Source organism: Parambassis ranga, chromosome 15 (genome assembly GCF_900634625.1).
Source record: "Parambassis ranga chromosome 15, fParRan2.1, whole genome shotgun sequence".
Classification (NCBI taxonomy): Eukaryota; Metazoa; Chordata; class Actinopteri; family Ambassidae; genus Parambassis; species Parambassis ranga.
In genome coordinates, this window is record NC_041035.1 from 11038643 (window position 1) to 11182821 (window position 144179).

Sequence of the window (144179 nt, forward strand, 5' to 3'; positions counted from 1 at the left end):
GAAGAAAAACAGATCAAAGTTCTTCCCTCCTTCTCACTCTGTCATCCTCCCACTGCTTCATTGACTCAACCACTGAACAGAATCCACACTGATGGCACCCAGTGGAACTCCAGCATGCAGCTGGAAGAGCAGCAAGGGAGGAAGTGTGTATGTGTGTGCGATAGAGACAGAGATTTCATATGCATGTTCATGTCACTTTGTGCCACTGGAACTAAGATGAGGTTTCTGGCATCTCACTCTGCAACATGCAGGTAACATCTGTCCATAAACCAGCACTGAGGACAAAAAAACAAGGCAATACAAAGTAAAGAAAACACCTAACTCCTCTATTTGTTCATGCACAAACAGCCTGATTCCTAAATGTGCAGTCTCATTCTTACTCTAGCTGCCAAGATGCTCCTTACATTAGTGTTGGGCTTTAGAGAAAACCTGAGCAGTAAATCAAAAGCCCTTACTTTGTGGCTCAGCTCTCTCTTTATCACTGCATTGCAAAATGATTCCCACATTACTGAAGCAGCTGCTGCTAAGCAGCGGTCAATCACATAATTGCTTTTACCCTCAGTCATAAATAATCTTGCTGTCACATGCTGTCAGAGATACTAGAAATACAGTGTGCTGACACAGAAGCTGCTCACGACTTTCCTCTCAGTGGGCGGCGGGAGGATCAGAAATAATTTTGGTTCACAAATTTCCAGGCAGTGATGTTTTTATGCACTACAAAGTCTTTTCATGAGGAAGTTGTCTAATTAAACTGCTGCATAATGCATTACTGTTATATCAGGAAGTGGAAATTAGAGATGTAAATTAGCACAGTTAGGCAGGTAAGGTAGACGGAGCACATTCATTTTTCATTATAGTCCCTTTCTACATTTATTCATGGCCTCTTAGGCGTCGAAGTGGTCCACAGCAGCAACAATGTCATCATCACTGTCAAAATGGTAGGCACTGACCTCCTGCTTTATATTGGAGAAGATGTCAAAGTCTGAAAGGCAGATGTTGGATGAGCAAATACTCCTTTTGCATCCCAGAAAACAGATCATCATCTTGAAGCAGACCTCAGTGATGTGGCTTTTATGAGAGCCAAAGACTGAATGTTTCCAGCTTTGATGTTCTTTTATCTTTTGTTGAAAGTGCTTATTGGCAGTTACATTCATCCATCTATTTGCAAGCTTTTCACCCCACTGCCTCTTAGCGATATGGAATAGCTTTGACTTTTTGATTGTAATCATTGATGGTAGATTGTGGCTAATGACAAAGATATTGCAGTATTATTACCCTTATAGTCAAAACCTGTTTCCACTCCTCTGGCCCTACATTTTAGGACAGAGCAGCTGCACACTGCTGAGCAACCTTAGAAACCAGACTGCTCCAACCTGGGGGTGTAGAGGACAATATATGTGTGTGTGTGTGTGTGTGTGTGTGTGTGTGAGGGAGGGTGTTTTGTGTAGGGGGCTTCAACCTGTCTGCATGTGAGCAGAAGGTACACAAACACCACATATGCGCATACGGGAACATATGCATGGATACAAGTGCATAAACAGGCAAGCAAACAACCACACATATGCACAGAAAATTACCTAGATCCACCAATACACAACGTACTGCAAAACTAACCCAACAACGGACAAAGCAATGATCAAAGAGAACAGAACAGAGTCCGTTTTCTTTTCTACATATGAAGGAACAACATCACACAATACAGAAATAAAATAAGTGTATAGATGGGAGCTTTGTTTAAAAATATAAAATTTCTCTGGTCATCTGGTGATCTGTAGACTACATTTCACACCTGAGTGCAAACTAGGTGACCCAGAACAGAAGAGAGCAGAGCAGAGCTGTGCTGGACCATACTGGCTCCCAAGCTGTCCTGCTGTACAGCACACCTTCAACACCGTGGCTGCAGCTGCTCTGCCCTGTCTCGTGTGTGCATATGTGTATGTGCATGTGTGTCTGCGCTTGTATCCCCTGCACAAGGTCTGTTTAACCGCAGCTGTCCCTACCTCTATGCCGGTCTCCGGGGCAAGGCTGACCTCTCTCTCCTGAAGCCACTTCAAAGAGACCAGGGATGGGCTGAAGGGGTGTGGGGTGCTTGGGCTGGCCAGCACGGCTGCTGCTTCCCTGGGCTTTGGGAGCTGGGGACCTGGGGCTGGAGTTAAGGTAAGGGGATGGGTTGGGTGTGTTGCAGGAGGTGAAGGGAGTCACAAACATGAGGGCACAGACAGGAGGTATGGGGTAGTGATGTGTTCATAGTCCAAAGCTGGAAGTTTAGCTTTGTGTGTGCGTGCAACCTGGACAGATCTTTTGAGCCCTGGTGTCACTATGTGTGTGTGTGAATCCCTCATCATCTCATCCACAGAGAGTCATATGGGTCCAACTTGGTGAGAACTGATGGCACAGTCGACCTAGGGGCCACCTTTGCTCATTGTGGTCCCAATGGAAGAGATGGAATACAAGACACACACACATGCAAAAAAGATGGGCAAAATAACAGGAACACTGTTTATTCTGCCTATAGAAAGATTAAAATTAGGAGAAATAAGAAGAAAGTAAATAAAATGAATGTGAAGAAAAAATTACATTCCTATAGGAGGTCAGAAAACATGCAACATTAAGCCACCATGATAAACTATGGTGCCCTAAAACCAGGGCTGCATCCTTCGAAGGAAATGTTCTACACATTCTTGATTTGATCTTTCTAGTCCCTGAACGCTGAACAGTGTATCTTCTTATTGAATCACAAATTGGTAACAACCTTTAAGTATATATTCAGATATCACTAATCCACAATGAATCTTGGGATATAATGGGATAGCTATGTTTTGAAAGAAAAAGAAGTCCAACACTGATGGAGCAATCAGTTTTCAAATGCTGTATTTAAAGTGTGCAGCACCAGTTTCACAGAGCCACCCTCTGTGAACAGTTGCCTTCATTCTTACTCTCAATCGCCATAAGATTCTTATATTTTTATTATATATTACTTCAGTTTCTCGCTCTTATGTCACATTCCATATGATGCACAAGTGTGTAAGATCACACGTTGCTGAACACAACACACCTAGAACTTCCCCTTTAACATATTGCTTTTTCCACAGCTGATCCGGACAGATCCACTCTTCCACTGTGAAGATTGTTCATAATGACACCTCACGGGAGCACACAACTAATATGGCAACTATGTGGCCACTGCCTCACACCATTAGAACACTTTAGGCAAAATGTCTCCACAGAACATTCACACTAGATCTGGCAACTAATGTTAGCAAACATCCTGGCTAATTAAATTTTTGTGATGCTAAATAGCTAACAATATATCTATGAGCCGAAGTTGCAGACTCCAACTTGTTTATCTGGGTGTGTGTCTGTGTCTGTGTGTGTATGTGTGTGTGTGTCACAGGGACACGTCTGGCCACAGCAATATCAACAGAAGGGCTCCCCTGTGTTTCTTTTTTCCTTTTCAAGCTGTCTCTTTACCCCCACCTCCACTGCCTACTCACACATGCACACAAACACACACACACACCTTGCTTCTGGTTTCTGTCCATAACCCCCCACACCCACACCCACCCACCCAACCCAAAAAAAACCTCAACCACCCCCTTCTGCACACAGGGCTATGAGCAAAAGGCCAGCTGATGGCAATGTGTGTGTGTGTGTGTGTGTGTGTGTGTGTACACACGTATATTATGTGACACACTAGGTCCACCTGTGTCTGTACTTTGTGCCTGTATACCCTCTGCCACTGCAGGCCAGCTACACATGCCACACACATCGTTTAAAAAAGAGGTGAAAGAATGATGGAGGGCGTTGTTGAGCCAGAAAACTCAATTAGTTTACTTCTATAAATGATTTCAACCTAATAATATTACTAACAGACCATGATGCACTCCTTATAGTTTTAAAGAATTTGAATAACTAAATCTGTGCTATACATCGATCACTGACTGATTAGCAATATTAAAACACCACCGTTGGACAGTTGACCTCAGTGAACCCCGACAACTTGCACAGGAATTAGAAAAATGTATAAACCTCTGAGCTTCAAATGTTTATCAAACATTTTGGTTTATACTGCTTCACAGCTGTCTGATCTTCTGGATGTAAACAGCTTAAGATGCTGCAATGTGAAGAGGCTTGACCTCCCCTGACTTACTGTCTGCTTATTTGTACAATGTTTCTGTAAACAGTGGCCCTATGAAAGTATGAGCAAGGGTCATTGAACTGAAGAAAATTATAATAACTATAACTATATTTCTATGCATCCTTTATCTCATGTATTTTATTTTCATTTTCTTAGTTATTATTTGCTTATAAGAGGTTATTACCATTTAACCCTGTGAAGGGCTGAATGATTAGTTTGTGTTAAACAGCCGTCTTAACAGGCATGAGTAGGATCATTTGGAGTGATGCAAAGAGACTGAAAGCAACAAGGCAGTTATAATACAAAGGATTGAAAATAGTCGCAGAACTCCATTGTAGTCAGCTTTCTATTAAAAAAGTAAGTCCATGTCAAATCATCACTGCTTGCAGGACCAGCACCCTGTAATCTCGGAGATAAACCGCCTAACATTGGAATTCTCGCGATAGCTGTGTTATTAGCCGGCCGGGAACACGCACATATACACGGGATGTTGGAATGGGATGATGAGAGATCTCCACAGTGGAGGAGAACCACACGCCGAGCTGCAACCGTTCAAACCGACCACGGGAGGACCAGGAGATACGGTAGCGTGTTTAGTGTGTGAGTGTTTGAGTGAGTGTGTGGAGAGAGGGATGCAAGAGAGAGAGAGAGTGAAAAGGAGGGAGAGAGAGAGGGAGAGAGGGGAGTTTGCCGTTTCCCTGGGTGACGTCACTGGTTTTCCTGAGACTCAAAACAACCGTTGGCTGCGGTAACGGTAGCTGCTCGGAAATCCGTTTGATGTTGTTCCAACCGATTATTCCTGCCCAGCTCGTAACGCTGACAGCGACCATTGCTTAGCTTAGCTTGCAGTCCAGCACAGCTTTACATTACTTTACAAAGAAGGGGAGGAAAAAAAAATAAAGCTTTTTGTGAACAGCAGGTGCACGGGGATACCACCGCACCTGCCGCTACAGGTAACACTGTTAGCTAACAACACTGTTGTGACAGTAAACATCGAACCGTGCTAATGCTAACTAGGTATACTAATGTCTGTTTGTGTCGTGACTACGCTAGTTAGTGGGGGAGACCCCCCCGTGTCTTACAGGTCATCTGGGAGTGAGTGCTAGCAGTCTGCACCCCTGTCTGTTAAAAGGCTTGTTTCAGTTTTTGTTTATCGAAAGAAATATGGGTTTAAATATATGTATTTATATCGCTTACCACCATGGTTGATGCAACGTGCGTCAGTTTACGGCCAGTTAACACCGCATCATGCAGTGCTGGTATCAGTGTGTCTGAATCATTCATGATCTGCGCCGATAAGCATCATTTACACGGTCAGTGATGTCCTGTAGTCCATTTAGTTGATAGGTCGAATGAATGAGTTCGTGTACATGTGCAATAATATACAGGGGTTTAGACTCATAGGGTTTATGTTTGGTTTCTGTGAATTATGAATAACTGGTTGCTTATACCTTATGATTATAATGTTATCCACGTTTTGGATCAGTGTGTTTTGATCACTATCTCTGCCACTATGAGAGGGGATTATTTGCAGAACTAGCTTGGTCTCTGCCTGAGACATCAGGTAACATACTCAAGTTTCTCAGAACCAGGGCAGGTTTCTGAAAACCAGGATGAAAGTGTGTTTAGTACACACTAATTAACTTGTTATCAGGTTTTTTTAAAGGATTCATGTTGAGTTCTGTGCATTCAAACTTACCCTTGTTTAACATTCTACCTGTAGTCCAGCAGAAACGTATATTCAGCCTGTAGCACTTCAGTTTAAAACCATACATGTTTAATAAACACATAATAATTAAAATATTCAAAAAATAATCACACATTGTGTATTGGGAGTCATCAAAGGCAAATCTGTTGACAGTGTCAGTTTTTCTGGCTTTTGTGCCAGGATGCTAATAAACACCATGTAAACAGTCATTCATCCTAACAGCTAATCAGACTTGCTACAAGGCTTCAGTAATGTTTGCAACATTACACTCTACTGATATCATGGTGATTTTCATACTGTGGTAGAGAGAAACAGCAAGTTACAGTAAGCCTGGCTTGATTTGACTGTACAAGTGACCACATGTATGATTAAGAGGGTGTGTCACTCCCAGAGAATGTTATCTCTGATAATAATGGTGTTGATGGGAAACATGTCAGTGCTGCTGTCTGGCATTGTACAGCATACTGTACTTTTTTTGTGAAAATGGCCATGGAACAGTAGAGTTTGCTTCAAAGCAGAAATACATGCAGAAAATCCCTCACTCTATGAGCTGCGTATCTGCTATCAATCTGTTAATGCAGACATGGTATTGGATACCCAAGATACAGGCTGCTACAGCATGGTTGCCAGAAAAGACAAAAGGTAATTTCAATATTAGGCTGTCTGTGTAACGGTTATATAGATCAGGATTAATGCAAATTTCTTCCATCAGAGTTACATCATGAACAACTGAAAAAAACATGGCTGAGACACATCCAGCTCATTGTAACACTTGAGATCCTGCCAAAGGCTGGCTTTGATTTTAGGAAGAGGATTGTGGGCTCACTGCTGCTGATGTCAGCGAGAGTTTGTGTGAGGCCACTGTTTCGGCTGAAATGAGGTGAGATAAGGTGAGAAGTGTGCTTTCCGGAACAAGAGGATTGCATTGAATAACTGATTTGGAGCTTTGCATGGAATAGCAGCCTGTAGTATATTACACTGTAGGGTTTGTAAAAAAGCCACACAAGGGCATACTGTATTTTAGCCAATTGCCGTCTCCTGACATTTTGCATAGCATGTACACATAGGTTTAAACCTTTTGGCAGCATTGGAGAATGTTTGAAAAGGAAAAGGGGCTTACAATTCAGCCAGGTCTGGTTGTGTTCCCATTCATCATTTACAGCTTGAAACAGTCCTGCTTAAAAACTAAAACTAATGCAGTTAAAAATACTTTGTAGCTTAAATCAGTTGACTCATACATTTGGAGTAAATTGTGTGTGAGTTCAGCAATTATGCTATACTTTTTTGTAATGCACTGATCACAGCTGAGAACTAGGTTCACAATTCTGACTTATTTTCATTGAATGAGATCCTGTTTCTGACTGGTGACCCTGCCTCTCACCTGTAGAAAGCTGGGATAGGCTCCAGCCCCCCCGTGACCCTGCACTGCAGGACAAAGTGGGTTTGGATGATGGATGGATGGATGAATGGAAGGAGATCCTGTTTCTTGCATACAGACAAAGGCACCCTGCCCAAACTATATTGAGAACATGATTTCTTAGATGCATAATTGGATATGAACTAGTTCATGTAAAAAGCTGAATCCCTTTACCTGTTCAATGTTTTCATTTTTCATTTTTCCCTCTTGGGATCTGTGGAATTAAATACCATGAAATAAATGTTATCTGGCAGGTCCTTTCCCTGGCATGGTTGGTTCATTATGGCAGCACACATCACCATAGCAACAGCTGCCCTGGCTACAAGGGGTTGCCACTGTCTGGACATTCTTCCCCTCTCCTTGATTTTACTAATGTTTAGTCAAAACAATGATAACTGAATCTTCATTGTATAACACTGTGATGTTAAATCTTAGTCCAGATTTTAGTGTCTGTCAAAAGATTGTCACTTCCAACCTTTATTTAAAATGTCAAAAATGCACACTTCTTTTTAAAGAGAACAATGTTCTATTCTTTTGTTGCATATATGAAAAGGGATTTTGTTGGTTCATTTGGTTTCCAGTCAGTCATGGTTCTGCTTCCTCAACATTAAAAAAAAAAAAAGCTTGATGTCACTCACTAGGATGTGTGCGTCTGTTCCAGCCCCTTACTCTGACGCTGCAATCCCTCCAAAGTGTCTGCAGCAGTGCAGACACTGTCTGATCAGAATACTCATTTCCAGCTAGATAGCTATGACTGTTAGCCTAGCCACCATCGTGCTGGTTTCCATTCAAGCTGAGCGGTGTAGTGTAGTGTTGTTGCAGGTTGTGTAATACAGTGTAGTAGGGTGCATTTGAGGTGAACGCAGCAGTTATGCAGAGAGAGAGGGAGAGAGAGGGGAGGGCGAGCAGGAGTGAGACGACAGAGAGGTGCAGAGATTTGCAGAGAGAAAGAGAGTGTGAGAGCATCCCTAACTGCCGTTGTTGCTATTTATAACCAAGCCCTACTCCACAGTCCTGAGATGCTCTCCCACCTCCCACACACAGACAGACAAATCAGCCTACACACACACATTGACAAAAGAATTTGACATCCAGATATATTTCGAACACAGAAAGGTAGTCTAGGTTTTGTACCCAGCAAAACCTGCTACCTGGAACAAAAATATCTGTGAATGAATTCAGAACAGAGCTCAAAAGTATTTGTCCAGCAATCAAGGTCAGTTTTTGCTTTATCAAGAGCTCTGCAATATTTCATCCTGTTTATCAGAGAGAGTGTTAGTGATAAAAAAAGGAAGTGGGTATATGATTGGGTGGGGAGAGAAGAGAGGAAGCATTTGTCCTCACAATAACTAGTTGTTTGTCTTGTCAGTTTGTGAAAACGGCTTCGGAAGGCAAGAAGGGAGAGAGGGACCAGCAAGAGGAGGAGAAAAATAAATCCATGCCTTCTTTTTCTTTTTTTTCTCCTTTCACTTCCTTCCAGGCTGAGTCACTGCTGTTGAGGAGGAAGGTCTGGAGAGGGAACGAAAGAGGAGGAGGAGGAGGTGGAGGAGGAGGGGGAGAAGAAGACGAAGAAGGGAGGGAGGCAGGGAGATAAGCCACAACAGGAAGCAAAACGACACACACACGTAGACATACACACCGCGTGTTTGCGCGTGTGTGTGTCTGAGAGAGACTGCGCGAACGAGAGGGTGAACGGGAAAGGAAGGGAGGGAGAGTGACGCGGAGGCTGGGAGAGCCGGCCCCCCTCCTCTCCTCCTCTCCCTCTCTTTCTCTCCTCTCCTCCTCTCCTCCCCTCCTCCCTCTCTCTCTCTCTGTGGAGCAGGCGTGTAGCGGCATCAGACTCGGCGTGAAGGAACCATGAGCGATGTCACCATCGTTAGAGAGGGATGGCTCCAGAAACGGGGTAAGTACATCCAGTGCCTCTCTTCTTCTACCCTCCTCCTCTGTGCCTCTGTGTTCTCTTCTCTGCTTCTTGTCTAGACTGAGGGCCTGGTCGTGCCTGTCCACATGTGCCGGTGGGATGTGAGTGTTTGCGATTGAGTATGTGTGTGAGTGATCACATGGATGTCTGATTATCCAATGTACAAGTGTGTGTATGTGTGTTTTCTCCCACACATTGTTTTCTGAACCTCTGAAAAACAGTACTGTGTGCATGGGTATGCGCATGTACACGTGTGTATGTGCAATTATGAACTATACCAGTACTGGTGCATAGAGTTCTGTAATGCCAGTGTGACCACTGGCCAGCAAAATCAGTTTAGTTTTGCCTCTGTTGATTTATTTAACATCTTACGTTCGTAGAAAATCCTGAGTGGTGTCACTGAGAATCATATGACAAGGGGTTGAGGGGTTAGTTGGGGTGGAGTCGGGGGGGGGGGGGTACTGACAACACATCCTGTTTATAACTACATGAATGAGAAAAGGGGAAGATGTTGTAATAGCTAAAGAGCACATAGTAAAAATAGTACTTCCTTGTTCTTGGAGTTTATGCTCAGTTACTGGTTGCTGCAACAAGTGAAAAGTAATTTATAGCAGGGCCAAACTCAGCCAGAAGTGATATACAGAAGCTCTGTGGTGACTGCAGCACTGACACACAACAAACCACAATTTAATGGGGTCGTGTGTCTGCTGTTGCTGATTTCTTCAGGCTCAAGGATGAGTGTGTGTGAACATGTGTTTTATAGAGAGAGAGCCCCAGGGGCAGACAAAAGGGGATTTCCAGACTTTTAGGCCAGTGCGCACCATTCTCTTGATACAAATGTGATACTACGAATGTGTAGCAGAAACTGTTGAACAGGAAGTGACATGGATGCATAACAGACAACAGGTTTCTGGGTAATGTAGGCTCACACTACACAGCACAGCAGGAGAACATGCTGATTGCTCCTTACTACATGGAGTGGATGCTCTCTCTCACTCTCTCACTGTGTCAAATGTACATCAGACTGTATTGCTGAAGAAAGGGGGGGGGGGTCTTTGTCTGTCTGTACCAGCATGCCAGTGTGATCCTCAGACAGTAGTCTGTGCATATTAAGAGGAACACATCGCCCCCAGTCACGACGCAGCAATATCAGTGTTTGTCAGTGTGAGAGAGAGAGATAGAGGTTAGGAAGGGAGGGGTGTTTGTTTGTGTCAGGAATATGAATGTTTGTCTGCATCATATGCTAAATCTTTGTCTGTGTTTGTGTGTGTGGAGACAAGCAGGGTCAGGGTGCTGACTCACTGTCCAGGTCGTGATACAGCAAAGACTGCAGTCTTAGTCATTATACAGCTTTTTTTACTGACATAAAATAGCAAGAGAGCCTGAGAAGGATAGTAAAGGGGTTCTGTACTTGCATTGAGATGTGTTGTCACTGTCTGTAAGGCCTGGACTTTCTAACTTCTCTAAGCAATAGATGCAAAAATAGATGGGAGAACAACAGAGAAAGATCCCTGACCCCTTTGTAAAAGAGTGATGCTTGGTGTTGTTTAAGTCGATTTTAAGAAACTTTTAAAAATTTATCGGAAGAATATTTAAAGTTTCTGAGTATTCCAGAGTATACTCAGATCGTAATATCATAATTGTTACAGTTAATATTTTTAGATAAATTACTTGCATTTTCATGTTGTAGTTCTATGAAGCATGGCTAGAGTTCAATAGTCTGACAGCTTCAGGGAAGACGCTGTTTCTGAGCCTGGTGGTCTTGCTCTGGATTCCTCAGTCTCCTGTCTGAGGGGAGGGGTTTGATGGGTTATTACACCGACAGTGTGCATTGCTGTCAAAAAGTAATTTTTAAATTGTAATATGATATAGGCATAAGGTCTGATGGTTTGGTTCATCAAAACTTGCTGCCGAATATATTGGCATGCATGGTATGCAGAGACATGCAGAGACATACTGCATTTGCACAGTTATGTATTTATAATGTGGTTTCTATTTGTGGAGTTTTGAATGAATGTATTTTATTAATTAGTTGTGGCCTTACTGTAAACAAAAGTGAAATAACTAATTGATTAAACTTAGGTGTTTTCTCTTCCTAGCAAAAAAGTTAATAATGCAGATGTCTTGCTCATGGCTTATCAAAGCTTTAGATTCTGTCATTTTATTACCTTCCTTCACTTGTTCCTCTGATTTTATTAGAAGATTCATAAGACATAACAGATTATATGAACAAAAACACATTAAAAGGATGTTCTTCTCCATTTGTATATGAACTCAGTTCGTTGTTTACCACCAGTAGCTAATCATCGTCCTGCAACAAACCTTAGGACCTTCGCCTCTTCAAAATAAAACAGTACATTATGTCCTCAGATGACCGAGGCTTTCAGTGCTCGCTCACTACCATTGCGATAATTTCCTTCCTGCTTTTCATTGAATCAGAGTGAGGAGTGCACTTAGCTGCTTCATTTCTTTATCTTTGAAAACAATGAACATGCACACAGTATAGCATAAAGGCGACTGACTTGTTCCTAATGATTACGACTGAAGGATTAAAGATACTTTGACTCTGCTGGAAGTGTGGTGACAAAAAGCTGTTCTTTGAGTCAACAGCAGTTACAGGGCGCCTTTTAGATTCATCTTTAAAAACCTAAATCTGAAAAATAATTCTGGCCTAAACAGAACTTTACCTTCTGTCAACCCATGTGAGGCCACAGAGGTCACAGTCAGCCACTGTAGTTGTGGATACTGTTACTTCCATCAGCATCAGCCTACACAGCAGTCAGCACAACAGATGGCCAGGAGGGAGGAGAAACACTGAAGGAGAAAGACAGGGAGAACAGCATCATCTTTTCTTTGACACGCTCTCTGTCCCCCAGAAGTGTTGCTCCACGAAGCTTCTAATCAGATGAGATACAGCTTTGTCAATGTGGTGTGAATCTTGTCTCTGTCTCCCCCTGAATGATTTAAACAAACACACATATGGTGTGGGATGCTAGGAGTAATCATGCAACTTGGCAAAATAACTAAAGACAAATGTGATAAAGAAATAGATAATTAATTTTTTTATATTTAGGTACAAGTAGAGTTCCATGTTAACATTGAATTCTTGTAGATATCAGAAGATATCACTGAGTGTAGTGTTTTTGAAATATAGTAAGTGCAGTTCTTCTTTTTAGTAACTTATTTTAGTTTAAATAAGGGTTGCAAATGACTTTACTCTACAAGAATAAAATCAGATGAAATGCAGATGTTCCCACAGGCTGTGACAAGCAAGAAATTCCAGCACAAGTAAACACAACTCTCTTAATAATATTGGAATGAGCACCCAAGTAGTAAAGACATTTCCCTTCGGTTCTTCTGGCAGTTCAGTCATGTTCAAGTGCAATTGTGCTTGATTTTTTGGTAGCAAAGAAGGTTATGAGGGCACATTCATCGGCATAATTTTGTTTCATATTCAGTGTTTCTGTCCATGAAAATCCTTTTACTGTATGTGTGTACACCATTTGATTCTTGCCGGGCTCTGAGTCATGCAGCTGAAGCATCGCACCTGTCTTTTTACCAACTTTTGTCTGTGCTACGATTTAATCCTTTTGAAACTGCTAGTGCTATACTGTATACATTAGACTGCTGTGGGGTTCAGTGGGTGCAGTGCAGTGAGGCAGCCATCTTGCCTCAGTGAGTTCAGTGAGTTCAGTGTTGCTAGAGGCTGGCTGGCTGGATCAGGTGGCAGTGCCAGATCTCTGATATCAATCACCAGCCACTGCTGCCGCCACTGTCTGCTGTGTTGCCCTTCTCCTCCCCTCTCCTCTCTTCTCTCCTCTCCTCTCTCCTCTCTCCTCTTCTCTTTTTTGTTTCTCTGCCTGTCCACCTTCCTGTCCTCCTCTTTCCATCCCCTCTTATTTCTCAAACCCACATGCATATACAGGGCCATAGCAGACAGGCAGACAGTGCAGGCTTTGTTATGAATGGCATCCTCTTGCACATCCGGAGGAAGTGTACGCTCCAGTGTGGCTTTACAAACTGTCTCCATTGTCCTAAGAATGACTCACTCTACACTGCAGAGAATGGCAGTCAGCCAGACAGTCAGACAGACAGACTGACAGCACAGCACAGACAGACTTGTCTGCAGAGCCTACAGACAAACAGCACCGGAGAGACAGGCAGAGACAGAGAGTTTGTGACAGATACAGCCACCACAGAACAGAGGCAGACAAGTCGTCAACTGAAGCGACCTGCAACTAGCGGGTATGGCAGCATGTCATCTTCAATTTTTGTTTTGCAGTTGTTTTTGGGTGGAAAACTTAGATATTAAAACTTAAAATCCAAATGCTGCACCGGACAAACTCTCATGTCTGATACAAAGTAGTCTGCAACAGAAAAAGGTAAAAAGTGATGAGCATCTGTTCAATAAAACAAAGCTAAATGATCTTTTCTGTATTTCTTCATGTTTTCAGAATAGGCCCAACATGCTGCATTATGATTTTGTATACTGCCTTGTGTGGGTTTGTTTATTTCTAAGTGGCCTGAAGTAGTATTACTCTGTGAACTCAGTCAGATCAGCAGTGAGTAAAGTCTCCTTGTAAAAGCCATGCAAACAGGATGGATTAATGGAAGTGTGTAGAGTGAGGCAGTCTTCTATAAATGAATGAATGGATCAATGAATGGAGTGCTGATCAGTGCAGATGGAGAACTTGGATAGCGGAAGTATGAGGGGGTAAAGGGACGAGAGGTTGAGTAATCAAATTAGTTTGCAGCTCAGCATCATCAAAAATGCTGACCTCAAATGTTTGGTCACAGCATGGATGGATGCACATACATTTAAATGTGTACACTTTACCCAAACAGAATTATGATTATTTTTCTACAGCAGCAAGGATTCAGCAATTCATGTATATTTCATAATTGAAACATATTCCTAGACTACAAGTGTAATCAGAAGCAGATTGTTGGATAAACACATTACATACATTAAATATAACATGCTGGTAATAATGAAAGAAAATGCACAATCTGCAACAAATGAAGACGGCATCAATTTTTGTTAATATTAATAAATCACCATTTACCAACCTTTTCCCTTTACCCAAATACAAGAGACTACTATTCATTTAAATAAGTTAATTATCTTTTTCCCGGGTGTATTAAATGGATTACTTGGGAGGTACTGTAAATATCCTGTTCGCCTACTGCACACAGGAATCTCATAGACATTTCTGTACTGATCCCATGTGATCTGGTGACAGCAGCAACTCCGTCAACACTTGAACAACGCAATTTGAGCTGAAGCGGAAACCAGAATCTATGTTTAAATGTGCTAACACAGAGATTAGACTAAAGGGGCAGTGTGTAGTTTAACATCTTGAGGTATTGTGGGCTGGTTAGAGGAGGCTTTGGGCTGATTAAAGGAGACAGGTTATAGTGGGGGTTGGTTCGGCTGATTTAGGCCAACAGATTAGTGACTAGTGGCTAACAGCTAATGTAAAAGTAAGTGTAAGCTAACAGGAGAGGGACCCTAGAGTAAGACTCATTGCCACTTCAGTGTTTTTTCTTGGGCATTTTTTGTTTATGATATATATGGATATATATGATATATTGATCCATGTATTTATATTATTAAGAAATGACAACAGCACATCAGTAACCAAACTATTGCTTACAAGAGGCGACCAAATATTGTATTGTTTACTGTATGCTGGAAATGTGATTTGCTGCAATATTCCTGCGATGTGATGCACACTTACAAACAAACTTGTTGCACTTTTATTTACCCGAGGACACAAGAGTTGAGTAGAGTATCACTATCTCCCTTTCTTTTTTAGCTCACAAACACTGGTTTCAAACATGGCTGTAATGGTAGACAGTGGTCTTTATCTGTTTGCCAGAGGCATCTGGACAGCCATAGTTGCTCTGGAAAATTTCTTACATCCTTAATGTATTTTGTCCTATTCCCTAACACAAACCTTTGCATTGCCTTATTTGTATAACCATAATAAAGTGAACATAGATCAAACTGCCATCTGAGGGAGGGTTAAAGCAGTGAAAATATATTTCATTATATTCTGTAAATAGGTAGATCTTGATGCTTCAGATGCTAAAATACCTACTACTGGAGGAACTCTAATGTGCTGACTTTGAATAAATACCTCATACAACTCGACCTCACAGAGACTGAATTCTGAAAAAGAATAAGAAATTCAGTTTATTTGGATAAGAAATATATTAATGAATGGTAACATACAGAACTGTTGCCATTATGATATCACTTACTGCAAAGCTAGTTAGCATAGCTGTTGTAGTAGTTAGTGGGTGTTGATGAAGATTCTCAGTCATCCAGGTCACCATATGTAGAGAAGATTGGACAAGGACAACACTCAGCTGTTCACCTCCACCTCAAAGACAAAGGACACTCATTTGAGGACAACAATGTTCACATTTTAGACAGGGAGGAAAGGTGGTATGAAAGAGGAGTCAAGGAAGCCATCTATGTTAAGCTGGAAAAACCTTCCCTTAACAGAGGTGGTGGCCTCAGACATCATCTTTCTACCACATACAATGCAGTGATTCCATCCATTCCCAGAAAGTTTGCACATACTCACAGTAAGAACAAAGGGCTGTCAACCAGTCCACCTCCGGCAGTTTCATAGTTGTTAGCCAGTCGTTAGACACACCTGGCCCAGTCAGCCAGATCATCACAGGTAAGTATGGAAACATTTAGTCCTATTGTTTAAGTTTTACCCAGACCCACCCACTGAGGTCTGCAACCACATATAAACCATGTTTCCCCACCAAACAGTTAGAACTGATGAAGCTGCTTGGATGAGCAGCGAAACGTCTTCAAGAAAACTCTACAAGTCCAGACGCCTTGCTTCAATCTTATCTAGTAGTTAGTGGGTGTCCTACAGATGATGCTGCTCTGGTTTCAAGGTGTGATGCAAACATATAATGCACCCTTGTTTACCTGGATGCTTGTTTCACCTGTTTTTTTTGGTCATGTGTAAATTATGTAGGTTCACTTGATTTGGTTTGAGTTCGCTGCTGACTTAATAGTTGAGCTGCATGCTGGTGTCACAGTGGTCAGGTTAAAGGGACAGTCATTCTATTTATATCCTCCCACCTGTAATCTGTCTCTGACAGGATTAACTAAGGCAGTCACTTCAGCCTGCTGTGCCACACACAGACACGCTGAAAATGTGAGCCATGATTAAATACAAGCATTCAAAAGGATATAGCATGGGAAGAGAGTGTAGAGTACATGCAAGGCAAGCTCCATGTAACCATATCACATGTTTGTGTTAATGTGTGCTTCCATGCATGTTTTTATATACATGCATTCACTGAACCTCTGTTAGATTGCCTGATGAAAACAGAGAAAAAAAGACCAAACAGCATCAGAATTTTTCATCCTCTCTGCCTCCTCCATCTCTGGTTGCCAATCTCGAGTCATTAATTAGCTGTCCATGATAAAATTCCCCATTCCCAATCTGACACTAGTGTAGAGCAGTGGTAATCATGTCAGCAAGGCTTGGCTCAATGTTCTGAGGGGGCTAAATGGCCCCCATATGGTCCACTGGCTGGGGCCCGCTCCTTACCATGCTCTCATTAAACTAGTGCTTAATATACCAAGGTAAAGAGGGGGGCGCACACACACACACACACACACACACACACACACACACACACACACACACACACACACACACACACACACACACACATACACACACATACGCACACAATCAACTGTAAGAAACAAATCAAGGCATCTGATTGGGGATTGGACACAAAGGGACAGGAGGACAAGAAGGTGGTGTTTGTTTCTGTGTGCAAGTGGTGTGTGTGTGTGTGTGTGTTTTGAGAGGCTGTGGCTGTACAATTGTTGACTTGCCATCTGTCATCATGCAAAGAATTCTATCTTTGGGTGTGTGTGTGTGTCGAGAGGAAAGATGAGACGAAAAAGAAAGAAAAAAACGATGAGCGAGGTGCAGATGTCTCACAGTGTACCGGCTGGAACATGAGGTTCAACAGCAGACTGCTGTATGAGAGGAGGTGGAGGGGGAGAACAGAGAAGAAAGGAGGACGAACATCTGCCATATTTAGATATTGCTCCGTGGTTTGAGTGTTTCTACACATTATCTGGAGTTTGAATAGACCTGAGAAATGGCCTGCTCATTAAGTATTTTGCAGGACTAGCTGGCTAAGTTAAGTTTAGTATTTAGAGCTGAAGCTCAGTCTTTTTTACATCTTAAGAATGTCTGTAGAGCAAACTGTTGAGTATTGAGGTAGCTTTTTATTTAAGAATAACCTAGTATCCTTGTATTTTTATATTTTTTTTATTTTATTTTACAGGATTACATAATTTAGGAATGTGATTAAGGAACAAACACGATACCACCTAATTCTTTTCTGTTAAGTAATCAAACATGCTTTGGTTGTTACTGATTTTTAGAGTAGTAGTAAAGTAGCAGGCTTGAGGCTCATTACAAAAGTACAATATACTCAAACCGATTACACAACACATATAGTCTACTTCTGAATTGTCTCAGAGCCTGGAGTGCCTGATGTCAGCCAGCTGAGGTGGACACGTTGTCAGAAACAGTCTTTCAAACAGACAGACGTTACAACAACATGACAAACACCAGCTCTCAGGGAAGGAGAGAGAGGTGTTTGCCTGAGATGAACTGACATATACAGTTGTCTGTCACCTCAGACTGTGACAGACAGGCAAGCAGTCACACTGTGTGATATGTTTGTCCAAATTCTACAGTGGTACATGAAGTTACACTGCCTAAACACCAGTAAACAGCATCAGACAAGCAGAAGTCATATAAGCTTTCATGAAGCCTGTTTTGGGTGGTGTCAGGGTTTTTTGTCAGAAAAGTTATGATTAAAATTTCTGTAACTTGCAGACAATAGGGTGTGAGAAATTTGAGTAAGTCTGTGTTGTGCTCTTTCTTTGTGCTGTATAATGTTATGTTTTAAGTTATGTGCTTAAAACTGAACCCCTCTACAAAAAAAGCTAAAATGGATCTAAAATAGTTGTCAGTTTCTCAAAATATGTGCCCATCAAGATGGACAGATGGGCACACACTGTAGCAGGTGGAGAGACACACAGGTAGCCAGGCAGGATAGAGGGGAGAGCAGAGAGCAGCAGCTAGTGAGGTGAAGAGTACTTACTGTCAGCCCTTCAGTGCAACACATGAATGGAAGCTTTGAATAAGGAGCGGCTGGTGTGTGTGTTTGTGTGTGTGTACATATGTGTGGAGGGGAGTCCTGGATGGGGGTGGTGCACTTGACTATACTTAAGGCATAGTATTTGATTGTTTATTCCTGCCTTTTGGGATATATATATATATATATATATATATAAAGTTTACATGCAGACATGTAGAGCAGTTTTTCTTTGTTGCTCTAGGAAAGCTCTACAAGAGCTTAACAAAAGACCAGGGGGCCCTTATATTGTCCACAAAAACACACACATGCACACGTAACGCCAGCTGCTGCCCACAGCCCTAGCCCGGCATTTCTGAATTAATAATACAGAGCCAGCCACTCTGGAATAATGGTGACTTACGCACACATCCGTGCACAAAGCTTTGCACCTGTTCACCACTGCTCAACTGGACAGAGTTGGGATCCACACCACGCACGTGCATGCACACACCCCTTGTTGCCTGTCTGTTGTAGGCAATAGTTAGACAGCTGTGTCTCCCCTTTGTTTTCTGATCATAGTTATCATCATGGAGTGATTTAGTCCTCCGCTGTTAATTCCTCTGATTGGATGGTTTTACATCCAGTTAATGTTGAGTTATGGTAAAAAATAAATAAATAAATAAAACTACCTTAAAAATGTTGAAAAAGGTCTTGGTCCTGAGATCACAAAATGCAGATTTTAACATAATCTTATAAAATACTTATATTTAGAATTGTGTGCTGCATTTTAGAAATAGATGCTATTTAATGTAGATGTCAAGTGTGTAAATTAAATAAAGAAATCAACGTTGCCAACCCTAAACACCATCCAAAAGATAGAACAGAGAGTGGCTATATACCAGCAATCAGTGCAATTTGATTAGCCTCCTCATTGGCTGTGTATGCCTTTTCTAATCGCATTGGATCCACAACATTCTCACACAAGCAGCGTGGCATTCCTAATGTTATCGGGTGTGTGAATGCAAGGGTTTTTTTGTTCTGGTTAGCTCAGATTGTATTTTTACCTTGTTGACATGCTAGAAGACATCCAGACAGATCAGTCTTTGTGTGTTCAATGGCATGTTATGCCTTGGTAGTATGGTGTGTGTGGGCAGATAGGATGTGTGTGTGTGTGTTGGGGGGTAGACCATCTTTATGAGCAGTGTTAATTCTTCTTGCTATGATTTATTATAGACACAAACCTGAATTTTGCTGCTTGGTTAATAGCAGTACCATTTAAGCCTCTTTCTGTATTGGTATGTTAAAATTTAGGACTACAGTACGAATGTGGGTGAAAAACATTGATTTACATTCAAACAGTCTTTATTGGACTGTGTCTTTTTGTGTGAGGCGGAACAGTGAGACATTGAGGTTGCATCTTTAAATGGAGCTGTATCAAAGGGCCACAGAGCAACATGCTGCGTGAAAGACACGTTGCTACACACTTCTGATTACGGACTCATGGCATACGTTGTGATTACACCAACAGCGGTGACTTGACTTTATCAACTTTGTTGTTTATGAACCACAAAGTGAACAACCTCTTAAGTGTTATCATAGCACGATAAATACTGTATGATAATACAGTATTTCAAATCTTGTGGATTGTCACAAAACCAGAAGCCACCCCTCTATGATGTCTGAGAAGAGTTTGTTCTAAAGCCGGCTTTATGTACTGTACAAGAGGTCATCCTGACCCCAGGTGTGTCTCTTGCCATTAATGATCCTTCTTGACAGGATAGACCTTTGTAAACACAACAGCACAGAGCACAACACAAGCACTTAGAGCAAAAGGTCACACAAAAATCCTTTGAATAACACCATTAAGGCAGAACACAGTAAGGTCTTCATGGGGTGAGGTTTTTATTTGGTGTCTCAATACCTATTATTTTTCACTGTAAGCAATTTTTTTTCAAAGACAGTAGAGCACCCTTGAATTGTAAACTACTCATTTGGTGATTTGGTAATGATCTATATATATTTTTTTTTAAAATACACAAGCTAACTAAAGTAGTTACTGCATTCCATTAAGATGGTAAGATTACAGTTTCCTTAGCTAAGTGACCTTCACACACCAACTGTGTGTGTTGTGTGTGTGGGTGCGGGGTAGGGAAGGGTGGGGGGTGGGGGGGGGTAACAGGGAAGCCAAAGCCTCCTGTCTGGCACAGGTGGTGTTGAGCAGCAGCCCTCCAGCTAAGATGCTAATATGCTAACACCGCAGTAATCCCATGGTGCTTTAGGAAGCAGTGGACCCTGCCTCTTCCACTGCAACACACATGAACAAACACTTGTATAAATGCACACACACACATGCATACACAGATTAAAACTGAGTGGCTGCATGTCAAAATACACACACTTACACCAACTGACACATAAACACATGGCCTCCTGTCATATATATATCGATATACCGTATACACACACACACACACACACACACACACATCAGTGCTGTGAGGGGGATTAGTATGAGAGGCGTCTTGGCTGCAGTATGTCTGTCAGTCATTCTTCAGGTCTGTGTCAGCGTCACAGCAGTGGCCATCATGCTCCAGGGAGCCACCACCATCTACTGGATTGTAGTGGTACTGCAGGGAGGAGGGCTTCTAAGAGAGGGGGGAAAACAGACACAGCAGAAAGACGGAGGACAATAACAAGACAAAATATCTTTTTAAGTTCTAATGTGGTTGTCGTTTTCAAGATTCAGAGTATTCTCAGTACTGAATCTCTGTATACAGTACATTGCCTGTGTGTGTGTATGACTACATGTACAAGTACCTCCTTCTGTACCAGCTGGGGTAGCAGAGGGGCACCAGGGCAGCCTGCATAGTAGTGTGTGCATGTGTGTATGTGCATCCAGCTCAGTCTACCAGGAGGCTCTGGCTGTGTGCAGCTGGCTGGGTGAAATCTCCTAGTGGCCCCCGAGGGATGGCCATGCTCCCATGGGTTTCCACTCAATCTGGCCGCCTTGTGGCAGCCCTGCCCTGCCCCAGATCTCTGTCACTGTCATATACCGAACTGCATATACATAGACCCCCTCTCACTCGTGTTCAGCTTTTTTTCCCCTCACCCCTAACTCCTGCATCGTCTTCATCACTACCCTGCTGTTGCTTCCACAAAGTCTTGTTCCACAGCCTGTGCCATAGGCTTCTGCAATTACTCCACCACTAAACCTTTAAACCCAGCTGCAGCCCCAGCTTCAAACTGAATTTAATTCTTTGATTCTTCAGAAGTTGTTATCCCCCATGTTCTTGTCTTGTTATGCAAGTGGCTTTCTGAGTTTTTACAAGGAGCATGTGGCACTTTTATGTTGTTATGTGTGATAGTGAATGTATTTAAAGCACTCATGCACACACTAACACCAGTCCAGCCTCAATGTGGTAATGAGACTAATGCAGTGTAAGTGGATTGGCTTTGAAGAGCCTGGATTCGCCTTAAGATGTCTGAGCAGGCTGGAGTTAAAACTGCTGGTGTTGGGGTCATGCTCCTAACCTTATCCTTCTAACCATACAGGTAAAAGGTTTTTTTTTTTCATACCTATGTTTTGGACTAAATAGAATGATGCCAAATGTCCTGTCCAGCAATATGCAACCTGCATACGGTACGGTTTTTTTTGTGTACATGATGAAACCATTAGACAGATGTCTTCTTAAAGGATCTTACCACACAATTCCCCACTTTCTTAACCCCAGTGCCCTCTGTGCCAAACACACTTAGCTCCCCCCTTTCCACACTTCCTTTATCCACCTGCCTGATGTTTAGCTAATCCCCACCCCTCTTCCTTCTCCACTCTATCTTTTAATGCTTTTACTCAAGTATTGGCCACTAATGCTCACATTAGACACGTGAAACCCCTTCCCCACACTGCTGTGTCTGTATGTGTCTCAACTTTTGTCTATAGGTAGATCAGACAACCAATTTCCACTCAGTCCGACCTACCAGCATTCTGCTGTTGTATCCTGGTGCAGAACATATTTACATTTCTCTGCAAAAACTCTTTTTGCATTTATTAATACACATTATCTACTTGTTGTATTCATATTTTTGTATTTTAACATGATAGGGCTGCAAGGGAACATTACATTTATTGCTAATTAAATCTGTCAGCTACATTTGCAGTTAAGTGATTGCTAGTCTGTCATTAAGATAACATAAAAATCCACCTACTGCACTCTCTGTATTAGTCATTTATTCTTTCTTATTGCAACTAAATCTGTTTACTGCTTTGAGCACAGAATGTATGTATGTGTAAGTGGATTTGTGTGCTGTAATGTGGACAGACAACACATTCCCCTTTCTGCTGTTGAGCTGCTGTGTATGTGCTGGAACGTGGGAGCAATTCCCCTCCACCCTCATTGCTGCCTCTCCCTACCTCTACACACACCACCACCCACCACCTCTCCAGCTCCCAGAGTGCCAGTCACACAGCCCCGTCTCTGCACCATCTGCATATCAGCTCAAGCCTCGGCCAAAGCATTAAATTAAATCCCTGTTTGGGTTGATTAACAAATGGCTGGTGAGCTCACATAGTTATGGAGTTATTTATTTAATCGTCATCAAGGCTTTTCCTGCTTTTTGTCTGCCTGGTTCTCAACTCAAATGTGTTAAACCAGCAGAGCAGTGGTGTGCTGATGTCCTGGAGGAGAGTGTGTGAGACAGAAGAACAAGGAGAGACTGTAAAGTTTGTGCAAGTTTATTGTCTCATTCTCTCTTTTGCTGGCTGAAGTTCAGCCTACCTATTTGTACCTGTCCTATCTATCCTCTCCGCATTCCTCTCTCCACTTTCCACTCTCTGTCCTGAAATGAGTAGTTAATCAGTCTGCTAATTAAGTGACAGTTAGCAAGCGCATTGTTGTAATTGTCCAATCAGAAAGCTTGGAACGGACACACTCACAGCTGATTCATTTCTGCCTCTTACTGGTAAATCCACAAGCTGCAAATGAAGGATGCGCCAACATGATTTACTTCTCCTAGAATAATGACTTTTGAAAAAGTCTTGTCTGATTCTAGTCTTGTTGATTAGTTTCTGCGTCAAAAAGAAGAAGCTGGAAAACAGGTCTTCACAGGTAGAGACCTGGTGATTGAAATATTTATAAATGTATATAGTTTCATAAAATAAAACACAATTGCAAAGCATGAGCTAGTTAAGACTTCAAACTAAATGGAGGAAAGTGCTCATTCAATGCACTTTCATACACTTCAAGATGTTTTATCTCAATCTTTCTAAACATCCTCTGTCCCTCAGATCCTTCAGATCACCCACGTTCTCCCATTTTACTGATATCTTGTTGTTCTAACAAGAAACAAGAGACTCCTGTTGTCTTAAGCACTGTATAGTGTAGTATTTACTAATTGGCCTTAAGGGAAAAGAAAAGTTGTGCAGAAAACTAAATGAAACTGAAATGAGGAGTCCGAGAGAGATGGTGTGGGAAGGAGACCGGCTGTTCTGTTTTCTCCAGCAGTCCAAACTAGAGACATGTGGCTCCCCAGACAAGCTGTCCAGAGTGGGAGAGCTCGCTGGACTCATTACAGGCAGGGCCAAGACGGGATAGCTTGACAGAACACCATTGGATCATACAGAGAATTGGAACAGTGGAAACAGAATTGTTTTAGACTGTGTATTTGCGTGCGCGTGTGCCTGTGTTTGTTTGGAACAGCGTGTGTGGACAACTGTCCATCTCCTCTCTCTCCGTCTGTGCCACCCCTGGCTGCCCCCTCCCCCGCCCCCCCAGTGGACATGCACATACTCACACACACATGCTGTCTAGGTCTGGCCAGAAGGATCGCTTAAATGTTTTCAGTTGTACTGGACAGCTGAGGGATGAAGTGGCCAACCACAGGCTTCCATTGGTTGGACACCTCATCTAGAAACTGACTCATAGAAATGACTGGACTTGGACCAGCAAGCCAGTCATCACTGCCAGTTTATAATAGTTTTATCAGTTTAACTTTCTCTTTATCTTCATTCATGTTGACAGTCAATCCATCTCTTCTTCCAATCTAGTTTGAAATTAACCTGAATCTTTTTTTTCTAGATGATCAGTTTTTTTCCACAGCACAGTTTGAGTTCACAGCAGCAAGTGGATAAACCTTTGAACTTTAATCTCACGCAGATTAATACACAGTATGTTTGCTTCATAAGCGTCAAAGGTTTCTATGTCGTATTGTATCTAGTAATGGAATTAAAATGTAAGCAAAATCCCACAAAGCTAAATTGATGACAGTAAACCAGATTGGCTGTTATCTCAGTCTGTTGTTTGGTCATGATCAGGATAATATGCAGTCTCCTTCCCCCCATCCCATTTTATTGCTTTGCTTTATAACATTTTTTTCTTTTTCTCTTCCTTATGCGTAATTCCACTCCTCCCATTCAGCCCCATCTCTTCAGCCCTCTGTTTATCAGTAGCGAGTGATCCAAAGAATATGCTTTGTTTCTGAAAGAACGGGAGAAGGAAAAGGGAAAGTGAGTGGGTGGATTTGTGAAAAAGAGAAAAATAGAGACTGAGAGAAGAGGTGTGATTTGGTAGTCCTGATGACGCACTGGCACCCACAAGCATTTTTCTGTCTGTGTCTTTCTCTGGCCCAATGTGGTGGTTAAGATCAGTTGCAACCACTCTGCCACACACACCTCCACCAGCACCCAGAGGTACCGGCAGGGCCCACAGTCGCATGGTTCCTTCAGCGGAGCAGGTGTTTTTCTGCAATGTGTTAACGAGCACGGCCTGCTGTCATTTCCGCTTTAAATGGATGTCACAAATAGAACACGCACACATATACTCTCTGCCTATTCTCCTCTCCCAGCGAATTAGCCGAAACAAGGTGATCAGAGCAGTTACTGGGCTTCATGTGTGTGTCAGTTATGAGCATGCACGCATGATGAGTATTTTAGTTTTTACAAGATGTGTAAAAGTGTGTGTTTATGTGAGTGGACGGCTGGTTAATTAGAAGAGGTTGAGAAGTAGGGAACATTTGAATCCTGTTCTGGTTTTCATTTCTGTTGAAATGAGAAAGTGAAATGTTTACACAGCTCCCGGCTTCGGAAAGTGTTGTCGATTGTCATTTTCTTACATCATGTCCCAGTGTTTCTTCAGCCATGCACTCTTTGTTTGTGTTTGTGTATGTGCAAAGAGATTCATCTCTGTATTTGTACTTATTGTACTTGTCCAACTATGTGTGAATCTGCACTCGTGTGCACTTTAATCCATGTGTGTATCCATGCTGTTTCCAGTAAGTGTTATCCTCCTCTGTGGTGTGGAAATGTTTGTCACTCATGTAATCCTACAGCAGGTCATCTGATAAAGCTGTGGTACCACCTTAGTGCCAGTCTGTACCAGCCAGTTGGGTAATATTCTGCCACCAGCTGCTCACCAGATGTTATTTGTTGCTGTAGTCTAAGAAGCATTATTCTCTCTATGTGTAATCTTACTGCATCTCATCTCACCTCATCTCATGCCTTGTCTCTTCTCGCCTTGCTCTCGACCAGTGTTTTTTGTAAATCTGTGTGTGCGTTTTGCTTGTGTGTACTTGGTAGAGGGGTCATCACCTCGGCACCTGCCCATGAATCAGCCAGATGATGTTTCTGGCATGGATAGTTTGAGTGTTGTGCTGGTAAACATGTTTTTGCCATTTTTTACATGATAATCCGATCTGAATCTGGCAAGCGTTGTGGGAGCCATAGAGATACTGTGTGTAGATGTGTGTTGGTGTAAACACCGTAGTGGGTGTATATGTGTGTGTAATATCTTTTGGACAGATGAGAGTTGAGCAGAACAGCTTTTAACTGTCTAGGGAATAAAATCTGTATTTGGCGTTAATGCTAATTCACGTATAATATCATGGCAAACATTATGACCCTTTTGCTTTCAGCATGATCATCACTTTTTTCTTATAATCTGAATTCAGTTGTGTTTTTTTTTATTAAACACATTTCACTGACTGTTCTGTTGTTGGTTTTATTTTTCTCTTCAGGTGAATACATAAAGAACTGGCGACCACGTTACTTCCTGCTGAAGACAGACGGCTCTTTCATCGGCTACAAAGAGAAACCTCAGGATGCAGATCTGCCCTACCCCTTAAATAACTTCTCTGTAGCAAGTACGTTATCTACCATTAAAGGTGTGATTGATCAGTTTTTGGCCAAAAGTATAAGGATGCAGTTTTAGAAAACTTAGCACATTTTATTTTTTAACATCGAGTCCTCCTACATTAAGAGCTTTTCATCACTGTAGATCCCTTCTTCATAAAGTCTGCGTCTTAAAGCTACAGAACGCTACAGTGGTTGATAATGTCACTGTCAAAATGCCAACCTCTTATGTTATCTGTGGGACGAGGTACTGGTCTAAGGGTGTCAAATCAGATAATGGCCAATGTCTAATACTTTCAAAGTGCTGAGTTGCTGTATAACCCCCCCCACCCCCCAACCCCAGTTTATTAATCAACTCCCTTGTATATATGTTAAAAAACACTCCTGACATGTTGCTCTAAATCTTTGCTTTGTTTATACACAAAACATGAAGCTTTAGTGGAAACATTATACTCTGCTGCTATAGTGATTTCCTGTAATAGCAGTCAGTTCTGCACCCTTTCTCTGCATATTGTACCCATGTACCTGGCATTCTGTACTGACAGATTAGGTCATAATTTACAGCGATAATGATTCTGTGACACTTGCTGTAATTAACCCCTGTAGGGAACATTTCAGTTCTAGGAAGAATCTCTGCAGGTGGTGGTAGGAAATTGGCTTCTTGCATCAGGGCAATAACAGTTGAAGGACATATAATAACCTGTATTTTGTACGAGATGTGGTCTCACCTTACAGAACCGCAGCAGTTGTAGTCATCGCTTGTCAGTCATCTGTCTGTTCTTTACAGAATTCACAGGGATCTAATTAACCATTTAACAATATATCATCTGACTGCACCTGGTTAACAAGCTCCACAACATTTCTGACACATGTAATTAGCCAACTAATGAGTTAACAAGATTAATTTTGATATTTTTCAGTCTCATTACCATCATCGCCTCTTGGTAAATAGTACCTGTACAACTTTGTTGAGGATTTCAGGATGTTATAAGTAGAACTGTATCCTATAATCCAACTCACAGTACCTAAAAGATGTTTTGTGTTCTTAAGTATAACGTCACCTTTTCTTTTTTAATATATAAAATACATTAGTGTTTGCATGCTACAAAATCCTTTTTCTGTGGCTTGAAGTGCTGTTTATCCTTCAAGATTGCTGGGTGTAATTACCCAGTTCTAAAAATATTGGTTGTAAGATTTTTTTTTAAAGGGTGATTGCACTGCAGACAGTAATCAAAAAGTCTTCTAAGCAGACAAGAAAATGTATGTTTAAGTTGAAATGGGATCAGGGCGCAGTAATTTTTATGGCCTCGTTTTGAAAAATGATAGCAGATTATTTAGTAATTTGAACAATGGTAAAAACAGATTTAGCGTATATACAGCATCTGCCTTTTAATACATAAATGGATACATGTTATGTAGTTGTTTACCATACATCCATACATCACTGGCTACTTACTATAATCCGATACAGTGGATTCTAAGCTGCTGTTTCCTCTCTTGGCAAAAGGCCTGATGCAGATGCCACTGTAAAACTACACAAGTCATTCACAGTGTAATCCTAAACTGGACTCTAGATTTAGATGCAATTTATGGTTAATCATCAATTGATTTTGTGAGTTAAATCAAGAGCAGTGCAATGTGGACTTCTGAAAAAACATGAACAGAATAGTAGCTTAGAATTGGTATAATGTGAGGGCCAAAACACAAAATATGATGAATGGTAGAAAGCAGGCTGACATCATCACAGAAAATGATAAAAAATGGTATCTAAGGATGGAGGAGGAGTGAACAAGGTAGGACTCCTGAAGGGAGGACAAGTATGGAGGAATGAACGATGGGAGCTGATCAGAGGGGGCAGAGGGAGAGAAAACTTGAGGCATGGGGAGGAGAGAGGAAGAGGAGAAGAGAGTGCAGAGGCAGAGATGATTAGAGTGAAGAGCAACGGATGAGAGATTGAGAGAGGAATGGTGGGATTAGAGGTATGGTGGAAAGGAGGGGAGTATGATGGAGGAGAGGAGGATCGTCAGTGCTGAACAGACAGGGAGGAGGAGACGAAGACAGGGCTGGAGAATGAGGGGAGAGGAGAAGAGTTTGAGGAGGACAAGCCAGGCCATACATCCGGCCCCGGCTGCTTGGCACAGCACTGGCACTGCCACATCTGTTGCCCAAAGCTGGGAGGCCAGGTGGTGTGTGTGTGTGAATGCGTGTGCATGCGTGTGTTTGTTTATTTGTGTGTGCCTGTCTGTGTGTTTATGTGTGTGTGAACAACAGAAGTGGTCAGATGGAACAGAGATGGTACAGGCCTGTTCCCTGCAGAGGGACTCATACATACAAGCCTGTCGCTCACACACACACACACGCACTAAACTGCTACACAGATTTCACAATTGCCTGCTGTGGCAACAACCCAATTTCAGCTAACATTCAAACTTTTACACGTGTGTCTCTGTCTGTGGGTTTGTCCATGTGTGTGGCATCAACCATAGCATGACCTTGTTTTCTGGCAGCACAGCAGGCCATGTTCATGAGTCAGGTACTAACACTCTTTGTGTGTGTGTCACACAAAGAGTGTGCGAGTTTACATTGAAGCGCTGCTGTGTGTATGACCTGATTGGTGTTGTCATTAACCTTCCTGTCTAAATTTAGGTTGAGCCATGACGTGCTGTGCTGTGCCACACTTAAATGGAAAGTAACTGGAGAAAGAGGTAGCTGAGGACAGAAGGTGAGGAGGACAGAGGAGAGAATGACAGGAGACAAAGGAGGGGAGGAGAAATGGAGGGTGATATATGCAGAACAAGTGTGGGAGATGAAAAGACAGGAGGGATCATTATGCTGCTTTACATCGGTTCTTGTCCCCAATAACCACAGAGACTGCTGAGGGACAATGAAGATGCATTCTTTCCCCACTGTGAGCTTGCAGCCCCATCTGGCTCTCAGTGTGTACGTTTCTGCTGCTTCTGTGTACTGTATCATACATTTGAGTAATAATGGCCTACTGTATTGCCTATTTTCATAGAAATGTCTAAATGTGTCTTTTGGGATAGTCACCAGATGCATATGCAGAGAACAAATAGTATCTCTTGGCACTGGAAAGCACCTTTATTTGAGTCAGTAGTATCTGAAGTAACTATTCTAGTGTAAGTTTTAAACTAATCAATACAAACTAAGTGTTTTGTTTTTTAATGATAAGGGCAAGATATAAAATGGTTTGGTAAAGTTTGTAAATTAATTCTCATATTAGTATAGGGATCCTACATTACAGTATATCCATTTAATCTGTTTTCACAAAAGACATTTTCATTTAAACCATAATGACTTTCAGCCCATATTTGGTGTTTGACCCACACAAGCTAAGTCCAACTGGAATTCTGACTGGAAGTCTGAACAATTTCAAAATAGATGGACGACAGTCGGGCACCTGTTAAAATGAAGTATTCAGATGGCACATATTGACCACATCTCCTGGATAGGCTGATATCAGCAGTGTCTTCTGTCTCTATTTTATGCTGTTGAATACAGAACCACTGCTGTAATTGCACTGGCTCTCTGACTGCCTTGTTTCAGAATGTCAGCTGATGAAGACAGAGAGGCCAAAGCCAAACACTTTCATCATACGCTGCCTCCAGTGGACCACTGTCATTGAGAGGACCTTCCACGTGGACTCGCCTGATGAGAGGTCAGACTGTTGATTCATACTACAGTCTGGGTTTGGTTAGCTGCTTACATTATGTTAGACTGTATCTGACTAGTCTCTGCGGCAGCAAAGAAGAAAAATGATTTACACTCAAACAGGTCTTTCAAATCAGTAGTTCCAACTTCTACACTAAATGTATATCAGCAGAATTAAAGATGGACAATTTCTGGCCAAGTAAAGGACAGAAAAAGTTAATTGTTGAAAGTATCATCAAGGGCAGAGATATGTATGAATATCTTCGTACTGTAGAGAGTTAGTGTTTTGGTGGTGTGAGAGAGTAAGGGAGAGGGTGAGGGAGACAGAGTGGAAGGGAGACCTTTCAAGTAGCGTTGGCATAAATTCTCCAGCTGCTCAGTTCCTTTCTGAGGAGCTGAGGTGTTTATCTCCAGAAAATGAACAGCTTTGCCCAGAAGACCACAGATGCTTCTGTGCATCCTTTGAGTTTGTGTATATGTGTGTCTATGTGTGTGTGTGTGTGTGTGTGTGTGTGTGTGTGTATGTGTACGTTGCAGCTGTCTGTCCAACTTTGACTGTTATATGCTGCTTTTGTAATAGTTTTGCCGCTAGATAATCAAACAAATATTTCCTAATTAGTTCATAAAGTCGAGTTTACACAGAAAACTATAAAGTGGACGCCACCAGGCTCCAGATGTGAGTATGCTTTCTGTAGAAGCATATGTGTAAATTTGCAGGATTTGTGTGAAAAAAATTATTGAAGTTTAGGTGAGTTGGAAAGATGTGTGTGCCACAACTGGCTTTCTGTGCCTGTGTGTATGTGTATGTGTGTGTGTGTTACTGTATCTGCTGTACTGTACCAGTGCTGGCAGGGCTCCAGCTACCACAGCCCCAGCCGTGAGGAGAGAGGGTGGCACTTGCTGGCATGGCGCCCGACTGTAGGCAGGCCCATTATCTCTCATTAGCAAAAAAAAACTCATTATACAAAAAACACTCTAACCGAGAAAGAGCATTTATCTGCTGCCTGACCTTGAGAGAGTTCCCGTTGCTTTTCACGTTGCACACACACATGCACCCACATACACACACATCCAATTTGAGGGCTTCACTGTTGTAGATGGAATATAACTTGAGTTTGCCCTTGTTTTAGAGTGTGTAGGGTATGCTCAGAAGTCTTTGCAGAAGAAAGAGATTCACATCTTAAAAACACGGTTCAGATGAATGTTCCTCCAGATCCCTCAAGGAAACATATGGGCATGTAACTCAAAACAAAACTAAGGAGGTGATCATTTATGAGTCAAACAGGTTTCATTATTATAATCTCCCTACAGCTCCTTACAGATTTGCTTTCTATCCTGTCCTAAGGATTTCTAAATATTTGAATATCATCCTTGCTTCACCTCATTCTGGGCTCTGTGATGTTTTGTGTTAACATGTAACCCCTGCGTGTGGCATAGGATTAACACTTTGAGTGAAGATCAGTGGGGAAAAATGTAAGGGAGGATTCTTTTCACAATTTGTTCGAAATCTCTCTTCTCTTCTGTTCTCTGCTCTTCACATTATTATATTAATCATACTTAAACTCTGTGAATGTGTCTCCTCATTCTAATGCATGTCTGGCCCTCCACCACAGATAATGATCACACACATGCACGCAATCAAACTCTCACTCTTTCTCTCAACAGATGTTGAACAACACTGCTAATGGAAAGTCAGTGGGGAGGAACAATGTTAGCAAACAACAATGCATTGTTCACACTAATGCATTGGTGTGTGTGTTTGTGCACAGCCACTCACCCTCACATACACAAGCGCACACTGGCAGGCATTAGTTCTGCTCTATGATCATTGCTCATTTGGTTGAATCTCTAGTTGAATATGTTTCCTCTCTGTTGAACAAATGGGTGTTTATGTTAATTGAAAACACTTGATGCCTTTAAAAAACCTAGGTTAAATCCTGGTTATATAAATGCATTATCCATATTGTTTGAGAGTATAACCAGTGTGTTACACCTGTGTAATGTTGCATGAGCTGGTGTACAGGTTATGCTGTTGAGCTCTGGGCCACAAGTAATATCTTGTTTGTGCTTCTACTGTTTACTGTAATGTTACTTAATCTACAAGTAACACTAGCTTTCTTTAACTTGGTGTGTCCTCTCATTTCAGAGATGAGTGGACAGAGGCCATTCAGATGGTGGCTGACAAGCTACAGAGACAAGAGGAGGAAAGGATTCAGTGCAGCCCCACCTCCAACATTGACAACATGGTCGAGGAAGAGATGGACATCTCGACTACACATCACAAACGCAAGGTAATGCACAAAGAGCTGTATATGAGCACCATACATCTCTCATGATTTCACCCAAAGTGCTTTTGCATCCATGGGGAAATATGGGTGAAGGTGAAGTAGGCATAATTGACTCACTTCTGAGGCCAGCCTCAGGTCAGTTATAGACTTGAGCCTACTGAGACATATATTGTACATGATATACAGCTCTGACATCGTTGGATATCACTTCCAATTACTGTAATGCTGTATATCTACCATATAATTTGAGGCATATATGACACTTGTCTTCTGTATCACCAGACAATGAGTGACTTCGACTACCTGAAGCTCCTGGGGAAGGGAACATTTGGTAAAGTGATTCTTGTCCGGGAAAAGGCCAGCGGAAAATACTATGCCATGAAAATCCTTAAAAAAGAAGTCATTATAGCTAAGGTTAGTCTGGCATCTGTTATCGATCTTTCTTAGGGCTGTTGATCCTTCCAACATGTTATTTAGAGGGCAGTTTTTAGCTATCCATCTAGCCACAGCATTACATTCCTTCTCCTTTTAAAGTTTTTGTATTTTATCCCATGGGGCAGCATTTTGGTGCAGTGGTTAGCACTGTTGCCCCTCAGCAAAAACAATGTTACTTCGTACCTGCTGGCCGCCTGGGGCCTTTCTTTTTGGAGTTTACACAGTCTCCCTGTTCCTGCGTGGGTTTTCTGTGGGCACTCCAACTTCCTGCCACAGTCCAAAGACATGAACGTGTGGCTAATTGGGGATACTAAATTGGCAGTAGATGTGAGTGTGAGTGTGACTGGTTGTTTGTTCATCACCGTGTGGCCCTGCAACACATTCCTGGCCTGTCCAGGATGTACCCCAACTCTTGCCCATTGACAGCTGCCAGTCCCTCTGCGAGCCTGTGTAGGTTAAGAAGATGGATAGATGGATCACACTACAGAGATTTCTTTTTAAACAGACCTAAAGTCTTATTCTTTAGTTTTTTAATTTTTTTATAAATAAATTATAGTATACATTTGAAAATTTTGTGTACATTGTCAGAAGTGAGTATCTGATGTTTTAAACACCTTGAATGTATATTATTGCTTCATATCTGTGCAGGATGAAGTAGCTCACACGCTCACGGAGAGCAGAGTACTGAAAAACACCAGACACCCGTTTCTTACTGTAAGTACCTCACATCCACAAAACACAACTGTTTAAAGTCATACATATGGAATATGTCATATGTAAGAGAATGAATCACCTGCACACACATGCAGCATATTGATCCTACGTACTTGAGTCTCTTGAGGCTAATTATGAGTAAGACACCAAATTGTTGTACTTAAATGGCCGCATCTGTTAGCTTTGATGTTCACATACACACATTAGCTGCTGTTTATTTCTATCGCACTCCCTCGTAACATGCACGCACACACACACACACACACACCGTCAAGAGAGTAATTACAGTTCACATCTGAGTTTACCCCTGTCACACCTGCAGCCACAAAGAGACTTCGACCAACTGTTCTTTTGTTTAGCAGCTTACTCCCTCAGAAGAAAACACAGACACACACACTTATTTCACAAAGACACACTCACATATGCACTTGCTTTGAATAAGCAAATACAGGCATAAACAGTTTGAAGCGCAGAATGATCACGTTTTGTTGCTCCTGCTGGTCTACCTGAAATGGGAGCAGACATCCCGCTGTGTATGAAATCGTTCTCTCACACACACTGTTCACTGTACAGGGAGTGTGTGTATATATAGAGGAGGAAAGTACATAATTATTCCAAAAAAAAAAAATGATATTTGTGGCTGTCCAGTTTATCCCCCATGTGACACTGTTATGTCTGTGAAGTTACAGAAAAAAAATACAAGGCTTTTGTTGCAATGAGTGCATGGGGATAGTCAGAAAGTTTAGTAATAATCAATCTGTCCACTGTGGTTTAACATGGGTTTACTGTTACTTTTGGATTTAACTTAAAAAAGGGACAGACACAGGAACCACAGAGCTGTACACTGGGTAATTCAGTTATATAAACTGCGCATGTGTGGCTTTTGTTTCAGTCACTGAAGTATTCATTCCAGACTAAAGACCGCCTCTGTTTCGTCATGGAGTATGTGAATGGAGGAGAGGTAAGACACACACACACACACACACCACCACCACACACACATTCCTATGAAATATGTGGTTACCCATCTTTGAGATTGCTTCAGACAGCCAGTTAAACCACAACTCCCCTACACCAACTGACAGACATTAGAAACTCCACTGCTGTTCACTGTCTCACTGCTGTGTTAAAAGTCAGATAGCAGAAAGTGTCTATGGCTACGTGTTACGGTACATTCTTATATTCATTTTATGAATAAGTATTATGCAGCACATTGATAAAACTGAATTTTTGAAATGTTTTGTAGGCAACAAATTTAATAGGAGCATCAGCGATGAGTGTTTCAAATTATAATCAGTTTTCAGATGCCAGTGTTAAGTCAAACAAGCAAATGCTTATTTCAGATTGTCTGATGAACAGAATTGTTTCAGAGGCAATATGTTGCATATGAAGCTGTATGGATGCTGCAAAGGAATGTTTAAATGCTCAAGAAGTGTCAAAAGTTTGACTGTTGGATTGCTTTCAAATGCTTAATTTGCCAACCAACTGGCCTCTCACTTGCCTCCTCGTCTCGCTATTCTGTTCCATCCATCTCCTGCTACCGTCTATTTATGAACACACCTATGGGGCAGATACAGCCAGAATGACAGTCGGAGACGAAATGAGTTTGGATTCCCCCACTTTTCTATTTCTCAGATTTTTAATCGGTCCGTTTTTGCAATCTTGGTTCATTCCCTTAGTGTAACTGTCACCTGCTCCCCTCCCAGTTTGTTAGGCAGTTCAGCCAGCGCCAGGCCTGAGCAAACACACACGCACACTTAGACAAATACACACAGCAAATTTTTACCTCAACGGACGAATTGCAACCACACATTCCACACAAACACACACACACAACCCCATTACAGACCTGCCATAGCCACAGCTGCCAGTACACTGATGAAGGCCCACCTGTCGTGTACCCCCTCTCACCGCACCCACACTAACACACACACACACACACACACTATTTGAGCAAGGTGGTCTATGAGCATCACTCCAGTGGCCATATGAAAACCTCCCTGAACAATTAATAGGGAGATGTGTGCCCCTTGGCCTCATGGGTAATTTGTACGACTTGACTGGTGCAGCGCAGCAGGCTGGTGTCATTTTGGTGCCACATGTGTAGCCGTGTGACAGTGACAACTTGACAACTGACAGCGAGGGAGAATGCTGGAGCGAGAGGAAGGGAATGTGAGGTGAGCGATTAAAAAGCAAAACGAAGGAGAGAAATGGGAGGTCAGGCCACCTGGGAGAAAACAAGTTGTGTACTCTTTAAAGTATGACAATGAGATTCCTGCCAAAAAGCAGAGGGGTGGATGTGAGAATGGAATAAATGAAGACGGAGGCTCAGGGGGCAAGGCCAGTTAGGCCACTAATGAGTGCTGCACTGGAGGCAGTTGGGGCGGGGGGGCAGTGTTGGCTGCAGCGGCAGCGGCGCTCGGCCTGTCTTTAACTAGACTGGTGTATTGATTAAACCCTTGATTTGGCCCCCATCGCTGAGCTCCATGCCAGTGCCGTGCCAACCTAGCCCAGAGGGTAACGCAGTAGAGGTGTGTGTGTGTGTGTGTGTATGCGAGGGGGGGTGGCTGCTGCTAGATGAGGCGCCAGCTGCCTAGCGCCTCCACATGCCCTCCTCCGAGACGTCCCCCCCTACTCCACATGCACCCCTCACGCACACACAGCCCCCCGCTCGCCCTCCCCTCCGCTATCTATCATCTCAATATGGTGCGGGCAGCCAGTTTGTGTTGTGCTAATTTCCTCCAATAAATCAGTAATTATTGCTGTGCCGTCCCTGCTGTCTCTCCCCACTCTCTCTCACTCTGTATCTCCCCCGCCCTCTCTCTCCCTCTCTTCCTCACTCGTACTCCCTCCTTTTCCCGCAGCTGTTTTTCCATTTGTCCAGAGAGCGGGTGTTCTCAGAGGAGCGCACGCGCTTCTACGGCGCTGAGATTGTCTCCGCTCTCGACTACCTGCATTCCGCCAAGATTGTGTACCGGGACCTCAAGGTAAACAGAAGCAGAGAGGGAAGGCAGGCTGGGGGGCATGGATGAGAGCGATCAGATATCTGAGGGAAAACTTCTTTTGTTTTCTTGCCCCCCCACCTCTTCTGTTTCCTTAGTTTTTGTTTTTTTTTATCTAGGATGAGACAAGTGGCTCAGGATGAGTAGTAATTAAAGAGAGGGACAGGGAGAAGCTCACACAGACATAAAGCAGCAGAACATTGCAGGAGGTGGGGGGGGGGGGTACTGATGCCACAGAGGTAGAGAGGTAGATGGCTCTGTCTGAGTGCCTGCCTGGCAGCCTTGGCCCCAGCCCTGCTTCACAGCAGCCAAGAAAACAGAAAGGAGAAAACGCAGACAGAGTGAGAAAAACACTTCAGCCATTAAAATTAAAAGGTTGAGTGGCTCCACTACATGCCTGAAGTTTATTTTCCTCCTCTGTGTGGGGTTTGTGTATCCTGAGTGTGTGCACTGCCACTGTGAGGGGTAATACGATGGGTTTTCTTATCTGTCTGCCTCTGCTCTCCCCTTCAGAATGCTAAAACTTCATAGTGTACAAAACACTTTTGTCAGTTATGTATTGTATTGATTTCTGTCATGAAGAATAAGAGTATTTTCTCCCCCCTTCCAGTTAGAAAACCTGATGCTGGATAAAGATGGCCATATCAAGATCACTGATTTTGGGCTCTGCAAGGAGGGCATCACAGATACTGCTACCATGAAGACCTTCTGTGGCACGCCAGAGTACCTCGCCCCAGAGGTAATCACTCCTTCATGTTTAACATAATCAATGACAAAAACCTTCATCTGAACCTGACCCTCAAACATTAACACAGTAAAAAAACAGTAGTGACTGAAGTAAAAGACACAAACGAGTAACCACAGTAACAGTAACACAAAGCCACAAACTGATCAATCACCCCTCATAAGAAGAGATGATATCAATCTTTGTGTTTTGACAAATAACAGATCTCAGTGTCTGTATGCTGCATTCTGTAAACTGAGCAGATTGACTGAGGCCTCGTACATAAAAGCATCTGTGGCATCCACAGGCGGCCTATCCATTAGGCAGCATTTTTGCACCGCTCAGGGTTCCACCAGGATGGCCCCTGTGAACTGTGGGACTCATGTTGCCCACTGCACAGTGCCAGTTTATGTAACAACGGCCCGGACTGATTAGCTTAACTACCAGGATTATTACTAATCTTTGATAAATGGGTGTACACTGAGTAGTTACTTGAACAACTTGCATCACTCACACACTAAAAGTGACCATTAAGTGACTTTTTCACAGTCCCTTTACCTGTAATACACTGTGTTTTCGAAGTATGTTTAATGTACGTATATATATTTGCATTTGTGGATTTCACAGGCAAACATTTCCATAGCATCAGGGTTAACAGGAAATATGCAGTTTAGGAGTGTAAATGAGGGTGTTAAAAGGGCACAGCACAGTGCTCACTCACACACACACATCTATGGTCTTGTAATAGTTTTGCAAGCCATCCGCTGTCCAGTCATCAGCGCTGCCTCACTCGAAGGCCAGCAGATCAACTGGCGAGAGGGTGGCAGGACTGTGGGTGGTGGAGACAGAGTGATGGAGATGTGGAGATGAAGGCAGGAGGGGAGAGGCAGAGTGTATATCCCACTCAAAAAAGTATGGAGGACAATTTGGCGCAGCATTTTGTGCTTTTTTTTTTAGAGTCCCTTCCTTTGCGTGCCAAAAGCTGATTGGAGGCTGTTGGTTATTTTTCACAGGATGTGCGTCTGTGTGCATTTGTGTGTGTGTGTGTGTGTGTGCGTGCATGCATGTGTGCTGTATGTGTGTGTGATTGCAGTAGAAAGTGCGGGCTAGAGCGAGGCAGATGGCGGCAGATGGGCGAGGTTGGAGGAAGGTGCTCGGAAAAAACCTGGAAATCTACACCACCGCCGCCGCCACTCGCCCGCCCGCACGCTCTGCTCGCCCGCCCGCGTGTAAAAATAACACAGTTTGCTCGGAGCCAAGTTACAGAGATGCAAAGTAGCCGGGATTAAAAAGAGAAAGGGGGGTATGAGGGGGGGTTGAAGATAGAGGAAGATAAGAAGGGAGAGAAAATATTTCAGGGTTACAGGAGTGAAATTCAGACAGTTCCTGTGTTTGCCGTCAGTGAAAAGGGCAGATGAGAAGTGAATAAGGAGCGCTTGTGTCTGATGTGTGCCTGAAGGAACACACACACACAGACACATACACTGATACCTCAGCAACACAAAGAGGAGAATAATTTCTCAGCTGAACTTGTAAAGCATTGGATTGAAGTGTTATTTGTTTTAAGGATAGCTGAAAAGATTAATGTGGGATTAATGAACAACAAGCAGTGTAAGGGTCCTGTAGAGGGATGGAACAAGATCAGAGAAAACACATGGAGACTGTTTTTCTCTGTTTGACTGTGAATGTTTAGTGTTGAAGGGGATTGATTTGGGCTTTTTTCTATATGATATGTGTTTTTATATTGTTTGTATGCTCTATATGATGAGCACTGTAACCATCATTTCATGGTATATTAGCACATGTTTTGGGGGACAGAGGGGTTTCTGTTTCACACCAACAATATGGGATTGTATGCTCATAGGATATGAGGTGTGTGTGTTTGTGTTCCCTGCTGGCTTTCTGGGCTGGTACAGCCACAGGCTGTGTGTGCCTGGCCCATCCCGTCCATTCCTGTCCTGGCTGCCAAAGCCCTCGTCCTGCGAACAGCAGCTAGCTGCCACATGGCTGCTCCTACAGGGACAGGACAAGACCTTATCCCATACTGCTGCTTTTAATCAGATAGCCTCCTCCTCCTCCTCCTCCTCTCTCTCTCTCTCTCTTGTTACTTCTGTTTTGTCCTATTTATTTGCCCTGTCTTTTTCTAAATTATACAGCTATTACCACACAAATTGTACACACACATTCACTATGCATGCACACGTACATATGCACGCGCACACACACACACACACACTCCAATGCCTCCATGCCTAAGGCTGTGGGGCAGCATTCTGGCTCTGTGTGGATTAATCTGCTCCCTGCCTGCAACCGAGCTGCCACCACTTTCTTTGGTCCCAGGACACACACACTCACACGCACACACGTTCTGTAACACACTTTTACCTGCACATACATATACATGCCCAACTGGACAGCTTGATTTGTGTACATTTCTGTACCTTTTTATACAAAGATTTAACACAGCTCTGTAGATCAGCGGTGAAATGAGCCTTGTAAGCTGCTCTGAATTTCATAAAGCACACACAGTGCAAGAGTGTTTGTGTGTATGTGTGTGTGTGTCACTTCTCAAGCTGCAGGGACTGAAACAACACCAAACATCTCCTAGTTTGCCTCATTTTCAAAACTTTATGAATTTGATGAGGACGGATAAATATTCCATCTGCTGTGTGTGTCTGACAGTCTCCCAGCAGTATAAGCCAGTGTTATCCCTCCAGCCGTACCAGTCAATAGTATATCTGGAGCTGGCAGCGTGCTTCATTCCCTTAGCTCTTTCTCTGCAGCTGCCAACTGGGTGACCAGCTTAATTCTTGCGCAGACACACACATTCACACATAAAATAGCTGCAATATAACTCTCTTATTCACTTCCACGTACCGCGCACGTTGACTCGCACACACACTGAAGCTGACGCCTGCATCATTAGCAGTTTAGTGTCAAGTGTGTGAGCTCAGTCAATTAATGACCAGCTTTTCTGTGGCATTGAGCTGCTGTGGAAACTCGCACGCAGCTGTTTGGTATGTTTTCTCGCCTGGCGCATGATGATGACATTTAACATGATTTTGTGTTGGGGAACCTTATCTGAACCTGGCACTGCTGCCAAGTAAAGAGAATAAGCCTGTTTTCTGCCTACCTCTGCAGCCTTCATCACAAAGCAGAGACTTTAAATCACAGCAACCCTCTGCTGCTTTTAAGATGCAGGATTTCTCCACAACTTCAAGATAACACTGAATAGTTTTTGATTATGATATTGCTTTTATGATATGTAGAGTACTACACAGAGCAATTCCATACATGTGAATATTCATCTATAAACAAATGACAGCTTTTGATTTTATTTATAACATAATACATTTCTCTCCATACTATTAAAAGTTAAAGTATTAGTTTTCAGTTTGCACTGAAGTGTTTTCACAGTTTGTCAGTCGGCAGTTTGCATGAATAAGTCTCTGTTCTCAGCTATTTATGTATTTATGACACCTGTCCTCTCTGCATCTGCCACACAGCTCCTGCTAATGGCTGCTCGTGGTTCAGCATGCTGTATATATTTTTAAATCTTACAATGTTATGACATTGACTGCGTAATTGTATCATGTAATTTAGAATAGTCGCGGTACAAACAGATTTATCTGTGTGAGTGTGTTTGCACTTGCTTTAGTGTGTTAGTGTGTGCTCACGTCCAGCCCGACTGGTCCATTATTAACAGTGAGTGAGATGTTATTATTATTATTGGCAAGATGTACAACATATGTTGTTCTGGCTGCTCTCCAGCTCTGTCTGTCAGTCAGTCAGTCAGTCAGTCAGTCACACACACACTCGCGCACACACGTCTTAATAAGCTTATTATGTTAATGAGATCCTCAGCAGCACCTGAACTACCTCTCTTTATTCGTCTGCCTCCCTCCTCTTCCTTCTCTTCCTCTCTTCCAGAGGTGAGCAAACGGGCACACGAGAGGATGAAAGAGAGGGAGCGAGTCAGGGATGGCATGATTAGAGGAAGTCAGGATGAGACAGGATGGAGAGGACAGTGCAAGGAGAGCAATAGGAAGGCAGCCCAGACGTAAGACTTTGATACAGAAGCCTCTCCGCACAGCACATCTTTCCTTAATACACACAACACAGCCGCTGACAGGGTGGGACCTGTGCTCCCAGCCTGGATGTTGGACTGGCCCTGACTCCTGCCTTTTCTGTCCAGGGACATTCCTGTCTGTCCCTGCCAGGAGAGGCTCAGTGTGCCAGGCAGAGCTGGCAGCAGCGGGGGGAAGGGGGGTGGGGGAGCATCTGATTGCACACTGACTCCCTTACAGTAGCAGGGATCTCTGAAGACCTGCCATCCCATGATGTTTGCCTCTGTATGTGTGCATCAGGAGAGGCTACTATTTACATTCCTAGCCCTTGTTTTCTGTACAGCCACTTCTGCTCGTCTCATACTTTTCCTGTTTTATTCATCCCTCCAGCATGACAGGTGACGGCTGTCCTTTGCTCGTCTGTCTCTTTACTGAGTGCCTTGGGCAGTCAGTATTTATCTAATAAAATAAAAGCATATGTCCAATAAAACTAATGGCCCCATCTTTTCCCCCTTCTCAGGTCCTGGAGGACAATGACTACGGTCGAGCGGTGGACTGGTGGGGTTTGGGTGTAGTGACATATGAAATGATGTGCGGCCGACTGCCGTTCTACAACCAGGACCACGAGAAGCTGTTTGAGCTAATCCTCATGGAGGACATCAAGTTCCCTCGCACATTGTCAGCTGACGCCAAGTCCCTTCTGTCCGGCCTGCTCATCAAAGACCCAAACAAACGGTTTGTGGCCGAATGGTGTGTGTGTGTGTGTGTGGAAAAAGTGAGGAGCAGGAAATGTTACAAATCCTCCACAACTGATCACTCTCTAGATAACATGTTGGTTAAACTGATTCCTCTCCTCTCCTTTAGGCTTGGGGGCGGACCAGATGATGCAAAAGAAATAATGAGACACAGTTTCTTCTCTGGTGTCGACTGGCAGGATGTGTATGATAAAAAGGTATGTGCTACCCTTTTCTACTGTTTAGAAAAATCATAAGGAGGTGGCGGTAAATAAGAAGTTATGTACATAATATGGAACATAAGACATCTGGAAGTTTAATAAAGCAGCACAGTGCATTACAGAGAGGTGGGACTGTATCCTGAGAGCCTGTGTATGTGCTTCCTTGTATAACACCAGCGAGTCAGGTCCTTTGTGGTAACACCTACTGCAGGATACACAGGTGATGAGCATCTAATTTGACTCAGATTTTGCCTTCCTGGATCACTCTGTCACTTCTCTTCTCCATATTTTTTTCCTTTGCTAACAGTTCCTTTCTTTCATCTTTTCTCACCTATCCTCACCCCTTCTCCTGCCCTCCCCTATTTTTCCTTTCCCCTTGTTTCCTCTTCTGAAACTAGCTGCTCTTTCAAGCATTTCATATCTGCAGGATGCAACTTAACTGATAATAAAGAGAAGCCTCCAAACCTACAGACCTGCTCACTTTTTTGTGACATGGATAGTTTAATGCCTTTCAAACAGCAGTAGCCATTGTTAAATGCTGGTGTACAAACTAATCTGATCTGTTCACCTCTCTGCTCTAGCTCGTCCCTCCATTCAAGCCTCAGGTGACGTCAGAGACAGACACCAGATACTTTGACGAGGAGTTCACAGCTCAGACCATCACAATCACTCCGCCAGAGAAATGTCAGTGTCCTTTCTCTCACACATATGTGCACAAATATGAACAGCTGATAAATATTACGTTTTTTACTTTCATTCATAACTGTAGTTTTTTAGAAGTCTGTTAAGTCAGGCCCTCCAGGATTTCACAATGTTGCAATCACCTCTATTAACGCCAGTTCAACCATTCCCCGTGAATTCTGCACATCCTTGCAATTTTAACCAATCACGATCAATTGCAACTGCAGTTTTTTTGACAATGCTGCTGTAAAATCAGGCATTTCAGGCCGCAACAATCTCAAAACAGGCCCCAGATCCTGGAGGGACTATCAAGTGTGTCTGTATTAGCCCTCTGGCCTTGTGCAGCTCTTTTCAGATAAAGATACCACTTTCACAGTGTTCAGTGCTGAATTATGCATGAGTGGAACCGACGTGTCAGTGTGAGGTTCCACTTGTTATGTAGGTCACACATGTCAGCCAGCAGTAGATCAGTACATCAGGAACACACCACTTAATTGAACTAAAAGTAGATGTATGTATGTCAAAAAATAATGTTATTCATCATTATTTTTCTGTCCTCAGTCGATGAGGATGGGATGGATTGTCTGGACAACGAGAGACGACCGCACTTCCCACAGTTCTCGTACTCTGCCAGTGGCCGGGAATGAACTGTCCATCACAGTGACATCATCACAGCTGGTCGCTGAGGTCATCAGTGTGGGACTGACCCAGAATGACCCCGACTTGAAGGATTTTACCCTTCTCCTCCTCCTCCTCTTCATCTTCTCTTTTTTACCTCTCCAGTCTGCTTCTCTCTTTTTTTGTGAATCCTGTGTTCACAAGAATTCAAAATTACTGTCTAATCCTGCACTGCAACCCCAGGTGATCCAAACCGTGACGTGATCAGTTGCTATGTAATGACCCTTTAATGACAGGAACGTCTCCGGCGCCCTGCTGTGCTTTGAGTGTCAGTCAGGCAGTCTTTAAAGAAAAAAAAAATCGGATAAAGTTAGACAACAGCTGATGCACTTTTTTATGTGTATCTGATGGAGATACAGCGTTTGAAATCATTTCAACCCAAACTGCCATTTCCAGTTGTATCTCAGGCTTTTGCAGACAGACAGACACATTCAGGTCTGATTTAAAATCCTCAGTTGAACAACTATGAGATTGAATCAGGAAGTAGTTGTCAGTTATCAGTGAGCAGAATCTTACACACCTCATGTTGTCGAGCAGGATTTCACTCAGGTTTTGCTCAATGCAAGTCATTACCATCGTTGCTGCTATTTCAACTACAACTACCACAGGTACTTACTCCTACTATTATACTACTACTACTGCTACTACTCCTGAAATCCGGTGCTACCGTACTAGCCTAATGCTGCTGATCACTATACAGGTGCCAGCAAGACATCAAACACCTGTATTAACATCTATGCTCATAAGCTGGAACAGCTGCTATGCCCAACGTACAACTATTCCACATCAAGCCTGTAGATGAAGATTATAACAGCAGGTCTGTGTGAGTGTTTGTGCGAAAAATTTTGTGTTCAAGAATGCACTTCAAAGCACAGCAGGTCAAAAGGATGAAGCTCCTCGATTATGAGCTTTACTACATTACCCATAATGCAGTGCAAAGTGGTCAAATATACCTGTTACAGCAGAGGTGAAAATGAGAGAAAAACAACTGGTTTGAATGTTTCCCCCTCCAAAAAAAGAGAATTTTTATTTATTTTCAACTTCAATACCAGTTCCTCTGGGTTTAAATCTTTCCCAAAAGGGAAACCGAAACGGTACTTTGTTTCGATGACGGAAAGCTTTACTGTGACATATTGTTATTGTAGCTTTGGGGATCCACATGGCTGTACCTCTCTGTGTTTGTGCAGGAGGGAGAAACGGACTGAAAAGTCCTGGGTGGCAAAGAAAGAGAGTACAGGTGAAAATCTCCAAGAATGATATGACATGAAATATTTATAATGTGATAATTTATGACATATTGATTGATAGTGAGGTGACAGCCGATCCTGTTTCCGGCGAGTTTCTTACAAAGGATTTAAAAACTAAAATTGTCTGTGAGGAGGTATACATCAACAGTTATGGGTTTACAAGAATCACAGCAATGGCTATAATATATATGTTCTATTTATTGTTCTACTCATCGGTTTTATATTTAACTTTTTCTATTGTTATTACATTATTCTAGAAAAAAATATATTGTTATTTCTTAGGGCTGAGAGGAAAAAAAAATTGCACCTCAAGAAACAAAAATGGCTGAAGAATGTAGGAGGGAAAGCAGATAGCCTTCCTGCTCCATTTGTTTATTTAAATTATGTTTTTTGTGCTGTTTTGTGACCAAAATGTGACAGATGAGACCTGACAGGACACGTTAAAGACTGTCCGGGTTGTTGACTCAAATGTTCGTCACATTTAATCTGACCACAGGTGTGTGTGTGTGTGTGAGAGAGTTAGCGATGGCTGAGGCAGAGTGCAGAGAGAAAGACAAACAGGAAGTTGAGCAAAAAAAGTGCAGCGCAGAAGGCAGAATGGAAGGAAAGAAGAGGTATTAAACTGTAAGTGCTGTTGTTTACTGTAAGTATGTAGAGAAGAGAGGCAAAAGATGAGAAATGTGTGGGTGTGTTAAAGTGACAGTTCACCATAAAACTTAAATATTCATCGTATACATTCCTTTTCCAGAAATCACGACCCAGTTACTCAACAACAATTCACAGACCTTGTTTGAAGCCAATTTGTTTTTTTTTACAACTTACATAAAGACAGTCTTTATGGGTATGTAGCTCTGCAGGTTGATTTTATGGTGAACTATCCCTTTAAGTCAGTCAGTGTTCACCTGTCAGTTCTTTGGATGTTTAAATGAAAAGAGAGGGAATGAGCAGAGTCTCTCTGCGACCACTAAACCCTCCCTACTGTCTTTAACGTGCCGCTGTCATCTCTCGGGCCTGGTCTTCGTTTGCAGTCGTTGCATCATCATGTCTTCCAGTTTGACCAACAACATTTAAAATCCCCTCAATTTTCTGTCTTTAAACGCAGTTTAACAAGTCAAACAGCTCGACATCCAGCATTTCATGGGCGAAAAGAAACCACTTGGTGTGAGGTAATATTTATTTTTACAAATCTGTACTTTATAAACCATCGTATGGAAGACATCACCTCCAGTATCTGAGTACCAGGGGATGTGCTCTCATTAGGCATAAACAAATGCATTCCACTATATTTATTTGAATGTTTTTCTTATCATTATTGATGGATAACTTGAATTTATTTTCTATTTATTTTGTTGTCTTCTGTTTTGCCGTTTAGCAGTATGGGGTGTAGTCGTGTTTGTTCGTATAAAATAAATGTCTCCTTTTCCTTCCCTTAAAGAAATCTTATAAGAGACCTAACATGTTTTTTCCGCTGCTCTTAAGTCCTTATGCTTTACTGTCGCACATCCATTAAACTGCTACTAGCTAGCGAGCAAAGGCGCTTTAAGGCAGAAAGTATAAAAGGACAGCGCTGGCCTGCATGCTGTAGTCCTCTGTCTGCACTACCAGTCCTGAGTCAAAGTTGCACTCAGAACTCTTATGAAAAATAATTCTCTGTGATCGATTGAGCCTGCCTGGCAGCAGCCGAATAGCTGGCACCCTCAGCAGGCTCGAGCGAACGTTCCCAAAGTATTTGGAAGGATTTCAGCTTTGATTTGACCCAGGTCTGTGAGCGACTGAGGAGTTCTAGCTGTATGTACATGCTTAACGCCAAAATCATTAGAAACCAGAGTTCAGAAAATTCTGCTTTGTAGCTTTGGCCACAGCACTTTTCTCTCCCATCGCTTTTTTATATGATTCAGAGGAATCTGATTCAGCCCTGCTTTAAAGGAAGATTTTTAGCTTTTTTATGTTTTTAAGAAAATGAGGATTTTTAAAGCACATCAACTCTTCATGTACCACCGCTAGCTTCGATGTTACTCTGATGTCTAGAGTTGGCAAGACCTGGACGAAGTGTCCCACATGCAGAGTCAGAGCTGTCCCTGCTGTGAATCAGGATCAGTGGGAATTTTTAGAATATCGTTTAGTAAATGAATCGCTGCACTGATGTCTGATTTCTCCTCTGATTTAAAAAAAACTTCTCCCTCCAGTGAGCCTCCAACTCTCCTTCAGTCCTTGACAGATTTTAGTGTCAGATCATGAAAACAAAATATTTTCCTCCATCTATTTAAAGTGGACAAGCTTAGTAACCCTCCTCATCAGTGTGGGTTTTTCCTTAAAGACGGTGAACCTGTTGTGGACACGTGTCAGAGGTTCCTAAACTGGATCCTCACAGCTTTACTGGTGCCCTCAACACACTGAACAGTGTGAGCTGACTGTCAGCGTTCACTCTTAAAGCTGCTGCTGTTTGTACTGTACATCTATCACACAACAGATCCCACTCCAGTAGTGTTTCAGAAATATGTAAAATTCTTTCAAAGACCTCAGCTGCTCTGTATTGATCTCGTCTGTTATTAATGAACTGACGACATCAGCCAAAAAAATCACACACACTGCGCTCCGCCTGGCGTTAAATGCAGATAACAAACAGCTCAAGTGTTTGGAAGGATTTCTGAAGGTATTTGACCTCATGTCTGCAGCAGATTCCCTCCCCTCTCCTCTCTCTGGTACTAGTCTACTATCATCATGATTATTAACATAAGCATGAGATGTATTCATTTATAAACAGCAAACAAAAACAGCAAACATGTACAAAGAATAACGGAGTTTTGATGCCATGTCCGTCTACTGTAGCTTTACAGTTGTGTGAGACGTCTGTGGACAGCTTCCAGCTGTGCACGGAGTGGGCTGTGTTTCCCTGACGCACTGTAACACTGAGGTCAGTGCTGCTCTGTGGCGAGCAGACCGTGTTGACTCTGGGACAGTGTCAGGAAACTCAGAGTTTGACGGAAAAGCAGATCAAACAGCCTTTTTCTGTCCTTCATGCTGTCAGGATGCAGTGCTGCTGGCCAGTGAGGCCGCCAGGATGTGAAAACAACAAATTACCATCAACATGAAGCTGTTTTTTTACACTGTACATCCTTAGTATTTTTACACATAAAAATGTATATGATAGGGATGCACATTATTTTCCTTCTTACAGACAGCTTCAATAAAGCACTATGTCAATCTGCAGCCACGTGTCGAGTCTTTGTGCCAGACGACAGATCAACTAAAACCCAACTGATACCGATGAGAGTATGTGCCTGTGTGTGTCTTGTGGTGTCCAACTAACATGTTAAGAGGAAAAATCGTTTTGCATCAATTCGGCTTTTCAAAAAGCTTTTTATTTATTAAATTAATAATTGAATAAAAAAAAACATCAGTCACACTACTGACTCATCTAAGGTTCAAAATTCAAATGACAAAAATGTAACCAGGTAACAAATCCACAGGTGTTATACAAAGCACTTTGTCAAAACAGGTATACTTTTTTCATGTAGCACCACTGATTTAAAAAAAAAAACATAAATACCTGTTTGTGTTAAGTTTATCAAACAGTGGAAACATCCAGATCCAAAGAGTGAGGAGGAAACAGGACACTCACGTAGACACAGAGTCTATTTGTCTTGTGTTTGGTAGCTAGAAAGAAAAACACACATCATTCATTGGAAACTGCATCTGAGTAACACACACACACACCCTCTGATGATGAATCACAGCAGAACAGACAACATGTTTTTCAGCAGATCCTAGGTCCAGACAGAACCATTAATCATGAGAAGACAAATGTCTCCTTACTGATTTTATTTAAGTAAACACAGACTATAATGCAGTCTTGAAAGGAAAGACACGACCACAGTTCATTAAGTAACAGTGCAGAGTGACTCACAAACACTCGCTCCTCTGTGTGTTTGTACCTTGATGCGGAGGTTCTGCATCTCCTCGCTGAGTGTGTTTCTCTCCTGCATCAGCTGGTTCTGTTTGGCCAGCAGCTCACACACCTGCTGGGCGCTGCTCTGACAGTGACGGTCCAACTGCTGCAGCCTGCAACACACACACACACACACACACAAAATATTGACTGAACGTAAGTGAGAAAAACCCAATGTTGTAAATATTGAAAGAGAGCTGGATTGAGCTTTTAATATTACTGGACTTTATGTTGATCAAACAATCGGCCCTGTTTCCAGGGATATGACGACAGCTGAGGAGTGAGAGGATTAAATCGGCCTGTTGTGACTGACCCTTGTTATTCTCCTGAAAGACTCAACGGTTGCAACAAGTAGCCCCCTGTCAAAAATATTGTGTAAATAATCCAGCACCTCTCATGCACTATAATGCTGGGGATTTTTGTCTTTGTCCTACAATTATTAAACTGAAATCACCAGCTGGAAGCAGAAGTGACGCACACTGCAGCACCGTGAGAAGTTACTGTCTGAAAGTCGCACACCATGAGAACTGAGCGGATTGTGATGCCATGCAGATACACACACGTGTGTCACAGCTGCACATCAGTAACTGCACCTTATTTTTGTCAAATCACTCAATGTTACATCATCAAACTGTCCTCCTGTTGTCTGAGGAAGCTGCTGGAGTGTGTGAATGTGCCGTTATCAAGTTTGAATCATTACCACGACGTCCCAATTAGTGCGTTCCCTCTGACACAGCCGCTTCTGCAGACAATAGCCTCTTTCAGTGCACACTAGGATTAGAGTGTGTGTGTGAGTGTGTGTTCCAGCTGGGGTATGGGGGTAAGGGTGTGTGAATGCTATGTGTGTTGCTGGCTGTGTGTTTGGAGATGGTGGGATGAATGTCTGTTAAGATGTTTCCCACCAGCAGCCCATTATTTCACCCATTCATCCGTCCATTCAGCTCTTCATCTGCAGCGGTGAACTCATTCACACACAGCCTCACACACACACACACACACACTTCCTGATAATGAGACACAAGTCTCAGCACTGGACATTTGCATATTGAACCAGCATCCAGAGTTATTCATATTTCTGTCTCTCACACAGAGCAGTGGAGAAACTTCATACAACCAAGCACGTCTAATAAAGAGGCAGACATGAAGGTGCTTCACTTAAGTGTTTCATAATTATACATTAGTACTACATTTTAGAAGGAAACATTGAAAGTTTAACTGCATCTATTTAAACTAATCAGTGTGCTACAAAAGTTAAAGACTGACTAAGAACAAACAATGCAATAAAATTGACAAAAGACTTGTAACGCATACAAACAATAGTCGAGAGATGGCTGGTTGAAGCTAAGAAAAAAAAAATCCTGCTTGGCTACAAAAAGCTTAAAACACCATGAGTTTATGGATTCAAGAGTGATCACTTTTCACTTTTTCCATCACCGTCAACAGGTTCAGAAGGCGGACACGTAGAGAGATGTGTGGGATACAGACGAGAAGACAAGAGGAGAAGGATGAAGGATGAAGATGCTCGGGGCAGAGAGAGAGAGACAGAGAGAGGTTGCTGGGGGGGGAGACAGATGCCCCTGCCCTGCTGGTCATGTTGGCAGTAGCAGGGCTGCCTGTGTGACAGAAGGGGGGGGGGTGAACATCCCAACTCTGCTACACAATCTGCTCCCTGCTACCCCCCCCCCCCACATTGTCCTCACTCTGCCCTCTTCCACCCCTCCTCCATCATCATCATCATCATCAGTCCCCTCAGCTATAACCTGCCCTCCTTCTTCTCCTCCATCCTGACTGAAGGCCCACCGGGTGGTTTATCTCAGACCTGGAGGCTCCGTCCAGTCCTGCAGGCCGTGGGCGATGACTCCCCTCCCCGCCTGGCGCTCCTACAGCCGGCTGCCAAGCTGTCCTGACCAGCCACCTCCCCCTTTCACTTCTTTCTCCTCCAGTCCTCCCACACTGCCTCTCCCTCCTACGCCATCACACAGCAGCACAGCACGACACAGTGGGGCATCGCCACGTCACACAATAACACAACCACACACAGAAAGTGCCCTGCTGTGGTGAGGCGAAGACACAAGGTACAGACACAACTGATGTGATGCTCACAATGTGCAGGAGATGTCAGGGCACACACACACACACACACACACACACACAGCGGAGCTCCTAAAGGTCAGAAACGGAGCCTGTTGTTCTGGAGCTGTAAATGTTTGATGAGGGAAGTGTTGAGAATGTGTCGAGTGAGAGCCTTAAGCTCCACACTACCAAATTAATCTGAGTCACGCTGAGAAAATGCCAATCCTTATCCAATCACCTCTGATATTGATACACAAAGACACAACAAACACTTCAAAACAATCAAAGAGAATGCAGCAGCACCTCTTGGAGATATTGTGGAGATAACTTGCCTCCAGACATGTAGCAGCTTTACACTGTGAGAGCACAGATAAACGTTAAGTCACTCCAGTATTGATTCGAGTGTGAAGTTGCTTGTCTGAAGTGAAACATTACAGGAGACATCATGCCAAGGTGAACAAAACGGAAACTACCATCTCTGAAACAATTCATATCAACATGTCAGCTAGCATCTCTACAAAAAGCTGTGCAACTGGAAGATGCCTGTGTCAGTCTGTCAGTCTGTATAAAAAGGCAGACTGAAGTCCACATTTGGTTGCTGCATCAGAACACCAGAACTACAGATTAGACCTGTATGATATGTCTTTAAAAGGAATTTTACAAAATGCAGAGGAACTAACAGGAGAAAACTGGAGAGTGTACAGTGTTGTTTTGATGGAGGTAGCTGTCAATACATTTCTCTGTAAGATGGGCAGAAACATAATCAAAATTCCCCTTTAAAGCTCTCAATTATCATAATAAATACACATATTTAAAATATTTCTGCACCTTCCTCGAAACATTTTTGAAACATTTTCAGCCTCCAGAGGAGAGTAAACTGACCCTATGAAAAAATGTAAGGAAACACAAGTTTCTATAAAGTTACTTTGTGTATAAAATTATATTATTAGGCAGCAACATCTGTTGAAAACTGTGTTAAATGCCACCAGGCTGACAGGAGGGCCGGCGGGCTGAACAGGCTGCCAGTTAATCAGTCGGTCAGGTCGTGGCCTGAGATGTTTAAAGCGGCTGCAGGTTGTAAGCTTACAGTTTATGTAATGCAGTAAGTAAAAGCTTTGACCCTGGCACACATGTAATCAACCTCACACACGCACACACACACACACACACCTCAGTTTGTCTGGCCAGAGAACCTCTGGCCTTACACAACACACACTCTCTCTAATCCACCTCGTCTCACCTTCATACCCTGCCTCGGAGGGGCGAGGGGGGGGGGGGGTGTGCGTGCGTGCGTGTGTGTGGGGGAGTGTGCAAGAGTGTGTGTGTGTGTGTGTGTGTGATTAAAGTAGCGCTCCTTCCAGCAGCTAAAGCAGCAAATCCAATAACTGGCCTCTATCGACTGGCACACTCATTAATTAGGGCTTAATACGGCTTAATGCTCAGGCACTGCCCTACACTAGCCCACACATACACACACTAACCCACAAACACACACACACTGCAGGCTGGCTCGCCTCTGCCCGCTGCCTGGAACCAGTGAGAAGTGAAGGAAGCTTGGATGGATTCATGGAAAGGTCTGATGGCGAGACAGATAAATGGATGTTTGGGTGAAGAGGATCTGCAGCCAGTGAAAAACGAGTGTTGACAGGTTGTGGTGTCAGGTGAGGGACGCGCAAACAAAGCTGACGGCTGAGTGATCGGGGTTAGAGGAGGAGAGCTTTCACACTGACCTGGTGAAAGGACACCACCTGCTGGATCTCACCGTTTACTGACACACACACACACACACACACACACACAGCTACACACTGACTCCTCACAAAAACACCTGAAAGCGCCTCCAGTGCTGGTTGTAAGTGTGTGTTTTGCTCTCGAGCAGACATGATAAAAGCAAGTTTTGCTGGGAGGCAGTTTGCAGTAATTTCCCCTGACAGCCCAATAATCAAACCCTGCTCACAATCTGCACCTTGAACTGCCGCACTCTCTATTGACTGCTGCTACTAAGGAGATTAATTACAACACACACACGCACGCAGCTACCTCTCTGTGGTATACATCAGTCGTAGCCCACAGCTAGTGTCTAAACTCTGTTGTGTGTTTGCCTGTGTTTGCATATTTATTTACAGGTGGGAGCATATGTCCTAAAGGCATGGTCCAAAGGGAAAGTGCTAACGTCATGTTAGAGAAACAGAAAGCTCATAACAGATACAGATCTGGAAGCAGCATTCAGGTCTGTCACTCAACAGCCCCACATGAGTGTGTGCGTTCTTATTACTAAACAAATCAGCCAGTGGAGCATGTTGCTTTAAGAGAATATTTACTGCACAGTGAATAGATTATCGAAACCACCCGAAGTAAACTGAGGCCTCACTAAACAATTTGTAGTGCATTAAAAAAACACTGCAACATTAACTTCTAAAATTTATGCAGAAAAATAAAGATCTGTAATTTCAGTGGTTTTCTTGTAATGACAACCACATGCTCAAACACACAAGCAGACAAAAGGACCGAATAATCTGCTGGAAATCAAGAGATAATGGACAAATCTGACCCTGACAAGATAAACAAAGAACTTAATGTGAACACAAATACTTAACCTATATGTTTGTGTGTATAGTATGCAGGGGGCCTGGAGGGGGTTGAAGAACGCAGGCAGACGGCCTCGGCTTGCCTGGTTACAACAACACTGCCAGGGGCATGAAGGCTGCAGCTGCCACACACACACAAAACCATATTTCACCCAACCCCAGGCCCACCGTCACCACCCTCACACCCCGGCGCTTGCACACAACTGCACTCAAGAATATATATGTGTGTGTGTGTGTGTGTCTGAAGGCCATGCCCCACATCCTTTCCTCCAACCTGTCATGCCAGTTGTTGCGCTCGCTAACATGCACATTTGACATGGGAACATGGTTTGGTGATGCTGCGGGTTCTGATCGGGATGAGACCGACACGCATTCCCTCACTGTTATTTGACTTTCTTTCTTTTTGTTTTTTTTTTCCACTGCCACCTGTCATTTTCAGAAATTTCATTTACATGTACTTTACTCTGTAAACGTGCCCACAATTTCATGCGTCTGCAGAGAGTTTAGAGAAGGATCCAGCACACACAACATCAGCACCCTAAAGTCTGAATACACAAGTACAGATATTACATATACTGTATACCAAATTAGAATATTGTGACTCATTCTAGACATTTAACATTTACACTAAATGAATGCAATAATTAATATATAAAATATAAATAGGTTGGATAAAAATGTGAATAAAAATATACAGATGATTAAATAAATGTGGGGCGAAGGGCGCCTTGTTATGTTACGTCTGATCACTCTTTTAGCATGTTCTGTGTAGCAGCTTTGTGAGATGTAATGAGTTCTGTTTTCCCATTAATTACACACTCGCAGCAGCTGTTCTCCAGCAGTGAATTTACAGGTTACTAATGTTTGTTTTTTTCCAGATGTATATTTGCACTGCCACATTTAGCTTTTGTATGAACAATATCTTGTTAAAACCTCACATTAACCCGGGAATATAATGTGACACATTCTTCATTTATTTCATCATTTATCTAGCAGACACCACAGTGAGTGCTGTGCCATGCTGTGTCTGTGCAAATAGCTTAAAGTGTTCGAGGTCGGCTTTTTCTTAACTCAGCTTACAATACAAATTTAGACCATAATCTTCTGATATTTAGATTTTGAATGTAATAATTCATTCTTCTTTTTTAAAACACTAAACAGGTGACACTGATTACTTACTATTTATTACTTATAATTTTAAAACCATTTAATATAAAGCTTTAAAAAGCAGCATTCCTTCAAATCCAGTTGTGTGACATTTCTGCTACATTATATACATTTGGGTGCTGCAGCGTTTGTTCATTTTTAACAGAAAAATAAAATGAAATTTAAAACAACTTGCAGATAATGAAAAGTACACATCAAACTCGTACTGTCATCAGAGATATGTTAATACTGAACAAAGCCTATTTGCAAAGTCTTCAAATATTTATCAAAACCATGTATCAGTCGTATAATGCAAACATCCTGAAACATGTTCTACAGTGTTCAACCTAAAAGGCTGTTTCATTATCACAGCTCTAACGCACATACAGACTTCATGTCTTTATACATGTAGAATACACTGGCTTGAAACTGCATATAGATTTTTTGCTACATATTAATGTCACAAGAAGTGAATTTTAAAAACAATATAATAAAAACCAAAAATTGGCCCATGACCCATCTTATCTTTGATCAGACGAACAATCCGCCTTTGTTTAACAGTTCTTCTGCCTCACATGATGTTAAAAAGGAAAAAAAGGAAAAGCTATTTTTTCTTTGGCAATTTTTAATACTTAAGGTTTTTAGTCAGTGTTACCAGATATATGTTCATGTCACAGAGCTGTAAAGAGGACTGGATGAGCACAGAAGTTCATTCCATCGCTGTGCAGAGGTGTCGTGCTGCTGCAGGCTGCTAAATCAACGATTCAATATCAAAGTGTTTGCTGCCGTGAGGCCCGCTGACACTTTGTAAGTCTTGTTTGTTTGAGTGTATGTTTTCCCGGCATTAAAGTGTTTCTGCTGATGTTACTTTTTGCATTTTTCTACAGAAGGGGCAGGTGTTTCCGCGCGAGTTCTCTCCTTGTACTTTTATGAAGTAGTGTTAGTGTCACTGACTGGGGCTCGAGATGTGACGCTTTGCACAGTTAACGCTCCAGCTTGCAAGCCTCTGGCTACAGCCCGACATCTGAGCTGCAAATCTGTGCGTCTGTGTGTGTTTGTGTGTGACAGAGCTGTAAAGCCACCGTTTGACAATGCTCTTTCAGCGGGCCGCCCTGCGGTCGCTGCCGGCTACAGAAGCCAGCTGGGCAAAAGCAGAGAGAGAAACGATGAGAAAAGCAGTGGAAGATGAAAGAGGAAGAAGGATGACTGATCAGCGCCATCCAGAGGTAAGGACACGAGCGTGTGGGAGAAATGAAAAAGATTTCACAGTGATCAAATATTAAACACATCCATCATTTTAAAAATTCTTCATGTTTGGACAGAACACTGAGGAAATATTTGGTACAGTCACATTTAAAGCCGTCACAATGCTGCAACTGCTGAAAACTTGATGGTGAAGGAGCTGCTGTTATGTAAAAAACAAAAAATACATTCAAAAATGTGTGAAGAGAAAGCTGTATATGTAATGAGTAAAATGCATTTGTGAAAATGTACTGCAATGAGGTGACAGCAGTGATGTTAATATTAGCAGTCTGTGGAACATGAATATGAAGCATAACGATATGTGTAAGTGTGTAAATGCTGCACCTCGCACTGGGCCTTCTTCTTTGTCTTTATCTCCACATCCTCGCTCTTTTATCATCCCTTTTTTCTCAGTATCTCTCAGATCACACATACACACTTCCATTTGTCTCAGACACATTTGTCTCATCTGCGCAGACACAGATGAGACAAATGAAAGCTGTCCTGTTTTCTTCTGCCCAGCCTCTGCCAACTTAATTTGCAAATGAAAAGTTTTGTGAGGAGCGTCCTTTTGCTTCTGGGGCATGGCAGCACACTGTGTGTTTGGGGGTGGGGGTGGGGGTGGCTGACAGAGGGTATGTGTGTGTGCATGTAAGTGTGTGTGTGTGTGTGTGTGGCAGGAGCCCAGATGAAGCAGCCCTCGCCCGAGGCTCGCTGTCCGCCCGCGGTAGCAGCAAGCCTGTTCCTTCTTCCTCGGCCCGCCGCGACCATTTGTTCCATTAACCAATCTCCTGGAGCCTCTGGTAGAAACACACACACACATCCACAGGCATACATACTTCAACAACTGCTTGCACAGCTCATGCCACACATGGCCCTCCATCCTTCCTCCATCCTTTGCTTCATCCCTCCCTCCCTTCACTGCGCTCCTCCAGACGCATGCACCATCTTTCTTCATGGAGGCCATATGGCCCAGTGAAGCCTGTGGATCTACAGACACATCTGCGTATATGTTGCTACTCTCTCACACACCTATACACTCCATGTGAACACACACACAGGCCTGACAAACACACTCTGCTGTCACTATGTGTAGTTAAGTAAGTGTTGGTGTTATGCTGGCCTGTCGTGTGTATGTGCCTGTGTGTGAGTCTGTGTATGTGACCTAAGTGTGTACATGCGTAGTGATAATTGGTGAAACAGCCTGCGAACAGCTGTGGGGTGAGAAAAGGTTGCGTGGTGTTTAGTACAGGAAGCAGAGGGGAGGAGGAGAAGAGAGGAGAGGAATAAAGTTGGAGCGTAAGAAAGGAGCAAAGAGGAGAAGAAAGTGACAGGATGCAAAACTAAAACAGATAAAAAGTCACACTAACTTTTTTCATGCCAAAAATTAACTCTGTTTTTCCTACATTTATCCTAAAATTTAATTCATTTCTATCATAATATTTCATTCATTTTTGTGCTGTTCTCAGTACGATCTTATATTTTTAGATATATTTGTTCTGTTATGACAACAACTCTTTGACTGAACTTTTTTAAACAACTGGCATAATAATAACCAGACAAAACCAACTAATCTCTGTAATAAACTTTGAATTTATTGTAAAAAATCTTTTACTTTTTGCATCTAATAAAATAGAATCTGAGCCTTCTTATTCTTCTTTCTTATCATCTTCCCTTCATTGAGAATGTATTTCCTATCATTTTAACCTGCCATAAAAACTTACACATTTTGTTTGCATTTCCTAAAACACAAAAGCATCTAAAAATTGCATAAAAGCTCCATAAAAAATAAGGTTTCAAATGGCTTGTGAAAGAGTTAAAATGCAACAAACATTTAACGTAAATCATAACATAACATAAATTATTAATGTAAAGCATAATTTGTTGATGTAAAATTCTCATTAAAAACAATCCATTTTAATTGAACCATTTACAGTAAGTGCCTTTGCATCTCATCTCACTGATGTCCTGCTCCATCTCCTCTCCCTCCCTTCGTTTTCAACCACACAGAAAAAAGAGAAACGCAACACAGAAATAGTGAAATAAATAATTAATTGGTGCAGCAAAACATTGTGTGCTAAAACCCCTGTGTAGTTTGGCAATCAGCTTGCCCATGTAAAAATAAATCAAGCTGATTTTCCAAATGTTTTGTGCGTGGTGCGCTGTTGCCGCTCTTCGCAGCACAGATTGCAGGCCGATGGAGAGGCTGTGGGGAGGGGCGGGGCGCTGGATATTGAACCCACTTGCACCAGCTTGTTAACACGTACACCTTAACCCCCGAGCGACGCAACGGGGTGCCACCAAGCATGCAGGGCCTGCAGGGACCAGCTAACGTATATGTATATATATATATATATATACATACACATACACACACCCACACACACCCACACACTGCATGTTATTCAGTGCCATATGACCTAGTAGCTTATAGACAAACACAGTCACTCATATGAGACATTCCAAAGATCAGACTTCAGTAAAGTCCTCATAAATACTGCGCGTATTCTTTGATCTCTATGATACTATCAGTACCAGAAATACAATCACGAGTACCAGCTGCAGTGTGTATCATAAATGTGAGTCATAACTCCTTGCTCATCTCTATTGCACCTCCTCACAACACATCACCTAAAAAACAAACCATAAATGCCACAACCCATCCTCACACAAACACACCTTCTGTTCAGAGCCAAGTAAAATACAAAAATGTGGTCAAGCGGCTCAACAGTCGCTCCTGAAGTGACCTCCTGTAGAACTGAACTCGAGAGATTTTTTTAAATATCAGGAGGATTCATCAACAAACTGAGTGTCAAAGCAGAAAATAAAACTCAGTAAAAGCCAAGAGTGATTATCGTGGTTCAGTTGGGAGAAGAGAGAAGTTAGGTGCCAACTTCCCAGCCAATCCACTTTTGGCAGCCAGATTCCTACTCTGCTAAACCTCCTGAGAACATGCAATAGCAACCCATACACACACAGACACACATGCGCACACACACAAAAAATACCACCATAACATATGCGCGGAAACATACAGAATATTCATACTTCACACTGGTTGACAACTTCGACTGTTTTTCTTTCTATGAAACACGCAAAACAGTCACACGCAGGCAGTAGACAGCTGTGACTTGGTAAACTTTGTATTTTGGCAGCATGTGACTGTTGACAGGTTAACACCGGTGGGTGGTAGACAATATGTAGTGTCATCGATGGAGCAGGAGAAAAGGGTGAGGGTGTGTGTCTGTCTGTGTGTGCGCGCAAGAGGAAAGTAAAGTTGGAGGGTGTGTATGTGTGTGTGGGGAGCATGGGGTAGAGATCCTGTGGAGTGGGGCAACAACACCCACACACCCTCGCCCACATTGGCAGAGCCAGGCTGTATGCCAGGCGCCCTGTGGAGACACACACCAACTGGGCTCCGCACTCAGGAGGAAGAGACCCCCATATCACATACACACATGTACATACAAATAATGTAGCATAAGACAAAGATAGACGCGCTTTAAGCTGCTGCTTTTATAAGATTTTTTTAAATAGGTGCAGCTTGTACTTTTGTATTAATTGATCTATACATCAAACACACAGGATACTGTACTATTTTTTTCAATCACCTTCAAATATGCCTAAAACTTTTTGCTTGGGAATGGTCCTGAAAAGGTGATTTCAATATGAGAAAGAGTCTCCCCTTGACATGTATGTGCAGTGTGGTTGTGTGTGTTTGCACACCTGTCTTTCATGCGCTGGTGCATGCGGCCGTGCTGGACACATTGTTCCTCCATATCAGAACTACGAGCTCTCAGACTCCTCACCGTCTCCTCCAAGTGTTGCTTCTCCAATCCCAGCTGCTCAAGCTCACTTCTACACACACACAAACACATAAGCATACACACGCTATTGTTAAAAAATATCAAATATTGTGTAAAATCAAGTGGAATTCAAATATTTAACGAAAGTATCACCGATTACTACAAATCATTCTGTTTTTGTTGACTGAGAATGACTTCAATTCTACAAAGATGACCTCTTTATAGAGTCCACCATGTTTCTACAGTAGTCCAAACACTGCTTCTAGAGAGGGACTATTGTGTTTGAGGTTAAACCAAAGGTTCACATAAATGGTAAACTTGATATCGGTCTGCAATCGAGGTTACTAAATCCTATACACAGATCCAATGGATTACTGATCAAGCAAGTTTATTCATCAAGTCTTTCAATAAATAACAGTAAAGATATAGAAGAGAAACACAAGATGAGAAGGAGGGGTAAAAATCCTGAGGTTCACCCAGTACAGACGTAGCGGTCTTGTATCCACTGGATGTCCTGTTTCAGAGCATTTTACTGGACAGTCAGTAGAAGTCTGTCTCACACAATCAGCATGACTAACTCCTGAAAACAATTCATCAGCTTTCTTACTCATCTCTCTGCAACTGTCTCAGTGTAATCTCACTTAGCCTGACTGAGCCGTCCAGCAGGACTTTAACCGCTACACTGGGCTTGGACTCCAAGAGCTCAAACACCCCCAGCACAAAGCACACCAACACCACACTGCTGCTAAACTATGTAACGCACACATACACCAGATGTAGGGTATGAGCCTTCAGGCCAGCGCGTCAGCATGTGTGTATGATCTCCTACCCATAAAAACACATTACTACTGTGTTCATTGCTGTTTGTATGCTATCTTGTCCTTCCATAAAACAATACATGACATACTTTGTTGTGTGTGTTGTCCTGTGGTTGGTGAGGCCAGCGTGGTCTGGCAGGGCCAGATTGGGGGCTGTCATGTGACTAATGCGCAGCACAGCTCCAACAGCTGACAGGACACTGGGCCCAGGGTCACTGTCATACACTCACACACACACAAACTCAAGTGCACGCACACAGAAAAACACACACATACAGGCAGCCCAGATGGAGAGCTGGGCAGGCCTGCTGTGACTACTGTAGCATCAGGTTAACAAGAAAACAGGTCAGACTGGAAAGCAGTATGTAGTATGTTGACATGTTCTGTCCGAACAGCCTGGACAGATGATGCTTCGTGAAATGATGACATGGATATCCAACAGATAAAGGGAATAAACAACAGAGCGAAAGACAGACAACTGCTTTCATCAAGAAAAAGGATCATTAGTAAGCCACTGAGTTAGGAAGCGCACAGTGAACAAGTGAAAATAACATACAGTATGACTGAATGAATGTTCAGACAAAAGGGAAATTAGGGAACTGAAAAAAATAATGACCTGCTGTGTTGTGTCAGGTCTTCTAGTTTGGTCCCCAGGTTGCAGCACTCCTCCTTCAGCTTCCTGATAAGGGAATTCTGGGAACTCAGAAGACCATCCAACTCTCCAACTGCAATCAATCATAATCACAGGTGATTTTATACAACCTGAGTGTGAGTGAGTCTGTATGCACAAATAAGGACACCGCCTCAAGCAACTATTGGCTTTCAAACTACAAAGTGCAATCAAATGTAGCAGAATTGCAGCATGCCAGGACCAGCATGCCAAGTGTCATTTTGTGGCACACTAAATCATATATGGAAAACAGACTGTAGCCCAGGAATTAGACAGATGTCTTCAACAACAGAATGCAATGATGAGTGACATCTCATGATAAAGGTATAGCTCTTAGGTAATATAATACACGGTGGTTATGAAGTCTCTCAAATGTTTTCTCTCACAATATAGTATGATGTTTAAAGCTGAGATTGGGTCAGAAGTGGTCTTGATGAGCCCTGTGTAAGATTTCAGTAGCGCTTTAAAATCTAAATATGCATCTTAAATTCAAATTATAGATTATATTGTTGACCCAGGATTACATTTTAGTCACACATTTGTTTACCTCAAGTATCAATTTAGGTAGAAAAAAAAACATAGGTTTTCAGTTTCAGTAAATTTAAATATGACTCCTCCTAAATAGCATTAAGGTTACCATCAGAGTACAACATCCACCTTAGATACACAAAAGAACAATTATACCTATTGTGACAAATGCTGCAGCAGGATTCAGGACATATGTCTCTTTGAATGTATTCCCAAAAAATGCTTTTGTCAACATTAACATTAAAATCCAAACTGTTCCAACAACAGGAGGAGACCCACAGAGAAAAAACAGCCATCGAAAGAGTAGAAAAACTGTGTGAGATGGCTAATACTGAGGTGGAGATAGGGAGCGGATTGTTGTTTGAAAGCTGCTTTTCATTCTCCTTTCCACCCTTCCTGCCACGTCCTCATCCGCTCATGGGGGCCTCTTTCTGAACAATCCAACACTGGGCTTTCATCATTCCTTTGAAATGGTCCACGTTCCGCTCTCCAACATATGTCTGCTCTTTTAAAATAACAATGGCTGCCGTTTGGACTGAGGGAATCATCCACCTGCTCGGGCATTCTGTTACAGTCGACCAAAACCAAAAACACCAAGGACTCGCAGTCTTTGAAAAGTAGCTCACACTTTTTTGCATACAGTAAGTACTACTGGGGGAAAAAAAAGATAAGAGCTGTGTAGGTAGATCTCTGTGCTTATACGACATAGACCATTTACCTGCAAGCTGATATACAGTATGTATCTGCAGAATTGCTTTTAAAACCTAAAGTTGACAGAGAGAGGTGTAAAGTCCAGTGATCAGGAATGTAACCACCTCACTCAGTAATTGTCTTTGAGGTGAGGTACCCCTCACCCTTTTTATTCCACTGTATACAGTATCCTACCACTGCCACATAAGAGACAGTGGCATAAGAGCAGAAACCGGATGCTACAGTGCATTACACTACACACACTCGCAGCCATGCACATACACATACAGTCAACAAAGTTTGGTCAGTGCTGGAAAAGTTGTATGAAGAATGCTAATTAGCTGAACAGGCTTTGAATGCGTCTGGCCATGCGTAGGCCAAAAAGAACCCTGGGACACAGAAACACAGCAGAACTGGCACTGGAAACAAACAGAGGAAAAATGAGGGAGGGAGGGATGGAGGGAAGAAGCGTGGCAGGGAGGGAGGAACGGAAAGAAACAAATATCTGATATCATCTAGAGGCTGCTCTGTACACATTTACTCAAAAAAGAAACATGAAAAAAAGGTGGGAGGGCGCAGAGAAGAAGGGAGAGGGGGATAGATGGATGGAAGGACAAACGGATGGACAGAGAGGCGGGATTTGGAGAGCAAGAAAGCTAATTATCCAGCTCGTCTGTTGGGTTGCACAGGGAGAGGAAGTGATGCGAGTTACTAAAGGACGTCCACCCCTCTATCCCCTCCCCATCCACAGTTTCCTGCTGTGCTCTGATGTCAGCTCTCTTTAGACAACATGTGTGCTGCCGACACGAGCCAGAAACAAACCCTTTGTTTACCCCCCTCCTCCCATTCCTCCCTCTATACCCTCCATCTTTGTTCTGCGTACCAGCAGGCTCCCTGGTTGTTGAAGGGAACCACAGGTAAATAAAAAGATAGGAGAGGGAGGGTGGGAGCGCGGCTGAGGGTGGGTGGTGGGTAGGAGGGGGGGCGATCCAGATGGTGCAACAGATGTGCTAACAGCAGCAGCTCTGCTGTGCAGACAGACAGGGAGCTCTGAGCTGGGTCTCTGTGCTCTGCTCCCATCACCTTCCCTCTGCTCTCTGTTATTCTTCTCTTAAGACTTCTGTTCTGCTATTTTTGCTCTGTTCTCTTTTTCTGAGGTCATTTCAGTTGGCTTCTTCGGCTCAAATGAGTTGTGTGCCTGTCAGTGGTGTGAGTGAGAACAAAAAGCATCCTTCAACTGGAGGATACAAGTTCAAGACCCTGTTCCTGCAGACATCCACCCTGCTAAATAATCTTTGATGAAGCGACTGAAACCATCCCAGCTTAATGGCTGTAAATCTGTAGCTGACCCTGCTTAACTTGGCTCTTTTACTTCTGGATAGTTTGACTCTAATTGCTCCAGCTTGTTCAGTTCTGCTGTGTGTTTCTTCCATGCCTTAGAAATCACAGCATATCTCTATACTAAAGGGGGCTACAGTAAACCCAGTGGGACTGCCATGTAGAGATCATTCGAAGCATGCATATGGCTCTTCACTGCAAAATATTACATTTTAAGAAGACAAATTCACAATATCATCCTGCTCCATCAATATCTATGTATGTTCACACTTATTTATCCATTAAGTTGACATATATTGTTTTTTTGTCTCTCTCTTGTCATATAAGTAATGATTTCCTCCTTTACATTTCCGTAGGAATAGAGGTACAGGTGGTAGCTGGAATGACATTGAATCAACTTCAAAACCAACAAAGCAGACTTGCGACCATGTCCTCTTAATACACACCCTTAACACACCAAATAAACCGACAAGGGTTTCAAATGCACTATGATTTGATACAGCTACAACTAAATACTGAAAGTGTGAACTCATGCAAGAAGGCAGATAGGTGAAGAGAAGTTTGTAGTACTCTTGCCCGAGACCGCTGCTGAACACATTGCATTGGCGGTGAACTAAAGCACTGACCTCTCAGCAGGTGTTGAGCCTCTGTCTGTTGCAGCCTCACAGTCAACTCTCTCGCTTGTTCCTGTGCTGAAAGAGTCACTGATGCAATTTCCTCTTCATGAGCCCGTTCTGCACTCTCTCTGTCCTGTCTGTGGAGAAGAGCAAAGACGGTAATGCATTGTTGGAAAATGTCTTTACATTTTTAATTGTACTAGCTCACATATACTGACTGATGCTGCTAATGCACAGTATTCATAGGCACGGCATTGCATAGGTAAAAGAAAACCCTGCCAAGTCCTTGAGCCACCTGCCATATACTGTTAATCTGTACTTAATGGCTTCTTACTAACCTTCTGCTAGTGATACAGGATAAACGAGATTTCTGTCTCATGTAAAACTACAATCTGATCACTTTCTATCATGTAACTCTCAGGTACAAAAACAAAAAGACAAACTTTAGTTTTTCTTTCAATTGGTAAGCTCTGACAGAAATACATTTAAAAAAGTAATTTCAAGATATTAAATTGATTATTGTTGAGCATTAATACCATAAGTATAATAACCCAAGTGTAAGTCTACAATAATGTAAGGGCAGTTATCAGAGAAATAAACTTGACTATAATACATTCATAATGCATTCCAACACACTACACAACCGCCTCTGCAATATGGTACAAAATATAGTTTTTAAACTGCATGAAGGGGATCAGTGATGTGGAAAAGAGAGACACAGAGGTGACAGAAAGGAAGCAGGAGGAGAACAGACATTGTACAACACTGACAGAGGACAGAAAGGATGATGACAGTAAAGACTTGGGGGGTCGAAGGGTAAATGTGTCAGGCCACTGTCAGCTTGAAGACCCCTGAGTGATACTGCAGCTGTCGACAACACCGTTGGCACACACACAGACACACAAAAATAAACTGGTCATGTACAGATGGCATCATCCACTAACTGGTTAAAAGTCAACAATAAAGTCTGACAAAGTGCTGCTACATTATAATTACTATAGCAGCATTATTATTACACTCTTATTATTACTAAAGACTCCTCTGCTTTGTGAGATCTGTCCATCCGACATGTAAGACTATTGTTGAAAACGCACTGACACCAAATTAGGGATGTAGCTAAACATGAGCTGCTCAGTCATATTTATAATTACAGCAGGTCTACATACTGCCTATATCACTGCATAGCAGTTTAGCTGGAAAGCTGGCATATTTGATAGTAATTAAATCATTTGATTTTGTCTACATATCAAAACTGAGCAGGTAAGAAGTGAGCTAAGGTGCAGTTGGCTTTGATTAACGCTGCATTCTGTTCCCATTTGAACAAAACTTTCGAACTCAACTAAGTCCAAACGCACTCAAACAACAGAGAATCAGACAAAGAAAGAAAGAAAAAAAAGAACTACAAAGAACAGAAAAAACGAACAAATAAACAGAACTCTTCCTGAAGTCCAAAGGCGCTAATGAAGAGAGAATTCTCCAGTTTAAGTGAAAACTTTTCTCCCCTACAGCGCTTGGCCTGCATCTCTAAAGTGACCGCGTCTGTCTGTTCCTTCGTGTGTGTGTGTGTTCTCCTGCTGTCCTGCTGTCTGGGGTGTGAAAGCGGGTGGCGGGTGTGCAGGGGACACAAGGAGACTGTGTGTGTGTCTGTATGCGTATGTGTGTGTGTGTATGTGTGAGTGAATGAACCCCCGCTGGGCTTGAACAGCAGCCTGAGCCACCAAAGCGCACACCAGGGCTCAGCGGGAGATGGCGGGCAGGCGTTGCCAGCCATTTGGTCCTGCAAGAGGTTCCAGGGGGCCGTGTGTATTTGTGTACATCTATGTGTGTGCGTTTTGTGTGCAATTGGGGTGGGTGGGGGGGGGCTCACACCAGACCTGTTTACCCACCAATTAGCATCAGACAGACCGCCAGAAAGTTCCAGCAGTCAGCAATAGAGTGATGAGGAAGAGGAGGGTGATAAAAACTGAAGATAGAAATGCTAAAAGACAGAGCTACACATTTGGCATCTGTTTGGTCATAATGATCGACTAAACCAAAACGTGCACGTACAACTAAATAAAGTACACAGAATAAAACAAATAGACTAAAGACCTTCATTTACAGGTGGGAGCAGAAAAGCCCTGACCAGAAGAACCGAGTTAAAGTTCAGTAACAGTGAACTAAGTGGGTCAGAAAGTTAAATCTTTGTAATAAGAGAGATTCAAGACCAAGTCGAAGGTGACAAGTCAATCTTCTGTACGCCATCTTCTACCTCCAATCACATTCAACATGTTTACTTGCAAAATGCTGTCACAAAATGGCTGCTGATGAACACTATCAGATTAAAGGATGAAAAACAGAGAGCAAAGCAGAGATGACAGTGGAGAGCCAAGCCCTGGAGCAAGCGTTAGGGGTGATGGGTAGAGCAGAGGCTGAATATGTGGGGCTGGAGCTGTATAATTCTCCTTGGGCAATAATCGGCCTTCCAGTTAATTGGTGAATGGGCTCTGGGATGCCGCCTGTGGCAGGAAGTCTTGTTTGGGCCTAGGAGGCAATAGACTGAATGTTCAGTTAGCAGATAGCTGGGCCTGTTTGTATATGCCTGGCCTCGTGCACTGTAGGACAGCTTGATAAGTATGGCAAGAGCTGCATGGGCCAGGGGCCTAAGGTAGGCTGGAATGGCTCTGGGGCTCCAGCCAGGTACAGTGGCTGCTGGGTAAGTGGGAGGTGGCAGAGGCGGTGGCTGGCTGGCTAGCTGGCTGGCTGGAGTGGTGAGGAAGAAGAGGGAGCCCAGTCCACACTGCCTGCTTAAGTGGGCACTATTCAAGCTGTTGCCCATTAGATGTGGGGTGCCAGGGCCTGACCAAGCGCGGAGTTTGCAGCACCCCATGGTGCAGCCGGCATCCCACGCCAGAACCACCAAATGCCGTGGTTTATCAGAGAACGAGCACAAATTGGAGTCAGACGGTGGACTTGGAGGAATTGGAGACATCCGCCAACGCCAGACACCACTGACCGCTGTTTAGATTAAAGTAAAAACAGACTTCACTCCTCAGTAAACACAATATCATTCAGTTATATACACACAACCTGAACTCATACATACATGAATACACAAATACTAAAAGTAAATATTATCGTGAATAAAAGAAACTGGCTCTTACTATGCCATGATTAACTTTTTGAATGCATTGTCATATACACACATATTGTATAATTTTCTACAAAAATGGAAAACTTGAGAAGAACAATTCCTCAAACTGATGCATATTCATATTTAAGCTCTGTACTGTTCCTGTGTGGCAAAATAACAGGTGTGAGTTTAACATACAGGGGGAAAAGGCTGTGAACTGAGCTTACAAACAGGAAAACACTTTGCAATAAAGAATATTGCAGATACTGATGAGGACAAGATGGAAAATTTAAGTAACATGTACAGTACTGTTCATCACCATCTGTACAGGTAACTTTACTCATGACAGAGTTTGATAAATTGATAGTTTCACATACTTTTTAACACTCCTTGTAACCAAGATCTCGTATCAGCTTTAACTATATTCATCTGTATTAACATACTAAAATGACACTGCTGTTTAAATCGCATACAATCAGTCAATTATCTGGTGAGACATTTTACTGAGATGAACTAATAGTGTACTATAAAATTACAACTGTTAACCGTTTGCTCCTAAACTGCTCAAAATGGTGCCACTCATGATGATTCATTCTTGTGGAGGAATTCCAGTGAATCCACAGCTATTTATGATAGACTGCATCAATCAGATGTCATTAATATTTATCAGTTTCATACACAGGACTACAAAGATGACTTACTGCTTATGTGTTCTTGTTTGTGTGTGGGTCTGAGAGACGGTAGGCCTATTAAACACACGCTGCCAACAATGGATGAGTGCACGGCGGAGAAAATGAAGTGACATATTGAACATTTGTTGTGCTGCTTATCAGCGGTGCTGTGCACAATAAACATCTGAATTGTTTTTTGTAGCAGATCGCGCGCAGATTTTTTTTGTCACACGCACCTCAATGTGTTTTAGCACATTTTTATTAAACCTCAGGGTGATGCAAGTTAATCACTCTGCTTCCACATTTTTCTTCTGACACCCCTCCCTTCATGTGTTCCACTTTATGAAATAAACACAGAGGCCGCCTGATGCAGCCTTCTTGCTTGTTTACTCTGCACCCTGCCCATATATCTGTCCATATATCAGTCCAGAGCGTTTCTCATCTATGCGCCGATCCATTTTTTCTGCTGCTTCCATTTCTCCCTCCTCCCTCCTCTATTTTCCCTCCCACCCTTTTTTTCCTGTAACTAAACTGGCTGTGTCTCTCTCCATCTGCTGGTTCTTCCTTCAGCGGCCCTGCACCTGTTCACACCTCCTCTCCTGTTGGCCACCTCTTCTCTCTTCTCCCCTCTCCCTCCCCCCTTTATCTTTCTCTCTCTCTCTCCCTCGCTCGCTCTCTCTCTCTCTGCTCAGTGCAATGCTGCCAGGCCCGTTCCTGGCTCAGTTAGCCTCTCTGTCATTCAATCCATCTGTCGGCAAGTCAACTTTGTTTACAGCGGGTGGCCCAAGCCTCTTTTCTTCTTCAAGGAGCACTAAAGCCCCCTCCCGCCGCCACCAAGGTCAGTGGTTAGCCAATCGTGCTCCAAAAAAAAAAAGAAAACTGCAACTGTTAAAAGTGGCAAAAAAAATTTAAATACACCTTCCTCTACATACACGTGCAAATAAAGGACAATGCCTGCAATTTTTTTTTATTCTTTCTTATTTTAAAACCTGCCTACAGATGACTAGATGCACACAGATACACACAGACAGCTACAAATAGACACAACCCTGACACAAAAAAGCACACATTCCCTCGGAGGAAAAAAAAGCCAGATCAAGATTTAAGTAATTAGCCGCTGATTGGCCTCTGTCATCATCTATCTGCTCACAAAACAGAGCAAGAGAGAAGTTTAAAAATCTTAATTGGCAGAGATGACTGATGGTAATAACACAAGAAGAGCCGACTGGAGGCGCAAGCATCTGTGATTTTTTAAAAATAAACACACAGCATACGTACAATATGCTCTCATACTGACCCAATCCAGAAACCCAGAACTCAACGTCAGTGTCAAATCTGTGCCCTACAGAAATAGTTGTGGGTAGCATATGCAGCAGTGCTGGAGGTCAAATCCATTTCAGCTGAGAAGGTAAATGATTGCAGAAAATTAAAAATTTAAATCAAACTTTATTAGAAATATCTGCTATATAATAGTGCACATATAACACATATACTAACATACTAATTAAGCAAGGAAAAAGTTTTAAAATGAACAAGAAATACTTGTTATCTAATTTCCCTTACGGGGATTAATAATTAAAGTAATTCTTAATCTTACTTACATTTGAAACCTATAACTTAACACTAATGAAGTTTGAACCACATGGAGTGTTCTCTCCTGGTGTGAAGCAGGAATTCACTTCACACCTGAGACATACCTGGTGTTGTTTCAAACGCACCATCATCCCTCCCACCCAGTTATAAGCTTGGAGGGAAACTGGCAGGAGGGAACATGCACCCTCTCACTCTCCTAACACACACGCATACGCTCTGTAAATGTCTGTACTTCTGTATTTGCCTTGTAACAGAATCTATTGCACCAATGCTAGTAACTGATGGCTGTCTCTAGTGTCACAGTGAAGAAGCTTGTCTTCTATTATATTCTTTGCTATCTTTTTCACATCATCTCTACTCAGCTGCTACCTTGCTCCAGTCTTATCCCTCTCCCTTCTGTCTCTTGCTCCTCTTTGTGATCATCTCCCAGTACAATCTGCTGATGGGGGCATTAGCCTACTACCTAGGAGGCACTGCCTGGCACTGCTGCGCCCACAAAGGGCAACAGAGAAAAAGAGATGGAATGAAGGCAAAAGAAAAGAAAAGAGAACAGAACAAAGAGTAGCTATATGAAGGACAAAAATGAAGAGGATGAAAAGATAAAAGGATAGATCAATCGTGTAAAAAAGTGCGACAGAGGTAAAAGAGAGAAAGGAAGAGCAGAGAGAGGTTCTGTCATGTTGGATGAAAGCTGTGCCTACTAGGCAGTGGCCACTGTGTAAAGCCACTGATGCTGCCACCCTCACAGCAGGGGTGTGTGAAGGCACAAAGTTGACCAGATGACATACATGCACGTACGCACTCACACACGCACGCACGCACGCACACACACACACACACACACACACACACACACACACACACACACACACACACACACACACACACACACACACACACACACACACACACACACACACACACACACACACACACACACACACACACACACACACACACACTATTCAGTTTGAAGAGTCCTTTATACGGTGACTATATAGATGTAAAGGTAGAAAAGAGATGAGCATATGAGGTGAAGAGCGGATGGTGGATGGATGGCAGAGGGCTGGTGCCTCCCTTTCCTTCTCTGTCCTCCAGCAGTAGTGTGTGTATGTAGGCCAGTGTCCCAGGGCACACTTGGCTGGGGTGGCAACAGTTGTAGCCGACAGATTTGCCTCCATCTTGCCTGAGGTCTCACAGTCAGCGATCTGTCTATCTATCCACTTCCAGCCCTCAGGATGGACAGATTACAACTCTGCCTAATAGTCTTTGTAGTTACACTGTGCACTGGTTTACCTTTATGGCATCTAAATGTAACCATGAACTTGGGATGGACCAAATTCATGCAATTCTAAAGTAAAACAGGCCCTTCTCTCCTAGCATTAATCAACCATTACGGCGTGCGTAAACAAACAAAAGGGTGCAGTTGGCCATGTTGAAACTACTGACAACTTAAACCATCCATCCTCGAGGCAGTGTGGAGGTGGAGTGATATTTATTACAGATGTGCACACAATTAATATAGAACAATATTGTACCTCACAAGATTGAATGAAATAATACAAAACTAATTTTGATTATAGACCAAAAAAGAAAAAGAAAAAGGTGCTCGGTGCCAAAGGGTCAAATCAGATTAAGCTATAATGATAAATAAGCGTACTGACAGATAATACTCAGACATATTGGGCAGTATGGACAGTATGTATGCTTTAAAGTTGGTTGAACTCCTGCACTGCCAAGATGGCAACTTACTCAGTCTCTGCCCACTGCACAGTAATGCAGAACATAACTGAGTATTCAAGTGAAGACAACATGCCAAAGCCACCAGCTGAAGTCAGGATGCATTAAATTAAGCAACAAGAAGACAAAAGGTAGAAAAGTCACGTACCAGTTTGTACATGTGTGAAAACACATAAAACACCCCCCTAATGCCGTAAGGAGTAGATTATCCTATTGTTTGACTACAACTAAGATTAAAAAGGAAATGTTGCTGTTCAAGGATTTTAGTGCCAATTTCATTAAAGCCTAGTTCAAATAATTTCCATATATATATTCATTAGTGCCCAGCTTGATAAAAATACACATTGTGTTTTAATTACTGTCACATGAACAAAATGAACTGACAATTAATGAGAAAGAAACATTGCATTGCATTGATGAGTAAGACAGTGTGAGAGACAAAAAGAGGTTAAGAGTCAAAAAAACTGTAGGAAAGATAAAAAGTAGGTCTCAACAGACAGAGCGAGAGAGACAGCAAAAGTGCAAGAGAGAGAGAGGTGAGGAGGCAGGATGGCAGAGAGGGCACTCCGACAGCGAGGAGAGAAGAACACGGCAAGGTCTCGTCACCGGGCCAACGGGCCCACCACTGTCAACATCATGGCACTCTGTGGTACACACATACACACACATGCACACACGGCTGGCCGACGGCCCTCCCAGCTGCCCTATCCGTAACTGTCTGATTAGTTGTGCTAAGCAGCCCCTCCCCTGCCAACCATGGTGCCATCTGCTACCCAACAACATGGCCGCCGACCAGACAAGCACACACACACACGCACACACAAACACTTACACAAGCACAGAAAAACACACAGGAAGCCTCATACCTGGCACTGCCCCACTGCTGTCACACAGAGACACACACATCAAACTTCACAGACACAGGTGTAGCCCAAAGGTATCAACACGTAACATTCGCACAAAGACATGCACACAGACCCTTCTAATTGCATGCTCACAGACACACAAGTCAATCGACATCGCAATATTGTGGGCATGCACACACACAGCCTCTGTGTGCATACATGTGTGTGGTGACAGTGGTTAGGCACTGTTAATGCCAGGTAGCAAGAACGATGCTGTGCTCAAGTGTGTGTGCGCATTCGCTGGCAGTGCCTGAAGATTCATTATGGCCCCCACCTCTCCAGAGCAACTACAGCCCGCGTGGCGCCCCGGCCCTTTTATTCCGGGCCGTGATTGGACAAGGGCCTCCCGCCGAGTTGGTTTGCAGCAGTTTTGTCGCGCCCAGATTTCACTTGCTGCTCAAAGCGAGCCTCTGGCGGGACGCGGCATCTGCTGCCTCACCTTCCTCATTTACACTTCTCCGCCCTCACACACACACACAGTTCTGCTCACCGCCTTTCCAGACCTTGCTATCACGATGTACAACTGAAAGGGGGGGGGACTAAGTAGAACTACAGAGACGAGAGAGAGAGCAGAACCGTGACATGTTTAATAGACTTTAGGGAACTTAGTTTATAAGAATCGCAGCAGTTGGTCAGGAGAATTGTCTGACTATCTCACTCTCAGGGTCACAGAAAGGAGAGTGTGGCCTTAAAATACCAGCATCTGAATCTGCTTATACCCCCGTTTCCCACATTGTTTGATCTAGATGATTCTAGATAATATACATGATCCTTCCTTTCATAATCTTACAAAAGTCTTTCAGGTAACTGTGTGCCCGTTTCATATTCATTTGCACCTATTACACCTCGCTTCCTCCTGTTTTAACTCTCAGCCAGATGCAACATATGCATGACGCAGTTACAAGAAATGCAAGTAAACAGGAGATTTGAATGGTTATCATAGGATGGAACATAATGTAGTATATTGAGCCCACCCCCCTTGGAGAAAATATACTAGTATATCAAATATGAGAGTGGCGGTTTTGTTATGTATTAAAGTAATTGGATGGCAGAAGGGGTGCACAATAGATGTGCCATCCTTTGACCTCCTCACGTTTGGACATGCTCTGAATACTTCCAGAACACAACATCCTGATTAAAAGGCTGCTGTAGAATTCATCTTGCATTTTCCTGAGTTATCTGACATTTTCAGGGCTGCTCTTCCTGGCCTTAATGTAACATTCTTTCCATACCTGTAAACCTCTTCATATGCCATGAAAGCTTTAGCCTCCATAGCAATCCAAATGCTTTACCTCACAGCCTCTGGTGTCCAGTATCAACTAGGAACTTTTTGGGTTGGCCTCACCCACAGATGCCTATTTTGTTTCAGTTACACGCAGCTCTGATCTTAAGGTAAATCAGGGAGGTAGATCGGAAGATACATACATTTTTTATGATGGATTCATCCAGCAGCCAATGCAACTGCTAAACATATTCACTACCTAGCCTCGATTAAACCATTGACAGTATAAACCTGAACTAAACATTTCCTGGTCCAAAAATCCTTACTCAGAAGTTCTAGGTGTAACAGTGACAATGAACAAACTTATGCACTGAGATAGTTTCAGCTCCTGCTCAAAGCAAGCGAGCACCCTCATGAAGATGGATGCTTGATTTCATGGGGATAACAAAATCACTGGAAGATTTGGGGTCTCGCAGATATTCAACCAGTCCCAAACTCAAAGCTGGCGCACAGGTCTTAACTAACCAATGGATACACTAACGCATGCAAACACACACATATCCACTTATTCCTCTTTGGCATGTGTTTAAACAGAAGTTATGCTGGGCAGTTTTCACTGTGGCCTTTGGTATGTGTGATCACAACACGAAGAGAGATGAGGCCGGATGGAAGAAGAAAAGAGAGAAAGTAAAGAAAGACAGGAGTAAACAAACAAAACAAACTTAGTAAAGCCCTCTGCTGGGCTGGGGCCGGGACTGGAGTGTGTGTGTGTGTGTGTGTGAGGCGATGTGAACAGAGTGGCGGGGATTAGGACAGATCCTGGGCTGTCCAACTCACAGCTGGCTGATGATCCAATCCTGGAGCACAGCGCAGCGCACCAGCCGCCATGGGACCCCCGGATGCGTGCCTGCATCTGTGTGTGAGCGGGTGTGTTTGTGTCTGTGTGTACAGGCATGTGGGTTCGACTGATGTGCATAGCAGTGCGCACATTTGCGAGGATGCAGTTGAACAAACAAATATGTGCGTCTGCACACTATGCTGTGTGTTTATCAGGAAGGAAGGTAGGGCTATCAAAAATCAAACAGAAGCTGTCTGCGCTTCATGTCCCCTGTTTGAAGGCGAGCTGTGATCATTTGGGCCATGAGAGGAGCACAGAATGAAAGAGGGGAGCGAGCAAGTAGCAAAGAGAGAATCAAAGCACTGCCTACGAAGGCTGGTCATACCAATGCCTTCCAACCTCACTACTGTGAATTCCACTCTCTCCTCTTACTCCCCAACAACACACAAACACTGGGCTGTTGCAAACCAGTACAGTAAAGCTACAAGCACCCTGAAGTGAACAGACTATGAATGAACTACATGCAGCTTTTCATAAACCCCAGAGGCCCACAGATGGACAGAAAGAGACAGAGGTAGAGAGATAGAGGGGAGACACACTTGCTTGATTTGTTTAGTAGGAGCAGCAAGATGAGAAAAAATGAAAAGAACAAGAGGTGAAAAAACTGCAAGCTTGCCTAAGACAGGACAAAGGCTATCACCAAATTTCAACTGACATGTGTTTGAGAGCTACCTCCACACGGAGATGACATCTCAGTGCTACCTCTGTCTCTGTCTGTGTGGATGTGGAAGACTTGTAGCTGCTCAAACATCGCAAACAACCCTGCATTCACTCCTTTTGTTTAAACAAGATCTTGTTTGACAACTTGTGTTTATTTGCGTAAAGGCCTAAAATCCCTCACTACCCTCTATCATGGCTAATCTTCAAGTCAGGCTCTATACCTTTACCCATATTAAAACTGCCTAAATTATTTCACAAGATTTGAAATTCCACTAGTATTTCAAACATCTATAAGTCCATAAGTAGGCTTACAATGAAATGTACTGCTAATAAATGAATGAATAATTCTGCTTTTTTTAAACTATATGTCTTTTTTGCATCTTTTTGGACCATGATAATTAATAGAGATACACCGAGCTACAGTCTAAAACCTTTGTTTAGAAGATTCCCTCAGTGGATCTGAATTTAAAAGAGGTCTCAACTCTCAGAGGATATTGTGAATACAGACACCGCTGTCTGTACACTGTACCTATCACCATCATTTAGACTCAAAACAATGGTTTTTGGCTCTCAGTGAAACAGAATTATTAAATTACTCTGTCAAGCTTGTGCTGTAGATGATCATCATTTTGTAGCTTTTAAAGGCACCCTGTGTAAGTTTTATTTAGGTATAATGCTATTGGCATGCAAGTAGTGCAATGCATAATAATGTATCAACAGACAACTGAATAAAAATAAGTATAGTAACTTTTATTAATAAGTAATGTTGTTAAAATGACCCAACGGACAGATGAAAGGTATCCAATAAACTAAATGTAAATATAACTTTCAAACTGAACAAAGATAACCAAAATAAAGAAAGAAATTTAATGACAGCTACGGTGGCAGGTCATATAGTAAACATGACTGACTATATTTAATACAAAATGTCTGTAACATCAAACACGACCTCTTTTATTGTAATATTGCACAAGAAATGTCGATGTTATTATTCAATACATATTAAATTAGTGTCAAAAGTGGCTTTAACTGCTAATGACTAAAATTGAATTTGAAGGGCTACATGCTCAGCCAAGTCAACAGCTGTCAAACATCTAGTATGCATCTGAGGATAGATAAAACTATAAACTCTCTCATGCACATACAGCCACACACATGGCGGTAAAATGGTTTAGTCCAGTGGCTCCTTTAGCACAGGTCAAAGTCATCTTGTTGCCACATTAATATGCATGTCATTCTTCACAGCTGGCTGCAAAATACACATGCACGCACATACACACACACCATTGTGCACACACTACAGCCCGCTATGCAGCCAGTGTGTAAGCACTGGCCAGATGACAGACAAACACACTTAAACACAGATCAGAGCCAGAAGCAGCAGTGGACACACACACACACACACATATACCCACACACAAATTACACAAACTTGCATCCCGCAGCCTGCAGCACCACAGGCCATCACCGCCACATCTGTGCCCATCTCAGACACCTCGGCTGTGGGCAGCAGGGGTGAGAGTGTGCCCTGAGTGGCTGGCATGGGCTGGCATGGCCTTGGCAGTGGATGGTGTGGAAGGGAACAGCAGCCAGCGCATGACAGGAGGAGAGAGAGGGAAGGAAAAGGACAAGAGTGGAATTTAGGAAGAAAGGAGAAAGGGAGGATGTTAGGATGATGGACAGGAAGGAGGGAAAACGAATGATACGCTACAGTTTAGAGGATGTTAAAGAAAGAAGGGACACCATGACAAAATGTGCGGTATTTGAAAAGTTAGATAAATGTGTAGACAGATCACAGATAAGAATAACAGATGAAATGATACAGGAAGGATAGGGAAAGGAAAAGAAACAAGATGGAGGGGAGCCGGTAGCGCCCGTCGTGAGAACGGGTGCAGGGCACTGGCAGGTGGCACTAAGGCCAGGCTGTCCAGTGACAATCAGCCACACTGTTATGTATGTGTGTCTGTGCAGGTCTGTGTGTGTGTGTGTGGGCATGCCAGGGACAGAAGAAAGGCTCAGGCGCCATTTTGGCTCTGCTGGAGCTGTTGCTGGGCTGGGCACTGGCCTGGTGGCACAGAGCGGGCAGTGTGTTTGTGTGTATGTGTGTGTTGCATTATGTTGTGGCATGCTTAACAGGATTAGAGGTGACCTAGTGAGGTCCAGTTGGTACCGGGACCATGGCACAGCGGCGCGCATGTGTGTTTATGTGTGTGTGGTTTGTATAATAGGATTAGCTGTTACCTGGTGCGGTACAGTTGGTGTGCTGGTCTGAACTGGACTGGACTGGGCTGAGCTGGGCAGGAGCTGGGCAGAGGGGAGTGCTGTGCCCATGTGTGTGTGTGTGAGTGTGGTGGCATGTATAATAGGATTAGGTACTACCTGGTGAGGTGCAGTTGGCGCTGGGCATTTGCCAGCTGTTCTGCTAGGCTCAGGGCTTCGGCCTGCCATTGGCTCCCGTCCTTTTGGACCGCCTCCAGATGCTGCCGACAGCCAACCAGCTCTGAGCTCAGCCTTTCCACTTCCTGTCCCGCAGAGATGAAGGAAGACAGGGTAGAAGAGGTGAGGAAATCTTCCACAACAACTCACCTTATGCTCTCGAGCACAATGTTAAAGCCTGACTACAACATCATGTTATGTCTGAAACAAGAAAACTAATGTTGATCATCTAAATCTCAAAAAAGGTGATTTCAGTATCTCAAACAGTAATATAATGGTGCAAAGTAAAACCAGAACTATTTTGCACAGGGCATTTGAAATAAAACAACTTTGGGTATGCATTCTAAATGATTACAGATTAATAATTTCAGATACATTTAGAAGTATTCCTTTTGCTTGCTCTATTCAGCCGAAAAGACAACTAGCTAAATTATCAAAATCTAAATAACTTTATAAACCTCAACTAACTAAATTCAGACATACCTGGGCAGCCTTTTCCATCTGTCTGCTCGTCTTGGCATTGAAATCTCGGAGTTCTCTCTCTGCCTCCTCTTTCTTGAGCTTAGCCTGGCTGAGCTGATATCGCAAATCAACACATACCTGGAAAAGACAAAACAAATATTTTGTAGTTTTTGTTTAACAAATCCTGCTTCACTATCTTACTATATCCAAACCCTCATTTCACCAGACCCTGACATATACTCAGTAATTTTCCAAGGCTAAAGTTTACTTATGTAAATACAGTATGTTTTCATACTGATTTTTGAGTTTCATTTATCTCACTCCCTGAAAACACATACAGCAAAACCTAAAATCTGTCTCTTCAACTGAAGCTTGGTATGTCACTTACCTCCAGCTCACTAATGCTGAATATATCCTTTCAAATACTAAAGGTAAGCATTGGACCCAAAGGTCTTTGCTGCCACCCAGTGGATTTACAAAAGCATTACACGTAGAAAGTACAAACAAACTTCCGGGCACTGGTCTCCCAGCAAAAGTAGTTTTTTCACAGTAATTCTTTATCTTTTTACCTAAGCATGAATAGCCTGTTTTCCTGGATCATGCTTATATGATATGATGAATATATGCATCAGCTTAAAGTGTTCTTAAATATAGTGTACCTGGGTGTTGTCTTGTTCTTGACTCGTAAGTTTGCGGAAGGTATCTTCCAGCTGATTGGTCAGTGAACTCTTGTCTCTGTGAGCCCTGTCGAGCTGTCCTTCTAACTCAGCAACACGCTGGGAGAGGCTAGAGACCTGACACACACATAACACATCTTTTATTTGGTGGCATCGCTAGAAATTCATGCAGAAATTAAGAAGAGAAATACTCGTAGTTCAGTATTTTAGTTCAAGGATATCAATGCAAAGATGAATGGAGTTAAGTGCAGCAGATGTTAACATTTGTTATCATTACTATGCAAACAAACAGCAATGTCATGGGGAGGTTTGATTTTGCATTTATGTATTAATATAATCAGTAGTTCAAAGCAGAGTAGGGGACTGGAGCTTACACACATCAACATCCGTTTCAGCTTAGTTTTTTTCTATACAAACTGTATAAATGTCAACACGTATGACACTTACTGTATGTGCCAGCTGCTCTTTTTGTTTGCATGCCTCAGCCTGGCCCTCCTTTCTGGCCTCATTCATTCTCTCCTGCAAAGCATTTGCTTCTCTGTCTAGTTGTTCTCTCTGTTGTACCATTTCCCTGGACAACTGTTTAAACTGCACCTCCACCTGCATGCACACACAAACACAAAGTTTACCAGCACTAACCAAATCCAGATGTGAAAATAATTTTAGGGGACAACAAGAGAAGAACTGGCCTGTACATAATTACAGTTTCCACAACTAGAAACATGTACATTTCTCTCACCTTGGTTTTGTGCAGATTTGCTTCTTCTGCCATCTCCACAGCCTGTTTGACCTGAAGACAGGCTGACCACTCCCTCTGTTGCGCCTCTCGTTGACTGGCACGCACAGTACGCAGAGCCACCAGTAACTCATCACGCTCTCTGAAAGATCACAGGTAGTGTGGTTCATGGACAGTGTAAATAAATGGGACTTATTGGAACTATGGGATTTAATTCTAAATCTCCTTGTTCGGGCCATGCCCTTACAGTAGCTAACAAAAACTGTTATGACAGTCTATGACAACTATGACTATGAGCCATCAGTATATCTCCTACAGAGCTAGAATGAAGACATAAATAAAAAATCTGCAAGATAAAAATAAGGTAAGAGGGCGTTTGTTTCTACTAACTTTGTGAGCCTGTCAATGGCCTGAACATGCTGATTTGCATGAGTCCCAGCCAACACAGCATCATGCTGTGCACACTTCAGACACAATCCTGCCACACGGGGAGCTCCATCAGCCTTCAGTGCATCTTCAGCCTGCTTCTCCTTAAGTCTCAGACGATTCTTCACCTCCTCAAGCTCCCTCTGACTGACAGCCAGATCCTTCCTAGTAATAGAAAGATAGAGAGAGAGAATATGGATGAGAAAGCAGATGAGTAATGCCTTTAACAGCATAGTCAGTGGCAAAAGATGCAGAGGATAACACCCACTTTAAAGAGATGACCTGTGCCTCAAAGCTTTCAATCTGGGCCTTGTAGATTCCTTTCAATTGTTCCTGAGCACAAAGATGAGACAAAAATAAACACACAACTGTGATGACCTGAAAATGCAGTGGGATGGTACAGTAACTGTAGAAAAAGAAGAAAATAGATCAAGCATTCTCACCAGCTCATTTTTCCATGTGCTGTGTTCTGCTCTCTGCAGCACACTGTGATCAGTTATGGAGTGTGTGTTGGCCATGCTCTGATTCACCTGAGGAAAACATCAGACCAGTGCTTACAATGTTTTTTTTTAACTGAAAGACATCCCACCTAAACTTGAAATGCATTTTCTAAAAGGAAATGCACGTTAATTGCCCCAATCTTTGTCCAAAGATTAATTTTTACTTCTGCCATAGAACCATACAGTCTGTGAGTGGACTATTCAGAGATGCTGTGGTTCACATGATCCACCAGATGTCTAAGTAAACATATTCATTAACAAGTACTGTAGTTTTACAAAATCATTTTTTTGCATAAATAAAAGTGTAGGAACTAAAATATAATGCTTGACACACAATTTGCTGATAACTCAAATTTGAAATGCTACTAGTATGACATACGTTACAGCACCATTCAACATTTAAACTATTCCCAAGACATTAAAACTGTTCAAATGTATGGTGAATGCTTTTTGAAGTATTGCTTTTAAAGTTTTTTTCTGGTCAAACACACACACAAAGACATTACCATAGAGTTTTGGATCGTGTAATCTTTGAGAGATTCGTCCACTGCCTTTATTTTGAGCTCTGAATGCAGCTTCTCATTTTCCACCACCACCACTCTGACCCTCTGTTTCATTTCCTGCAGCTCTTCCTGATGTCAGAACAACAGAGAAAACAGTCAAAACTTATTCAAAACAAGGAAACCACTCTACATTTGAGCACAGACCTTGCAGAATTTGACCTCTGCTTCCAGGTGCTGGATGTACTCTGACTGGTTGTAAATCATTGGGACCAAATCTTGAAATGCAGGCACAGTGGACCTCACTTGGTGCTGTACACTCTAACAGTAGAAAAACATTGTGACAATCACATGAGGGGAATACAATTGGCAAGCAAGGTAGGGGTAAAGTGTAAAAGCTTGAATGAATTCCTGCAGGAAAATATAGAAAATATTGGATATCTTTCCATGAAAAATAATTTTCTGTAATGATTTTAAACATTCAAACATACAAAGCTGCACGCTCTACCTTTGATTGAGACGGTTTCTCTGATGGAGAGAGCGGAGAGGGCATTTCTCTGCACTGCTTCAACAAAAGGCTCTTCAGCTGATTAACTACAAATTCAAAACACACACACACACGAAGAATTTGAATCTAACTTTGCACTGTGTATCAATAAGATGCTAAACAGAAAAAACTCCAGCTGTTGCACGATGAGGGCTAAGTCTCTGTCAGACAGCCATGTCATAGCTAGTCACATGAGTCACCTGCTTCACTCTGTGTCTTTTGGCTCCATGCAGTTTTGTCCTCTTCAGTTATGTTTGTGAAGAAGCTTCCATCACTGGCTCTGACAGCCTCCTCTTCCTCTTTCTCTTCTTCATCTGGGTTTAGCTGCTCCAGAGCACTGCTCAGCTGCTGGATGCTCTGGTTGGCTCGCTCTGAAACAACATATACTGTTTTTAATGCTCCATAAGAATCACTTGACATCTATTCAGGTCAGTGAATAGACATCGTCTGTGTGTTTATTCGCTGGGGGCCTCAATTCTTGCTGTATGCACCTTTTACTTTTTTATGTTTATTTGTACCTTAATTCCATTGTATTTTATAGAGTTCACAGTGTTCAAATTTTCACCCACTATATCTTTGTTATCTCTTTATTCTCTAGGGTTTTAAACACAGGTAAAGCACAACTCAATTAATAGAACTGATTGTTAGTACACTGGGAAAACAAACGGCAACAGGTGGCAGTCGTGCGTCGTTAGCTTCCCTATCTTGATACGAGTCAATGGCACAAGTGAGCTTCTAACAGGGTTTAACAGCAACACCGGCATGTTGACATGACATGTTAAAACAAAGTTCGCCTGATGTTGCTACGTTAATGAACTATAACATGTCTCTCCTTAGCTAATTACCACAGGTTAGCAAATGTAGCACGATCAAACGCTATCTTACGTCTAAGCTCCTTTTGCATAGCGTCCAGCTGCTCCGCTTCCTCTTCATCTGAGTCTAACCGTTTCATTGATGTATACACGTTGTTTAACTACACTATTTTACTAAATTAATACGCTAGGCTAGGCATAACACACACAACGACAGCCATCACTCAGCGCGTCGTAACGGTCATCGGGTCTCCAAGCGGTGATCCACACCAGCGTGTCGCTGAGGCGGTGTTCTGGTTTCCTACAGTCTGGAGTGTATCACCGCCCGTCCCAGTGTACCAGGAACATCAAATCGAGGCAACCATCGACCAAACGACTGCCACTTCCGTAAACTCAAGCAAATTCTGGGACTTGTAGTTCTTATCAGTATCTTTGCTGAAGAACCAATTTAAGTTAACTTGATTGCACACACATATAGAGGCTTAGTTAATAAAAGATCTGGACATCATATGCAAAATGTTTTGTGGAAAATAAATGATGTTTGTTTTTTGAATATTTGCCACAAATATATTTAGAAACATTTGCTAAAATCTGAACAAAATCCCACTAACACACTCAATACAGCTGGACTTCCTTTTTACATGTTTTTATATGCAAGCCTTATCTCTCTTTAGGTAAAACATGACTAATTTATCACACATATTGTTGCAGTTATCTGGCCAGCTGGGTATTTTTGGGACATTTCCTTAATTTGACATGGTAAAACTTGAATTATTCCCCTTGGGGAATAATTGCCATATTAGTGAAGATTATGAGAGGGATAGTATGATAATGATTTTTATTGTACCTTGAGAAGGAAAGTACAGAGTTAATGCATCACCTGCTGTCCTGGTTCTCTTTAGTTCACACTGGTGTGCAGCCCCATGTTACTTTCACTTCTCTTATCATCTTATCATGGCAGTCTGGTGACTCAGTGTTGAGCACTCCAACATGTACACACATACCTGCATTTAGTGCATGCTCAACAACTAAGTGATCGGTTGTCTTATTACTCAGAATTGGTTTCACATCTTAAATAGGCCATTTGGTTGGTAAATTGTGGACATTTTACATGAAGAAGTGAAAATTTAACCCACCTTTGTTTTTATTTTAGCACAAAAACAGTCGGTTGAACATCAAGGACTGGGGAATTCAAATGACATGGTTGTGATTTTTAGTTGGCGTGTGTTTCAGTTGAAAGGGCGTGTGTCTGTTTGCTGTTGCTTACAAAAGGGTCAGACAAAGGTAACCATGGATACACCCTCTTCCTATTGCACAATAACAGATAACTTCCTGTCTGCCGAATGAGCCTTGGCTGTACTTTTGATTTTTGCGACATTTAATTTTTCAAAAGAAGAGGCAGTGAGTCAGAGCGACACAAATTCATTCATAAACAAGACATTGTGCTGTGATCTAGCCAGTTTGACATTTTCATTCATGGTTTATTGTTGACAGCTTCAACACAGAGTTTGGGTCGCATGCATTAAAAATCAGATGTTTATCATGATGAGAAACTAATCTATGTGTTTCATAGAGTCACCAGGTCACTTTATCACCTACAGTGAAACAGCATGTCTGCAGATGAGCAGTTGTACGCAAGTGTTTGCATGTTAGGGTATTTCCAGAAAACCACATCAGCCTACCATACTGACTGTGGTTAAAGGCCCACGCACAAACCTCCTGTCCCACGTTTACTAAATGTCACCTCTGCCATATATAATTTTTTAACCAATTCCCCACCTGTAATTGCAACATCTCCCTTCACTCCAAACTCCCCCTCCCACTGTTTGAGCGGCTGCTCCAGAGTGAGCTGTGCTTTTTATATGAAGGTGGGGGTTCACTTTTTTTAAACACATCATGCTCATCAAAAACAACCGAACAGTGACAAAAGAAAAGCACCTAAGAACGACCTCATCATTTTTAAGGTTGTTATATGGAAATCTGTAACAATAACAACAGAAAAACTACGACAGAGGGGGAGTGGAGAAGAAGAAAAACAGCTAACCTGGTTAAGCATATGGGAAAGTGGTGCACTCTGCCACATCTGAAAGGCCTCAGTCAGCTGTACTCTGATGGCTTTTTGCAGCACCCACCTTACTTCCTACACTGGAAATGGATTCTGTGCTGACAGAAAGAGTGCCAAGCTATGCACAGCTCAGGAATGAGAGGCCATGCTGTAAGAAGACAGAACAAGAGGACACACCTGCATACTGCATGTTTGCAAGTGCTTGTAGGTAAGCACACATAGTTGTATGTGTGTGTCTGACAACACATGTGCTGCTAATACTCACAAATAAATTATAAAATCCAACACAAACATGACACAAATAACACTCATGACAATGGAAAATGTTTCTAAAGGTCTACAAAAAGTAAGGGCATGACTGGACAACAACAATGAACCATAAATTAAAGGCATTTCAGCATTTTTCCTTCTTCTTCATCTTGTTTCTAACACCACTGCTGTGTAGTAGACTTTAGTAACTTCAAGTTACAACTCATTATACAACAAGCATGTCACAGTCAGTTCACTGTGTTTTGGTATTTGGTTGTTGAATATGTTTTCTTAAATTGTTGTGTGCCTTTTACAGCTAACCTGCCATTGTATAAGTGACAGTAAGTAACTGTCTGCCTCCTACCCAGAGGTTACTCTAACCTGAACCAGTTCTTATCCAACTGACGCCCTTTAGTATAGTGTCTTTTAGGCCATCACTAGAAACTGTTTCAAAGAATACTGGGCGTATGTTTGGATCTGCCATTGACTAACTCGCTAAACCTGCTACTCACTGAACCTAGAAAATACCCCTGTGGCTGGTACTTCCACACAATAGATTGGTCTGGTCATCCTGCTCAAAATGTCTTCTCTCTGATGGTCTAACACTCAAACTGGTCCTCATAAAGAGAGTTACACACACACACACACAATAACTTGAGTCAAGAACCACATTAATCAGATTTCAGATTTCTTAATAAAAATAATTCATTTCAGGACAACATATAAATAATTATTGAATCACACAATACAGATATCTTGATATGAATAAATACTTAACAAATAAAACCAGGCTTTTTTCATACAATACCCTATTGTCGAAATGTCACACAAAGAAACTTCCACACCATTTGCATGTTTTGTTACACCTTCTGCTCTTAAGCCAATGCTCTTCCAACTGTTGGAATGTCCCTATGCAAGTCAGAGTACCATTCCTAAATGCCTCAGCAGCTTAGACAAGTCATGTGCAACTTAAGTGATTTCCTCCCAGATGAACCCAGTCAGAGCCCCTAACCTCATGTTAGGAGGTCCTGATGAGCTGACCACCGATTGGCCTTTTAATTGATTAAGGTTTGTCTAGAGGTGATTAAAGCACACAGAGATCTACGTACAGGCCGTCAACATGTGGGCTGGCCCGACAGCTTTAGTTACAGTTGAATGAAAAGGCAGACCGAGAGCCTGTTTGTCTATATTTTAACTAGAGCCACAGATGGACATCTGGGTACAGCAGAGTAGCAGAAGAGAAGTATGAGGGAGAAAAATGCTTGATGTCACATTTTAGTTATTCTGACAAATGTTATATTTTCAAGGTTTCCTCTGTAGATAACCATTTCTTTGTATTTGGATAAAACAGGCACTCTCAGAAAGATGTTGTCTGTTTGGGGATTTTTAACATGGCAGATCTTGATAAGTTTTATGTGTGGTTACGTAGAATCAGAGATGTCTATCTGTGGCACTTCAGGCTGGCCATTTTTAAGGAGGTAACAACAACTGTTTGGCAATTGATGGCACATGTTTTTTGGCAGAAACAAAACCAAGTATATCAAAATACATTAAAAATTCTAAAATTAAAAAAAAAAAAAAAAGAAGAGGAATGTCAGTTTTTTGTGTGTATTACAACGCACACATGTGCGTCCTTGAGTGTGTGTATGTGTGTGTGTGTGTTGGAGATGAGGCATCGGGTTGGAAGGTCCTACAATATGGACAAAGATCCATATCACAAAAGCATTTTATATGTGGAGGCACTGATCCGTAACCACTGATCAGGCCTCTCTGGTCCATAACATTTCAATCACTACTTAAAGGCAAAACTTATGGAGGATCAGCCCCAATACTGTGCAGTTGTAGAAACGGCACAAAACACATTCAGATAAACAAGATTAGCCAAAGAAGGCAATGGGATTGCTCTCTGAAGTTTTGAAATTGGCACATCCAGGTGGGGTGGAGCAGAGAGGAATGCATTTCTTTATGGGTTTACCTACACATCACCTCAGGCTAGGGTGGGGGCATACAATCTCACAGAGCTGTGTGTGCATATGTGTGTATGTGTTGGTAAGCTGGATAACTATTTCTTCACTCCTCTTCTGTTCAGCCTGTTAACCGGCAATCCACTTTTTGACAGGACTGGCAAAACTGCATTTTGTGAGTGCATGTGTAGGTTTGTGTGCGCATGTGTCTCTATGCTTTTCCAGGTGCTTAAGTGGTAAGTAAACAGGAAAACAACGTCCAAGGCAACAGATTTGTTTTGGAGAGAAAAGGGGAAATAAGAGGAAGGAAAGGAGAAATAGAAAGAGAATGAATCCTGTCTCTACTGTGTTCTCTGCCTTCTGTCCGCTGACACCACCAGCATGTTGGCTACAATGGAGAGGCTTTTATTTCTGTACATGTAGCACCAGAACTAGCAGGGGCCTGCCCTGTCTGTCTTGCACATGGTTTGTTTTTAACTTTCCATATTGAGAGCTTTACATTGTCAGCTTCATAAACAAATAATTAACAATACTAATTTGCATCAAAATCTTTTTTGGCTAATTGTTTTGGGAGGACATACTATAAATGAGTGATTTTAGAGAACTGAACTGAACAATAGTGAGTGCTGTTTAACTTAACTTTAAGCACTTCAATTGCAATACTTTGGCCCGGTTTGGCTCACTTCTGCTTTCTACTTCCACAGATTTGTCGCTGGGTTTTCGCAACTACTGCGCCCCTCACTCTACAGAGCAAATGCTAGACAGACAGGCAGACAGATACACAGATAGGTTAAGACAGACAGACATACGGGGGGTATAAATCCTTGGCTGTGGTCTAGAAAGCAATGTCAGATGCTTCTTTTTATGTCAACATACAATCATTTTGTCCGGCACGGTTCACTACGTACCTCTAAATACATATTGTACACCAAGAGTGAAGTCAGTTGCTCTGACATGTAGCCAGACCTCTCACCGCGTAAGTGCACAGGGCACATTAGATGATAATAATTGCACAAAGAGGTATTCTGGAGGCCATGTCTACTGTGAACACACACACACACACTCACCACCCCCCATGTACACACACTCTCTCTTCACATTCTACATGGGGGGTTTGATTTTCAGGCCATTAGGTTACTAGTTAGCCACTAGCTAGTTAGTTAGTTGGTTAGTTAGTATCAGAGGTGCATTGACTGGCATGGGGAGCCCACAGCAGGGCAGCGGCTCTAGCGTGCTAGCGATGTGTCTTCATCGTGTGCATGAGTGGGTCATATGTGGTCAGCCGCGATAAATCTGTTTGAAGTGGTCACACTCGTTGCAGTAGCCCTGTTTCTCTTGGTTGGCGTAGTGGTCGCAGCCCTGCGTCCGGCACCGCTGCTTAGACTTCTCCTTGGGCGCCTGCGCCCGTCTGCCCGCCTCTCTGCCCTGGCCACGCGTGTGGCACTCTGGACAGAGGTCTGTGCATCCTGGGGACACATTACTGCAGCCACTCCGCCGGCACTGAGTCTGCGTCTGGGTCTGGGATTGCTGTGAAGATCTGGGTTTGGCTGCTCGGTCACGCTTTTTGTACAGAAAGAGGTGGAGCAAAGGGAAAGAGGTCAGTTGGTAACTGAAGGCAGATGAGGATGTTTTAAAAAAAGAAATTGCAAAAAACACATGACCCCTACCATGACCAGGGGAGGAGAGTGTGGTGTGCGATGTGCCACTTGGTTGAGCCGTGCACTTTGCTCTTTGACATAGCACTTATCACAGTAGCCCTCCAGCATTGCCTTGCCAACTGCACCACACCCAGGCCCACGACACCGTGAGGCATTCTGGAAGCCTGTCTCCAAACCATGCCGGCTCTGCACTGGGGCAGGAGGAGGAGTCAGGTCTGAAAAAGACAGCAGTCAACATTAACAAGGTGCCATGTGATTTGTGATTTGACATTTGAGTAGATAAAAAACCAGTGATCCGGTTAAACATTACACAACAATCAAAGACAAAGAAATTTAAAAAGCCTGTAATATGACAGGAGCTTTGGTTTGAGGACTTACGGTGGTTTGTTTGATAGTCTACATAGCAAATAGTGCAGAAGCCTAATTTCTCTGGTGTCCCAAAGAACTGGCAGCCAGATCTTTTACAAGGCCGAGCCAGAGGGGCCTGCCAGGCTGAGGTGTGCCCTGGGGTGAGGGTGAGGCATGGCCGCTCAGTGTCCCTGGCTTGACTCCAAGCTGAAGATGAAGCCTCAGTCCTGGTGTTGCTCTGCTGTGGCTCCCCCCTCTCTGGAGCCTGCTGTCTCTGCATGCAGGACGGACACAGTCCATTGAATATCCTGAACGCCTCCTGTCTGCACATGCTGCATCGTTCTGTCTCTGTCTCGCGGGCCCCCCACTGGGTCCAGCCGGAGCCCTGGGCTGGGTGGGGAACGACAGGCCCTCCATTGGGGCCTGGAAGTCCTGTAGCAGCCGTTCCAGCTCCAGGGGGTCCATGGTTCTGCCTAGAGTTAAAGCAGCGCTCACAAAGTCCATCGTGCTCTACACTGAGGGTGAAGAGGCAGCCGGGTGTCTTACACTTCATGGCATGAGTTTCACTGTAAAGGCTGAGGCTGGGTGCGGTGGGAGGAGCTGAGCGGGGGCTGGATAACACCACCCCTCGTCCAGAAGAAGAGCACGGGGGGCTACTGCTTCGGGCTCCTCTGGAGCTCACCTCAGTCTCTGATCCCCCTATCACCCCTACTCCACCTTGTACACCACCTCCCTTGGTCTGAACCACCCCTTCTATCCTCGCTCCTCCACCAGTAGTAGCCTGTCGTTTCTCAAAGCATTCATGGCAATGAGGCTGTGTGTCTACAGAGACATAGAAGGTGCATCGTGGCGTAGCACAGCGGATCTCAATGAGGGACAGCTGAGAGACAGAAAAGGGTGGTGGGCGCTGCGGCTGGGCAGCCCAGGCTTGCTCCTTGTCCTCCTGCCAGCGCTGGTACTCATGGTTGACAAGCTGCAGGTAGTCCTCCATCAGGTTCATGTCTTCAGGAAGGTTACCCTCATCTAGCCTTAGAGCAGAGACAGAGAATGTGTGTTAACTTGAATGCAGTTTTTGTAGTTCAAAATTAGGGATCATAAACCAGAAAAATACATATTCTGAGTTGTAATGTGCAAAACTGTGTTTAATATTGTGGCCAGGAGCCACCAGTGTGATATCAATCTTTAATTTTTCTCTTGCATTTTCAGACAGATTTTGTCATGTCCAAGTACCGTGCAGCTTTCATGATCTTCGTGGCGTCGTGGCCTAAGCCTATGATGGGGATCTCTATCAGGTGCAGGTAGTCCTTGAGCAGCCCGTCTTTCTGCTGCTGTTCTTTCTCCATCAGAAAGTGAACCTTCAGCTCCTCGAAGCCCACCCGTTTCGGAGTGATTAGTGGCACTGCTCGGATCTCTGGGAAAATTAAGTGATAGAGAGCAACAATGTGAGCAGAGCCTCGTTGACATGATATTCCACTGCTGCACAGAACCAGTTTTGTTTGTGTTTCCCACTTACCTGGACCACTGTCTTTGATAGTGATGAGGGGTGCAAAGTGCTGGGAGTCGTACCCGAGCACGATTGGGTATTTGTAGCTCTCTGTGGGTGGCCAGTGTAGAGGCAGATAAATCCCTCCCACATTCAGAGGAGAGATGGAGGACCCAGATTTCATACTCCTGACTACTTGGTCTGTTGGAAGAACAAGTCAGAAGTTACTAATAAATTTATTGTCCAGACAGTAGAACAACTTCAAATCAGCTGGCTGCAGGATGTTGAGGCATGTTAGGGAGATATCTTCACTACTCTATGACTAAAAGACATGCTGATACAAGAACAGTGAGTCTTTGATGGCTACATACTCAGAGAGGATAAAATCTGGGTACCTGCGATGACGATGATGGGTCTGCGGAGAATGTTGGAGAGGATGAAGATGTGAATATCCTCCAGGGAGTCAAACTGGAGGCCATTGCTACTGGAGACTGGAGACGCCATCTTGACAATCTTTTCCCATTCTTCCTCCCAATTCTGAGACACCAGACACACAAACACTTAGAATAGAAACTCACAAAAGACGGCCCCTTAAGACAGAACTAAAGATTGATTTTATACATCTGCTATAATATGAGCCTACTCTTATCTTCATACCATGGTGGTGTATCTGAGTCCTGTCTGGGTGAACTCCTGGGACTGCAGCAGCTCTGCCTGGAAGCGAGCTTTAAACACCCCGGTGTCCGTCTCTTTCAGAACGCTGTGGAGAGCTTTCCGAAGCACCAGGTCAGTGTCCTGAACACCCAGCATGTATTGAGAGGCTGCATGAAGCAAACAGTTCCCGTCTCCTATACACAGACACACACACGTAAACACGTACGCTGCGTTTGTACATGTACATGCACATACAAGTGCTATGTGCACACAGCACACATGGCAGACAACCGCTGTGTGTGCACACAACAGTAACAAAAGGCTGGGGATTTCCAGGCCGTCGGGCCAGTTGTCACACTATCTGGCGCTTAGACTATTATTTGACCCTCATATATTTAACAGTACACACAACTCAATCTTTACCCAGCTTACCTAAAAAAAAGGCCCATAATTTACCTGAAACACTATTTTGAATTACATCTACTTAAATTGGTACAGAGCGTCCCAGCAAAAAAAAGAATTTTATTTTGTCTCTGATGGCAGCGATGGGTCTTTTACTCATTGTGAAACAGGAGAACTCATGTTTGTCAATGTGTGTGAAAAAAAAAAAAAAACCCTGTTGCCACACTAAACACAGGAATTTCCCTGCAGTTCTGCCTTTTGTGCATGTGTGTGTATGTTCCTCTCACACACACACTTCAATGTTACTCAGCTGGTCCTGTACTTTCCACAAGGGCGTGACTTGGACAGGATGGAATGTTATCATTTTAACTACTGCTATCAACGCCAGATGACGGCTGTGATTAATGAGCAAGCTCTGAGATTACCTGTTCCCTGACATGCACATACAGATGCACCACAATGTGTATATTTTGTCTACCTCTTCAATTTTCTAAATGTTAATCTGGTGAGTAGCTCACACATCAAACCAAAAACACTCAGAAGGACTAACCTCAGTAATTTAAATAAAAAACAATGCGATTTGCCTTGATGTAACTATGCAATGGGCCAAACTGTGATCAGGTTTCTCAGAAAAATAACATTATCTCTAGCGTAATGCAAGTTGTTTTCATTCAGCTGAAGGAACATCCCACTGTATTTGGAGGAAAAAACATTCTCTTCCCTTTCATACGTGCTCACTTTCATTGCATTTCGGTGCTCTTGCATCACTCAACAAAAACATAAAATGCACAGCTCTCTAGTGAGAAAAGGCCTCTTCAACACCTCCATCGCACACACACACCAATAGGCACAAATGTCCCTTTGCATAATCACTTCCTCTCATGGACAAAAAGACTTTTGACCCTGGACTGAGGTGCCTGAAAGATGAAAGACGGTCAGTCTGTTCCATCAGTCTAAATATAGACTCTTCCTCTTTGGGCACTTCCTGAAAACACATCAGATTTAACCTTATTTGGTTGCCATCCAGGTGACAGTACAAGTTTGTGTCACATGGCAACCAGTGACTAGTTCAAAAAAGCAAAGTCCTGGCTGAGACTAAAAGAACTTAATAAATCTGTAGAACACTGCAGCAGTGTATGTGTCCTCTCTGCTACCACAGCATGTAGTTAGTGTATTGTAGCTGAAAAAATCCAGCTTGATGGGGACACATGACACACATGGGATGTTGTTTGGGAAAAACCCTCGGATGCGTCCTGGACATTCATCCAGACAGAAGACGCACTCAGTCCTAATAACCCGTTTCTTCTCTGAGTGAAGGAGTTGCATGAAACAGAAGAGCGCATATGACCCTGCTCTGGAGTAAATGTTTAAAGAGTCTGTTATTTTTATGATAGTCAGTAATAAATCTGGGTCTTGCCCTGTAATGGAGTTGGGTTTTGGTAGAAGAGAACACAATGACAATGACCTCAGAGGAAGATTCTGGGCTAACGTAGAGGGTGACGTAGATAACAGCGTCGCTAACAGACCTCTTCTCTCTCTCACGTTTTCTATCTGTACATGTGAGTGTGTGTGTCGGCTGTGCTCCAGTGACTCAGCAGCAGGCAGTCAGTCCTGTGTGTGTGTGTGTATGTTGCCCGTCCTCTGCTCAAAGTCATGTCTGGGTCCTTCAGAGTTAGATGCTCCGGCTCTAAATTCTGTCTCATCTTTATGACATCAGCTTTGTAAAACAGGAAATTCCATCCAGTTTACGGGCAGTCAGAAAACTTTGTCATCAATTCAGGGGTCTTTCTAAAGAGGAACTACATACTGAGTTACAGTAACTCATTATAGTCATTACTTGCTCCAGAAATGGCACGGATCCCTTTGTAATGAGTTGCGCTATTAGCAATAAAAATTATCAATTGGGACACAAAACATTCACAAATGTCCTCATCCATCTGGTAACTGCTCAAATTAAATAATGAGATCAGAGCAATGTGGGGAATTCTTACATGATTTCCTCTGGAAACTCACAAGTTTAAGAAACTTTGAAAACTGGTTGATTTCCACTTCCTTCTGTTATTTACTTTTCACATCATAAAATAGATCAGATGCACACACCAGATATGGTTAGTGAAGCATATATTTAAAAAAAATAGAGACAATGAGCTGGAGCGCTTGGTCACAGTCTGATGTTACACCGAGGTTAACTAGTGTATATTTTGTGTATATTTCGCCTACACAGAAAAAGAGGCGACATACCTCTTCTGTAAAAAACTGTGGAAATAGTCTGAAACATCTTTGACAGTAAACAAACAGTCGTGCGTGTGATGCCTGAGAATTTCCCAGTAAACAGTAATGATCAGGCCCAGTTTGTGTCTGTTTGCTAACCATGGGATGTTCCCATGTTTAACATCCACGTAACAGAAAACATGACTTCGCAGTGAGCTGCTCAGCCTCCCCAGCACAGTACCAGAAACCAAAGGGGGCTGCTGTGTAAATCTATGTGAAAGTGGAACCCGTGTCCCTTGACTGCCATCATTTACAGTAACCGAGCCTGTGAGTAATGACATCTCAGAATTCACATATTAAATGGCCCTGACTCATAAAGCAGCACCTTCTCCATCACAGAAAACGAAACAAAAGCAAAAAAAAAACCATCCTCAGAGAAGAGTGTTGCAGTTCCCAACAACAGCTCTGTGACCAGCCTGTTGAATTGTTTTTGTAAAAAACATGACACTTTGCTGTAGACACCGTGTTTCAGCATAGCTCAGGACAGTCTTTCTTACCATTTGTGCGTAGGGGCACCATCTTCTTCAGCTCTGGACACCAGTTCAGCTTCTTCTCCTGCTCCAATGAGGCCTGCATGGCTCGATCCAAGATGGCGGCCTGAACTACCTCCCTGAAGGCCTGGGGAAAGTGGTTCATGGCAATCATCTCCAGCGTGTATCGGTGCATACCCCGCAGGTGGTGCATGAGGCCTCCGCTGGCCGTGGGCTTCACCACGTCATTGGGCACTCGCTGACGGATCTTCACCGCCTTCAGCAGGTTGGAGACAAAGAGGAACTTGGGAAGGAAGTTCTGACCCTGCGACATGGTGGATGGACGGCTGGGTGGGTGGAAGGAGGGGAGGAAGAGGAATGAGGACCTACCAACGTGGAAACTGGATGGAGAGAAGAGGAGAGGACATGTTAAGTCACAGCAGAGTACAGCGGGGTGGGAAATTTTCAGTGGAGATTCCCCTTCCTTATTAATTGAGATTCAAGACTCAACTTAATTTACAGTTTGTCTGGGGGAAAACCACCCATCACACAGGACCCCTCTACTGTGGAGACTTTATTTTTCCCCACTGGAGATTTTATTGGGAGAAATTAAATAAAAGTGCACAAAGGACCTCTTTGTGTTCTTGTTTGCTCTTTTAATTCTCCATTTTTTGATTTTGTCTTGATGGGTTTTGGAAAGTTTCCCCCAACAGGGCGTCCCAGTGTCCCACTGCGTTCAAAGACTTCCAACAATAAACTGGTGATTTCCAGACTGTTAAGTGAGGGCCACCCAGGGCTTCCCAAGGCTGCTGGGAAGGTCACAAGGCACACTCCTCCTCCTCGCCCTCACCAGTATTAAGTCTTTGTTTAAAGACAAGAAAATCTCACATCACCATAAAAAAAAAACCCTAAAGCAACCAGCAACACTTTCTGTGTTCAAATGTGAGGTCAGTGAACATTAAAACACCAATTTCACTCAAAATAAGGAGCACATCAGCACATTATCAGCACACAGGAAGTAAAAAGTCATGGTCAGCATTTAGGCCTGGAGTTTGGCTGACTTTTAAACTCCCAACAACATCCTCGTGTCAGCCAGCAGATGCTGTTCAATAAGTTCATACACACACACAAACACACACACACGTATAGTGAGCTGATCGTGGCCTCTGTGCTGTGCCTTGACAAACAAGCAGCAGGTGCAACAACACAGTAGGCCATGCTAAAGGGCTAGTCAGTCACATGAGGGAGCAGACGACAGGAACACCTGGATGTCAGTGAGCAAACATCAGTTGTGCTGGCAGACTTCAGACAGACAGCGCTGGACGCTGCGCTTCCGGCTGGCTGGCTACATAAAAACACACAATAACATGAGACTTTGCTGACGTTAAAGGCTTACGTAATTCCAATGACAACTACCTTTGAAACAATGTAGCGCTGGATCGCGTCTCACGGCGCGGGTATTGATACAGTGTGGCGGCGCCGATGCTACATTTGGCTGTTTAAATGCCCCGTTATCCGCTCGAGGGTGACGTCTTTGTAAACAATGGCTGTCAAAGCCACTGTCGTGAGCAGGCTTCAAGCTTCCTCCATGTCCCCCCCCCCCACCTCCATAAACACGACCGTACACTAGTACTCAAGGCCCGAGCGTGATGTAGTCACCAGGTCTCTCAGCACCACTCCGCTCGGCGTGGAGAGACATGTTGTCGAGGCAGAGGCAGGCTGCTGTCTTACCTGTGTAATATGTCGGGGTAATAACAAAGCCTCCCGGATGCTCAGGCTAGTCCTCTCTCAGCCACTTCACTCAGCCTCACCGCAGCGGTACTCGGCGCCATTCAACCTTCTCTTTCCTTCAGTATCAGATCTATTTTGGAGTCCTCAGCCGCTTGCGAAGCCTTTCAAAAAGACTACACACGTCCGCTAACGATAGTTTTTTAAAAAAAAGGAAAAAGTCAAGGGGATTTCCACACGGGGACTTTCCGTCCACCCATCTCTCTCTCTCTCTCTCTCTCTCTCTCTCTCTCTCTCTCTCCTTCAGTTACAGAAAGCTGCCGCCAGGGGGCGCTCCATCTGTCTGACTCAATACTGAAAAGCATATCCCACCTACTGAGCACAAAGGAGCGTTACTGAGGGAGACAGACAGGTCGCGTCATAGTCTATTTCATGAGACAGTCTAAGAAATAAATCATTAAGCTGCAGTGAGATCAGCCTCAGCAAATGAGTCACGGAAAACGAAACAGAACTCATCACTTGATAAAAATGCAGACTTTGACTGCAGCTGGGTGAGCATTTGTGTATTTGTGGATAAAGGGCAAGATTCATTTCTGCCTTTCTTTTTAAATTGCCCACATTTCCAGCCCACAGTCATGCTACAACTACAACGTAATAAAACACACAAATGGGGAGGGGGCATCAGATTATTTGGAATGGCAGAGGGGAAACATTGTATAACATGTCATTCTGTGCAAACAAAAAAAAAAATCAATCCCTAAATCAAACTAAATTTTAGATATCCTCTAAGTCAGATTCCTCAGATGATCACACAAAGGGTCTTTGATCACACTTCAGTCACAAATAACCCACACTTCCTCTTAAAGGAAGCAACTCAATCCACTCATTTTTTCTTAATAACTTTTAAAAGTTATTTCACAGACAGTACCCAGCTTTCAAAGAACACGGTCAGATCAGCCACACTGTGCACCTGTGGGTCATGTTGCTTAAAAACCATTTACATTATCTACAACTGAGCCACCAGAGAGTCTCAGCTCTGTGTGACCGTGTGTGAGATGTGATTGCATGTTGTGTATTTTATGCATTACATTTAAAAATAAAAGCAGCCTGGATAGGAGTAGTTTTATGTTTACCGAACAAGACAAACAAGTCTTATCTACCAGGTTGTTATCTGTGCTGACTCCACACTTTCCAGTTTTCCTTTCTGTTCTCCTGATCCTGTGTTGTGCTGCCCACCTATATCTATGCAGGGAACAGAAACTCTACTAATCACCTGACAACATGAATCAGCCTTATACCTCTCAGAGCTCCTGCCCCAGAGTTGTCATTGAGGATTATATTTGTTTGCAACTTAAACAAATTGTTTGATAAGGTTGTGGTTGCAAATAAAGTAGATAAAACTTTTTTTTGTTGGATAACATGATAACTGACTCACAACTTGGAATGATCAATATCTGTTTGTTGTGTGGTGAAAGAAAAACACCACAGTCAGTTGCACATGGAAAACCCCAGAAGAGAGTAAGTGGTCCACTCCACTGTTCCCAAATCAGCAGGTGGTTTAGTATGAGCCACCCTCTGTTCTAAGTTCCTCACTGTACAAATGTTTCAGGGCACTGCTGGACAACAAAACATTTACTTTCAGATCGTTTCTGAGATTGATGACACATATATTTATATCATACCCTCATCACCCTCTGAATTTTCTCAGAATTTTTGAAAGAAAGAAAAAAAAAACACATTGCCCACATTCATTTCCCACATTAAACCCTCTGTGGTGACTATAACCAGCTGGTACAGCAGTTACACTCACTGTATTATATTGAAGAAGTTACAGTTATTCCTCAACATGCCATTTGCTTTATTTTATTTGATAATCTACGAAACGAAAAATAGGAAAAGATGATTAGGTTATAAAATACGGTGCACAGAATATACAATATGACAAAGGGAAAACTACAAATGGGCAATTAAATGTCTGAAGAATCATAAAATCATCTGTGTTAATAGTGACACTTGTGGCTTTTATGGGAATTGCAGTCAGCAGACATGAACTAATGAGCTGCCCGAACCTTGATTTGATCAATTCCTCAGATGTTTACCGTTACACAGCTGCAACAAGCTTACAGGCAATTTGTTATAATGTTCAGTCAGATTCCTGAACTGCTCTTTATTAGAAGTTAATTAATAGTCATGACATTTTCTGATATCCACACCAACAGATATATAATCACTCAGTGTCCTGGCTCATGCTAGCTGGTAAAGTGATATAGATCATGTTCACACTGGTTGTTTTTGGCTAGCTTTAAAGATATACATAAGTTTTACATATACATACACACACACACACACAGGATTTTTACATCAGTATTTTAAACACAGAACTCCTTAGCATGTTGAAATAACCTGAACTATGTCTGTACACGCTCCAAACCTTACTCATATTTATAATAAAACATTTGATCTAAGGGGATTTTGTTGACGCCATTTCTCATATTTTAGCAAAGGAAGCACTGGTAATATCATGTTCAGAAACATGCAAGAGGAAGACTGACTCATTGAGACTTTGACTTATCATAACCTTCACAAACTTGACGTCAACTTCTGTTCCTGCCTGGTTTTACTGTTACTGAACATCTCTGTACAGCATGTACAGTATCAGAGCTTAACAAAGCAGCTGCAGTGGCACATGCTCTAATCCATCAGATCATGTCTTCTTCTCTCCACCCACAGTCTTTCCTGTTCCTCTATCTATTCAATGTATTATGAAAGTATAAAATTCTCCTCTATTTAAAGAAAAATACAGCACACGCATGCTGATAATCAGGTACTTTACATTATTCTATAGGCCTCATGATACTTACCTATATACGTCCTCCAGAGTCATACATCTCTCATGTTCTGACAGTGTGGCCAGTCCCTCAGAGTGACTTCGGAACCCAGATCGTTACATTAGGGCCCCAAAAGCCTCGGTGCCCCATCTTGATATGAGGTGGCAGAACAATGGGGAGAACCCTAGGGAGAACTGTGAAGAGGAACATCTCAGTGTTCTTCTGGCTCTTCTTGTCAGTGGAAAGCACCTCGAAGGCGGATCGAAACCCAACGCCCACTGAAAAATCACTTCACACAGCATTGTGTAGGGGGTAAAGGCTGACATTAAATTCACATTGTTTTATTGTCAAACACACACACACACACACATTTGTGGCCCATTACACAAAGCACTTCTGTGAGAGTCCAAACTGACCTGAAGAGAGAGGCAGAGTGGATTGAATAGGTGAAAAAATGCCATTGAGGCTAACATGCTGATGAAGTCTGACCTCTAGTGGCAGACCAGTGGAAACACAGGTGACACAGATCTAATAAAAAGTACTCTATACTGGTTACTTGAGTACTTACTTATTACTACAGATGAACAACTATGATGTAGCTTCAAGATGGAAAATTGATGCTTGTTTTTGTTTTGTTTCTTATTTGTTTGCACAACTGGTTTCTATGGATTCTTGCAGAATCCTGGTGACATGTTCCACATGCAAATATCTTCATTTGGTTTTGTAAAACAGGGATATGTCAATATGTGTACACCTTCTTCTACACAGTCTGCTGGTAGAGAACATAAGGCATGATTGTGAGAAATTAAGGCACAAAAGATGGATCAGAACCTCCACAGCACACACACTGTTCTCTATACTATACTCAACATTCTGCTTGTAATAAGTTGTTTGCCCTAACCAATATATTCCAATGGCTGCAACATGCAGCAATTCTGTTTATTTATTCTGTCTGCTTTACCTGCTTATGTGCACCATGAGTCAATTTGCTCTTGACTGCCACCTGCTGGTTGTTTCTATTGGCTTCCTGCAGAGCCTGTTTGTGGCCTTGAGGCTCACTATGACGCAGGCGATATCACAAATTCTGTGTTTCTCTGAAGCACAAACCAGGTGACATCAGTAGGAAGTATTGATATCATTAAAGACAAGTGAATGTGAAATATTAAACTCTTTTCTCATGTTTTACTCTTAAGGTAAAAAAAAAAACAATCTAGCCTTTGTTAAACCTGTTTATTAGATTTGGATTGTCCTTTTCAGGCCTCTGGCATGATGTGAAGTTATTGGACAATAAAACATGTACAGAGTCAGTTTGGCTGCTCAGAATTACTCAAGTTACTCATTTACATTCCCTTTCTGACCGTCTCTCCTTCCCTACAGGTCTCACCCTCATTTTCTCTCTCTCTCCACCCAGTTTAGAGAGAAACCAGAGCTGTCAGGACATGCTGTGCAATGTCTAACCCTCACCCAGACCCGTCACAGGGTGGGGCTTTCTGGGTGCTTATCATGAGTTATGAGTCACATCTGTGTATTATGTATTGCATTGTGTGTGTGAGTTTGTGGTGACAAGCCTTGATGAGCAAATCTCCACACCATCTGCAACTGAGTTTTACAGCCTGATTCCACTGACAAAACAAAATGGCTCATATAGACGTGATTCTTTACATAAAAGGTTTGCATTTAATTTTAATGTCCATCTCATAAGAACAATCAGTTCTCAAAACTGCACAATATAAACACTTTTTCAAAATGTCTTTACCTCCATGTTCCTCAAACTTTACCCCCCGCATTGTAAAAAACAAAACAAAAAACTCTTTTACAATCTAACTTCAAAAACTCTTTATTGCATAAAAATAAACAAACTACCAAAAATAATTCAAATTACAGCAGATAATCAGCTAGATTTTTTTCAAATAGATTCCCTATAATCTAGAATATACCCATACAATGATAAGAAGAAGCTGGTGTTGAAAACAGATTCATGCTCATAATCAGTTACAACCTCTTAGAAAAGTTATTTACAGCCTACAACACTCCAGTTATATCATAAAAGAAGGTTAGATCATTTCCTCTTTTTTTCTTAACACCTTCTGAACACTTTCATAAAATGACTTGGTCTCGTTTGGGTGACAAATTTGGTGTTGATGGGCAAAGAGTCGATATAAGCAGACTGACTAGTTGTACAGAGCATTCAAGGATTCAACAGGAACATAGAAGACAGTAAGGCACATGTTTTACCACACAGTAATTCAGAGGATTGCACATCATCATTTTGAAGAGAATTTATTGGAGAATCCCAAAAAATATTTAATCTGAGGCCTCTTTTTTATTTCACTCCTATATAAAATGGACCCACTCAGGCTGTATTTCCACAGCAGGAACTTTCCCCAGGAACTATAGGATCATTCAGAGGAAGTATTAAAAAGTACTGGAGACAGGAACCATCCTCATTATTTTTTAATTTGCTGAATTCCTGGATGCCCACTATCATGTTTCGTGTTATTTTATTTCCAGTAGAGTGGAAATATGAACATGAAAAAAATGAGCTTATTCCCTTTATACCAAAACAATATTTGACATCAGTATGAAACAAGGCAGCTCAACGTAAGTTTGGACCGTCTCAAAAATGTTACAAAAAACATTTCTTACATTTACACGGTCTATGTTCACATGACAAAAATATTGAATAGAAAAAAGAAAATGGAAAATTTGATTCTGCTTTCATGTGAATTGGTGGAAATTCTTTTGAATTCTTCCAGTTTTGCGCAATAAAGGAAAGAAAAACATCTGCAGCCAACTCAAACACCTCCTCTTCCTCTGTATTATATCAATCATCTCACTGCCCACCCACTCATTAAAAGCATTATTAATGGTGCTTACAACACATCCAAAGACAGCACAGCTAACTCCCACAGTTACATCCCTTTGGTAATAAGAGTGATAAGAATACAAAACAGCCAAAAAAACCAAGACCGTCAGTCCACATTTTAGATAACATTCAGTTTCCAAGCATATGCTTCCCTCGTGCACAACAACACACAGAACAAACAACACACACTGAAGATTTGATCATAACACACAGGACAAAACCAGCTCATGGTAATGATTTATTTCGCATTCTGTGCAAAATTCTGGGTCTGGATTGCTTGACTGTTAATAGATCTGAGATACATTTAATGACTTCCTTTAAGGGCACTTGGGTGATGCTGCATTGAGAATTACAGTCATAAAATACAGAAAAATAAAAGATGGATATGTTTGTGAAAAAACCGCATGGTTAAAAAAGCATGACTTAATCTAAAATAGGCTTCTGTACATCAAAGCAACATCCGTGTCCAGAAGGAATTGCTTCGCTCTGCTAGTTTTTCTACATTGCTGAACAAAATTTCACTGAACTGAGCCACCACGGATCTTTGGTGAAATGTTACAGTGTAAAAAGTTCAATGACCAGTACAGAAAGTGGTCTTTAAGCAGAGCTATAGATGTATTTGACCTTTCCGTTGCCCTGCAGGTGATCCTCATAAGCAGGAAGGCAGCAGAAGAGGATGGCGCAGCCGATGGAGATGATGGTGGCGCCCCAGCCGAACCCATAGGCCCAGGTGTAGTAATAGTTGCCCTCGAAGATTAGTTCATTAAATTTGACAGGGTAGATGATCAGAGCGATGATTTGGATGATGACTGCAGAACAAGAGACCCACAGACAAGGTGCCATCAGTTTCACAGCAGCATCAATACAATATCCTCAAAACTAAGACTGGTTCACGCTGCCTGTTTACCTAAACCAGTGTAGATCACCAACAGCAGGTGAGTCAAAGGTTTGCGAACATCATCGAGCAAACAAGGACATCTAACAACAGCTTGGTCACCGGCCATGCAGCCGGTTGAGCAAATAAAGTTCCCTGACACTAACTAACAGCAGGGTGGTGAAAATGCCTTCACACCAGCATATCAAAGTCACATCAACACATCAACATCTGTGAGAGGGTTCTGACACAGACTGACATGACTGACAAACTGATAAAAATCTTATAATTACTTCTAATATTAAAATAGAATGTGTGCTGTATCAGTCTCAGACAGAACTTAAACCTGTCAATCACCTCTTGTATTTGAATCTGCTGGATGTTCAATAGAAAAGCCATAATGTTTTAAAGGCGTCATTTTATTTGGATAAAAAGCCTAAAAAGCTGGTACAGATTAGGAATAGGTGATATCTTACTGCTGCCACAATAAATCCAAAGAGTGAGAATTTATAATGTAATTTGTAATGTCACTTGGTGACGTATTTTCTTGTGCAACGCATTATTGGGATACACATTTTAGCCTTTACCGCCCATTCCAAGTACAGAGTGCAGTAATGTTCCTCAGCGAGCTGGAACAAGTCTGCACAGAATACACTGCCAAATAATGACCCTTAGGGACAATTAACGGAAAATCAAGGTGGAATCTGCACTAGGACACAAATCAATATTATTTTGAATAATTACAGGCTGTATGATTGATACTTGAGTCATGTGTGAGTAATGAAATGCAACATTGTGTGTGAAGAAAACTCCCTCTGGCTGATTTTGTTTCATTCTAAATAAACACCTGTGAATCATGACGGGCTGTTTCACTTGTAAGACTGAATAGCTGTGTTGATTGTGTACCTGGCTCTGCCCCATGTTCCCAGGTACTTGGCATGGGGTGAGTCAGTCAGACAAACAGACAGTAGCAGCTGTTACCATAGCACAACAGCTCATGTTTTAATTTTTATTCCTTTTAATGTCATTGCCACTTTTCAGCTGTCCCTCCTTTGCTCTGACACACACTGTCTGTTACACCTTTCCCGACATTAACGTCTCACTCATGATCAGTCTGTCACCACCTTTCCCTCACGCACAAACACATGCCTAATGTATTAGGGAGGTTTCAATGAGTTTAAATTGTCTGTATTTTTTTATTTATACACATACTTTTCCTGTGTAGAATGTCAGAAAGTGAAAGTCTGCAGACCCAAATCACAAAAAAAGATGGAGAGTGTTGGAAAACTTGTCATGTCAAAGACGACATCAACTAAAACAAACTTTGTCTGCTCCAATACAAAGAGTTTGGCTTCCTGTGTGCAGTAAAAACACTGTTTATGTAGACTCAAAGTGATTAAAAATGCTGCTTGGTATAATTCACATGGTGTGTTCACTGGTGAGAGTGGTTCCAGTGAACACTGTGCACATGAAGGACTGACTTTTAACAACAAATGATAACAGTGACACTGCTCCCTGAAATATACATACAACATAAAGCACCAGCATGTACTTGATTTCTGAAGATCAGTAAGACAAATTCATTTTTAATACAGGACATGAGTGTGTAAGTGTGTGTGTGTGTGTCTTACCAACAATGATCAGCAGCACTGCTGTAAGAGTCATAAGACTGGGGGTGATCTTACACATTGCCAAAATGGACACTATGAAGGCGAGGATGAGGATGAGGAGGCCGATGATCATCAGAGCAGCCACTGCCTGGGCCCAAGCTGGAGTCCAACATAAGCAAAGAACAAACAAATAAATAACTTTGGAATTACAGGAACACAGGCTAGCAACACACAACATTTGTGTCTTGTATCCTTCCTCACTTCGGTTTGTTGTCACATTTTTTACCTTACATAATATCTATAGTGTCTGTCGTGAAGCTCTAAAACTGCATTTTACACCACGACAGGCGTCCTTGGCTGACGTCAACAGGGAAGGAGACTGTGTGCACAAACGCACCCACCACACCCTTCACAACACCGTGTGACATTTGCTGACATAGTGTCTATAATTACGAGCGCTTCACAAACGTGCTTTCACAACACAGTTTGCAGTGAAAACTCATCTAAAACATGGAGAGAAGCTCTCTGGTAGGACGCACTGTGCTTTGAACATGTTTGATGATCAGTCACTAAAGGGCTAATGCAAGTAACACTGACAGTTTCTGTTTAGGCAAGCTCACCCTGTACATTTCTAACACACTCCTACACCCAGTTTGCTGATACTGGATCTGTCCACACCCTTAAATTATTCACAGCAGTGTGTGTGTGTGTTCCTGCCCTACCTGCCTCAGCCAGGGGCATTTTTGTCATTATACACATATGAGACCAGTTGGACTGGTTCAAAGGTTCTCCCTCCACTTGCATTTGAGATGTTAATCAGGCCAATTGTCTGTTAAAAGCAGCAGGTTGTTAAAATAATTATCACCTGCACTGAGGTTTTTTTAAAAAAAAGTTTGTCCTCATTGTAGCTGCTGACGACATCTGACCTCAGGCCATTTTTAAGGCACTCAAGGTGTGGTGGAATCTGTGAAGTAGACAGTATATAGTTTTGTTTATGATATAGGGTGGCTATGAACTATTAATCAGGGCGCTGTTGTATTGTAGAAATACACTGTATTCCATCTCAGCTTGGACGGTATAGTTTGACAGGGTAAACAAAAGATACCAGTTAGATAAGGTCCGCATCATCACACATGATGAAAATGCACGACAACAAAGAAACACTGGCATCATCACTAGCTCCAACGTTTCACAGTTTGTTGATTGCTTAACATGATTACAACAGCCCAACATAATCAGCCAATCATACATTCTACTGCGAGTTTATTAAAGCTGCACTGTCACCCCTTCTAGCAGTGAGAGTAATTGCACAAACTGTTGATGCCGATGTAACTATTACATTTTCTTACCATGAACTTTAGATTATTGTTTAAGAAGTCGCTGAATCTTTGATTTAATTTGTAGCTTCAGAGACTGTTTTCGACCACATATTTGCTGTAGGTTACTCCATCGCCATGGCTACAGTTGTTCCTCTCTCTTCTGCCTTTGTATGGGACTCAGCTCCAGCTTTACTCTGAAACACAGGGTGATTTACCTGCTGCTGGAGGGCTGGATCACCACTGCGTGAATCAGTCGGACTTTAATGTAACATTCTTATTATTCACAGTAGAAAGTCTGCTAAATGTTGTACTTGGTTTATTATGAGTATGTATGTGCTGTAACTGATAACTCTCACTTTTAGACACACACATCCAGAATTCTGATATTAACTGCAGCTCCCTAAGGGCTTCTGTGAATCTTCTGTGAAACGCAGACACACACTAACTCTCACACAAGCCTCAGCAGTGACAAATGTATTCAGGCTGCAACTGGAAAGATTTTTTTCTAAAGCTTCAGATCTGCTCTTACAGTCAAGTGTAATATTCATCAAACCTTTAAGAAGAAGGCTTTCACACAGGCAGCAGGGAACGACTTGACACCCTGTGCTTTGCCTGAAAGGATTTTAATGGGACACCTCCTTCCCTAACCAGCAGCTATGCAGCTAAAAACACATCAGAGTTTTGATTCATACTACAGAAAAGTGCAGAGCTGGCTGGCTTGGTTAATATTAACACAGTATTACTTCAGCTAAGTGTTATATAGTAATGTAATGTAATAGTAATGTTAATAGTAAATGTTGAATATGGATAAAAGTCGGATCTTTTTCTGAAGCTAGACAATAACTTGAGCAACATCAGTACCATTCATATTTTAGGATTATAAACTAATTCCCATCACCATCTTGGCAATACATGAGCTACTTAATTCTTTTTCATCCCTGTGGTTAAGCATGGGCAGATTGCATAAGAAGGTTGTCAACCTGTCACACGAAGTCCTCATAACCTTAGTTGAATGCATTTGTGTGTTTGTCTGATTCGTTTTGCACTATACCTCACTGTGTCCAGCCCAACGATGACACAAGGCTGTTTCTGAGTTTGTCTTCTACTAAATGTGCATTTCAGCAGTGTATTGTCATGTCGCCCAACCCTTGGCAGCTTGGTTTTATGATTAATACCAGTCAAATTCAGGTTTCTCTATGTCCTGTCAGTGACGCCTTCAATAGCACGGGAACATGTTTGTTCCTGTTGTTCACTGAGAAGCTAGACTTCCTGGGAATACAGTTTTCCAATCCATGCAGGCAGCAGCCTTTCTTAACCTCCTACAGCCGTGCACACACACAGCATCTGTGCTGAGCATGTCTGTTTCCTCAGTTTCTAAAGACACTCACCCCCCCTCACTTCTTAGTCTGAACTGCAAAAATGTATCCTTGACAAAGCCAGCTGCGTTTGTCTTTTGTTTAGCTGCTGTAGTCCTGCTGGGACTAAAGGAGGGCCAGCCAGACCAGAAGCAGGGTGCAGCTCTGACAAACACTTTAACTGAGATGACACAAAACAGAAACGTTCTGTGATCATGCTGGTATTTGCTTCCGTCAGGACACACTGCCCCTCCTGCTGCTGCTGTCACAGAGCCAAGTATGATCAGACATCAAAATTCGAAAGAAAACATCTAAACTCAGCCTGCCTAATGATTATTTTAATCATATCCGACAAACGTTTTCTGCCTTTTTTTCATACATATAAAGTAAAACACGATTGTTTAAAAGGTTTGTCGGGACTGGCCCCAAAACACCTCCAAAATAAAAGCCCCAAAACCTTCATACTGACTAAATAATTATGAAAATATCAGCTTTTTTAAGGTTGTGTTTTTGACATTTCACAGTGTCGTACAAACACTGATCCCACTGTGGAGCTGTGAGCTGTTAGCCAACCCGAGTGACTTCCACAGGCTCTGATAAGGACAACAATGCTTCCTTTGTTGCTAAGTAAGGGCATGAAATAACACAAACACAACCTGAGCAGGAGAGAACAAAAGTCAGCTCTGTTCACAGGTATGGATTAGACTATATTACCACCCTGCCTTCAAAGAACCATATCTGAGTGGCTGACTGACAGCCATCATAAAAACTGCTTTGCTTTTTATTTTTTGGGAATGTAGGTCACATTTAAAACAGTGAAAGTACACCAGAGGGTGGTTTTCTCTGTGAATGTCTGCCCTCAGATTCAAACATGGTACACTAATTTCTAAGTCTGTTTGTAGCTCTGTTGCTATAATAAATATATTTATAAGTCCAGCCTCTTCTTGGGACTTACTATTGGAATAATAACAAGAGAATAAATATTGACCATGTGTGTGTAAATTACCATGAGCTACATATATGATGGTTGTCCATTTAATATACTTTTGGATTATATAATCAGGTGTCTGCAGGTGTAACATGAAGGAACAGGGATAAAGGGATATATCTTTACTTTTTATTCTTCTTTCCTGCCTCTGTTCATTACTTTGTTTTGCCTGGCTGGGAACTGAGATGCCGTGGACGAATGCAGACATTCAAAGAAGAACAGTCTATCTGTTTTCAATGAGAACTTTGAGATTCTTATGAGAATCTTCCTTCATTCCTACTGAACTGGGCAGGCTGGAGCTACAAAAGCAGAGAGCAAAGTTCACCCTGCCTGACTGCCTCCTGTAGGCCCTCCTCCTCCTCTCAGCCTGGACTTTTTGTAGTTAGACCTCCCCAAGTTAAAAACAATGAAACATGTATCCAGGTTGTGTTGTTTTCTGTATCTGAACACTCCCTCTCTGGTGTTGTTATCTCTTAAAACAAGCACAGCGTGAATGGACACTTACAGAACTCCATAAGGGACCTGCAGTCCCACTGATCGTTCCTGCCGCGGCACTCCTCCCACATACTGGCATAGTGAGACTTGGCGTTCTCGTCCTCCACCCATCCCGACGTGGCGGCGATGGCGATAATGTCAAAAATGATGGCGAAGAGCAGCAGCAGGGGCATGATCCACCTGCATCGAGGGTAGGCGATCCCACAACGAAACATGACGGACGATCCGAGAAGAGTGTGTGTGTGTGTGTGTGTGTCAGAGAGCGGCGAAGGACAATCAGCGGGCACAAGGTGGAGTTGTAGTCCGTCCGGTCTGGTGTCTGGTGCGTCTCTGCTCAAAGAGCGTGTCGAAGGGTGGAACTGGCGAGATAGAGGCTGCCCCACCCGAGACTGAAATGCAACCTGGTTTAAGGACCTGAGGGGCCGGGCTTGTTTGAGTAATAAAATGTGGTCCAGCCCCAACTGTAGGCCTATCATATTACATACAGGATACAGACAACCACCGGAGTGTAGTTTAATTTTATTTAATTTTATTTTTTTTTTTGTGTAGTTTTTAAATTTATTACAACAGGTAGGCAGAGGCTGTGCTGAGTAAGTGGGTAGTGAGAGGCTGCAAAGATAAAACAGAATTAGAGGGGTCAAATTATGCAGTGTACGAAGCTGCCACAAGATGGCAGCACAGCTGAGGAAAGAAGTCCACAGAAGAGGAGTCAGGCAGGGCTGTGGTGCATCCTGACACTCCTACTCCACAAGATTTAACGTGACGTGTTTTGTAAATATATTCTATATTATAGAATATATTCTATAAGAACGACTTATATGATTACCTGCTTTCATGTAAATATAATTATATTATTATTATTATTATTATTGATTACTGTTGTTAAAGCTCTCAGTGTAAATACATGTAAACAGGTTTTGGTGATATACAGAAGACACTGATGGATGGGTGGGACTTCTGGCTCATTTACGGCTGACTGAAAACATCTGGATGTACAAAACCTATATAAAAGCTCCACGTGGACCTCCCACAAATGTTCATTAGGCAAGTTCGCCTGCAATGAATGACAGTCCACCGTTAATGTGAAAATCACACTGATTGTACCTAGGTTGTATTTCCTGTGTTGTACTGTCCCTCCTCCTGTTATTGACTTCCATTGAGTGCTGTGCATCCAAAGCTAGTTTCTGTCAGTTAAATAGTGATGGAGATTGTGAACAAGCTGACAAGGAGAATATTTCAACAAGCTCAAAGCTACTGAGAATCCAACACTGTGTTCATGCAAAGAGAGTTTTATATTAAAAAAAACATCAATAACTCACATGCTGTCTACACACCCGTCAAACAGCAAGGCTGTGAAACATGTCTGTCGATCTTAAACTGACGATGATCTGTGCCTGATTCACAGACACTGAATCACAAACTGATGTGTCTGACAGCAGCTGCAGGGAGTTAAAATCTACCCTCATATTTTACTTGTGATGCAAACTCTCAAACAAAAAACATATGATGAATGTACTGTTCATGTGGTATCATAAAATGCTGCCAGATGAGCTGACCAAAGTGTGACGTGTGAGGAGGAGGAGAGACGAGAGGCTGTGTTTATTATTTCTGGACAACATGAGAAGTCAATTTGCAGTTTCAAGATTCGTATATGGAACATGATTAGTGTTGAGGTCCAGTATTTATTCTGAGGTGGATATAATAAGTCATTACTCTGCTTAGGTGCTGCAAAGATCTTCTATAATGCTGATGTCCCTTTTTCTAAATGAGAATAGAAACTGTGACTGTGAGCCGAATATTTTAAATTCTGACCAAATATACAGACACACACAAAAAAGAAAAAAACACAAATATACATTTGTATTCCGCTTTTCTTTCTGCTCAGCTAGCCTGCTATTTTATGCTTAGTTTATCTTAGCTTAGCTCAGTTAGCTTATCGTAGAGTTTTTAGTAAATTTCTGCAAACATTTTTCTTTAAGGTCAGTGACTTTATACTGTTCTTGTCTTCAGCTGTTTCTTTTTCATATCTTCATAATATTAAAACATTTTCTACTTTTCAAAATAAGAGCTTCATCTTTCTAAATTCTTGACCGTTTTTCAGCAAATTAAATTCAGATTGCAGATTCTCCAGCAATTTAGAGCAATCCTTTACATCAGCGTTCAAAGCAATGCTTCAGCTGCAGCAATCAAACTTGCATTTTCTTCAGGAAATGCTCTTACATTCATAGCTACTTCGTTCAATACTATTTGTGATATTATTAACTCACCAGATTTTATGAATGAATTATTTATTTATGTTTTTATTTATTTTATGCACAGGTCCCTTTTAGCTCATTTTAAGTCTCATTGTTTTATTGTTTGTTTGATTTTATGGATTTCTTTGGTTTTTCTAATTTCATTATTTTGGGTTGTATTTCCTCAGTGTCTCCTCACTTCGCAAACCTGTGATGACATGACTATGATTGCTGTAATGACAGGGTTTCCTTGGTCCATATATTTTATCCTTTTCTTATTTCCTTTACATTTAGTAGATGTGTGTGTGTATGTGTGTGTGTCTGGGAGTCTTAACCTATTTTATTTCTGTAAAGCACCTTGTGTTACAACACTTTGTATGAAAGGTGCTCTATAAAGTTTGATTTGATTTGATCTGTTTGGAAAAAAGTGTGACTGTGACTGATGGTTTTTTACTTTGACAGCTTTCCTCACATCTGTCTGACTGAACCTGATGACTCTTAACCTCTGTGTCCTCTCACAGAGAGAAGATGATCCTGCTGCTCCTCATCCTCACCTGCTCAGCAGCAGCATTTGAGGTGAAAGTGACACAGAGCTCCTATCAGGCAGAGGAGAACCATGACATCACACTGGAGTGGACGCTCCCCACAGACACTGAGACTAAGACTGAGGAGATTCATGTCTACTGTCACCATTTAACCAAACAGAAAGTATCAGGCCTGTATCAGGTCCATGCTGGTGTTGAGCTCTCAGAGTCTGTGGATGAAGGTTTTTCAGGAAGAGGTTGTGGTTATGGTTGTGAATGTATTTTTTGTTGTTGTTGCTATAAATGCTGTGACTTAAAATTAATAAAAATATATTTAAAACAATCAGGAGGACACGAAGACGCTGTTAGAACCTGTTCATTGTTGTGCTGACATCACTGCACCTAGCATGCTGCTGCAGAAGTTATTTACACATACTACCACAGACACACTGCTCATGTTGGTGTTTTCCTGTGCATTGACTGCTGTGTGTACTGTGTGGAAACACAACATGGACTCTGTGACTGCACAGAGGCTGAATGACAGAGTGGACCTCACTCACAGTGTGCAGACTGCTGTATAGAAGGAAGCTCTGCATGAATCGTGACTGTTTGTATGTAAACAAGCAGCGAGTGAAGAAACTCTGAGAGACAGAAAGGTGCAGAGAAATCCATCTGACAGTGACTGACACCTAGCGTTCTGTGATTCAAAACTGAACACCAAACCGTTTTGCCAGTACAGCCAGCTGTTCGGGGAGAGTGCCGGTCATTATTCCATTAAGACATAATGTAAAACCAAAAACAGAGAAGCAGAGCAGCCATATTTTCTAACTCACCACCATCTCCACATCTTTTTTTATGATGAACATGAAATTGCACACTTTTTGTAGAGCAACATCTTGTGATTCTGACGGTGTCCATATTTTTTGTCTGAAGGCTTCGGTTTGGACAAAAACGAAGTTCGAAGGGTGCAACCCCCATTAAAATACACAGGATCTGCCCTGACAGGAGTAAAAGGAGTTCAACAGTCACCTGTGTCTCCAACTTAGATAGGCAGCCAGGCAGGGCTGTTACCATGGTGACACGGCTGACACACAAGAAGCATACAAAGCAGCCATATTTGTAGTCTGTGGAGGAGTCCTGATTATTTTAGTGTTATTTGTGTTTCCTGTTTTGTTTTGAAGGGCACGTTCCCCCGTGTGTTCCTGAGTGTTTTACTTCCTCTTGTTTCCCGCCATTGTAATTGTTTGCCCCGCCCTGATGTGTCTCATCTGTGTCTTGTTTTCCATCATGTGGGTTTGGGTCTTATGCTCCCCTTTGTTTGTATTAGTTCTTCTGTTATGCTACCTGTTATACCTCTGTGTTATCCCTGTCTCCATGCTGTGTCCTCCTGTGTGCCTGTAGCTAGTGTGGTTTCCAGTTCTCCAGTCTTGTCATGGATTACCTCTGCCTTAGCTTGATTGATTTCAGTTTTTCCTTGAACTCTTTTGTTTGTACATGGGATTTTATATTCATTAGGTAGATATTTTTATTAGGTGTATCGTCAGTTTTCAATAGTTTTTGTTGACAAATATATTTCAAATATGCTTGTATGGAACCTTTAATAGTTGTGTGAATTTAACTAATTATCTGTTCATGTTTTCTATACTGGAGATCGATTTTTGGACCTGTACTGGCCACAGCTTTGGCATATGTGTAAGTTTTAAAAAGGCTTTCACACTCATATGTCTCAAACTCTGCAAATTTCCTGTTCTGCAGTGATGTTTAGATTCTTCCTGTTATAAAAAAGACAACAAATACTACATGCTACAATACTAGCATGTCAGATGATAAGATGACAGATTCATGTTGAGATAGGAGATAAAGTACTTCTATTTTTTGACCTGGAAATAGCTTTCATATTGTAAAGATCATCTAATATGGTCTAAAAAGATAAACATAGTAGAGGATGATTATCCAATCTTGAGTTTTCAGCCAACTCCTACAGGACGGGATATTTTTATCAGTTTGAACTTCCTGTGTGGGAAATTGCTCCCTCCATCTCAGCTACTGTCAACACCTCACAGCCTGTATACGATCCACGATATCTTTCAGTCTTCCTCGCTTCCTGTGCCTGCTTCCTTCACTTCCTCTCTCCCTCTCTGCCAGAAATCAGACATTCATCTAATCAGTGTCCCTGTTTCTTTTTTTGTAGGAGTTGGACTGATGAGCAGAGGTTATGCTAACATCTTCATTGTGTTTGGTGTCATGCTAACAAATTATGCAAAATTATCTGAGTGTATGGCAACATTATAACATTTCAGTGTGAGGATGTTTGCACCTTAGGCTTTCCACACATCTGAGTCAGAAGGCCGGGAGCCTTAGGACACAGCCATATCACTAAATATAACTTAAAGCAGAAGGAATTAAAAGTTAAAGAAGTTTCAGCGAGACTGAAATGTCAATAAGTTTGTAAGAAAAGTTACTCACAGTTTCCTGCTCCCAGCAGCATTAATTATTCACAGCCAACTGGGTTCACATTGTTCAGTTAAATGGCAAACAGAAAACAGAAATCAAGCATTGCCTTTTGTTTTTGCTGCAGCGGCAGTCTGATTGTAAATTGTTTTCTCAGGATGTGCTCACACTTGTACTTTGGTTTACATACTTTCACAAGCAGACCAAAAAAAAGTAAAAACAGACAAAGACAAACTGAACAGCTTTTGTGCCACAAATACACTTGTCAGAACACATTATAAGGCACCTGATGTCCTCTTTGCTCCATGTTGGTTTTTTGCCTCTTTTGTTTTGTTAGCATGCTATTTTGTTCATTATTTGAGACTTGAAGCTGGGTTCGGATTGGTCGATGCTGCCATTTCTGCCAATCTGTGCCTGAGATTATTTAGAAACTAAAAATCCACCTTCTCGCAGATGACAAATCAGAACTCATGGGTCAGCGCTGCTGCCCTCTATTTTGCTCTGCCTGGAGCTTCTGAAGTCCTGGAATATAACAACAAGTCGATACAAGTTCAGTATGACCACCAGAAAGTTCTTGATGGTGAAGAAAACAAGCATCTGGTGGAAGATGCCGTAGCAGGCCATGACGACAAGCCTGACCACCAAAAAAGGACCATCCTGGATAAACAAGGCCTCCACGATGGCCCAGATGTCAGTGCTGTGTTTCTTCAGGAGAGAGGTCTCCTGGATGGCTTCATCACCCTCGCCGTCTGATTTGGTATTCACCACTATTGAGAAAAAGGAAACAAAAAAAAATCCTGGTAGAACATGTTGGTTCCGTATGTCAACACCTAGTGTGTTTATAAGGCCTTCAAACACACTGCACACACCCAGATGAGCAGACACGCACTAAGAGAAAAGCAGAAAATCCAAACTAAGTGCACTAAGTGCCCTACAATAAGAAAGACATTTAACAGTATCGGTATTACAACTCATATATAAATTATAAGGTGGTGTCATATATAATTAAAGCCATTAGCAGGGATTGTCTGCTCTGGGAACAAAGACGTTTTGCTCTACCCTTTTTGTGCTTACTCTACATCCCTGCATGCATGTGACTACTAATTTGAGAAGGTCCACATCATCCATACAGCACTGCTTGGTAGCAAGTCTAAGGCTCAGGAAGTTAAACGTTCAAGTTAATAATTAAACAATGCTGGAGGCTGCAAAGCAAATGATTTCAGCTGATCTGGTTTTTACTGTTTACTTACTCTGGACTTTACTAATGTTTTTTCTAAACACATTGTTTAGATTGTCCCATGCTTGGAACAAGCAAGAAGGATATTCTTTTAACAAACACTCACTGACCAGCCAGATGTAGGGGGAACTGTAACATGCTCCAGGTCCACACAGCTAAGATGATGTAGACCAGCTGAGGACTGTTGTCTCTGCAAAAGACATGCAGACATAGCTTCAGTTCCTATTTCAGTCAATGCCATTGATACAATGTACAATGTTCACCAGGGATGATTGATACATTTGTGGTGCAATGAACAGGAAACAGTATGGTCCACTCCTGCATTTGCATACTTAGTGGTAGAGCATTTAGATCTCTTCTTATGTAGCAGTTGCCATCTGGGCTTCTCCACAGTGAAGAGGGTGCCAAATCAAGTGAACAGGCTGAATGTTCAAATCCTCATTGCTGAATGACTGCATGATGGATAATGCTGTTGTCAGGGTTGGACTACAAAGGCATGAAAACTTGGTCCAAAAATGTATCAATCACCCCCTTCCTGTGTATGTGATTAAAAACCAACAGTGGACATCCACCCACTTCACATCCGACAGTGTCTCACTAGTAAACTCCAGAATATCTGCCGCCGTGCCAACAAAAATCAGAAGAAGCTGAGACAGTTCATCTCGTGTGACTCCGCCTCCCAGTGGGAGGAGCCATTTCCCCACAATGAGGAGGATGAGCAGAATCTGATGAAGAGCCAGGATCCAGTCATTGGAACAGACATTGAACAGCACCTGGTTGAAGTTCTGCAAAAAAGGAAACATAAATATATGATATGATATGATTTGATATGATATGACCTCATACAACATGCAGATTTGTCACCAACTAGAATTTTCAGAGTGTTTTCAAAGGCAGATTTGTAGCACTGTTGAGCAGCATGAAGGTCACTGCTGCCTGGGTGCTGAGATTTCAATCCTTCCACTCAACTCCACTTACCACTCGACACAAACAATGACTCAGAAGATCAGACTCAGATAGCACAGACTAGACTTACCATCCATGTTGTGCAACCACTATTTTTTGTAAATCCCTGAGACATGGATTTGTTGGAGGAATGCCTGAAACTTTCAAACTGCCTGTCAGAACATCTGCTCTTGCAAATTCTCTGGAGCTCGTGTTTGTAATCAAAGGCAGAAGATCTGTCAGTTGCATTTTGCTTAATGCTACATCCGCATTCTCTGATTGTAGATACTGTTATAAGGAATTTGATAAGTTAATCAGGGGGCTTCCTAAATGGTTTAATTTACAATTGCATGTTTATTTTGACTCTTGATGAACACTCCATTAGAGATGATATAGAGTGGCCACCCTTTCCAGGCCTGGAGGCCTGTATTTACTGGAAGATGTTTTATCTGTCCCACTGGTGGCTTCTTCTGAATTCTGACCTTCACATTCTGACCTTCACAAGAATTTATGCTAACTTTCCGATTGAAAATGTTGACAGCGTCATTCGAAGTGTGTGAGCAAATTGTTGGATCTTTATTTGAGGGCTGACTAATAAGTTACTACAGGGTTCAGCTAAGCTGCTTTGGTGTTGGTGGCTGACAAGAGGAGTGCTCCTCTACCAGGAGAGCAAGACCACAGTGCAGATTTGTGGTCTTGCAAATTTTGGCTGTCATCCTGGAAAGTGGATTTACACTCATCCAACACCTTCTCTAATTATCCAAATTGGGTCCCTTGAACTACTACTTCTTCATAAAATGACCGCATTGCTGCTGTAGACAACTTTCTGGAGGATAAAGTGTCCAACACTGCTGGACTAAGTGTGTAAAAGGAAGAAAGAACCATGTTGTAGGTCTTCTAAAATGACTGGTTCAACCATAGGCCATAGTCACTTCTTGTAAGTTTAAGCCAAGTGAAAAAATAGTTGACATGACCTGACTAAATTAGTCACTATATTAATACTAAACAATTACTTTCACTTCCCTTTGCATTAGTTTATATTGTGTTACTGCAGTGCAGGGAGTTTCCAAGAATGGACTGAAAACAGACACAGAGCAGCAGTGTGTGGGATTCTCTTGTGAAAATGAACAACACATTAGTGTAGCAGTTCTTGAGAATTCTGTGAACTTTTTGACTTTTTGGTTTTTGGCTTCCAAACAATCCATCCATTTTCCAGACCCACTTGTCGTGTACAGGGTCACAGGGGGAGCAGGACCAAGCTATCAACGGGCGAGAAGCTGGGTACACCCTGGACAGGTTGCCAGTCAATCACAGGACCAACACAACACACTCACACCTATGGTCAATTTAGAGTCTTCAATTAACCTATAACAAGAACGTCTCCTGGAGACAACCCACACAGGCACAGACAGAACTTCCAGTGTTTGTAGGAATATTACACAAGAGTGAAATATGTTTTTGTCAGTGTCAGTGTTACTCTTACCTTTAGGGATTCCAGGTATGTGACATTTCTGTGGGTCCCATTCAAAGTGATCACTTTAAGCAGGTTCTCCCACGAGTCAAGCTTTTTGCACTGAAATAAGAAACTTTTGAAATGAACAGCAACTAGAGTACACATGTAATGAATTGTGCAACCTGCCCCCATGTTTAAAAAACAAACTGCAGCAGCAGTACCTGATGGTCGTTGGAGTTGTCTTGGCGGTGGTGGAGCTCCAAAATCCAGATGGAAGGAATGATACTGATGAGAAACAGAAATATGGGAGGAGAAAACCTGCAAGATAGGCAGTAAGGCTTCATCAGTATTACAAACAGATGGAAAATACACATCTTAAAAGCTGTTAGTGGCACTTTTACATATATCACCAGTAGTGGTCACAATGTCCATTAAGGCTTGTATTCAGCTAACTTTCCACGGCTTCGAAACAATATTCCATTATTAACAAAATAATAATAATATTAAAAAACTTCATTAGTGTTTGTGTAATTGCTGTAATTGCAGCCAAAAGGTCTACACTGCAGCTTTAATATGGATTAGAGACCATTATTATACAGTAACTATTTTAACCATTGTCAAGCTAAATTAATACATAAGTGGTGGGGAAAAAACAATATTTTAACTTAAAGGGACAGTTCACCCCAAAACTTTTGAAGATATACATACAACTGATAAAAACTCTTTGTCTTTCTTCCCCGAAATTATGATTCACAAGAAGTCCTTGAACAAACTCCTGCTGTTAACAGAGGAGGATAGATGGGAAGCACTGCAGGGTCCGGAAATATTATGAATATTTGATACATAGAGTAGAGTACTGTAAACATTAAGTACTACAAACAAGTATTTCATTACCATTTTGCTTTCTGCTCACTCACTCCTACACAAACAACTGTTTCTTCTTAATTAAACAAGACAAACAAGAACATTCTGCACATGTCTGCATGGAGAATTCAATGAATGGGTGCTGCTCAAATTTGACTCTATTTTATTGGTAGTTTACTTTGTGCTGTTGTAATAACGCAGTGTCCCCATTATGGGACAAATAAAGGTTTTGTTTAGGAATGAATTTCATGGGAAGGGAGTGTCCCTGGAGTTCAGGGGACGCTCCTTCCCCATCTTTACTGTCCCAGGACGATTTAACAATAACATGGGGGAACAGGCAGGATGCACAGTGAAAGTGGGGGAAGGGGCGACAGATTAATTTAATGCACGCACTGTACTGTAAAATACATAATCTGTGCAGATCAAGGATAATAGCCTATATTACATATTTATTAAATGCATGTGCATGTTCTTACCATTTGTAATCTTTCCCCTTCCTCCTCTTCAGTGTGATGATCATTTCAGCAACAAGCGGCAAAAGGAGAAAAGTCAGAAACCAGTAATTATCATTCTTCACCGATGTCACCCTCATGATGCCTGTCAGGGACACCAGGATGAACAACGCCCTGGTAACGATCGCACATATAAACTGAAACAGAGCCATCGCCACGTAAAACTACAGTAAAGTTCCTGAGTGCTCAGACCCACGCACAACAACCGCTGACTGCAGCTTTCCTGCTGGATGTAGTTTTTTGAACAAAGTCCCCAAACTTTAGGCTCCGCCCGCGCAGACGAAGGTCCCCTACAGACTTTTTTTTGTTTTGTCCCGGTACTGACAGAAGATCAGATAATGGAGAGTAATGACACATAAATAATAAATGCGGACTTAAATACAAAGCCTTAAATACAAAGCCTGCTGTCTAAGAGAGTTCATTGAGATTTTTTTTTTGATTTATAGATCCTGACTACGTCGAAACTCTGTGAGTGTACAGGAGAGGGCAGCATCACATCATGTGTTCCTGTAGCAGGAATAGAAACAGGAGCAGCACATCCTGCTTTTTGTTCCTGGACAAATCATTAAATGTAAGGGTACATCACTCGAGGTTATAGAAAGGAGTCCTCTAAATGTTAAATCACACAAAATGAGATTAACATTGGATTACCTTGTACACAATAGTGCTGCCTAAAGTAGACTAAGTCACCCTGACCCTGATTTTTTTTTTCTTTTATTACCCAACACATCAAGTTATAGTGAAAACCAGGACAGGGCGAAAATAAAAACAAGATGGAGTTTACACAACATCTCATGCTTTTGAACCTGCACGCCTCTTGTTTTTGTAAAGTAAAAAGAACAGATTGTTTTTTCTAATGAAAAACAGAAATGTGGACTCACTCCTTCACTAACATTTGTCCAACATAAAACAATGATTATGTAGTCTAATCACATATCTTATTTATGTGCCATGCAGGAAACGACATGTCAGAGCGAGTCTGTGCTGGCTTTTTAAGTCTAAAACACACACACACACACAAAACCGTCATTTTGCCCTACTTGGCTGCATGCTGAGTTGATTTCTATTCAAATCAACCCGGCCAGTCGGTGAGGAAGAGAGGAAACAGTAGAAAGCCCTGTGACCTTAGAAAGGAGTCATACTTTTCCTGCCTTTGTTCCAAATTGTCTGTCATTGTGCCCAAATTTACATCAGGCAAAATCTCAATGAGAAATGCAGACAGTGAAGAAGCAGTAGAAAGTATCCAGAGGGAAATAAAGACTCTTGTTACATGCTGCATTTAAAAGAAAATCACTGTGAGCTGAGTTTTTAAGAAACCAGTGCTGTATTTTCTGAAACATGTCCCTGGTGTTTATCATGTCTTTTTGTTGTTTCTAAGCAACCAAGGTTTAGAGTAAAGTACAAACAAAAAAGTGGCATTAAAACAAAAATCAAACCAATTTCAATCAGGGTGTTCCCTCCTGATTGCAGCAGCTTACTTTGTCCAAGAGGAAGAGACAGTTCAGTCATACAAGGAAACAAACATCTCCTCTGTTGAGACTGAAAGGCTACCCAACGCCTCACACACACACACGCAGCCTGGTGTTACCCACTGTTTCTGTGTGAGGGTGCTGTTTAACAAGTATGATAATGACAGAGATGGCATTTGAGCTCTGATCACAGAACACTGCTTCCTTCTATGTGGCTGATCATTCAGCACTGAGACGCCTATAGAGCACCTCTATCTGCTCCTTTAGCACAATCAAAACAATAAAATGGATAATAGGTCAGTGTTTAAATATTGCTATCCAGCACAGTACAGTTGGTGATGACAATTAAATAGAAAAGCCTAAATCAAATTAGGTCACTGGCTCTGCTAAACTAATGTTTACATACAAAATTAGATCATTAACATGTCATTTAATGCATGTCAAACTTGTGAATCACTGCTGTTCAGACACAATCCTGACAAAAGCATTCAGCTGCTGGTAAAAAAAAATGTCCACTTGGACTTAAAGGTCAACTATAACTTCAAAATCCACTCACTAATTACAGATGTACATTGGGTTTAACTGATGTGATGACAAAGGACTATACTCACTATACATATATCTGTGTGAAGCACACAGATATGAGGCACAGGTATCACTGGTATTTTAACTGTACCAGGGTAAGATGGATCTTTATCATCCTCATTACACAGCTACAGACTAAAGAAATTCACAATTTTATAAGAAATATTGATCTAAAAAACGATCATTTACAGTGATCAGAACCATGTTCATAGCAGCAGTGTGTTCAACACAGCTGTGTAATAATTCTAGTTGTGTAGAGTGGAGCAGTGTTATTTTGAGCTCATGCTGCTGCACAGAACTAGAACATTTAATCAAACTCTCACAACCTGACTGACACACACACAGAGTCTGAGTTTCCAGCACAGGAGATCTGCTTGTGACTGGAAACATGAAGGTGAAGCAGCCATTTTTGTGTGTGTGTATTTTTTACATTATCCACTAAGGCCCACATATCCCTGTGCTTCAATAAGGTTGACTCATCCAGTCTCACAAACCTCCTCAGGTTACATTTGTTTATGTTTCAGACGACAGTTTTAGTGTTACAAGCCTGAGCAGCTGTTAAAAGCAGGAAAACTATTCACTAACTATTCTGATTTCTTTATTCTTTTGTTTGTGTGTGTGTGTGTGTGTCTTTAAATACTTTTGATTAAACATTCCTAAGTTGTCATTATACACATTTAAAAGCAAAGAGTTTGTACACCAACAACATTTTTCCCACACAGTGTATTCACACCTTTAATTTAATATATTAAATATGCGTGGGTGTGTGTTAAATACCCACACATATTTTTACCAGTCATTTGCAGTTCAATTGTTCTCCACACTGGATGATTAATAACTTGCCTGTTATGTTGTTGTATGTATGTTGTACAGTGTAAATTTTCCTCTGTAATCCACCTTGGTGTCATTACTGCTGCACCCCAACAGGTGGCACTACACTCTGCCCAGCAGCTTCCACAGCTCTCAATGTGGCACCTTTATTAGTCAACATGACATTTATGTTAATAGCAAAAAGGATCAGCACACCGAAAAAAAAGAAAAAAAGAGGTGGGGGCTCCTGAATGGTTAAAACCAGCAGACTTCATGTATGCTAATTTGTTATTTTTTTTTGGGTGGATGAAAAATGTTAAATTTCAACATCTCACAGTCACCACAGTTCGAAGGATATAAGTCATATTTTCCAACAGAGAGCTCCTTTTAAGGAGAAATCCATTGCTCCTTTGTTTATTCATTTAATTTCATGGCAGCTGCGCCTGCTTTAAAAACCATGTCAGAAACAGCGCAAGCTGGATTGTTTTCCCAAATATAAATGTTCTTTAAACAGTACAGGTCATGGGTGAAGCAGGTGGTTAAATGGTCGTAAGGCTCTGGCCTTGATTTTCTCTCCCCTCGTTTCAAAATACTGTTTCAGCTCAGGGCCCTGCAGAGTCACACATGTCAGGCATTTGCATGGGAGAAATTGGACTTAAATGGGTAACACATGACTCATTCTGTCTCAGCCCCGACAGCTGCAACAGGCCAAGCAGTTATTGGACAAATATGATTCGCCTCAGAACAGAATGAGTCTTCAAAGCCTTTTCCAGTGTGGAATCTTTGACGTAAGCCGAAAAATAAAGAGATATTGAAGCGGATTTAGTGTGAAACATATTGAGTTACACTCAAGCCATATCATGAGTATTCATTTTCCTTTTTCACTCGCTGGATTTCTCTCTGACCTTAACCTGACAACTGTTATGAATTCTGCATTAGCAATCAAAACAAAGGACTATTATGCAGAGCAGCGCTGGCTCCTAGTTGCTGCTTGGCTCGTATTCCCCCGTACAGTAAACAGCCCACAGATGTTTTACATTGATATTAACAACCTTAATTTGTCCTGCGTAGAAAAAAAGGCCGAGCATAGCGTGGGGATTAAGTTCTCAGCCATGTATCACACACAGCACAGACAGCAATCTCATTTAGCTTGAGTGAAGTTTACAGTGAGTGGGTTTTGCATAGGTCATTAGTTGTCTCAAAATACCCCCCTGTCACCATAGCAACTTCAAGTGACTGCTAAATTGCCTTATAAAATGAGATAAATTATTAATGTTGAGCGTTTTTTTTTCTTCTTTAATATGTGTGCTCAGGCTCTAAAGCTTTGCACACAGCACTGTATTACCTTTCCTGTACTGCTGTAATGGAACAGTTTAGCTATTGTCAGCCATATTCCAAAACCTATCCTTTGTCTCCATCCATAAGTAGGCTGATGTCCTTCATTTATAAGTCACAATCGACGCTGTTATTCAAATTGAATACCTGAGGCTGTGTTTCGTTTTACACACTGTTATTTTATATATATATATATATACATAACACAGAGCTCTCAGTCCAGATGGGAGGGTGACATGCACCAGTGAATAATCTGATCGTAGATGTCTGCTGACATTTATGCCCGTTTTATAACAATTCAGTGTTTGACAGAAAAAGGCAGCAGTGATGCATTGCACAGATGGCAAATGCTGAGGTCAGTGTCCTCAGCCATTTCATTGTCAAGTGATGGTTTGACCACTGGGCGTATTAACCCAACTGATCTTTGCAACACACAAAAAAAGTAAATCTTAAATGCTGAGATCAGGTTCTGTCTTAATGCATTCCTCAGATGTGAAGGTGACTCTGTGACCTCTTTACTTCAAAAAAAAAATACATTTTTCTTTCACTTCTTGAGATTCAGCTGCGTTCCCCTCACTCCCTGCACTGAAAACATCCATAACTCAGAGGCAGCTGTAACTCAATCTAACAAAATGCCTTTTCAATCACTCTCATCTTTTATAGTTATACCCATCAGACATTTACATAAATACATTATTCATGGTCTAATCCTGGTTTCAGATGGGGAGATATAAAATGTGACTCTGTGTGTGTGTGTGTCTTGATGTGTATGCAGATGGCAGTGGGGAATGAAGCAGCCTATTTTGTTTGTGGTTTGCACATTTCTGATTCAGCTGAGCACTCTCCATCAATGAGGCAAATTTACATTTGCTGTGGCAGTAATAACCTAAAACCAATACTGATGTTAACACTTGTATACACTCGAATTCACGTTGCCCTGCCGCATGATTACATTTGCGTGGCGCTTAATAAAATGACTCACTTGACATTATCAAACAATTCGGGCTGTAATAGTTGCCCATGAATGTGAAATTGTGTTTTGCAGGCAATTAGTTCATTGTCATGGCAGTCATTCACACACACACACACACACACAGGGTTTGCCTTATGAATTACTAAAGCTCACATATAAATATAGTATTAGGTATGATCAGTATCACAGCCGTGAATGGATACAGTAATTGGTTTGCTGGATATGCAGAAACCATAAATTATGCATAAATCATGACGAAGTGCAGATAAACAAGTGTGATATTAGAACAAAAAAAAAAGAGAGAAGTGTATCTACTCTGCTGTGAGCAGTAATAATCCACGCTGCATGCGGCGGCTTCTTTGATGTTCTGAAGATATCAACTGCATCACAGATATTTATGAGCTAAGTCAGTTAATATTCAGCCTACAGAGCACACACTGACACCTGCTAATATGCACAGAATTCAGCTCAAACAGCCTCCAGATGAACACATCCAATTCCAATCCTGATTAAAAGTGAACCTTCAATACACTAATTGGCTTTCTAGTGCATGTACCGTCCACTGTAAGGTGGACTTAAATGTGAGTGAATGGAGAGAAATGTTACACCATGTTATAATGAGTCTAAGAGGCTAAAATTAGCACCACAACATCTCTCTGCTCTCCTGTTACTTTTCCTGAAGTCATGCTGCAGACGGAGGCCATTGTCATGTGATTACAGCAGCACAAAGACACAGGTGTAAAGTTACTATTGGAACGTGTTCCCGAGGACAAATTTACTTGATGGATTTTTAATGTCCCAGGGCTTTCCACTGATGATAGATGGATATCCATCGGGTAATGCAATTGTGCATGTGGAATGAGTAGGAGATAGAGTGCGTTGCCCTAATTTCTCAGAAGCTTTCTTGCTTTAGTCATCTGTAGATTTTTATAATGCCTGGCAGTGCAATTAAAAATGTGGATCCTAATATCACACTGAGAGCCTTTAATGCCAGTAAAAGTGATGCTTGGGCATGTATGCACATCCTCTCACTGCTGAATACATCTGACTAGTTCCCCTGTCAGGAAAATTCAAATGCTCTATTAGAAGATTAATTTAGTAAATGAGAAACCTTTAGGAGATTTTACAGTTTAATGATCTTCTCTTCTTTGATACAGAGTATTTTGAGTTGTTATATAATAATGAACCAAGAACTTAAGTAGCCCACTGTGCTTTGAGCTAGTAAAAATGTTTAATACATTATAATGATTACTAAACAAATCCATTTTGAACCACTATCAGAACTAGAAAAGGGCATTTCCTGAAGAAAATGCAAGTTTGATTGCTGCAGCTGAAGCATTGCTTTGAATGCCGATGTGAAGGATTGTTCTGAATTGCTGGAGAATCAGAGCAATTCAGAGCTTTATATGCCTCTGTGTGTCAGCCTGTCACCATGGTAACAGCAGAGGAGACTTCAAAAACCACTCCAACTTTGAGAGCCTGGCGTGCGGAAACAAAAAAATTTTTGAAAAAAACTTGAAGCTGTGCCAAAAAACTTATGAAAGAATAAAAAAGTAGAAGAAGAAGAAGAAGAAGGAGAAAGAGGGCGAATAACAATAGTTTGATTGTCTAGCAACGGCAATCAAACTAATAAACAGATGCTAACTGCTAGCTTGTGAAGAAATACACCTACATAGGCTACTGTGCTGCAGAGACGTTGGGGTCAGCATGCTAACCTGCTAGCTGTAGCTGTTTCAATCATGTGATAGCAGTTGTGCTGCAGGGTGGTGCAGTTGATGACGTTGGCGACTTCAACTGTCATCAACCAACTGAACACAAGATAAGAGTTCTTAATGTAACGGTTATAAAGAACGATCCAGCAGCAGCATCCACAGGAATGTTGTCGCCGTTCTTTCAGGTGAGCGAACAAGCGGAGGCGGAGCAGTCAGGTAAGCTACTCCACCAACTTTGCTTCTTTGCTTTATGCAGAAATGATTTTAGCAAGTGTGTATGTACAGTATGTACCCTCCCGAAGCATATACTATTTTAATGCGATATTAAAAGCACAGTGTGTGTCTACACTGCGCTTAACTGACAAGCTAGCTGGTAGCTACGTTTACCGTAGCTAAAAGCTACGTTTAGCTAAAAGCTAAAAACAAAGCGGACTACACTTTAGCCAAACTGTTGTTTTTATTAAGAAGAACGTCAGAGAGAATAAAATGTGCCATAAGCTTGTCTGCTCCCTTGAAGTGATTTAATTATAGTGTGAGTAGGCTATGTAAACACATCTATGTAAATAGTGGAGTACACCATGGAAAAATTATTGTTATGTAACAAGAAACAACAATATTATATAAAGGAACTAACTATTTTCCCCTCTCAAAACACTGTAAATGAATCATTTTCTGCTCCTTTTTGGATGAGGTCATCAATGGAGTGGTTTAAACTCTGCAGCTGATATTTTCTTTTAGCCATTATAAAGAAAAAAAATCATTTTTAGCCATTAAGACACACAATTGGCATTATATGTGCTATTTTAATGGCTTTTGTGTTGCTTTGCTGCGGTTGAAAGTATAACCCCAGCTCTCCATTTTGAGGTTGGCTTTCCAACCACACTGCAGGCTCCCTGCTGAGCCCGCCTCATTATGTTGAATGTGGAACACCTGTGCTGAGAAGCTTTTACCACTTTACCAGGTATCTTTCCACCATCGGCACAAAGACACAGAAAACTCACTGAAACTCATTTATCCATATTTTCCATCATAATAATACCTTCGAATTGTGAATATATTTGAAAACAAAACAAAGAATGTTCAGTCTTTATGCTTATGACTTTGGCTACAGTGTGTTTTAAGATAGATTTTTTCCATTGAATCATATTTAAATATAAGATAAAGATAAGCAGATGATATTATTGGTCATATGCATCTGCCGGTTCTCAGGTTTATGTTGTTACAGATTTCTAATACTTCTTTCTCTCTCTCTGTCTTGTTTTTGAACACATGTTTATTTTCAATAAAGATTTCTCCACATGAAGCACAAATCATACCAGTTCACATCAATATCTCCATCATAACATTGCAGTCTCGCTGGGCTCTGACTGTTGACAAGCAAACACTTGCAATTGCCAGATAAGAGCTCTAGTGGTGCCATTGATTAACCAGGGACTTCATTATGGTGGCTGCCATTAACAATGCAACCCCATTGATTCAGCCACTGAAATGGCTGTGAGAGAAATCAGGAAAGATAACACTAAAGAGCTGCGGTTTATATTGGATTCACTGCAGGAATCCCAATGCTGCTGCAGCCTGGTGTAAAACAATGAGCCTCCCTGTAATCCACCTTTTTACTCTGCTACTTTAAATACCTGAGTGTCACAGAACATCGCCTCAGCTATTTTTATACTAATACATAATGTCCTGCTGCTTGTAGAGGAGAGAAACTGGAAATGACTACCTTTATAATTCTACTAATTCTTCTTCATCAGTCACACTGTGTAATTAAGATAAATACCAGGAAGCCTTGAAGAAACAAAACAAGCCAGCATACACTGTAGTGGATGTGAATCAATGCGCCTGTGTGTACTCTGCCCGTCATTTCAGGAGGAGAAAAAAAAGGCGCATTGCGTAATACTGTACTTGAAATAGCTGGTGTCAGAAGTAGGCCTATGTCGCTGTTGCCTGCTCTGTGATCTGAGTGCTGGATAAATGCAGGGCAAAGGGTGGATGACGGTGGAGAAACAGCACAGCGCCGTGGACGATGTGGGTACTTTTCAGTGCATGAATAATTCCAGACAAGCCGATAAAATACAGCTGACACATTCAGCCGGCGGAGCCTCAAAGGACAATGAGCCCGCATATGTAAATAGAAACCGTCAAGTTAGTGTAACTCGGTGTAAATAAGATAAGCTGTGATTAATAATTCATATAGAGTGTTATTGGTTTTCTAGTACTGTAATTAAAAAAAAAATCATCAATATAATTATATAATAGAGGGTTTGATCGCGTTAATGTGTTAACACATGTCAAATATATATACCTCGCTGTCTCTGCAAGGTCAGCTCTGCGTTTTAATATGATTTATGTCCGGATAATGGACCGCCTCGTGACACTCCGCTTTCTAACTCGGCCAATTTGGTCTTTTTCATGTTCGCCTTTAAAAAAAATATGTATATATTTATATAAAGGCCATTATTTTTCAGCATTTTTTTAGAGCCAACCCTGCGCGCACCCAAGCCATAACGCACACCGCGCGTTCCCCTGAAAGCAAAGCACCTCCCGGGTCCCCACATTGCCTTTTGAGGAATCGTTTGATAGCCCTATTAACTTTCATGTAACATTGTTTCTTGAAGGCATCCACAGCAAGCGCCTCAGTGTCATTACTGTGAGAAATGTGCTTTCATACTGAACGTCTTTTACAGTCCTGGAAGGTGCATAGTCTTGGAGGGACAAATAACGTGGAATAATAGCACTAATTGAGCTTTTATGCGCAAAATATTCTGCACAAAAGATGTTGTCTAAGTGTTATATATTACTACAACTTATCAACGATTGAATAATGTTCATATGTTTTATAATTATGTGGTAATATTTGCCCCAAATACACAGTTAATCCTAATAAAATGTACCAAAGTGGTCGCTAGCACATTTGATGTTTTTAAAATTCACACACACATTTAGACAACGTTTCCAACAGTGTTTTAAACTGAAAATGAAAATTTCTGCGTCCCCCTTGCGACTAAAAATCACTATGTTTTAACTCCACAGAAATATGTCTCTTGCAGGACCTGCGGCAATCCATTCAAGCCAGCAAGTTTGGAGAGCGTGTTGAGTTTAATCAATTCATAACGTCGAGATGGAGCCGAACTCACTGAAGGTAACGTTTGTTATCAGCCGTCGATTTGTTTTATTTTCGCATTGCGCTATTCTCTGCCTTGTGTAAACTGCATGCATGTACGCAATCCGCAAAACTTTGACTCTCTGCATTTAGTATGTCCACATATATGTGTCATATGTTGAACGTCTAAAAATAGTTACATGATATGGTACTAATTGTGTTCAGAAAGCTGAGATAGCCTGGTGTGATTGCCGTTTACCAGCCGTGCGTAAAATACGCGTTTGAAATGTTTGTGTTCGCCTGCTTACGATTTGTTTACCAAATGAGTTGATAAGCAATTCATTAATTTTTGTGTTTGTCTTTTTCTCCTCAACAGTGGGTGGGCTCGTCTTGCGGTTTACATGGACCATATATATTCTATAAAGCCTTTAAATTTAACCGGGACGGCAAACCGAGAATTCTATCTCTCGGAGACTTTTTCTTCGTCAGATGTAAACCGGAGGATCCTATTTGCATAGCGGAGCTTCAGCTGCTCTGGGAAGAAAGAACAAGCAAGCAACTTTTATCAAGCTCCAAACTTTATTTTCTGCCAGAGGATACTCCCCAGGGACGAACAGTCACTCATGGAGAGGTATGAATACCCGATCGCCCAATGAATAATTATGAATCTTTTGGTGTTTTCCTTTGGTTCAGCATGTTATTTACCAGCATCTTTGCTGCATTAAGAGTTGGCAGTGGATGACAGAGGCATTCAGACTGACGTTGATGTATCCGATTGACCTACAGCAGTATTTGTTCTCTAGTTTTACTTGAGCCTGTTTGTCTATTGTGGTGTCAAATGCTGAATGTGCACTTGTCCAGCTGCGCTCAATAAGGCTGCCGCTGCGCTCTACGGGGTTAATTGTGTTATAAAGGGGGGAAAATCCGCAAGAATCCTGCGCCTGGGCTCTGTCATTTCATTTCTTGGTAAAAGCGTGTCAAATGCTGACATATGGGCGGAAATTGCGAAACGGTAATGAATGCGAGGGATCAAACTGGCTCAGATCGCTCGCTACGATAGTTATTAGATATTTTGTAACGCTGCCTGATGTTGAAAGAGGCACAGCGAGTCATAAAGCGTGGCAGAGCAAAGCCAGTGCTGACACGTTTTAACTATACTCTCCACGCTTTGCATAATTTTCCATGTGAACATTTCCATCCTTTAACAATGTGATATTGTCAGCTCGCATTTGAGGCAGCTCTTAAAACGCCCCTGTGTTACATTACGCTGCTGCTGCTGCTGCTGCTGGCACTGAGAAAAGCAATAGTTATGATTGACTGTGGCCATATGTGGCGCTTGTGATCCGGTTACATCGCTGCACTGAATGGCATTACTCTGATTATTGAGAGTTTTTCCTCGGCGGCTACAAAACAAACAGTGTGTTGTTTTCACTCTGATATGACAGCAGCCACTTTAATTACCACTCTCTGCTTCTGATCACTTGCGGCTGCGTGGAAATGATTCTCTGCTGCTGGTATATTGTTTATAGCGAAGGACAAAGCCGTGTTTGTACTTGACTCTTCCGCTGATGGTTTACTTACATTCTTTCCTCTTGAGTAATAGAGTGGCTATCACATTTCCCTTTCATGAGAAAAGGTGGCTATTTATGGCCAGTCGCTTAGACAAGCTATCATCCCTGTGTCAGAATTCTTCTATGAGCTTCTCACTTTAGTCTTTAACACGCTGCAATTATTTAGTAATTACTTTGAGTGCATGCATTGCCGATTCTGTGGCCACACTTGCGCAACGACATGTCAGCTCCGCCCCTTTCCAGAAGACTTATTTGCATTGCAAAGTGCTTACATTCCAGTCTATTGACTATATCTGGAAAATATTATATTCAACTACAAGCTACAACTACCCTGTTTGCTTTGAAGTGGAAACAGATTATACCATAGAATTGGGCCAAACAGAGAAGAAAAGAAATATATATAATTTGAGGATGATATGTCTAAGTGCAATATATGTGCCTGCAGGCTGACCTCAATTAAAGGGCTTGCCAGGCGTTCAGCTCTCATCAAATCGGACTACTTACTGTACATTACACAGTGGAAATTGCCCTGACAACTTCAAGTCAGTTTATGACCTTCACTGAGCCCATTCAGATTCTCGCTGACTTTGCCCCATAACACTAATCTGCACCGCATGAGTCAGCTAGGAGCGCTTACAGATGCAACCCATAATCCAAAAAACAAACAGGAAGGGTAAACCAGCCCCAGGGAGGAAGAAAAAAAAGGCTGATGTATGTGTAAAAAGGTAAACATCAGAGAAGAGTTCATTTTCAGCCACACCGAGAATTTATTAACCTCACCGTCTTCTTGAGTTTTATGGCTGCTCAACTGTAAATCTGTAATTGACTGGCTGAATATTAGGGGTTCAAATTATTCCAGCAACTCGTAGATATGAACTTGATAACTTACAGCTCTCAGGAAGTGTGCATGCGCGTCTGTGTTATCACAGGCGTCATAAGGTAAAACCACAACTTGGCAACAGTGCTCCTTATAACCTCTATTGTCACCGTGTGACACTTGAATATCTTCACACAGCATAAAAACAGAGCTGACTTATGACTTGTACACAGCTGGTGCTGGGGGTTGTTCCTTGTATCTGGTAGATAGCTATTATCTTAAGCCTGAAGCCACTACCCTCCAAAAGCCACAAAAGGCTTCTTTTGAAGACATCATATTGAACAAGCTCACTTGAATAGGATTACTGATTCACTTGTGTTCTCAGTGCAGAGGTATGATGTAATTTCCTGGTTATTTCTCAGGTATTTGTTTGCCTCTCCCGCGCCGTGTTTTGCTGCGTTGTGCAGTGACGAGAGGAACCAACCCATGACCTACTGTGCTTGTTTTTCTTCTGTCACAGGGTTGGAGGTCAATTCCTTTTTAAATGCAGCCAGCTTTGACTGGAAATAAAAATAATGATGATTCATTGAATAAACGCGACTCTGGGCGCCTGTGTTTGCTGAATAGCTGATAAACAGATACAGAGACAATTTATTAATCTATTTATACTAAGTTAATTATGAAGTCCATATGCGGAGGAAGCTCTATTTTTTTTCATTGTATCTTGGTCTGACAAGCAGTGTTTACCCCCACCAGTTGAGCTCAGCTTGCTCTTTAAACAAGCTTTGTGTCGGGTTGCTCACCCATTATGACAAACCCTCTATCGGGGCCTCTGCTCTATTTGTCTGCCTGCAAACTGCCACTGACTAAACAGTCACATGTGTTTTAAAACTCACTGAGTGACACATTATTTCTTCTCACTCCGCATGGCCTGCCTCTCTTGCCTGTAATACTTTCTGTTTTTGGACTCCCTATTTCAGGAGAGAGCTGTTGTAGATAACAGCTCACCACACACACACACACACACACACACACACACACACACACACACACACACACACACACACACACAACACACAACACACAACACCCAGTTATTGTATACTCTGCTTCAGGCAGTTAATTACTTATGCTTATCTTATAGTATATATCCCACTTTACTGCAAATACAGCAAGGCGCGCTTAATGGGAATTCACAACCGTGGAGAATATTTCTAGATCATGTTATATTAATGTGCTATTATCATCACCTCTGATTTCATCTGACCTCTCTTCTCCTCTATTCTGTTCCTCTAGCTGACAAGGTACACACACACATACACACATACACAGACACACTGACAGGCTGGGGACTGCAGCAGTAGGCCAGTATTGATTGCTGTGGAAAACACTTTGGCATGCATCCAGAGCCATTTCTTCAGTGCATGGCAGTAGTCCATGCATGTGTTTCAGTGCTTGGAAAGCCAGCTTGTAGGGAAATTAGATTGTATTCATTTGCTGCTTCTTTGATTTTTCCTAAGGGAAAAAACCCTGAATGGGTAATTCAGGCATCTGGGATGCTAGTTGAGTTAAGTGTAAGTGGCTTAGATATGCGAGCAGCATTTTGATGGATAAGGTCGTTCTGCTGAATGACTCGAGTGTAAATGTGATATGGCACTTTTTCCTTTTTAGTGAGTCCATACTGTTCTCTTGTCTTGGCCAGTTTGAGCATTATACCAAATCTCCCCATTCACACAACAATGGCAGGAATTTAGAGGTGGAGGGGTGTGTGTGTGTCTTTTAGTGTGCATGTGTGGTGTACGCGCATGTATGCCTCGTCCTGCCGCAGAACAAGTCATTAACTCTGAACACTGCCCTCCAGTGAATTCCTCACCATTGCTGAAATAGCATGTAAATTATTACCAGCTTTTTAGGATAGTGTAATTTAAAACCTTTAAAATGTAATACCCCGGACTTCAAAGGCTATAAAAAAACCCCCACAAACATTCTGATTCTGATTCTTTTCACTGAACTGTTCTGTGTCTTTGCAGCCAGAGTAATGATACGTTACAGCAGCGCCTGTTTGTCAACACGCAGAGGACTTTTGGTGCTCTTTAGCTCGGTTTTTTCCACTTTGTCATTGACTAACCACTTGAACAGGCAAACATTTGCCTTGATGCATGACTCCAGTGCCCCCGGGTACAGCGGATCGTTATTATAACCTTCGAGGAGAATGCAGCCACAGATGGGAAGCTCTTGCTTAATACTGCAGCCTATGTTTTTAATTCCTAACTGTGGTTTTTTGGATGGAGCATGCGTTTATGTGCGCATTTGCTAAAATACAAGGATACAAAAGATGCAGTGATTCAGGGAAGCTGACACAGCTTTTTTGTGGTGTCACCTTACATGATGGATGCCTCACCCACTTTCAGAACAGCCTTTGAAAACTCCTGTTATCTCGCTATGTTTTCTCTGCAAAAGAACGCTAAGTTCATATATCACTGCAGCAATCTCTTAATGGAATCGGTGAATAAAAGATGAGTTCAGCACCCCGTCGATATTACAGCAACTGTTATTCATATGAGTAAACTGCATGAATTAGAGCAGAACATTATATACTATAATTCCACCTTTTTAAAAGCTGTTCATTGAAGCCTTTGTAGTATTATGGCAAACTCAGAAAACATATTCTAATTCAATTGTCCCTGGCTTTCTCCCCAGAGCTCCTTTTTAATTCCCAGATAAGTTTGTTTTGGGACACTGAAGCCAAGGTCAGTCACAGGGAGGGGAGATAGATAATGAACTCATATTGTGTTTCATACCCTCGTACTCTCTCTCTCTTTCGTTCCCTCTGCTTCACCTCCTCTCTGTCTCCTCATTGTCCATGTCACCATGTCCATTACTCAATTACTAATCTCCTTTGGCCTTAGGAATTCCAGTGCTGACCTCTCTGAGGCAGCAGGCTGAAACCTTCCCAGCATAACAGGAGGACTGTGTGTGTGTGTGTGTGTGTCACTGCCCACAGTATATAAAGAAACCCACCCACTGGGAGCGCGCACCCCTTGACTCCCAAGCCGAAAGTCCTGTCCGAGCGATGAGACGCTTTGCTGCAGAACGCTGACAGTCAGGAATGTCTGCCTTAATATCCGTGCATAGTGGCGCGAAATTCTTATAGGGAATTGTTCAGCATGATATGGAATATTTCAGGGTATATTGTTTCTAATTGGATCACGGAATAAAGAATCAGGAATGTCCCTTATGTGCTGTTTTTGCCACCAGTACATCACTGCATCCATATAAATTGAATGATATGGATTTCAGTGAGTTTAATTTCAGTGAGATTGCCGGAGTCATGGGTTGCAGTTATCTTCAGTTTCACAGCAGAAGTCTGTTTTGTTTCCCACTTTCAGTCTATTATGTGTAGTCATAGCAATAAATTCAGTCAGTAGTGTTTTTGGAGATATCACGCCGCTGCAGTAATAACATGAATTATTGATAGAAGAATGGAGACAGAATGTAACATCTCTCTGTTAATGCATTACCTTACATTCCAACTCAGCCATAAAAGGAGCAGTTATGTGTTTATTGATGTACCCGAGGTAAAACTACGCCGACACATCGACAAGATATTTAGCTTTTAATGCACATGTGTAGGAAGTGTCACTAGAATGACACTAGGCTGTCTGGTATGTTGCTGATGTGGAGTGTCACCTCTTGGCTGTGGGCTTGCAGTCCTCTGACCTATATTATCAAGTGGCCTGCTGGCTGTGTCTGCCGCTTTGCTAAACTATCAACTGCCTAACTCGAAGTGACAGCACAGTGTGGACGGCCGGCATTTACAGAGAAGGCAGGCCCACAAGTTTTCTAAAGCTCATCTTTGAAGCCCAAAATTCAAGTAGTGAGTTGAGGACCCCTGCGGTGCTGCTGGAATGATACATGTTTAGTGTTGTGACAGCGTGTACAGAGGTACAACAATTAGTCAGTAGGTTTGACAAAAAAAATTAATCCATGGCAATATTGCTCTTTTCATTATTAGCATAGGCATTTTAATATATTGATTTGCTGAACCAACTGTCCAAAAATGCTGATCTGATCTATAATCTCTTCGAAGCCACCAGACTCCCCTGACAACAACAGTATTTATATTATCATATCTGGTAGAAGATGGGAGGAACTGTTGTGTTGTAGTATGACTTGGCTTGTGTCCAAAATGAAATTTAAATCACTGAAGTCACACTAGCAATATATGTGTTGTTGTTTAACACAGCACGTGTTTAAAATCAAAAACAGGTCAGCTGCTTGCAGTACTCTGATTGGTCTGAACCACTGCTGCTCAAATAGCTTAAAGCCTGGTAAGACAGAGTATTTTGTGGTCTCACGAGTCTGACAACAATCCAGCTACTCTCCCTTTAAATATTTGCTGTTCTCCTCATGGCAATAATATATAATACGATACAATACAATAACAAGAATTTGTTGGCTGCCCGTGTTCTGTATTTTCCTCACTGTGGTGGGAAACCAGGTTGGTGCAATGCTGCTGTTGTCACCATTTCTCAATAACTGACTGTCTACTTCTCAGAAACTCTTCGCACAAACACAGCACATTTCTTTATTCTACAGTTTCTCAACCATATATCATGACTTATGCAAACCACAAGCCTGATATTCATCTTCCTGCTCCACACTCTCAGTCTTTAGCCTGTTACTGTTGGCTGCTTAAGTTTAAAAAAGGAAAAAAAAACAGTATATGGCCAAGTTAATGGATGTAGCCTGTTTTTCAGAGCTGTGGCTCAGTTCATAGACTGATTATATTCTGGACTGTGTTGACAGCTGCTGAATTGCGCTCACCTGTTGTGTTTTGCTCTCAACCCGAACAAGTCCCCAAACAGGATCTGTTGACACTCAACACAAGGCACCGTGTCATTCAGCTGATTAATATAGAGGGAACGGCTGTGTGTTTTTAAGGTTTGTGTATGCTCTGGTGTGCTATTGAACCACTTGAAGGATTGCCGTTTGACTCATCTTGCGGCAGAACATTTGGTGCCTTATTTTTGGCTTTGAACAGAAATATTCTATGGTATTTGTGCTGTCAACAGATTGCATCAAAGTACAGTAGATAATTCTTCAGAGATACAGTACAATGTGGTTTTGGCTGCAGGCTGAATGCTATTTACTGTTGCTCTACATTATTCAAATGGCCTGCTTTTTGTGAAGGCAGAAACAGCAGTCAGTTTTTCATTGCATGGAAAGCCAGTTACAACCACCCGCCACCACTTGACAGCTGAAGACAGCTCATTATAAGAAGACCGAAAACCCATGTTTGATGTTTTTACTTAGTGAGGGAGGCACAGCTATATCAAGCTATCCCTCGCAGGCTTTTCCTTTATAAGGAAATACTGTCTCCAACTGGTTGGGATTTGATATGCCTGTAGTTGCAGATGATAGGAGAACTGAATATGGATTTGTATAGGAATTGTATAGACAGAGTACTCAGGGAAAATCTAAAAAGCTGAGAAGTCTTGTGTTTGTTTTTGGAGTACGATGACAAAATGGCAGAAATAATCCTTTAAACATGCAACTGAAATGCTAATCTAAGGAAGTATTTTAAGCAGCGTGTGTATTTTGTTTTTGAAGGGTGGGGGTGGAGGGTGGGCATCTTTGTTGTGTTCACACTCTCTATTTACATACATTAAAATGAAAGCAAAATAAGTGTTGTTTTACATTCTGTGTTATACATGCTCTTTAAAGGAGAAATAAGTAGACAGATGCTTGGTAAATTGGAGATAACAAAGGTAAACATCACAGACCGACTCTGTGTGTCTGCTTGCACATCTGTCCTCCAGATTTCCCTGTTTCTGCAATAGCCATCTTACAGCACAGCACTCTATTCTAGAGTAACAAGCACTTCAGCCATTAGCCCTTCAAATGGAAACACATTTAAACATCTCTGCTTCCTTCCTTTCTCCACTGGACCTGTAGTTCTTCGAGTATGAGAGTTATTAAAAGGGGGGAAAAAGCACATACCAAAGGTAAAGCAAATCTTATTAAGTAAGCCAACTGAACTGAGGTATGTACACAAAACCTCACCTCAGTGTCAGCTGTGCAAATTGCTGCTGTAGATTTACATTTACAGTTTCCTCGTTGTATTGTGTGTCACCAGCTTACAGCTTTTTCCCTGCTCGGTCATTACACTCTCACTGACCAAGTTTACACACACATGCACACCGTATTTCAATTGATGTCCATATTTGGTTTAAGGCAGCACTATAAGGTGTGCACATACACTGCAGCTACAGGAATACTCCCACTTACATGTTAAACATTCTGAGTATGCTTTTATTTAGGTTAATATTGGAGCATTGCTGTGTATGTAATGTAGTGACTGTAACAAACTGCATTTCATCAGCTTCTTTACACTTGGATTGTGCGATATTTGGTGCATTTAAAAACAGAAATAAACCAGCCATGGTGACTATGATGAGACTGGCTTTCTAATCACAAAGTCTAAAACACCTACGTCCTCATTGACATTGATTTAACTCCTGGCGTAAATTCAATTCAGCAATCATCCACAGCATCCATATTCATGCTGCTGTAATTTACTTACAATAATGTGCATCTACAGCCATATTGCTACTTGAGGCACATACTAATTTAGTTGTGCCGTTTATTCTGATTCTGAATTTTGTCCTGATCTTTTTGTTGTTTTTTTAACCTGACTCTTTTACTGTGTAAACTATATGCTTATACACTGTATCCATTCTGTTAGCCATTGATTTCCTGAACTGCAGCGGTCACTAGAAGCAAACACAATCTTAGTTCTTTAATATTTTTTATTACATGGATCTCTATAAGAATTCCCTTGATTTTTGTGCCAGCCTCAAGTGGCCACTTGAGGATTTGCAAGCGAAAGTGTTGTTTTCTGGTGCCAGCACGTTGGTTTTTCAGCCTCATATTTACAGCTGGGCATTAAGGATAGAAATCTCTCAATCAGTCGCTATCAATATGAATCAAAACATAAATCAAGTCAAAGTCAATCTGTCAAGGTTACAAAATACAAAGTCATACAGTGGACACTGCTGTACAGGTACAACTTTGAGCTGACCATGAAGGCTTTCTTGGAGTCGGACTGCATTGATGATCTTCTGCCTTCCTTCTTTCAGCACGAGGTTATTGCAGTGTCTGAGAAGGTGATTGTGCGACTGGAGGACCTGGTAAAGTGGACGGTACCAGACTTCACAGGATGGGCCAACAGTCTAAAGGCAGAGCCTCTGAAACCCTCGGTGCTCCGAGAGCTGGGAACCAATGGAAGGCGGGAGGCCCTTCATCGCTACAGGGAGAGCACCCTTACCAGCGGGTTGAATTTCAAGGATGTCCAGAGGGAGAGGGCACAGCTAGGTGAGTACCAACAGAAACATCAGTGTTTCAATTTTCCTTTGGGCTGTAGTGTTAAATGTTTATGCATTTGTGTCCTGCATTCAACATAAATCATCTTGCATTTATTGTCCTTTGGTTGGTTTAACAAGTGTTGTCTTGACTGCAGTAATTCATCAGTGTGTAGTTGGAATTAGTCCCGATATAATGAGCTGAGAATCACACTAATAGACGCAGGCTAGAGGTAATGGCAGCGTGTTTGCCAACATGTTGTCATCTTACAGCTCTGTTTTCTGAGCGTGACATTAACAACGACAGCAAATCATATAATTTCTGCTGGCGAAGTCTTTAAATAATTGAGTCACATCAAACTGCAGTCTGATAGGGTCTTATCCATCAGTTTAGATCATAATTGGCCGCGTAGCTCGGCAGCTTTAAGGATCATTGCTGTGTGTGTCTGAATGGCTGTCTGGCGTGTTCATCATGCACACTGTGCCATTAAGTGTCAGTGAATGCTTGAGTCCTGAGCACGGCTCTTGGGATCTCACTGTAGCTTTACCAATGAACATAAAGCTGATGTCTGTGTGCATGACTCATCCAATGCAAATAGGAAATCCTGGCATTTGAGTCTAATAATCAGAAAGAACATTATGTTCCTTTTGAAGCTGTTACCCTCTTATTTGCCTCTCTCTCACACACATGGCTGTGATGTAACAACTAATGCTGATTATAACGGCATAAATTTAAAAATACCATCACAGTTACAGTAGGTGATTTAAAAATGAATTTGAGCTTCTATTAATTCATTTTTAATAACCGTCTGTTTTCTCTGTGTGGAAGTGAAAGTGCTTTGGGCTTAAAAATACTTTTTCTGTAGAAAATAGTGATTTATTGATGACTCTTGTTGTGTTTTCTGCTTGGGATCTTCCGGGAAGAGAAGCTGTTGTGTGTGTTTATGTGATGCCCTTGATTACTCGACATTGCTTGAATCTCATACGCAAAAAGGACAAGACAATCAATAATGAATGCTTTGTTGTTATTCCAGTAATCAATATAGTGTGAATGTGCTTGCAGGGGTGTGTGTGTACCCGTGTGTGTGTGATTGTTTTCTTTTATAAATAGATGTGTCAGCTTGCTTCTTAAATGGTATTATGTTCCATATCTGGGTTTTCTATAAATGTGCTGTATCGTCTAGATTTTATAGATTTAACAGTTGTCAGTGTAATAACGCTATTGTTACTGAGAGTGTGTGTGTATGTGTGTGTTGCTAATGAGCAGCGCTGCCGTTAATGACTCCATCAGGCTGTTTCTAAATGCACTTGTCACTCCGATGGGACACTCCGCCAGAGAATCTGCCCACTCAGCAGAACGGGCTCAGACTCTGGCAGGGCACCAGAGACACACATACACGCACAGACTTTGACACACATAGATGAACACATGCTACACACACCGACAATCAGTGGTGTGCACTCACTTATCCATTTGTTTGTTTGTTTGCTACATCTCTGGCGTGTGTCAGTTGTTGACAGTCTTAACAATATGAGCGGGGAAAGAGAGTTTGGGAGGGAGTTCAGTTATTCATCAAGGCAAATGAATGTTACTCTGAGCAGGGGGTTTGCATAGAAATATGAAATATGCCACTGCAATGCTACCCAGATGAAATATTCATACCACAGCACCAGCAGCAGCAGAGGATCAGATATAAAAGTAGCCTTAAAGCGTCCTGTAGCTGAACGTCCATAATTCTGTCTAATAATATGTTGGCTCACTGACTTTTTTATGACATTTTTTAGAGTTTGTTTTAGCCTGCTCTATTACTTGAATGATGTATTTGCTGATTGTTATTCTCAGGCTGATGTGTAACTACATCAGAAGAATTGAATTGTTCCCCCATAACAGGATACTGCAGCAATACCACAAGCTGCACAGAAAACCATTGTGAGCTAAAGAGCAATAAAGTGTGCCATTGTTATCGAGGGAAACTGTTCTTTTTTTTCCCTTTTTTTTTCCAAGTGTGTATCCTAACTTTTCCTGGCATGCAGCCAGTGTGAATGAAGAGTGCTGTTGAGTATTTGTGTCTCACAGGCAACATGTGAAAAATACAAGACAAATGTGTCTCAAACTGCAGGATGACGATTGTTGTTTTTTGTTTTTTGTACCTGTTCTGTGTTACATGGGGCATTGTGGTTTGGCATGTGAACAAAGCTGCACTGCACTCCCTAGAAATATAAAAACGGAAAGCAGAAGATGCTCACATAAGGCAGAGTAATTAATTAGAAACAAGTGACCTTCGCTGCAGTGCTGCGCCATTCAAAGCTCTAAAACCTTTGAGGGAGGGCGGTGATTGGTATCATAATTCAAATTCCAGCTCTTGTTATACTTTGATACTATAGTAAGAATAATAATGATTTAAGTACATTAAAACAAGGATTTATTTGGTAAGGTTAAAGAAGCAGCTAGAATCAGAAGTTACTTTATACTAAACAGATATTTTAAGACATATATTAATGAATTTATTGGTTAAGGGAGAGTAGTAGAACAAAGTAATACCATAGTGTCAATATGTTTATAGGATTAACTTACAACATGCTTCAGATGGAGCTCAGTACCGCTATACTTTTATACTGTACCTGTGTGGACTTATTTTTTTAAAGCATCACTGCTACTTAAAACAGACCTTTTCATTAATCATAAAAATGAATGAATTGATAGACTTGTATTTGTTTCCTATAAAAGTCTGAGGCAACAATATAATGATAACACATTGCTTTGAGTGAACAGTGATGTATGGTATTTTGAAGTGCTTACATAATCTGTAATGTAATTCACTTAATCAGGTAATGCAAACTGTCCACTCAGTTTATCTTGTATTGCAGTGAGCATTAGAGCTTCTTTTTACAGTTCAATCCACCAGGGATGGCTTGCCAGGGAAGTTTACATTCTGCCCCTCTATCTCTCCCCAGAGGACTGGCCTGATTCTTTTTTTTTTCATTGCTGCCTGCTGAAATTGGTTTCTGGTCGTATACTACGAGGCTGAGCGTTTGAGAGCTGTATCTGCTGATACAGTTTGTTAGCTTGGGCTGGGAGAAACAGGGAGCTGTAGAAGGAAAATAATAAAAAGTAAAAAAAAAAACACACAAAGGATGGCTCTTGCTCACAAAATAGCTCAATAGGTTTTCTGTCTTGTCTTTCTTCAATTCAAGCCTTCAGAATGGAAGTCAGTGAGCAGATTGTGAGTTGAGATGATGTGGGGGGGGGGATTATACAAGGTCATAGTCTGGGACTCCTGCATTTAGAGTTCATAGATGGTGCTCATGACACCTGCTCTCACCTATTGTATCATATGTAGCCCGCTCATCCCTCAACGCTGCAAGGATCAGCGCTCTCTAAGAAAACATTGAGACGGGGGAAAAAAGTTACATGCTGGCAGATAGAATACATATACAGCACATTGTAAAAGAATTCCCCTATCTCCTTGACATATATTATGCAGTCTTTTTTTTTTACCTTTGATAAATACTCAAGATGTTTCCTGCAGTCTTGTTGAGGGTACATGATGGATTAGATTAAAAAAAATTAACATTTTTACGTGGTGAAAATGAAGGTCAGTTATTATTATTCAAGGAAATGCATGTTCATCATGTAGCTCTTTGCTGGATTAAAGAGCTGCAAATAGTGTGTGTTGATTGATGTTTCTTGTCCAATATCTCCGTCCACATCCAGTTTTAAATTTTTCATAATAGATTTGAATCAAAGTGCACTTTGTTGTGAGTTGTATGCTTTATATGAATGAATTTATGGATTTTTCCCCCCATCCAATAATCCATAATAACTGACCTCCATTAACCATGTACGCTGTACATTACATGGTGAGGACATTACATTTATTTGTATGAAAGGGACTCTATAAATATACAGCACACTGAAGCAATTTAAGATTGAAGGACACTTTTGCAAACATCAACCCTAATGTATCTGCAGAGATACAGATCCATCCTACTTAGAATATTTATTTATTTATTTATTTATTTACAGGAAATGATACTATAATCAAACTGCAATTTCTGGTTAAAGGGCAGCTTCTTGTTTCTACGTGTAAAGGTTTTCTTTCATAGCCTCTTTTTTTTCCCCACAGAAACCTCCTACACATTACAAGACAATGTGTTTTTTTTCTAATGTTGCATATCCACTCCTAGTAAACAAAACAGTATGGCGGCCCTGACTATGTTACAGTCGGATTAAATATGTCTTTAATGCAGTAGAGTAATGAATGATGTTTGAGCTAAATTCAATGACTTCATCACATCATCACCCATCACATCTATCGAGGTGTGCCGGACAAGGGAGTTGAAAATTAGCATGTTCACCCCGGTGTCATGTTTACATTGCTGCATTTTGACCTAAGAGTGAATGCCGATGGTGCCACTGCATTACATAAAAGCCAGATGTGAGTAGTGTTTTTTTTCGTCTGGCATAAGAGGGGCTTAACAGTGAAAGACATCTCCTGTGCTTTGCATTGTTTACCAACAACACAATCAAGCTTTTCAGATATAAATACTGACCTTTTGTTTAGTATATTTATTTTGTCGCTTTTTTTGTGTCGTTTATATTGATTGAGCTTGAAGGCACAGTAAAGCTACATTTGAAGATTCTATACAGTCTCGCCTGCTCTGGGATAGGGCCGCCGTATTTCCCTCTGATGCAACATCTGATCTGTATGCCAGGCTTGGCACATATACCCGAGTTGATATCCTGACAATATTTCAGTCGGAACATTTCAATTTGATGTAGAGAATAGATTCTGTCCCTTTTCAGAGACCGTTCGGAGCATCACAGAATGTTTATGCGGGCAGGAACTTGTGATAAGGAAACAGACAGATGCTGTCTCCTCATGGTTGATTTGTCTTGGTGACAATACAGAACAATATTTGGGACTTTGAGTCACTATCATGCGTAGAAGCTGTTTTATGTTTCGACTGCTGCGCGGGATGGAATAAGTGGTTTCTAGGAAAGAGATAAAGACAACAGGGTTGTGGTGTTACAAGAGTAATGGTATGTTGTGACTCCCATCAGAGAAAGAACGCCATGCTTCTGTAAGACACACTGCCACTGTACTCCTCCATTCAGAGCATGTGGCAGATTGTATCATTTGCACTTGTTTGCTTTCCGCCCCTCAAACATATTTGCTTCCCCTTCTGCTTTTTCAAATTCTAGAAACTGTCCAAAATCCCTTTTGAAGTAATTTAATGGAGTGTTTGTATTGATTATGTGCCTCACTCACCCCCTCCCTTTTCTCCTCTCTCCTGCTTTGGTATGTATTTTTTTTTTTATTTCAGGGGTTTATGGCAGTATCTTCTTCATTATGCTCAGACCTGTAGGAGAGAGAATCACAAGCTGTTTTTCCTCACTGATGTGCTCATATCATTAATTCCCTTCTGACTGTGGCCTGGCCGGAAGCCAGAGAATTCTAAATCTGTAAGCAGTAATTGTGTGCCGGGGTGGAAAAATCTATTAGATGTTTGAGCATGCCTCGAATTTGAATGGGAGAAAGAAAGACGCACTGTGAGAGAGAGAGGGAGAGAGACCACCCGAACACCCGAGCCATATCCTGTTATGGCTTACACTGTAATCAAATTCCGCTTCTTTGCGTAGCAATATTCATCAATAATTTGTGTTATTCTATTTCTGGAATGTCACATAATGTGTTTTTTCGACTCACGTGAGCGAAGGCTGGTGGATGGTTAAACAATGAGAATGGCCTCGGAGGAAATGAAGAGCTCCGTCTCTCTATTAGGGAGGTCTGAAACAGCAGTTGTCTCTCTTCTCTCCATTAGTCAGGTCTAGAACAACAGAGATGCTATTGATGTGACCTCTTCCTGGTATCTTAAATATGCAGAATGTGTTTTAAAGACACCAGTTAACCTGCCTCTATGACAGCTTACCTGATTTGTTATATTAATAATTCTCTTGTCATAAAAAGCTTTAAAATCACCAGGTTTTCTCTGAGATGTGGTACCAATTGAGCTTTCTTTTCTTAAACAAATTGTCTGCCTGTTCCAGGAACTCTGACTCATAGTTGAGTGTTACCCAACCAGCAGGATTTCTGGAGAGCTTTCTATATTAGTCTTTGTCAAATAAATGATGCTCATTTAAAGAATTGCTGCAACATTATTATTTCATCTTTCCCCTGATATGTTTCTTTCTGCGTGACAGTTTCACATTCTGCCTTCAGACTGATAGATACTGAGGATTTGTGCAGCTCAGTAGGCATTCTAGACATCACAGATTGTACAATTAATAACTCTGCATATTTTATGGGCATG

At 42.0% G+C, this 144179-nt stretch overlaps 6 protein-coding genes across 12 annotated transcripts in view; 2 read left to right on the forward strand and 4 right to left on the reverse strand.

Annotated features, from left to right (window-relative positions):
- Window positions 1-8889: 8889 nt before the first annotated feature.
- LOC114446812 (RAC-gamma serine/threonine-protein kinase) lies at window positions 8890-47873 on the forward strand. Of its 2 annotated transcripts, XM_028422606.1 has the most exons (13): window positions 8890-9166; window positions 26342-26467; window positions 30021-30132; window positions 32272-32416; window positions 32696-32827; window positions 33497-33562; window positions 34455-34523; window positions 36427-36549; window positions 37175-37303; window positions 41876-42090; window positions 42220-42307; window positions 42892-42994; window positions 43553-47873. In XM_028422606.1, the coding sequence occupies exons 1-13, from the start codon at window positions 9121-9123 to the stop codon at window positions 43636-43638; spliced, it is 1440 nt and encodes a 479-aa protein (XP_028278407.1). In that variant the 5' UTR covers window positions 8890-9120; the 3' UTR covers window positions 43639-47873. The 2 variants fall into 2 exon arrangements, with proteins under 2 accessions (XP_028278407.1, XP_028278408.1); XM_028422607.1 differs by lacking the exons at window positions 8890-9166; window positions 26342-26467 and adding an exon at window positions 29160-29178.
- Window positions 47874-47915: 42 nt separating this feature from the next.
- On the reverse strand, window positions 47916-82571 carry LOC114446808 (serologically defined colon cancer antigen 8 homolog). Of its 4 annotated transcripts, XR_003671786.1 has the most exons (19): window positions 82352-82571; window positions 81667-81837; window positions 81428-81513; window positions 81127-81240; window positions 80926-81051; window positions 80363-80449; window positions 80188-80252; window positions 79884-80084; window positions 79497-79635; window positions 79205-79357; window positions 78740-78874; window positions 78102-78218; window positions 77562-77704; window positions 64391-64518; window positions 61155-61263; window positions 59641-59772; window positions 48852-48978; window positions 48467-48573; window positions 47916-47953 (listed from the first exon to the last, which is right to left on the reverse strand). XR_003671786.1 is itself a non-coding variant. In XM_028422598.1 (18 exons), the coding sequence occupies exons 1-18, from the start codon at window positions 82416-82418 to the stop codon at window positions 48535-48537; spliced, it is 2139 nt and encodes a 712-aa protein (XP_028278399.1). In that variant the 5' UTR covers window positions 82419-82571; the 3' UTR covers window positions 48353-48534. The 4 variants fall into 4 exon arrangements, 3 of the variants coding, with proteins under 3 accessions (XP_028278399.1, XP_028278398.1, XP_028278401.1); XM_028422598.1 differs by lacking the exon at window positions 47916-47953 and having other exon boundaries at window positions 48353-48573; XM_028422597.1 differs by lacking the exons at window positions 47916-47953; window positions 48467-48573; window positions 48852-48978 and adding an exon at window positions 56082-56714.
- Window positions 82572-85267: 2696 nt separating this feature from the next.
- LOC114446809 (tumor necrosis factor alpha-induced protein 3-like) lies at window positions 85268-98604 on the reverse strand. Of its 3 annotated transcripts, none has more exons than XM_028422601.1 (9): window positions 98432-98604; window positions 93870-94243; window positions 90703-90893; window positions 90441-90582; window positions 90076-90246; window positions 89793-89973; window positions 88593-89590; window positions 88224-88429; window positions 85268-88116 (listed from the first exon to the last, which is right to left on the reverse strand). In XM_028422601.1, exons 1-9 carry the CDS (start codon window positions 98452-98454, stop codon window positions 87835-87837), a joined length of 2568 nt encoding a protein of 855 aa, XP_028278402.1. In that variant the 5' UTR covers window positions 98455-98604; the 3' UTR covers window positions 85268-87834. The 3 variants fall into 3 exon arrangements, with proteins under 3 accessions (XP_028278402.1, XP_028278403.1, XP_028278404.1); XM_028422602.1 differs by lacking the exon at window positions 98432-98604 and adding an exon at window positions 95574-95937; XM_028422603.1 differs by lacking the exon at window positions 98432-98604 and adding an exon at window positions 95259-95421.
- Window positions 98605-100219: 1615 nt separating this feature from the next.
- LOC114446816 (p53 apoptosis effector related to PMP-22-like) lies at window positions 100220-108297 on the reverse strand. Its single transcript, XM_028422610.1, has 3 exons — window positions 107916-108297; window positions 103770-103907; window positions 100220-102073 (listed from the first exon to the last, which is right to left on the reverse strand). The coding sequence occupies exons 1-3, from the start codon at window positions 108118-108120 to the stop codon at window positions 101862-101864; spliced, it is 555 nt and encodes a 184-aa protein (XP_028278411.1). The 5' UTR covers window positions 108121-108297; the 3' UTR covers window positions 100220-101861.
- A 4078-nt stretch (window positions 108298-112375) lies between these two features.
- Window positions 112376-118346, reverse strand: LOC114446814 (transmembrane protein 26-like). The gene is made up of 6 exons (XM_028422608.1): window positions 118090-118346; window positions 116971-117067; window positions 116780-116869; window positions 114928-115136; window positions 114462-114541; window positions 112376-113881 (listed from the first exon to the last, which is right to left on the reverse strand). The coding sequence occupies exons 1-6, from the start codon at window positions 118275-118277 to the stop codon at window positions 113583-113585; spliced, it is 963 nt and encodes a 320-aa protein (XP_028278409.1). The 5' UTR covers window positions 118278-118346; the 3' UTR covers window positions 112376-113582.
- A 9697-nt stretch (window positions 118347-128043) lies between these two features.
- The window catches only part of LOC114447646 (AT-rich interactive domain-containing protein 5B-like), a 30691-nt gene continuing 14555 nt past the window's right edge, over window positions 128044-144179 (forward strand). The window contains exons 1-3 of the mRNA XM_028424035.1: window positions 128044-128151; window positions 128489-128743; window positions 137643-137877. Coding sequence (XP_028279836.1) covers window positions 128131-128151; window positions 128489-128743; window positions 137643-137877 — 511 coding nt within the window. The 5' untranslated portion in view covers window positions 128044-128130. The remainder of the gene's footprint in view (window positions 128152-128488; window positions 128744-137642; window positions 137878-144179) is intronic.

What these genes read in the sequence shown, in the direction of transcription:
- LOC114446809 (XM_028422601.1), bottom strand. Translation starts at nt 98,454, where the DNA reads ATGACTCTGGAGGACGTATATAG. An exon ending in GACTCAGATACACCACCATG is followed by an intron (nt 90,583 to 90,702) that starts GTATGAAGATAA and finishes CTGGTGTCTCAG; the next exon opens with AATTGGGAGGAAGAATGGGA. An exon ending in ACCCATCATCGTCATCGCAG is followed by an intron (nt 90,247 to 90,440) that starts GTACCCAGATTT and finishes TTCTTCCAACAG; the next exon opens with ACCAAGTAGTCAGGAGTATG.
- LOC114446814 (XM_028422608.1), bottom strand. Translation starts at nt 118,277, where the DNA reads ATGGCTCTGTTTCAGTTTATATGTGCGATCGTTACCAGGGCGTTGTTC. An exon ending in AAGGGGAAAGATTACAAATG is followed by an intron (nt 117,068 to 118,089) that starts GTAAGAACATGC and finishes CCTATCTTGCAG; the next exon opens with GTTTTCTCCTCCCATATTTC. An exon ending in GAGACACTGTCGGATGTGAA is followed by an intron (nt 114,542 to 114,927) that starts GTGGGTGGATGT and finishes TGTCTTTTGCAG; the next exon opens with AGACAACAGTCCTCAGCTGG.
- LOC114446808 (XM_028422597.1), bottom strand. Translation starts at nt 82,418, where the DNA reads ATGAAACGGTTAGACTCAGATGAAGAGGAAGCGGAGCAGCTGGACGCT. An exon ending in CAGAGGTCAAATTCTGCAAG is followed by an intron (nt 81,052 to 81,126) that starts GTCTGTGCTCAA and finishes TTCTGACATCAG; the next exon opens with GAAGAGCTGCAGGAAATGAA. An exon ending in AGATGGAAAAGGCTGCCCAG is followed by an intron (nt 77,705 to 78,101) that starts GTATGTCTGAAT and finishes TCTGCGGGACAG; the next exon opens with GAAGTGGAAAGGCTGAGCTC.
- LOC114446816 (XM_028422610.1), bottom strand. Translation starts at nt 108,120, where the DNA reads ATGTTTCGTTGTGGGATCGCCTACCCTCGATGCAGGTGGATCATGCCC. An exon ending in CAGGTCCCTTATGGAGTTCT is followed by an intron (nt 103,908 to 107,915) that starts GTAAGTGTCCAT and finishes GTTGGACTCCAG; the next exon opens with CTTGGGCCCAGGCAGTGGCT. An exon ending in AGTGCTGCTGATCATTGTTG is followed by an intron (nt 102,074 to 103,769) that starts GTAAGACACACA and finishes CTTGTTCTGCAG; the next exon opens with TCATCATCCAAATCATCGCT.
- LOC114446812 (XM_028422606.1), top strand. Translation starts at nt 9,121, where the DNA reads ATGAGCGATGTCACCATCGTTAGAGAGGGATGGCTCCAGAAACGGG. An exon ending in GTGGACTCGCCTGATGAGAG is followed by an intron (nt 30,133 to 32,271) that starts GTCAGACTGTTG and finishes CTCTCATTTCAG; the next exon opens with AGATGAGTGGACAGAGGCCA. An exon ending in TTGTGTACCGGGACCTCAAG is followed by an intron (nt 36,550 to 37,174) that starts GTAAACAGAAGC and finishes CCCCCCTTCCAG; the next exon opens with TTAGAAAACCTGATGCTGGA.